Genomic DNA, 144,179 nt, shown 5'->3' with positions numbered 1-144,179 from the left:
TGTAAACTCTTTGGGGCAGGGATTGTCTCTTACTCTTTATTCTTGCAAAATGCCCCTGCTCTGGGATTTTGACAAATAATGACCTCAGCCTACAGCATTTATGAATTAATAATTATACAGGTTCAATAGCCTAAAAGCCCATAAACCCCTCCCAGTAAATGCCTTACATTTGGTTACTTGCCATTACCAAAAATAGAATATTCACTGGTAAATATCTGATCATCAATACTTCCACTGTCAATCCCATCCCTCTCCACTATTACTGTGGACCACTTTTTCTTCTATAAAAACACTAGCCAGCTAGTGGGAGGTGGTTAAGAGCAGTGTGCTTAGCGCATTGCCCAGCAGTGCTTGAATAAGTCATTTCCACCATAGCAGGAGAGGTCTTTGTATATGTTCCCGAACCTGGGCTTCTCACTGCAACACAATCCACAGCCATTGCACTCGTACCAAGATGTGTTTGAAATGTAACAAAAGAAAGGAGTATCCAGGTGATTGTCTCTATTGTGACTTTAAACTTTCAGTTGATTATAGTTATTATTTAAAACAAACCCAACCTAAAGGATCTTCTTATCTGCCTCTCTTTACCAGTCCACGTCTTCCAGGACTTGTCCTCAATTCTCACACACTTTAAACCTACTCAGCTTGCAAATATCTGGTAGGTTCCCCCCCCAGCAGACTCAATATGTCAAGGAGGAATTTGAAAATGTCTTGCTCATGAATGAAAACATTTTGATAACTCACTCATGGATTCACTATTCATCACCCATCAAGTTCTTTACTCATCACTGGTAGATAAAATTTCCCATAGGAGCTCATTATGTATCTTCCTGATTTTACACCATGAAACATTTTGGAGCTGCTCTTTAATCCCAGCTGGTAAAATACAGATTCCCCCCCACCACCCCCGCCTTACTTCCCCCTCCTCTGCATTAATTTTGAAACAGCATAATTAGAAAGAGCTTTTATGGACACAAAACCCAACGTCTGTGACCTTGGAGATAACTTTAAAGATTATTATATGAGCTGAATGTGCACCAACGGGACATTGAAGGATGCACTTACTTGAGTGAAAGGTTAAAACCAGGAGCTCTTCTTTCATTACCTGTCAGATCAAACAAAGAATCATTACTATTTCTGTGTCATAGTCACACTTCACATTTTACAGGTCAAATGTATAAAACTAGAGGACAGGGAATCTTATTCCCCCCCCCCCTTCTTTAAACACTGCACATTTCCAACACATTGATATGTTTCCTTAATTGTTTCTTTCAATCTGGGTTTCTCTTGGCTAATGCACAGTCAATGAAAAACAAATCACTACAACAGGATGTTTCCAAAGATTTTATATGATGCATGGCAAGCCAGCACAGCTTGCTGCATGCTATACAGAAAACAATAAATATTGTTTAAAAAAATCAATGCAAGTGATTTAATTTGATGACATTTTGCACGTGCTTGCTGTATTGCCACACACAGAGTTCACTTTAATCAGAAACTGCCATTAAATAATGTGCTTTAATGTGAACTTTGTATAATAGTTAAACAAGCACCTCTCATCTTTTGGGAAGAGGAAAAAGGTTAAATATATTTATCATTGGGTTGAGCAAGCAAAGCTGCTACAGTATCTCACGATCTAATATAATTCTAGAATTCATGATTCACTGGTGACTTCTACCCACAAATTATTAAACCTCTTGCTGCCATTGTAACATCTCACTCAGCATCAGCAATTCTTAAATCCCACTGTCAGTGTTCACACTTGTGGACTTGAGGAAGCTGTAGCATGGTCAAGACAGGCTATTTGATACCTCCATTCTTGACACAATCTTTAAGCATCTGGAGGTAGAGCACAAAACAGCTCATTGAGGGACCAAACCTTATCTACAAGCTGAGTCAATGTAAAAAAGAAATCTGTGATTACAGTATCTTCATCACTATGCTTTTCCACATTTGTCCTAGTAATAATCCATGATTGCTTTCCAGAGCTTGCTTTGTCTCAGGATGTGCTACTATGAATGGGAGGCATTAAAGGTTCTAAGCTCCAAACTATTCTAGAGTTTAAAACCAGCAGAGCTCTAGAATGGTGTTATGTATATAACTGATTATTTGATTCGCTGGCTGAACCAAAAAATTGAAAATAAAATTTAGTTTTGGGTTGAACAAAACATTTTGTTTGAGTTTTTTTAAAACCTTTTATTAGAAAGTACAACTGAGGTAAAATGTGAAACAAAAAGTCATTTCAAACTGATTTTTTCAGAATTTTGTCAGGTGTTTTTGGGGCAGTTTTTTTTTGGTCAGCAAATTCAACACACATTCGTGAATCTGTATTTTTTTGTCTGAAAAAAGTGTCTGCTGAAAATTTTTGCCCACACAGCAACAACTGGTCTTGTCTCTTGTCGTTTATTTCTGATGAAATGTGCCAGAGTGGAGACTCAAGAAATTGATGCCACTTTCAGAGTTATATGGGACAGATTTCAATTAGAAACATCTTTCCACACATATCATGGGCCAAAATTTGCGCAACTAGGAATCTAACGTTAGTGTCTTCAATTCACATTGAGATGCCTGCCCGATTTTCAAAAGTGCTGAGCACCCAACAGTCACCGCAGGGTAAACAGCACTTTTGAAAACTAGGCAGGTGTCTTACCAGAGATTAGGAGCTTAACTTTAGACTCCTAGTTTTGCAAATCTTGGCACATTGTAAGTCTATACAGCTAAATGTATACTGGCCGCTTGTTTACTCTCTCAGCTTTCTAATACCGAACGTAGTACGGGTAAGTTTCTAGTGGGACATATATATTAATCTATTTACTTATTCCATTACCCCAAACATATTTATTTATAACTAGTAGTGGGTTAAATACAGTTTCTGCAGAGCATGTTCTGTGGAACAGTGCAATTATGATCAATACATCTAGTGGCACAGAATGTTTTTAGTTCACCTTAGCTGTGGCTTGTGGTGCTGCATGAAGAGAGTAGGTGACAGAAGAGATGCAAAGCTGAGAACAGCAAGAATACTAGCTACACTGAATCGCACCAGCAACTCTGTTACATTGAAAGTACATATTTACCTCAGCAGTGTGATAAAGCACTGAGGGTGGTCCAGCAGAATAGAAAAATTACCTTGGAAAAGCTCCTTACCAAATATTTAATTCTTGCCCGGATCCTATTTATTTTCCTCCTGTTTTGTAATTATTTTTCAATAAAAAAGCAAAACCAGGTGGTGGTGGTAACAGGGAACTCTTCTTGCAAGCGTAACGCAACTAGTAGTTTAACAGGACTTGGGGACCATATATTTGGCAAGACAAATATTTGCCTCTCATCAGGGCTGTCTTCATTACTGTAACCATTGTGTGACGTTATCAAATCATATCCATTTAGCAGTAGTTGCACAATAAATTATGGTTGTGCAAGAGTGGTGTCTACCCTGCAGACCTCTGTCGGTATAACTACATCACTCAGGGGTGTGAAAAATCCATATATCGACCTAATCCCCTGTGTAGACAGCACCACGTCAGCGGGAGAAGCTCTCCCATCAACTTAGCTGCCCCAGAGGTAGCGACTAAGTGCTAGCAGATGACACAAAGACAGGCCCTATGTTCTGGAGATATAAGTCTAGAAAGAAAGAGTCATTTAAAACAAAAGTTGCTAGATAGGTTCCTCCCCCACCACCCCGGCCAAGAGATCAAACTGTTGAACTATGGATCAACATGGTGTCAAGCTGTTGAGTGTTGCCTTGCGTTATCTTGGGTACTTGCCAAATCTGTGGATGTCCCAAATTGGGAAGGGTATTTTCGAAAATGTACATTTTACATTGCACATGTGCTAAGGGAGGACCATGGCTAGAATTTCCATTCCCACCATTTTATATGCTTTAAAGCTCAACTCTCGTAAGCGCTCTAAGATCCAAATGGTTAATTGGATGGCTTTGAAATGTGGTGTGCCTCATGGCCATGCGGGGTAGCTTTAGTGATCCAAATTTGGGGTGCAAGGGGTACTTAAATAACAGCCCCCCTGTCCTGGGGTCCCTCTGCTGCCTTGTACAGTTAAATGGAGAGGTATTTACCAATGACTGGACGAATCACAGATCTTGATTGCTATGAACTCACTCTGCCTTTAATATATTTAAAGATAAACTAATTACAAGCCCTCACCTAAGAAAGACAAGAGGAGTTTTGAACTGAGTTGCTGGAGTTTGTTACAACTTGTGAGTCAAGGGTAGCAATTTTAGTTTGGGGGAATGTAATCAAAGTATTTAGGTTAAAAATTAGACCTGTGAATGCTTTCTGGAACAGAAGAGACATTGAGGGTGGAGGAGTGGGGGGCTGGGAGGAGAGAGGACTGCAAAACGATGAAGCGTATGAGTAGAGGATAAATGGGGGTAGGTGGGTGGTAGGAGGGGGACAAGAAGCTGGGGCTTCAGGTTAGAGAGGCAAGGAACTCCCCAGGTGTCAGTGCACCCCAATGCCCTTGCACCCTCAGCTCTGCCAGGGCACCCCAAGCCTGCCTGCACCCCAAAGCTCTGCCAGTGCACCTCAACTCTGCATCCACAGCTCTACCAGGAGTGAATACCCCACCATGGCTGTTTCTAATCTGAATCTTCATACACCTGTGCAATAGAGATTTAGTAACTCATATTCCTTGCTCCAACACGGTCAAAATGGTCATTTTTTAGTCAGTCTAGTCCATGGCACCCACTAAGTTTTTGGAGGAGCCAAATTCTGAGCAGTATTTACCACCACATTCACTTCTTCACCTGCATATATGTGCAGTTTGGAAGGATTACAGAACGCGTGCAACCATTAAGAAAAATATCAAGATGGTTACTTTATGGCTTCCTGGGTAGTTCAAATCTTTGTATACCTGCGAAATAAAGATTTAAACAAACTCAAGTTGATTGCTACACATTGCCTATGTTATAATATAACCTATTTTTATTTTTACTGTGAGCATAACAGAATAGTCAGCAGCCAATCTAACCAAAACTGTTGTATTGCGTGGAGCAGAAGCCGGGGACAAAGGACTGTGCACCTGCATGTGTACATTTCAGCCACTGTAGGGTTGATAAAGGGGTGTTCGTGTGTTAAACAGGGCATAGCAGAAGGAGGGCAGAGTTAAGAGGGCAACTCTACCTCTATATTTTCTGTTTTCTGGAAATTTGTATTTTGCTCAACCCAGTATTCTGTCAGGGAACAATATACGACCGAGTACTCTCAACTCTGCATTAGTAATTATTGTGCCATTGAATTAGGAATCTATTTGGTGAAGACATTGCCATGGTAACATTCCAGGTAAAAAGAGTTCCTTTGACATGTTATAAGCCAAGTAATGGTAAGATGACAGACAGCAATAAAATGGATTTAAAAACAACTAAACAACATCCTGGCTGGGATGATTTAACTGGGAATTGGTCCTGCTCCGAGCAGGGGGTTGGACTAGACGACCTCCTGGGGTCCCTTCCCACCCTGATAGTCTGGGATTCTACGTGGCAAACAGTAATTCAAACATCAGCTCTTCAACCTTCTAATTCGTCGCACAAAATGCATGTACTAAAACATCAAGGTCTGCTTCAGGAGGTCGAACACACTCACATCAGGTATTTGCATCTGGAGGAAGAGTAGGAAAAATGAAAGGGTGAACGAGAAGGAGATAGAAGAGGAGGTGGCGCCCTTTTGCACGTACCTAGGACCTCCCTGAGTGTCCCAAAAGAGGTTAGTAGAGGCTCACTAGGATTATCCACATTTAAAATGTAAGATAAGTGGCTTAAATCACACAGCAACCCCATTAGGAATAGAACCCATCCACTTAACTCCCAGACCCCTTTTCTAATCTCTAGTCCACACCAGGAATTAAAAACACCAAAGTCAAAACTCATGGGAGGGGACGCAATGGTAATATTTTCAGTTTTTGTAATTAATTTTTCCAGTAGGAGAACTTTGAAGGGGGGAAGGAGGTGAAGTCAATGAGATACCCAAATATAAGCAGGAAAAATCAAATTCAGAGGGAGGTGCCAAGAAATATAAACTGTGGAATCTCATGAAATAGACGGCAGCCACAGCATGGTTCAATGGCTAGGACAGAAAAATGGTGTTCTACCCCTGCCTCTGTCCTGGCTGAGTCACCAGCTTGGTTAAGTCACTTCACTTCTCTGTGCTTCATTTTCCCCATCTATAAAAGGCAGCAACACTTAACCTTTGTAATAAAATCTATTCGTGAGAAGTGCTATGCAAGAGCTAAGAATTATCATGAAGGACAATAATATGTCAAGAGGCAAGTTTATGTACTATCACCGTATCAAGCTCCATAGAACAATTAGCTTTGGAACAGGTGAGCTGCGTCTCCATTACTTGAGCGCGGCCCTGGAGCTGAATTCTGATTAACAGCAGTATTTCTTTAAAAATTGCACATATCTTTCAGCTAAATAAACTGCATAGAGTTTGCAACTGCAGATATTCTTGCAAGACAGAGGTTTCCCAAGCTTAACAGATTACACAACACACAGACCACCAGCTCAGCCAGGAGAACAGTTGTGAGAGTTAAGAGGGACTGTTTTGTCTTCTATTTTCTTGCTTTACTTTCATATTTATTTCATGTTAAATAAAATCCCATCCCATTTTGTACCATTGCTTATAGATATGCCTGCACAAGAAGCAAACAGCACAACTGCTGTACAGCAGGGTTTGCTTTTTTGGGTGTGTGTGTCAGTTTTGGGGGGTTTTTTGGTAGCACAAGAAAGGCTGACTCTTCCTTGCCATTTCATATAGTGACTCAGAGAGCTAAAATTGTTCTAGTGGTTGGAGTAGCTGACAATCTTTTCCCCCTGCATAAGCTTACGCTGGAAAGTAATCCCTACACATTATTAGATTGGAAAAGAAGATACATGTTGCTTCATGTAAGTTATCACCTCCCTAGTGTGTTGCCATCAGTTTAATACCAAGAAACGTACACTGTTCCTTTTAGCTTAAATCCTGTAGCACATCTATGAGTAAATCTATGGCTAGTGCGTAGGAAGTCAAGAGACAGGAAAGAAGTGCCAGGTAGAATTAAATTCAATAATAAATCTACCTTAAAAATGCTTTAGATAAAAGTTTGTTGGGTTTGCTGTAAAACTACAATTGCAAGCTTTGAAAATCAGGAGACTAGTGGGGTGTGAGGAGAAAGAAAAAAACTTGGGACGTGCACTTCACACCCATGTACCCCTTCCCTAAAACCTCACCGGTTTAAAAAAAAAAAAACACACCCCAAACACACACACCATATTTTACAAACACACTAAGTTAAGGTCACAGTGACAGCTTTTATCCTCAATTTCCCTACTTTTGTCAGCTTGTTTCAATCTTAGTGTAACATCAGTTAGTTTTGTTTGTTCCTTGTCATTTCTCATCCAAATCCAAGTTGTATTAAGCTCTCATTAATCAGTAGCAAGTGTAACCACCATGAAAGTTAAACACCTGAAAGGCTGGTAATGTTACCTTCTGATACAGTTGTACTTGCAGTTATGAATCATTTTTTGAGAACGCCGTGATGTCTATAATTATAACCACAGCTTTAGGACATGCAAGATGTACTGCTCTGGTTGCCTGTTGCATTAGAGAAATACAAGTAAACAAAACTCTCTCATTCTTTGAGCAAAAATACTTTCAAGCATTACTAAAATATCAGACCAAGTAGATGCACAGCAAGTGATTCAACTTTAACATCACACATTCTACAGGACAGGAGAAATATTGCTGCATATTTATTCTACAACACCAACTTACAGATTTATTCTATCCGATTTTTAGAATGTATTGCTAATTTACTGCTGGTCATGGCAAAGGTGAAACAGCAATGATTTCTGTCAGACGTTATTCAAGCTTCCTCTCTGAGCCAGCTACTCCTGGGACTGCACAGTACAACACTTATAACTGCACCCTATTATAGCAGCTTAGGTGGTATTTCTGTGATACCCACAAAAGGGACAGTAGGCTGAGACACACAGACTAGCTCAGAGATAGGGATAGCTCAGTGCTTTGAGCATTAGCCTGCTAAATCCAGGGTTGTGAGTTCAATCCTTGAGGGGTCCATTTTGGAATCTGGGGCAAGAATTGGGGATTGGTCCTGCTTTGCACAGGGGGTTGGACTAGATGACCTCCTGAGGTCCCTTCCAACCCTGATATTCTAGGATTCTATTCCTAGAGACTAAACCTTTTCTAGGTTAGCAGCAGCAGCACCAAAGAAGGGATACCTACATATTTTTGGTGGGAAACTAAGAATGCGTGCTGCCAGTGTCAGCCTGCTCTGCGGGGACTAAAGAGAACTGCATTTCTTTTGGCTGTGGAATTCTTGGCTGCATGAGCCCAACTGATGGAAAAGAGAGAGCCAGACTTGTGCTGTATCAGGATGTCAACAGGGCTTGAGGAACGGACTTTGAAGAAAAAGGCAGCTTTTTAAAATTCACCAGGTTAAATCCTAGAACATAGGGAGCAATGCAACACTGCCAAAAGCCATAAGGTTACATAAAAGAGTTTTACTTGGTTTATTCCTAATTTTGAAAGTTCTTTCCTCAGCACACTGATCCAGATTTGTAATATCCTTGTATGGATGGTGAATCCTGAAGATCAGCTTTCAATTCCTTATTAAGCTTCTCGGCCATACAAGCAGAATAGAAAGTATAACAGTTGGCAGTTATAAATGCACAAGAACCCCACCGAGGAAACAATACTGCAAGTAGCTTAGACATATTCTTAAGACGATTTCCAAGAAAGATCCCTGCCAGAGAGAATGTGTGTTGACCAACGCAGATGTTTGCAATTTTATCAGCGTACTAACTACACTAATTGGTCTTGTGCCTCATGAGTTTGTGTTACATGGCTACAATACATGCAGGTCTTTGAGTGTAGGGAAAAAAATGAAAATGACATCATACTTGCTAAATATGTATTGTTTATTAAGGCTTGTATTCTCCTAGAGGAAAAAAGTTAATCTGATGCTGTCCATGAGTCCTTACAGGCAGTGACAGTCCAGAGACAAAGTTATACGTTCTAAATACAAGTCTAAATGATACAGCTTAAACTTTATTTAAATCAGAGGTCCTTTTGGAGTAAATAGTTTTCAGAAGACGATATTTGCTTTCTAATATAGTAAAAGATCCTCTACAATAAACACGTGCAGATTCAGTGTGCTAGAGCAACAGGCATGAGCACAATTTTCATGCTTAATTGAAACTCCAGTTGGTGACGAGTTCTTCAACGGTTCCCTTATTCCACAAAAACATGACAGCAAATTCAGTTTCTTAAAACATTTTTTTTACTCATCCAACAGAAAAAAAATTAGACATACACAGTCAATTTTAAACATCTGAGGCATAATCCATCATATTGTCCATACTATTAGTTTCTACATTAAAGCTCAGCATTATTGGTATAAAAACTTTAAATGGCATTGGGATCTGGGGGGGAAAAGAAAGGGAAAGATTAAAAATGATCTGCAATTAACTAATAACACCTGAAAGCTGAAACAGGTTTCAACACATTGTCCAAAAACCCTGCAATGTTGATAGCATTTACATTATTATTTATTAAGCTACAAAAACAATAAAGCAGAATTATGGCTGAGAGAAAGCATCTCACTAACTCTCTGCAGGATATGGGTATAACAAATACACACTGAAGCACTGGTTAACAGAATGTGAAAGGGAAATATTTTCAGAGTGAAAATTTCACTGACAGAATTTGTTTTTCTTTGAGATAGAAAAAATCAAAGTGGCATGTTAGCATTTTTAAAAGTATAATTTTACAATTAAAAAGTGATCTTAACTTGAATTTTTTACTTCAATATTCTGAATGCAGTATTTCTCTTAAACAACATTCTTAAAGTGACAAAACTCAATGGTTTCTTATGATTGCCATGAACAAACAGGGTTTGGGGTGAAGAGGAGAGAAATTCTGCCATATACAAAATTATGATGAATATCAATCAGAACAGGAACATAATTTGTGCCAAAATAGAGTCTTTGGGAAACACTGACATTTTTAGAATGCTCATTTATAGTTCCATATTAGGTCAGTATAATTGTTTACTACCTTAAAAAATAAAAACAGATACACCTTTATTAATGGATTCTATAGCATTTTACATAGAAAAGATACAAATTAATGCAGATCCACCTGGGCAAAAAACAAACTACAATGTACTTAAAGAGGCAACAACTTAATTCCCCCTGCACAAGAAGATATATTGGAGCTGAAAGCTTTAGTTTGTCCTGATGCCAGGATATAGCACCAGAATACATTTTAAGATTTGTTTTTCATAGTCGAATTTAATATCAGTTCTATTATATATAGCAAATTGTGTACATTTATTCTTATTGTTTGTTTCGATTCTGCCGTTCCTGTAAAAAGAAAAAACAAAGTTTTAAAAGAGTCAGGAAAAAAACCCAGATATTTAACAACATGAACAAACTTTTAGTGACAACAGCTAAGAAAGGTGGGAGGTTTTTTGATAAATGCAATTACTCGTGCAGCCCACAATTATGTCTTACATGTAATTTTAAAATTACAACAGCAATTATTTATCATATATAGTATATATTTGACACATACAAGAATACAGGAATCAAATGAACACATGAAATTTTAAATGGAGTTGCTGAATGAGTGCAGAGCAAGTGTACATGCAGCTAGACCAGTCACTCAGGCCCCAAAATGGTAACAGGTGAGGGCTACAGCAGAGAATGTAAGTTTGGAAAACTAAAATTAATAACTGAAGACAGATCTTGAATATTTTGATCTCTAGCAACAGCAGCTGGATTGGTACAAAGGTAGGAACAGACTGAAGGGATCCACAGAACAAGTGAAAAATTTTCAGAAGTGCCCTTCTGTTAGGACCTTAGGTCTCACTGAAAGGTGACAGAACTTCCGCTCTTAAGTGCATGTCACTTTTGAAACTTGCCCCAAACCTTTTCTTCCTCTGCTACCTTATTACTCTTCTTGGAAGACATTCTGGGAGACTTCAAGAGTCTGATAGAGAAAGTGTTGCTGAATGAAGCAAGCAAGACTTGTAAGACGCTATGATGCTGAATGAAGTAGAAGCCAGGGACTCACTGAAGTCTCACTGAGCTTCAGATAACCTCCACCAATGGGAAAGAGCAAGGGATGTTAAAGGAAAACCCCAGACAGGGCTCAACTTTGGAAAGGGCAGTCTACTTAATTTGTGCCCCAAATGCAGTAAGTGTGGAGAGAAAGAGTCTCAACAAGTCTGCAAGAATGTCTCCCAGTGAGCAAGAGAAGCAGCTGTGCTCTCCACTCTTCAGTCGAGGTAGTGAACAAGGGATCATGCAGGGCAGTTCAGGCAAAAACAGGGGAAATTGGTAAGCAAGAAAAAGAGAGGGACTGTTCAGTAACTGCCTCTGGAACAGAGAAATTGACAAGAATATCCCAGCAAAAGCTTATGGGGGTGCAAATACAGAGCTCCAGAGAGCAGAGCAGTGGATACCTACTATGGGAAGCCAAAAATACCATTTTACCTTCCCAAGAAGCTAGGAGTCTTAACGGCTAAACATTGCTAGTTTATGACTTTTTCCTTTAGTTTCCGAGTTAGTTGGGATTGTTATATTTTCCCTGTTTTTAAAAACTCAGAAAAATTGTAGTGACATATTTTAACCTTTTTTTCGTGGACTGGTGTCATTTTCTACTTTGTTTTCATCTAAGATACAAGGCAGGTTTAAAATGTTAAGAGCTATTAATATTAGGAGCACATCTTCATAACTTTCCCCCCCGAACCCATTAATATTCCTTAAAGCAAATAATTTGCATAATGTAAAATACAAGGCATTAAGAACCATAGTTTAATAAGACTTTACATTTTATTTGAGTGACTATTGATATGGCACTGTTTCAGTAGCCCAACCACCATGTCCAACCAGTGGCCTAGAAGTTAAAAAGTCCTATTGGATACACTAATTGAGTTTAGCAGCATCTATGATCAGCATTTATGTTAGCTACAAACAGACATGAAAGATGGAGTTCCCAAGCAGGGTGCAGAGACTGTTTTTTTTTATTTTTACTTTTTAAAAATTAGATCCTTCCATTTCAAAATAAGCTTAAAATGAATGCAAGTAACCTTAGCATAAATTACTCAGACTAATTACCTCAAATCACACTTTTCAATTTAAAGCCTTTTCACATAGATCCCATCCACATCTTCTCCAAACAGGGTGGTAAAGGGCTATCTACACAGAGCTTCCTACCATTTTGAACTATTCTAATTTTAAACTTGTGACAACTAGAGAGAAAGAAACCAAACTGCATTTGTAACTGGGTTAACACATGTTTTAGTTTTCAGGCTACAACGTGCTTCTGAACAAGATCTGAACATTTATGATGATTATTTTTTGCGGAAAATACAAATACAACAAACTGATCAGGACTAAATTAAATGAAAATTCAAGTAGTCTGCAGGATTTGTAAAGTGTGTGTAATTTTTTTTTTTTTTTTTTTTAAGACTAGAACAGTGTAGAGGGAAGGTTCTCATTGGTTGGCTGAATTATCAATTGCCAATGAAGTGATGTTTGTTTCTTAATTATAAGAGTAGTAACCAAAGTGATATGTTCTTAATCAAGGGGCTCAGACCTGGGGCTAGCATTATTGGCATAACTATATATTGTTATTAAGTTTTCCAACCTATATTTGAACTGCTTAAGTCAAGAGAGTGGTTTTAAGTTCCAATCTTTTGATGGCAGATGCCCTTCTCCACTCCACTGTTCTGATATTTACTACCATGTCTCCAATCTAAGAAAAGGGAACAAAATAAATTAGGTTTCTTGTTTTGGTCACCTGCTGGCTTCCCATACAAGGTGAATAAAAATAAAACTGGATAGTTAAAGTATTCTTTTTTTAAATAAACGTATTTAAAGTTTAAATTACGAGACCCTATATTAAAGGCCTACATTTACTGTAGTTTATTAAAATAATTTCAATTACAAAAAACATTCAAGTAGTACGTGTTTACTAATGCCAAAGTTTTTAAATAAAGTCAAACCATTGAACTGGAAGCCACAAGCTGAGCACCTGGAACCAGAGTTTCTTGAAGTGCTAAACCAGCTTTTGACAATGGCAGTCTCATCTGGAGGTGCAGAGAAAGTATTTTCTTCATTTGTTTTTAAACTAGATCAATTCAATGACTAGCTCATTCAAAGTTGAGAAACTGACTGGGAGCTGAAAAAGCAGAGATGCAAGAGGATGAGATCTATTAGTTCTAAAATCTTGACTGACATGGTGACCAGAAACTGCAGATATTCCTTCCTTTGTGTACTACATTTGTTTTAAATGCAAAACACGCTGATAAACTTTTTTCTTAGATTTCCATCACATTTAAGGTAGTTTAATAAAAACAATTTGGAATTAAAAATGCACAAATACATTTCCCACCCAAATGTATCTTGACATAAATAATGAGTAAAATACTAATTATCTATTAAATAAGAAATGGTGTCATTCACCATTTTCTAACAAATGTAAAAGTTAGGAATCTGAACAAACATATGCTAAACTACATAACTGTTTACATAAATGTATAGAAGTGTATTCTCCTCCTTAACAGAAAGTAGTACCAAATATAGTGTAAAGGACATATTTAATTGCAAATCTACATGTTTTAATGATTACCAACTAATGAGAATAACTTAAAGAGTACAAATGCACAACAGAATTAAAACATCAGGGGGTAGTCTATTTAAATCAAAGCTTTCTGTTTGTTGATTTGAATAACTAAAATTGGTTATTTTAAAATCAGTGCATCCCACTCCCACATCCCTGTTTCCTTCAAAAAGCTACAAGCTCCTTAAGGCATCCATTGGTGGTTTAGCAGGATGAGGCTGCCTACGTTCTTGATGTCAAGTACCACAGGAGCAGACAATGGGCTACTCCTTGAGCTTCCAGCCCTATACTTCAAAGCAGAGAAGGATGACAGATGGTTTTCAAAGAGCCATTTTAGGTTTTGCCAGTAGTCAAAAGGTGATGTGAAACAGGGCCAATCTGTTGTGTATATTTCCCTGCCCCCACTGCTCCTTTCCTGTCCCCTGAACTAATCCGGAGCCTTCTTTTAGGAAGCGGGACTGTAGGCCAGGTTGAGGCACACTGATGTGTCACATCTTATGCAACACATCTCTCAGTGAACCATGCTGCTAGTTACAAGTTCTCACAAGTCTATTGTTCTTTTGCCTGACTGAAAATGTGAAAAATGTGAAGGTGACTTATTAATGAAAGCAGAGAAGCTGAGAGAGAGAAAAGTTCCTCAGCTGCATAATTTGGGGGTAAAAGGACAACTATCTTCCCAGCTAGACACAGTGAAAATTGCAGAAAGGGATGAAGAAAAGGCCTCCAATTCCATACAAGAACTAGATATAGTTTTGCACTTATTTTTCCCAGGCAGAACTGTCAACCCTTCTACCAAGCCAGGATCAGTGGGATTATTAATCATTATTAATAATCAGGACCAACCAAGAATAGGCCCCATTGTGCTCAGGACTGGCCAAATAGAGCAGCAGACACTTTCTGCACTGAAGACTTTATAATCTAAATCAGTGGTTCTCAACCAGGGGTCCTGGGCCTGCTGGGGGGCTGCAAACAGATTTCAGGGGGTCAGCCAAGCACAGCTGGCATTAGACTCACTAGGGCCCAGGGCAGAAAGCTGAAGCCCTGCCACATTGGACTGCAGCCAGGCCCTTGAGTCTACCATGAGGGGCTGAAGCCAAAGCCTGAGCAACTTAGCTTCACGGTGTCTCCTCTGTGGCATGGAGCCCCAGGCAATTGCTCTCCTTGCTCCCCGCAACACCAGCCCTGGAGTTTTTATAGCATGCTGGCGGGCCCCAGAAAGAAAAAGGTTGAGAACCTTGTCTAAATAGACAATGCAGACACAAGGTGGGGGAAGGGGTATAACTCACAAGCAGAGTGAAGAAATAAGATGGCAGCAAACAGCATGTTAGTTTCACTATTTTTTGTTTTTGGGATAAGCTTAGTTAGGTGGGGACAGGCTGAATGAAAACACAAGTGAAGGGAGTGGGGGCAGGAGTGGAATGAAGTTGAGATGAAAGGACAGAAAAAGGACAGAGTTGGAACCAACAGACAATAAAAGAGAGCCCATTAAATCTTAATTGGCATTCCTCCTCCTTACCACTAAAAACAAAACAAAAAGCCTCTACAACAGCATAATTAAAATCAAGAAATGTAATGTTATAAACACTGGTCTTAAGAATGCAACTGTAATGATCTGCATTTGGGGATGGGGGAGAGCAGGATGCACTCCAAGGCTATGCACCCTCCATCCTGAAAATCTCCATACCAGTGAGCCTTCCAACAAGAAATGGGACATGCAGCTCCCCCAGAGCCTGTCATTGTTGCTCCTTCAGTAAATCCAACAAGTCCAGACCAGGATTTGGAAGACGTTAACTGGCACATGTTAACACCCTATTGTAGACAACTCAGTGTGCCTTTCACTTGTTACCAGTTAAACATATGTTAAAGTCACACTAACCGGTCTACACTAGGCTGTTATCACATGCCAGGTAACATCTACTAAATCCTAGCCTAGATAAGGCCAAAGTGGGCACCTGGGAAACTAAGACACACAATAACCGTGCCTTCTTGGGAGTGTAATGCACATCCTCTGCTGCACACTTCAGACCTTCTCCTTCTGAAGTATGAGAGCCCCTGAACTCAGATCCACAAGATACTGGCATACTATATAGTTACTAGACTGCCAAGCCAGCTAGGATCATCAATGTAAGATGATATCTGTAAAGGGAGATCAAAATTTTGACCTCCTAGAACATAAATGCCCCTCCAACCTCTGCCCCAAATTTGTTCCAAACAAAATACATCCAAAAAAAACCCATAATACACAACAAGTTTGTTTTGTTTGCTAATGTCACATCAAGCTTTTTTATTTCAAAGGAAGATTTTGTAGTTTAAAGTAATCTTATTTACTGGGGATGATTCATGAACTATTAATGCCTCCTGGTAAGTTTACCAAATCTTCTATTTAGAGAAATTTGCCCACATGTTATGAAGTTTTAATCTTTTTAATTTTTAAGTGCACAATCTTGCATCATATGGGGTGAAATTAGCACCCTCTCTTGGCACAAAAAACAGAGTAAACTAGCTTTCAACAGAAAATGCAGAGGTGGCAAGCAGGAGAGAATCCATGTCCAACCTTCCCTGGCTATTCTGTTATACAGGGTGGAATAGCAGCCAACACCCCTCTACTGTATGGAGTGTTTTAGGCTACTGGAGCTGCACTAGTACAATTCTATTATTCCCTCTCATCTTGCCTTAGCAGCATACAGGGCTATAAGTGTGATTACATCTTTCCTTCATCCACAGAGGGCAATGCAGATCTTAAGTGATGCAGAGGACCCTGGATGAATCTTCTGCACTTCGATAAATGTTACCCAACTAGATTATGCTACGGAGCTACACAGTCCTCATCTGAGGTCATAATCCTCATCTGACATGTTATAGTTTCCACAAAAGTAAGATATAGTATGACAACATTCGATTGACTTTAGTTGGAGAATAAGTGGCAAGGGAGTGATTAACTCCTAAGGAACATGTTCTGCACATGCCCTCTGTGATTAAACTCTTAAAAGCAGCACTGCTCATATTCGTAGGCAAAACTGTCTAAAAGGGATTCTTAATATTTCTTAAGGTATCAGTGTCTTTATTACATAAAATTGATTTTCTCAACAAAATGGGAAAAATACATCTTTGAATAGTATAAGATTTTAAAAAGCCATCTTTATGTAATTATAACACATTTCTAAACAAATTATTTGACCGCTAAACCAAATAAGATGAATAGAAGGATACAGCAATCTGAAAACTCTTTACAGTTAAGTCTTACATACACATATGTATTAACTTTAACTGGCAAAAGATTCCTGTATATAATATTTACTTTTTAATGGAAGATCTGTTTAAGACAGAGTTATCAAGTATGTTAAATTTCAATAACAGGTGCTTTTCAACTATAAGAAAAAAATTTGACTCTTCATATGCCTTAGAAGGAAACTCTTACAGCAAGCTACTGCACTGCCAAAATTTGTTTACACCTAAGTTAAAAATAGATGCTTTCCTCTCAGAATATAATTTACATTGACTGCCAGTCTGAATATTATTTATTTTCATTCTATTATCCATCATCTTTCTCAGCCTATTCCTATTGTTTATACACAGCTCAGTTTTGAAAACTATTCAGATATACGAAATGATACCTTCAGAAAATATAATCATAATTAAACTGAATCCCAATGTTCCCTCAATATTAAGTGAAGCAGAAAACATGCATTAATTGTTGAGAAATTGATCCTGTTAGAAAGTAGTACCCCGGACAGGCACATTTTATTTATGTATTTAATTTTAAATAGAAGCAGAAAATGAAAGTCCACACTAAAGTAATACAGAGGTGGGGTCAGCCCAATGGTCTGGTGCCAGTATACTGAGCTACTATAAAAGAGAGCTAAATTCAGGTGATAGCATATGATCCCATTCATAAAGCTAGCAAGGATCAACACAGGATTAAATGTTTTCTCTTGAACTGAGAAGAAGAGGCCTGAAATCACTTTCAGTGATTGACACAACAGGCACTCCAGGTAGAGGTGGTCAGTTTTTGTTGTTGTTAAATCTTAGCATTATCATGGAGAGGCTAAGTGATTTGCCTTAGCCATCTCACATCTCATCTGTGGTAAAGGAACACAATGCAGACCTCCCAACTCCTAGCCCAGTGTTCTGTCCCACTGTTTCAAACTGCTCCTTTGCAAGGCTGTGGTTGGGGAAAAGTGAGAAGAAACAATTCTCAGCAGGCAGAAAGTTTGCAGGGATGTGGATAAAACTTTTGCTCTAAAAATCCCACAGAGGACATAAAAAGCAAATTCAGAGAACTGAAGGTCTTCTCCATCAAGCCTAATTACTATTGGCATGAAATTTGCACGTGTATATATTGTAAGATGGCTAGACTGAAAAAAGGGTACTAAAAATTGAATGAAAGCCTTAAATCTGAATTTCCCTGAATTTGTAAGGGGAGGTCCTAACCAAACAGTATAAAGCATGGTGCTTCCTGCAGCTCCCATTGTCCAGGAATGGCGAACCGTGGCCACTGGGAGCTGCGGGCAGCAGTGCCTGAGGACAGGCAACGTAAACAAACTGTTTTGCGGTCCGGCAGCACATTACCCTGATGGGACGCAGGATGCCCACCACTGGTTTAGAGCAATTTGAAGGGTGATAAAGGGAAAGCCCCATATAACTGCAACTTCCATTTTACTTCAGGACACCGCATCTAAGTCTGTGCTTAAAAAATGTTTTGAAGCGCATGTAAATGCACTAAGCTGAATTGGCAGACTTCCGAGGAACTGTAGAAAAAACTATACACTGAAACACTAACATCAGTATCAAACCATTGTAAGTGTCAGCTAGCCACTACATTCTAACAGCTCCTATTTAGTCAGCACACAGTGTATACAGAGAGTCACTGATGTTAGATATTTGGGTCCCATTCTTGGCCTGGGTGAGCTGCCTCAAGTCCTATGCCAAGTGCAAGGGTAGCTTTTCATAATCACGCTTTCATATAAAAATAGACTAGTTTCTGTGGAACTCTTTGTCTGGAGGTTCCCCATCTCCCACACCCTACTCTAAAAATTCCAGTGATTTTTAGTGTTAGAAGGTGTTAAGACAGTCCTGAGGACTCAAAATCCTTCATTTATCCACAGAATAGATGTAACAAACAGCGGCAGCAATACAAGCCTCCTCACACTGTAATTTTCCTCAACTCTTGTTCTGGAGAAGCCAGCTAATTGGATGAGAATAGTTCAGTGACTATTCAAACCTTGGCCTCACTGCTAAAGATACAACCAAAGGTGCCAGTTTTGACAGAATATTTGACTAGAACTGGATTGATACTTACTGATTCACAGAAGCCAATGACCTATTACATGGCATCCCCTGACCTGGGCCAACTTTTTCATAGGCTCTGTAGCCCATTAACAATCCCAAAATAAAATTTCAACCTCTAGTAGAATTGGGCATAACATACTTCACTTGTATATTTAACTTTTGGCTTAAAAACAAACCAACTTTACCTCAGACTATGAAAACCACAAAGAAAACTGAAGCACAGGGTTTTGTTTTAGTATTAAAACACACTTAGGACAACCATGTTTGAACACATTACAAATATTTTATAATCTCTACTTAGCCTCCCCCCGCCACACTCCCCCACGGCAGCATTCACATTTTTCCAAGTATGTCTTTTTAATTTTTTTTTTCTAAAAAAGCAAGTTTACCTTCCGCACCACCTCCTCCTCTTCTTGGCGCTTTTCATAATGGGAAAAGTCATCAAAGATGGAGGTTGTGTGCTTGTAAGTAGCAATAATTTTAAGCACTTGTTTTGCTTTTTCTAAGGGCACCTCCTGTGTGTCACGGGAGTTTGTAACTGGTTTGTTGTCATTGTTCTCCAGCCTGATGTGTCGGAGCTGGTTGTTGGGCACATCCTTCACAAAGATCCATTTGACATCAAATTTCCCCTTCCATTTGTCCTGAGACCAGACGCCAGCACTAGTGCCATAGTCCACAGGTGATTTCATTTCTGCTACTCCACAGAAATGTCCACTACCATTAACACTGAATAGTAAGTAGACTGGGCCCTTACTATTCATGGATCGGAAAGCGCTGTCCAAGCGTTTGTTGCCATGTTCTGTGCTACACCAAATAGAATATTTAATGGAACGATGAATATCATCCTCAGAATAGCTCTTTATTATGAACACACGTCCATTTTTAAGATTCCATTCAAAATCTTTCGGGTTATAGCTATGAGCAGCTTTCAGTTTTTCAAGAACGGGATGGGATTCACCACTTGGGACAGAGTTAGGCTGGGTACTGCCAGTTGAGTTGCTATCATTACCAGTTCCTCCACTTTGGCCAAAAGCTGCATTTCTGTTGCGGGGAGCCACCCAGCGGTTTTGGGGTGGCTGCTGAGGACTTTGATACTGCGGCTGGGTCAATGGAGGAGGTTGAGCTGGAATAGGCTGAACCATTTGTTGCTGTGGCTGTGGGACAGACTGAGGAGATGGGATTTGCTGGGGAGCAGGAACTTTTGCCACAGGACCCTTATTATCCCAAGTACCTATGTCCATATTATGTTTTATAGGTGGTGGAGGCAAAGCTCCTCCAATTACAGGCCCACTTTTTGTTTTCATTTTCGGCTGTGGTTTTGCAGGCTTGCTGGCAATAGCAGCCCAAGAGGTTGGTTTAGATACTGGCAAGTTTACACTGGATCCACCATTACCAGAGAGAGCACCCGTCATTCCGGCGCTGTTAACAACAGAACCTACTGTTTTCACAGCAGAAGTTGTTACATCTCCACCAATCTTAAGTCCAACCATTCCTTGTTCAATACTATTCATTCCAGGTGCTTTATTCAAAGTATCATTATGAAATCCTGTTTGTCCATCCACAATAGTACCACCCAGTGAGCTAGGTGGGTAGCTGTAACTGCTCCCATAAGCTGAACTTTGAGTCTGCTGTCCTTGGGACCCACTTGTTCCCCAAGCTGAGAAAGCAGGATTTTCAGGGAAAAAATTAAATCTGTGTTGGTAGATGTTGTTTCCCAGACCCCCAGGCTGTCCAAAAACAGCATCATGCATAAAATGATGGTCTCCATTACTGAGCTGTCCATAGGTGGTGAGGTATGGGATAGGAGGATCTCCTCCAGTAGACCACGGTGCTTCACTGAGAGAATAGGGAAACCCAATAGATGGTGGATAATAACTGGACAAATAGGGATCAGTCATTGATGGATAGCTATTATTCTGTTAAAGAAAAGAAAAAGTAATTTCAGAGGTATGCACTTTTTCCATAAATGACAACATTTGCATACTACTAAATAGAAAAGATGATAAGTAGTAACTATTGTTTCAAACTCCAAGTTACACAACTTATTATTCCATGGACTGTTTAGTCTAAATTAATGTCATTGCATCTTGTATATTCCTATACCAGAGATACATTCTCCTCCACTTCCTGTAGAGTTTTAAACAGTGACCACCACTCTCAGATGAATGCTAGTTGACCCCATTACCTCAAACTCACTTTTACTACACTGCAGATAATTCATTTTAGTCATGAAAATTCGTGACTTGTAATTGAGAAATATATTTGTTCTGAGTATACTACCAAATACTTTCATATTGTACTAAATGTTTAACATAGTGTTTAATCAACAGTATGCAACGATCATAGAAAAATAATTTAAAAAATGCAGCAAGGCCAAGTCTCAGAAATTAATAGGATCTAGAAATTGTACAAGATTGAAGATAATTCTATTTCAATATTAAGATTTACACAATAGTTTGTACTAACATAACATTCTGAAAAATACAGTCAGTGATTTTAACTCCAAAATCAAAAGAAAGATGAACAGATGAGCAGGTTTTGCTGCATAACACATCCAAGAAATAATGTATGTGATTTGTTTTATATAGTTCTTACATTACATAGCCTTTAAGTCTATGAAGTTACACAAAAATGTATTACATACTACCAAATGAAAACAGCATAAAATATTTTATAGAATGTGAAAAATTGCTCTGCATATGTTGCATGATGTGCAGCCTTCATTCTTTTCAGAATATTTTTTTAATGTACAACTTAAGAAATATTAAGTTTATGGAGGGAAGTGCTAGAAAATAGAACACTGTCCTTATACTGTGCACTATATGCATGATGTAGATTCATTACTATGTTAGTGACAAATTAAAAACGTATTTCACCTTTTGCAATTATGTGCAGTATCTAAAGCTCCAAATTTGTTTTGGAAAAAGGAAGATGTGACTAGCATTTGTGACTGCATTGGAGTCACAACGGCAGTGTTACTGGCTGAATGCCAGACCCACAGAGGGGGAGAATAAATTGTTTGGCTTGACACAATTTGACTGTGGTTTGTATTATAATTTTAAATAGTGAGTGATGAGTATTTGGGGCTGTATGTAGAGGATATTAAAGTAACTGAAATTTGGAGTGTAAAGACAAATGCTTGACTTCAAAATATGACAATATTCAAGCTTGACTGTAAATGACACTGAATATATTGGCATGAGCATTTAAAAAATGCATAGGATATATGTAACTCCTGAGGAAGTTACAAAATGAGAGTAGATTTAAAAAAATAGGTGTGTACTGGGGAAAAAAATAGTTCTGGAAAATCCCTTCTTGACCCCTATATGGGAACTGGAAAGAGAAAGTCCTGAGTCAGAGTGGTTATTTATAATATTGAAAATCAACTATTTATATCTGTAAAAGCATCAAGTAATAAGATTTTTCCATCCACCCTTGTTGTGCTGCACAACTAACTACAGAGACTAGAGCCAATGAGGCTCCACGGGGGCATAGGTGTCTGCTCCAAGCACAGCTGCAGAACGTTTAGTTAGAATACAATTTAAGTGACAACTCAGCATATAGTTTCCACAATCCTCACAGCAGGCTGATTAGTTAACATGGAGATTGTAGACCAAGCAGGTATAGAGAACATTAGAGATGTTAGGAAACTGGTACAGTAGATTAATACCTCCGATTTTTCAGAGTCACCTCACTAATTCCTTTTCCTGATTGCCAAATATTATAGAAAGATCTTCTGGCAGAAGTCTATACAGAAGAAATTTTAAGTACAGTGATTTTATTTTGTTAAGGTGAAGAATATAATAAAAAGCTGGTTACAATCTTTACCATGGAGTTGCTACCATGGCTTCCTAATTCCTAACAGACAAGAAGTTTGGGAGTGTAATTTTTCTGTATTTGTAAACAAGAAGTAAAACATAAGTGAAGTGTTAACAGATGTAATGATTAGTCCACTGGACTTCTACCTCTGAAAACTTAGGTCAGAGAGCACATGGAGGTCATAAGCAACACTGAGTCGGATAAGATTGGGGGTTTGCTTAAATAAGTTCTGGTGTTGAGGCATTTCAGTTTACAGAGTTTATTGGTGTGCCAGGGATATAAACATACAGACACAAATTCTACATCTGACATATGCGTGTAAATCACTCAGGTTTTGTTCAAGACAGCCGCTGGTTACTCTTTTCCACCAAGGTCTCATTGCCCCATGCAGCAGTCCAGTTACAGAAGCTTGGAGCTCTTCCCGCCAGCTTTTCCCAAATCTGTATGACCATCTTTTAGAACCCTACGAAAAAAAAATCAACTGGCTTGTAGCAGCATGGAGATTTTGCCTTAAAGCTGCTCCAGGGACAAGCTCATCATGTGTGTCCCCTTCCCCCCACCTCTTAGCTGCTTTTTAGAATCAGGCATTCTAGTTTTCCCCTCTATTCTCTTACCAAGTGTTCAATTGACTCTTGGTTTCTTCCACTCCCTTCACTTCTCATCACATAATAATGCAGAAGTACAAATAAAGATTAAAAATTAAGATTAAGTCACTAGTAAAAATTACATAGAAACAAAGCTTAAAATTAACACTATTCAATATGATGAAAGTCTTATCTTGGCTCTTGTCCAAAAGTTGCCTGCCGTGGACCTACCTCTCCTGCAAATAAGTCTAGGCATGGTAACAGGCTATAGCATGTCCTAGCCACTTGGGTCTGAAAGTCAGTGATGGGGCTTCAACTGCAGCAAATTAAAAGTTAAGAAACAAAAGTAGAAGCAGCACTTAATAGAAACAATGTTTTTAAGGTCAGGCTTGACAAAGCCCTGGCTGGGATGATTTAATTGGGGATCGGTCCTGCTTTGAGCAGGGGGTTGGACTAGATGACCTCCTGAGGTCCCTTCCAACCCTGATATTCTATGATTCTATGAATGGGCAATGGAGGCCACACATCTTATTTAACAATATGCCAAGCAAAAAACTGCCAATGCAAAATGATGGCAAGAAAGAAGGCAGATCAGAGAAAGGTGAAGAGACAGTATGAGAAGGTAAGGTATTGGTTAAAACTCAAAGAAGAGAATCTTCTCCCTCCTTTCTCCTCCCCCTAGACAATGCATACAAAAACGTAAGGTCTCCAAATCAGGTACATTTTTCTGTACCTGATGCTTTACATACTGGAGACAAGAGAAACATTAGACTGTAAAATACTGTATTAGCATTTCTAGCCAAGGGGCTCAGCCAAGTTGTGCAGCAATTAGCATTCCCAGATGCCAAACAGAGCCATAGTTTATGAAGGTTAAGAACACTAATTTTTTTTTTAAACTTTTAGCAAAAAAATTATTTCCTTGAACCTTTAACCCTTAGCAAGTTGAGACAAACATCTGTTTAAAAAAAAAAAATGAAAGAACATCACCCCGCAAAAAGGAAACCAAATCCAAGTTTGTTTCTGCAACCATACAAATACGTTAAGAAACTGATATTTCAGGAATTTCACAACATGCATTTTTTGGGGGTAGGGATGGGGGTGGGGAGGGGGGTTTGGATGAGCTTGGCTGATTTCATAAGGAAGCAGATTGCATATGCTACAGAGCAAAGGGCATGATTACTTGTTAAAATTGGCTTTCACAAGTAACCTAGTGTATTTGCTTCTGTTAATTCAATGTATGCCTTGAAAACACTAAGAAAATTACTTAGTGCCACAAAAGTAAGGACTGAGATTGATTCCTCTCCCCAAAAAGAATGAAGACACTCTTACGATAGGTATTTCTATGGCCTTTCACATTCACTACAAATTACCCTGAGCACAATATTATATGCTAGTAAATGGAAAGTAAAAAAAATTATTACACAAGATCAGAGAAGAAAGGATTGCTTCTCATTTGTCAATTCTATTTTGATAGACTGAGATTTTACAAGTATGTGTATTTTACATTTACACTAAAATTTAAGGTTAACATAAAAAAAATTAACCCCCCCACATAGTTGAAGTTGAACAGTTTTAAGTACTACACCTTCCTCTGAGTTCCCTTGTCAGTTTTTACAGTTTTATAACCAAAAAAGGCAAAATTTTCTTTTTCTTTTTTGAATTGCTCCAAAAACCAAATAAAAAGGGGAAACTGAGTATGCATTGGAAAGAGTAATGTCCACACATGGAGTGACATCAGATGCACAAAGCACAACTGAAAAGAAATGTCCTTCCTTCTGGTCTACTTCAGTTATAGCAAGCTTAGATGTTACAAGTAAACTGTCAAAAGTAAGCATCTGATGAAGTGGATTTTAGCCCACAAAAGTTTATGCCCAAATAAATTTGTTAGTCTCTAAGGTGCCACAAGTACACCTCATTTTTTTTGCTGATACAGACTAACACGGCTACCGCTCTGAAACCTGAAGTAAAAAGGAGTGGATAAATGTGACTTAAGATGACATTACCCCTTTAAAATGGCTCGAAGTCATTAAAACAGAGAGGTATGAAGAAAAGGAGGTATTTCTTAGGTGGACAAAAATGTCAATCTTAATGGCAGATGCTCCTATGCATTCAGTTTTTGAAATCTGATGGCTTTAGTTACTATAAGACACTAAGAATGGTTCAGTGCAAGACAAGTATAATGGTTAACATTTTTTCTAATTTATTCTAAGGAAAATCATGAGAATTAAAAAAAATGTGATGCACACAGAGTGAACTGTCACAAATAAGCAAGAAACAAATAGCAGCTACACCTTTCTTACTCATGATCAGACCATCGTAAGATTCTTGAAAGGAGACTGACAGATTCCAAGTTTGGAATCCTAACTATGGCTTGACAGAATAACGTAGTTGTCTTTACTAAGATTCCATTAGAAGCTTATTTTCTAGTTCTTCACCCATAACACCACTCTTTCTACACTCATTCTGAAACCTATGCAAAAATTTCTTACTAAAAAGACTAGTGCTGAATACCAAATCTGATTCAGTGAACGGAGTGATCTGTACAACTCATCCTTCCAGAGACTCCCTCCCACAACATCCCTAAGTATGGTGAAATCAACATCCTGAATCACCATGTAAAGAATTAATCCATAGAGTTCTAACACTAAGAGATACACTAAGCCTTTTTACTATTGAGAACATTCACTAAAAGACATAAAAACATTCAATTCTGGTTTTGTGTTTTCTGCAGTAGTGTTTCTTGTGCCTGGATTTGCAAAACCTCTTGGACAAAAGGAATAATACTCAGCATATGAAGACATTTTCTGAGACCCATTATTTTGTCTGACACTGACATCAATGTCTTATTTTACGCCACAATATCCTTGCTGTCTTCAAAAATGTAAGCACCAATAATACAAAAATGGAAGTGGTTTTTTTACCACCAACACTTCAAACTCTGTAGACTTAACTCTCATTCTTAGCTAATCTGCACCATCTCCACACACTCCGTGACAGCTTAGATCTTTTATAGCTCTAGCTAGAAGGGTCCTTGACCATAAGTGACTGAAATCAACAGGTGTTTTGTTCCAGAAATATGTATGTTCTCTGAGCCATCCTAACCAAATTCCTTGGACTGTCACCATCTAAGCACCCAGCGTGGAAAGTTTCCACATGAATCCAAGCAGAATAAAGAATTTCACCGGATATCTTAACAAAGCATTCAGTCTATTTTGTTTGGCTTTATGCCACAGAGTGTAAGAGAAACCCTGAAGGCAGTCTTTTAGTGAAGTAGTGATACATATATTTCAACATACTTATCCTTGACCTTTTTGAGTCCCTCCTTCAGTTCTCTTTGCTAACCCTTTGTGTTAATTGGAAACAGATTACATATCTGCAGATATTTTTCTTGGTTTATCACTTATGCCAGATCTTCTGGTTCCGGCTGGCTGTATATTTGGACTGGTTTCTTCATTTTTGTCTTAGAGTGCAATACAACAGCAATACCTACCAATAAAGGCCTAGTATATTTTAGCTAGCGTTCCCAGGCACTTGAAATTACAAGTACTACAATCTGATATTGTAGCTCAATTTTCACATGGAAGAACCACTACTATTCCAAATCTGACCCCCTATTTTACAAAGAAAAGTGTGCATAATTGCGTGGAGTCCTGTGACACAGAAGTGAAGATAGGAGAAAGCTAGTTTATTACATTTGTGGGCATTTAAATTTTTAAGCACCATTTTTTGGAGCTTGATTTACATTTCTTAAAATAAGCTTGTACATTAAATTATTGATGTGAGTAAAAAGTTAGTCTTTATTTACACTGGAAAAAAGTTGGGAATTTAAAAACACACTAAATTTTAGTTATTCAGGATTTTTAACAAAATTTAATTTATACTCTTGGCTTGAGTCACATATGAATGTATAATCTACACTATTTTTACGATGCCCTCAAGCAGCTCATCTTTTGTTAATCATCTCTAGATAATATGCCTCTGCAAAGAGGTAAGATTTGAGAACTTCAGTAACTCAGCCAGAGATTATGGACCTACTGCAAGAATGGGTGGGTGAGGATCTGTGGCCTGTGATGTGCAGGAAGTCAGGTTAGATGATCATGATGGTGCCTTCTGGCCTGCAAGTCTATCAGTCCTCATCATAGCATCTTTAAGAGTTTCAAATTATGCTGTGGTCACTTATCACTTATTTCCACTTAGAGCACAAGGATTCAATCCACCAGTCCTACAGAAGCAGAACCCCAATGACACAGTAATGGGAGATTTGTCTATTAAAGAACTGAAAGTCGAGGGCCCTTGGTAGGCTGCCAGCTATGCCAGATTTTACAGGAATTGTGTCATTTGGTAAATGCCCAGCAGAAACTAGGATTTCTAACTAACTTAATTTCCACGTGACCAAACTAGATATAAATAATACCACCAGTATTCTGAGCTAAAATGATAATTTCATTACTCAGTAACACTTCAGGCACTATAGCTTTCTCTGATCCCCAAAGCATAAACAAGTCATATTGGTGTTTACTGTACAACCAACACTACCCCCAACATCCCTAAAAAAAAGCCACCAAAATTAACAGATGCACCAACCTGATTTGACTGTCCAGAAAGGTAAGGTTCAAAATCGTTGTCATGAACTGTGTCCTTCTGATGCAATGAACCATTTTGTACTAAAACAAAAAGTTGCAACATATTATAACATTGCCTGACAATGTTACAGTAAAGAAACTCACTCTAGAGTAACTTCACAAAAATAAGTTAACTCCCTTCCTTCTTGTGGCATTGATAACCACCCAAGCAAAGCAAAGGAGTCAGATTTCACCAGAATGAGAACCTCCACATGCACTCTAAATGTCACTATTGCTTACAAAACTGATTTGAATGACAGTTAGAGAGTCAGAGGAACCTGCAATTTTCGTAAAGGTATGTTTTTATACTTTCCCCATAAAATATCTTAAAACCAAATAGACATCTCTTGACATGAACTTGCGAGAAGAACTGGAAGTCATAGCAATATCTTTTGTAAAAGCTGAGCAGCCTCTTTAAAAAGTAATGTTAAATCATATCAGAGGTGGAACAGTAAAATACTGGCTGTTGAGTGTTTGACATCCTAATAATAATATTTATAAGCTTTAAATTCAAGCCTTGGTTTTCTTGTCTGTAAAAGGGAGATAAAACTTCACTAAATTGGAGATATTTGAGACTCAATTATTAATAATATTTGTAAATCACACTGAAATCCACAGCTGGAAGATGCTACATAAATTATTAAAGTCACTTCACTCTTAATTTCCATCATTTGTTTTGAAGCATAAGTCACATCGTATGCATTAAGCCTTTGGAAAGTAGTTCAAGAGGTTCACAGGAAGGCTAAACTAAAAATTTTGCTACAGGAAAAGAAATACGATGCTAAAAAATAAAACTAAAGTGGGGATTTCAAAGAGGTCTGCAAGTGTAAAATAATGTTAGGAAGAATTTTTAGAGAAAATGGATGCATAATAAGAAGGGTATATTTATAAACTGGGGGGAAAATATGAGCTTGTTGGGACTATAGCTATTTGAAACACACTGATAAAGTGAAATTCAAAGAACCTTAACACCGAAAAGATGTGCTTACGTAAATTGACGGGAGTATCCATTTCCTTTCTATTCTTAAACAGTTATGTATTTCGTAGCAGTCATAGTAACATACATAATATAGTTTATAAAGCAGGCCATTTACTTGAAAGACAACTTGCTTCTGAAGTTTCATTTGTGACAATGTGCTAGAGGCCACACAAAAGCATATCACATTATCAGAGAGAACTTTTTTTGCTTAAGACTGAAATTATTTAATGAAAAAACTTGTACCGATGTACCACTTGTCATAATCTATAAACTCTTATTTGCCAATACCAGTCCAGTAACAGAACAATAATTATATAGCAGAAAAACAAAGTAAGTTTGGGTACTTTTCAATCTGTCACTTAAATAAATGAATCTCCTAAACTGTATTTGTATCTCTATTTGTAACTGTAACAATTTCATTTTCTTAAAATGTTTTTATAATTAAACACTGAAAGCATGCTTAGTACTGTCCAACCTTACAAACACTGGCATCAGTGGCATGCAAAAAACCCCTTAGGAACCAGGTTCCTTTTAAAAAACCCCACTTTGCTCTGTATTTCACCATAGAGTTTAGATTAATACCTATTGGCTCACCCATCACTGCCTGACTGCTTCATCTACCTTCAGCAGTAACAACTTAAGTGGAAAAATCCCAGCATTCGCCTTACCTTTATTATCTTGTCCTTTCGGTCGCTGCGATGCCATGCACATGATTGCGAAGAGGAAAATAAAGACAGAGGAGAAAGTTAGTTTTGGAAAACGCTCTTGGCTCCCTGCAGACAGGGTTGTGGGGGAGAAATAACAAGGCCGGGGGGGGGGGGAGTGTGGGAAGAGAAGGAGGGCTGACAGCTGTATTTATTATTAACGGCTGGATCACTGGAAATGGCCCCTGATCGGGCGAGGGAAGAGTTAAAGGGAGTGCCTAGGGCCCAAGGAAGGCGAGAGGGACCTCTCGGGGCAGGCACGCGCGGGGAGGGGGGGGGGGGGCGGGGGCGGAAGGGAAGGAGAAGCGCTCGGCCCCGGGCCCAGCTGGGCTTCCACACTTACCTGGGGGTCAACGCTGGTGGCCGACATCCTTCATGTACGGGGCCGCCGCGGTCAGCAGGGAGCTGGGGGAGGGGCAGGGCCCGGGCCCCTCCGCGCAGCGGGGAGGCGCACGGCGAGAACGCGGGGCCCCTCCTGGGCGCGGGGGAGGGGGAGGGGAGCGCCTGTCCGCTGGGCCTGCGAGGGGCGCTCCGGACGGGGCCCCGGGGGAGGGGCCGGGTCGGCCTGTGTATGTGGGGGGGGTCCCTCCTCAGGCTAGGCCCCCCCGGGGAAGAGGGAGGGACGGGGGGGGGGGTCGGTCCGGTCGCTGCTCGCCCTGCCGGCCCTTCTCCTCACATCCCCGCCCGCCCTCGCTCCGCGCCCCGCGGCCTGTCCCCCCGCGCTGGCCCCGAGCCGGGATGGAGCGAGAGACCCTCCAACTCCAATGGCGGCGGGGACCGGGCGGCGGTGACGTCAACGCCACAGCGCGCGCGGGGCACGCCGGGAAGACACGACGAGGCGGCCGGGGTGAGGGTGGGGGCAGGGAGGAGCCGAAGGGAAAGGCAAGCACCTGCCGCGCATGCGCGGTGCGGCTCTGCTGCCGGGTTGCTTCGCGCCCCGCCCCCCCGGCTTGGGCTGCTCTGAGTGGGGAGCAGCAGGGCCTGTCCCCCCCCCTCCGGCTTTGCGGGAGCTTTACATGGGCTCTCCCCACCCCAGGGCATGGCCAGGGAGCAGGGCTCCTGGCTCTGCACTGCGGCCCCCCCCCCCCCCGGCTGGGTCAGACAGTGCCCCCAGACCCTGGGCTGGGGCCCCCACGCGGGAGATCAGCTGAAGCCCATGTTCTGGGCCGTGGCCTTTCGGTGCAGCTCGCAGGGGCCTACCCGGGGCGCCTGGGGACATGCCCTTCCGTGGAGCCTAGGTAGGGTGACCAGATGTCTCGATTTTATAGGGGCAGTCCTGATTTGGGGGACTTTTTCTCATACAGGCACCTATGACTCCCCACCCCCCCCCCCCACCCCATCCCGATTTTTCACACTTGCTGTCTGGCCACTCTAAGCCTCGGTGGCTGTCGGGTGCAGCCTGTGCGCCTGGGGACGCGTCTAGCCCAGCTTGTCCTCCCTCGCAGTCCCTGTGCTGAGGCTTAAAGGCAGCCTGCATCATTCTACGCGGCGGACCTAGGGTCTGGGTTCAAATGCAGCCTGCATGGTTCTGTGCCATGGCTGTCACGTGGGGTACCACTTAGGGTTGCCAACCTCTCCAGGAATTAAAGATTAATCTTTAATTAAAGATTATGTCATGTGATGAAACTCCAGGAATAAGTCCAACCAAAACTGGCAACCCAAGGTACAACCCGCAGTGTTCTGCTTGGGGGCAAATGGGCAGTTTTAAACTGTTTCCCCCCCACACACACTCACACCCACACACACCTCTGCAGTCCATGGGATTCTACTCTGCAGCACCCATGCTTGGAGTCAAATGCAGCCAGCACAGTCTGTACCTCTGGCTCTGAGCTTGGGATCAGATCAGCTGGCTTGCTGTGTTCGTGTCTGTTTCTTGCAGTGGTGTAGCCTTTTTGCTTGCGGGAGGTGAGAGACAACACAGGTGAGTGAGATAATATCCTTTATTGGACCAACTTCTATTGGTGGAAGTTACAAAGCTCAAAAGCTTTTACCTTTCACCAGCAGAAATTGGTCCAACATATAATCTCACCTACCTTGTCTCTCTTACGTCTTTTTTTGTCATACATTTTACCTACCACAGCCAAGCCTCAAATTGGGACCTTTTAATCCATAAGCAGCAGCTTCCTTTCTCTTCTTTTCTCTGTCCCCCTTTTGTCTTTTTTTCTTGTGTTTTCTTTTGAGGTTATTGTTGCTTTGGGAAGGCTTTATTAACAGTGAAGTTTACAATTTTCTCTGAAGGACATGAGGTCTGTGTCAGTCTTGCCTCCATCCTCTGCCAAAAAGATGTTCTGTAGTCCTAGCAAACAGCTGAGAGAGCTCTGTCCCCACTTGTATGAGTTTAACATTTTCGTAGTTCCTATGGAATATGGTTATCAAGAGAGATCGTGGGCTAGAACAGTGGTTCTCAACCAGGAGTCTGGGGACCCCTGGGGGGCCACGAGGAGGTTTCAGGGGGGCTGCCAAGCATGGCTGTCATTAGACTTGGTAGGGCCCAGAGCAGAAAGCCGAAGGTCTGCCATGTGGGACTGTATCCCGGGGCCCTGAGACCCACCATTTCGGTGTGGCTGATGCTGAAGCCTGAGGAACTTAGCTTCATGATGCCCCTTGTGGTGTGGAGCCCTGGGCTCTTTGGTGTAGCCTCTTTGCTACCCCCAATGCAGGCCCTGGCTTTTATATGCGGAAACACAGTTGTGGCACAGGTGGGCCGTGGAGTTTGTATATCATGTTGGGAGAGGCCTCAGAAAGAAAACGGCTGAGAACCCCTGAGCTAAAAGATCCGGTCCTTACCACTGCTTTACAGAAATGTTTGTATTAGCAGTCATCAGCACTGTGATCCTGTTTTTAGATCTGATTAATTAATTTTATTTTCCTGTACAATAATATTTAAGTTGCTAGTTTGGAAAAAACTATGGGTGACATCCTAACCACATTGAAATCAATAGGAAAACTCCTTTTGGTTTCCGTGGGGCCAGTATTTCACCCTATAGCTTCTCAGGGATTCTTATCTAATAATTTATCTTTGTGCTGATTAAAGGTAAGGAAATGAACTAATATAGTAGAAGCATGTGCTAGGATTTATGTGCAAAGTTGGAATGATGTCAGAGTTGAATCCCTGCAGTTCTAGAGAGAGGCCTGGCATTTCTTTAATGAGAGGTCCAAATTAATGAAAACAGTTGCCTGTTTAGTTCTGGCAGCTGAATTCCAGAATTCATCTGAATTCATTAGCAGTTGTATCTGGCTGCTTCTCTTCATAGATAATGATATAGTATTTCAGAGATGGGCGGGACGTTTAATAGCTAGAATTGCTATTTATTATTATTATTTCTTCTTTGAATTGTGATAGTGCTTAGGAATGCTAGTCATGGACCACAAACCCATTGTGCTAGAACAGAAAAATAATCCCTGCCTCAGAGGGCTTACAATCTTTTAAACGGCTGTGTTTCTATAATGTGAAAGATCTAAGGTAATGTATTTGATACCATAATAGCAAGGATTTATATTTGCTTTTATCTTAATCCTGAGGGCCAAATCATGCTCTTTGCTGGCAACACAAGTGTGATGGGGAAAAGGACACTGAAAAATCTGCCTGTGTCATCATTATGGTGTTATTTGTATTGCAGTAGTGCTCAGAGGACTCAGCTGAGTTGGGGCCCCCTTGTGCTAACCACTGAACAATGACGGTCCTTCCCCTGAAGAGCTATGATCTAAAATCATGTGGAGCTTCAAACAGAGGCATTATACCTATAGGTCACACAATCCACCTAATGCCCAAATATAGGATTCCTCCTCTAATTGGTGGAGAATCTTGTAAAACTGTATCAAAAACTGGCATCCTCCATGCACCCAACTAACAGTGATGTTGAGAGATAACCACAAAGGGCTTGCAAATTATTAGTTCACCATTCTCACCTTGTATGAGGCACATGTAGCTGCAGGATAGGCAGCATGAATGACCCAGTAGCTAACATCGTGCCATGTAGCATATCACCTAATATTTTATACATGTACTTGTCATCTGGCTGGAGAATGGGAATAGATGAGGTTGACAGGACAAGCTTTAAGATGCACTGCTGTTTATGCCCAGAAATCTGGCTTCTCATTAAGGTATCATACAACATGCAGGGATTTGCTTTAATCATAGCCTCTTTTCAGCGTGAAGATACCTTCTTTTGGTAGATTCCCCAACATACACATGCAGGATCTGGACCTAGTGTAGAGTGAGAAGGGGGCATTCTGGGGCAGGGCAAGGAGGATGTATGACCAAGGAAGATTCCACGACACACTTGCACCAGGGAATACAGCTCAGAGTTAGGGAGTCGCCACCAGCCCCCAGCTGGCCCTCTATCTCGCTGCCTGCAAGCAGAACTTAAACACAGCTGAGACTCTGGCTTTTAATATTTTGCAATAATGTAGCACCTTCCATCAAAGGATGTCAAAGCATTGTATAATCATTAATTAATTCAGCCTCATAGCATCTATGTGAGGTAGTGGATTATTATATCCAATGTATAGTAGGGAAAACTGAGACTCAGAGATGTGAAGTGACTTATCCAAGTTCACACAGGAAGTCTGTGGCACAAAGTGCAAAGGACCTTAAAAGAGTTCTCATGGATTCCCAAGGGTATAAAGCCCAGAGGACTGTTCTAGCCAGCAGAAGTTATAGAAGTCCTGTTGCTACTCCAGCTGGCCCTGTGGGCTGGTTTTGACCCCCAGCTGCTGCAAGTTTAGAGGAGGTGTAAAGGTGGCTTGGAGTCATGAGGTTGGTGTAGAGGATTGTGCCCTACTATTTCAGACTCAAAGATGGAGCATCTACAAGATACAGTATATGTCTAGTTCTAGTTTTGTGAGGATATTGCTTCATGAGCTATACTTCTTCCACACAACTTTCAAAAACAGTTTTGCACTGTCTTTAGGACAGAAGTTTAACGTAATCTGGAAATAAAACCATTTACAAAAATCAGCTTCAAACCCACAGCCAAGAAAAACCACCCACCGCTAAGGTAAGCAGCAACAAGATTCAGAATGAAACTGATTTGAAAGAGAGTTGCATAATGTCTTCACGTAGGCTGCCCCACACAATGGGAAGTAACACAATTTCTTTGAGAAAACAGAGAAACAAAGGACTTCCCTCTCTTCCATTAAAATCGTCTCAAATCTCACAAGAGTTTTGTGTGAAAATTGCCAAAAACAAGACAGGTTTTTTTCCTTAGACGTTACAGGGATTTGCTGCAGATTATTCTGCATTGAAATCAGGAGGGTGATATTAAACAATACTGCATAGAAAGCCATATTCTAAAATTTTTGATGGGATATGACAAAGAAATGGGCGAAACGAGGATTTTCATAATTTGATGCCAAAAATAAAGGCAGACACCAACAAATGCTAGATGTCGTTTTTCCTTTTTTCCTCCTGTTTTCGTGTCATTGCCATGCTGTTCTGTGAATGCAGGGGAGGGACTCAGTCTCATACAAAGAGCATGGCCTGTTGACATTATCATGTAATCATTATCAAGCCTACTTGCTGTTCATTGCAAGGCAGCGAGACCCTCATCATGGTGCTGCAGCAAAAGATGCGTAGCTGGATAGTGTATGACCACTATGGTTTTCCAAAGATACCCACTCCATCTCTCCAGCTTTATCACTGATAACTCAATTGTTCTTATCATCTGCTAGTTTCCATTACATTATAAGGATAGTCCATCTTTGTCATGCTTTTTAGGACAGTATCACCCATGTTCCAGTTCAGCTTCTTCACATTCTGCCGGATGGCTTTCACATTGGTCTTCTGTCTTACCTTCTCTATCATGCCCACTGTCAGATATCTCTTGAGTCAGAGGGGTCTTATTCTCAATTTATTTGCATGGGGAGAAATTAGTTGCTAACCTAAGTAACACAAGAATGCCCCTCATTGCCAGTCACCCAAATGCCATTCAGGCAACTGGGCATGTCTCCATAAAAAATAAACAAGTTCCAGGCTATATCATGGTTTAATTGGAAAACTGGCAGTTCTGTGTTCCTCGCTGGCTGATACTCTACCAATTAGAAAGCAGGATGTGCTCCATTAGATTGATAATAATGCCTGACAAATCCTTCTTTAACAGAAATTAATGGCTGAATGGTAGCACTCACATTAGTCACCAGCTGATGGCAGCTGTCAGGGTTCCTTCCCCACTCTGAACTCTAGGGTACAGATGTGGGGACCCACAGGAAAGACCCCGTAAGCTTATTTCTATCAGCTTAGGTTAAAAACTTTCCCAAGGCACAAATTCTTCCTTGTCCTTGGACGGGATTGCTGCCATCAAGTGAGTTAGACAAAGATTCAGGAAAAGGACCACTTGGAGTTCGTGTTTCCCCAAAATATCCCCCAAACCCCTTCACCCCTTTCCTGGGGAGGCTTGAGAATAATATACCAACCAAATAGGTAAACAAGGTGAGCACAGACCAGACCCTTGGGTTTTTAGGTCACTAAAAACCAATCAGGTTTTTAAAAACAGAACTTTATTATAAAGAAAAAGTAAAAGAAGCACCTCTGTAAAATCAGGATGGAAGATAATTTTACAGGGTAATAAGATTTAAAACACAGAGGATTCCCCTCTAGGCAAAACTTTAAAGTTACAAAAAACAGCAATAAACCTCCCTCTAAGCATAGGGAAAATTCACAAGCTAAAACAAAAGATAATATTTCACATTTCCTTGCTTTACTTACAATTTTTGTAATCTAGATGCTTATTTGAGGTCGGGTTTTAGGAGAGGATTTTTTTTTTTCTGTCCCGGTCTCTCTCTGTCCCAGAGAGAACAACAAAAGACCCCACTGACAAAACCTCCCCCCACAGATTTGAAAGGATCTTCTTCCCTTATTGGTCCTTTTGGTCAGGTGCCAACCAGGTTATTTGAGCTTCTTAACCCCTTACAGGTAAAGGAGGGATTTTATGCTGCCCTTCGCTGTATGTTAATGACAGCAGCTTTTTTTTAAGGAGTTATCAGAAACTTTTGTTTAAACAAATGTTGTTTGGAGTAGCTGTGCCCTGTTTTAGGTGAAAACAGAAGAGAGCAAAATAGAAAACAAGAATGGATTTCATTTAACTATTTTAGTTAAACAATTTTAACAAAAACAAACCTGATTTTAGAAAACTTGGCTGGCTATCTTTTACAACAATCGCTTTAAAGAGCCACTGATTTAACTATGGATGGATGGCATAGAGTGCCCTCTTCTACTAACAAGTCACAGCTGCCACTCAAAATCTGCACATCGCAGTACAGAATTGCTTCATTGTGGCACAATTGTCCCAACTCTAGATCCATTTAAACTGTACCATAGGACCCAAAAGCAGCGCAGCTCCATGGATTGTAAGGGGCAGGGAAAGGGAGCCAGCCAAGCAACCTCAGATTCTTCCACTGCCCCGAATCTACAGGCTAATACATAGTAAGTTACCGCATCCCCTTCTGCAGTTTGGAACCTCCATCCTCTTGAGGGAGGATCCATGTAAGGGATTACTGATGGCACAGTTCTTGAAGAAGCTATGCTGTCCAGGGGCCAAAGGGAGCGATTGAGCCAGGTGCACTTTACTTCTGGAAGGATTGTTTCTGGGTAGGGAAGAATGGAGCCCATAGTTTTACAGTCCGTTTGTGGCATCAAGCCAGTGTATCCCAACCTCACTCTTCTCACTCTCTTTGGGGAGGCCAGAGCTGCAGTTAGCAATAGCCTAGAGCAGTTCCTGTGCTCAGGGAACACAAAGACTGTGATTGTGATCAGCCCCTCAGCATGGGAGTGGGGAAGATTTGGTGGGTGAACTCCTGGCCCTGTTGGCGTCAATTTCTAACATCAATTTGGCCAGGATTTCATCTTTGGTGTCGTCTTCTTTGTTCAGCCAGCCCTGTGCAGATGCAATCCAGCCCTTTATCCTTATATTGAAAGAAAAGACATGTCCTCATGTTCCCTCCACTTTAAGTGATGAGAGATAGCCAGGAACTCTTTCATCCATTTTGGTAGATTTCTTAGTCTGTAATTTTCTTTCTGTGCGCTCACTTGCTCCCTGCTGCAGTTGGTTTCTCCTTTGGCTTTAGTTTTTTGTTCAGGTTCCCCCCACCGACCCTGCACTTCCTCTCTCATTTGCTTCCCCAAGATAGTTTTTTCTCACACACAAAACATTTTTCTCCCACAGTCTACATGCTGACAGGTTTCAGAGTAACAGCCGTGTTAGTCTGTATTCGCAAAAAGAAAAGGAGTACTTGTGGCACCTTAGAGACTAACCAATTTATTTGAGCATAAGCTTTCGTGAGCTACAGCTCACTTCATCGGATGCATACTGTGGAAAGTATAGAAGATCTTTTTATACACACAAAGCATGAAAAAATGGGTGTTTACCACTACAGAAGGTTTTCTCTCCCCCCACCCCACTCTCCTGCTGGTAATAGCTTATCTAAAGTGATCACTCTCCTTACAATGTGTATGATAATCAAGTTGGGCCATTTCCAGCACAAATCAAGGTTTTCTTCCGCCCCCCCCCCCCCCACTCTTCTGTTGGTAATAGCTTATCTAAAGTGATCACTCTCCTTACAATGTGTATGATAATCAAGGTGGGCCATTTCCAGCACAAATCCAGGGTTTAACAAGAATGTCGGGGGGGGGGGTAGGAAAAAACAAGGGGAAATAGGTTACCTTGCATAATGACTTAGCCACTCCCAGTCTCTATTCAAGCCTAAGTTAATTGTATCCAATTTGCAAATGAATTCCAATTCAACAGTCTCTCGCTGGAGTCTGGTTTTGAAGTTTTTTTGTTGTAATATCACAACTTTCATGCCTGTAATCGCGTGACCAGAGAGATTGAAGTGTTCTCCGACTGGTTTATGAATGTTATAATTCTTGACATCTGATTTGTGTCCATTTATTCTTTTATGTAGAGACTGTCCAGTTTGACCAATGTACATGGCAGAGGGGCATTGCTGGCACATGATGGCATATATCACATTGGTGGATGTGCAGGTGAACGAGCCTCTGATAGTGTGGCTGATGTTATTAGGCCCTGTGATGGTGTCCCCTGAATAGATATGTGGGCACAGTTGGCAACGGGCTTTGTTGCAAGGATAGGTTCCTGGGTTAGTGGTTCTGTTGTGTGGTATGTGGTTGCTGGTGAGTATTCGCTTCAGGTTGGGGGGCTGTCTGTAGGCAAGGACTGGCCTGTCTCCCAAGATTTGTGAGAGTGTTGGGTCATCCTTCAGGATAGGTTGTAGATCCTTAATAATGCGTTGGAGGGGTTTTAGTTGGGGGCTGAAAGTGATGGCTAGTGGCGTTCTGTTATTTTCTTTGTTAGGCCTGTCCTGTAGTAGGTGACTTCTGGGAACTCTTCTGGCTCTATCAATCTGTTTCTTCACTTCCACAGGTGGGTATTGTAGTTGTAAGAATGCTTGATAGAGATCTTGTAGGTGTTTGTCTCTGTTTGAGGGGTTGGAGCAAATGCGGTTGTATCGCAGAGCTTGGCTGTAGACGATGGATCGTGTGGTGTGGTCAGGGTGAAAGCTGGAGGCATGTAGGTAGGAATAGCGGTCAGTAGGTTTCCGGTATAGGGTGGTGTTTATGTGACCATCGTTTATTAGCACTGTAGTGTCCAGGAAGTGGATCTCTTGTGTGGACTGTACCAGGCTGAGGTTGATGGTGGGATGGAAATTGTTGAAATCATGGTGGAATTCCTCAAGGGCTTCTTTTCCATGGGTCAGTCTACATGCTGTCTCTGTTAACTTCTCAGCCCTGACTCTTCCCTATCTCCAGCTCCATAGGGAGTTCTGCTGCTTTCACTACACTCTCTGCAGTTTTCTTCTTTTCCTCACCAACTGCCCAGTTTTAACTGACACCCCAGTTCCAGAGTTCTCCTTTTCAAAAATGCCCAATTCTACAACTATGATTAAATAGTCCCAGACAAAAAGTGCATCAAGATGGAGTGAAGGTTGTGAGGACTGCCAGCTGCTTCAGGATGCGAAATATTTCAGGGATGTTGTAATTATTCAAAAGTGGTGATACCATATGATAACTATACATTTATGATTAAGACACTAATATTTGTGGATCCGTATTAGATTAAATTATTTTTAAAGGCACAAGTTCCACTCCTATTCCTCCAATCCCTCTACCAGCCCAAGGGACTGATGGGGGAGAAACACAACAGGTGAGAAACCCCAATGTCAAAGGCAGAGAGAAGTAAGCAATTGTTAGGAGGGGGAAAGACAACTAGGAGGAAATAAGGGGGAAGGAGGGAGATCACAAGGGGTCTTGTTAATTTTCTCCTTGCAGAAGTCAGCATGATCCAGGTCAAAGGGGGCAGTGAGGGAGAGGGTCATTCCCAGCTGCCCAATTCCCAACTTCCCTGTCCAACTGTCCTTCCTAAATGCCAATCCCAATTGCTATTCCTAGCTACCATTTCCAGTTACCCAAGTCTCAACTGCCATGAAACCTTCTGGAACTAAATGAGTCCAATGTTCTATTACTGCTTATCCCCTAAAGGCTTTTTGGTGTTTGAATAGTACCTGTCACCTAGTGGAATTTTTTTGATAACTTTCAGTATTTCTTCTATAACACATCTTTTCAGTGTGTTGTTTCTCTCATTATTTTAGAGCTGGTTGTAAAGTGGTAAGTATGTTTTATGGAAAAAAATCCTGAATGTTGGGGGGAGAGAGGGTTGAAATTTTTCATGAAAAATTTCTAAATGTTCAGATTTTGGTGGCGAAACTCCCAAATAATGGTCAATGTTTGACTTTTTCCCGCTTTTTCTTCTCCCCATTTTCAGTGACAAAATGGAGGCGGGGGGGGGGGGGGGGAGGTTGGGTAGGGAAGAAAAAAGGGAGGAAGGGCAAGAAAGAAAAACCACTTTTTCCCTTTTTGAAAACCAAATAATTTTTGCTTTTCGTGGAAAAAAAATCAGAAAATAAAACCAATTTTTTCAATAAAATTTTTCATTTTTTATAAAAGGACCATTCATTACAATTTCATATGAAAATAATTGAGCTTCTCTGCTACATATTGAAAAGCTATTCTTTACAGCTCACTGGTTCCTGTAGTCATTGCTGCTTGTGAAGTTCTGAACCTTAGGATGAAACCTCACATTTGGGTGCAGTGTAACATTTCGGATGTCACAAATTGACCTTAATAAACTCAAGTGGGGAATATACTACAGGAACACGAGCAACTACCACTCCAGAAAGAGATCTTGGAGTCATTGTGGATAGTTTTCTGAAAATATCCACTCAATGTGCAGCGGCCGTCAAAAAAGCGAACAGAATGTTGGGAATCATTAAGAAAGGGAAAGAAAATGTGACAGAAAATATCATATTGCCTCTATATAAATCCATGGTACGCCCACGTCTTGAATACTGCATGCAGATGTGGTCGCCCCATCTCAAAAAAGATATATTGGAATTGGAAAAGGTTCAGAAAAGGGCAACAAAAATTATTAGGGGAACGGAACAGCTTCCATATGAGGAGACATTAATAAGACTGTGACTTTTCAGCTTGGAAAAGATACGACTAAGGGGGAGATATAATAGAAGTCTGTAAAATCATGACTGATGTGGAGAAAGTAAATAAGGAAGTGTTATTTATTCCTTCTCATAACACAAGAACTAGAGGTCACCAAATGAAATTAATAGGCAGCAGGTATAAAACAAACAAAAGGAAGTATTTTTTCACACAACGCACAGTCAACCTATGGAACTCCTTGCCAGAGGATGTTGTGAAGGCCAAGATTATCACAGGGTTCAAAAAAGAACTAGATAAGTTCATGGAGGATAGGTCCATCAATGGCTATTAGCCAGGATGGTCAGGGATGGGGTCCCTGTCCTCTGTTTGCCAGAAGCTGGGAATGGGCAACAGGGGGTGGATCACTTGATGATTACCTGTTCCGTTCGTTCCCTCTGGGGCACCTGGCATCGGCCACTGTAGGAAGACAGAATACTGGGCTAGATGGACTTTTGGTCTGACCCAGTATGGATGTTTTTATGTTCTTATGAAAAGGTTTTTTTAACAAATTAGGACCTGACCTGCAAACACTTACGTACGTAATTAACTTTACTATCATGAGTAGTTTTCTCACTGTAGAAAAATTAAACAAGTATAGAAATTTCCAGAGTTCCTTCATGCCCCAAATTTCTCTCCTCTCCTTGTGAGGGATTTGACCAGCTTTCTTCCCATAAAAAGAAATAGAAGGCCAGGACTCATACTATAATTCTTTACAGTTCAACAAGATGCTGTCTGCAATTGCAATCTGATAGGTATCCGGTCACACTTCCTCTTCTATTTGAATTCTAAGCATGTTTGGTGATTGCAAGTATTTGAATATTATTATTATTATTGGGTCTACACTATTCATCGGGACTAAGCATGTTAGTTTCCTGTTCTTCAAAATCACAACAGGATTCTGAAGGCATTTCCTGTATCAGGATTTCGGGTATCTACTGTGCTTTTCAAACTTCTCCTTTAATAGAGACTCTGTTCCCCAGGTGTGGCCTAACAGCTAATCATATTGGAGTCTGAGTAACTCCCTTTGCTAACACTGCTTGCTGCATCAATGCTATTGTAAATATTACAATAGATAAAATACTTTAAAGATTGTGAGGTGTTCAGTTAGTACTATAATGATTAGGTTATAGAACTATCTAAGTTTGATAGAATATTCAGGAGGCAGTCTTATGGTCAGGACTCTTTGGTAAATCACATAACCACCTCTCTGTACTTTAGCTTACCCATCTATACAATGGTTATAATAATATATACCCACCTCACAGTGGTGTTTGGCAGGCTTAATTAATGTTTGTAAAGTTCTTTGAGCTCTTTGGATGGGCAGTGATTTATTATTAATTGTTGTGTATGTGTTGGCTTTGCTTATTTTTTATTATTGAAAAATCCAGTGATGAATTAAAAATAATGATTAATGATCAGACTGTGGGAAGACCTTAAGCAGGTGGAAAGCCCTGACTGGTAAGCACTGATGGGGAAAGAGAAGTGCTCTGCACATGTATTAACATGCATTGTGATGGGACGGGGAAAAAAAAAGATTCTTGGGCAGGGTGAATAGAAATCAAAGCTAGGCATTTTTTGCCCCCAGCCTGAAGAAGTGATTCTGTGGCCACTGTCTGTACATACAGTCACTTCTCAACACACCTTGTTACTATTCACTGGGTTGGAAAGCACTGTCTTTTCACAGTGGACTCTTGCATGAACGCCTTGGAATTTCCTATCAGACAGCTATACTCTTCGGTCCATCAGCGCTGGCTGGCAGGCTCCCATGGGAGCTGCAACAGACAGGCACCATCAAAGATTTTACTGATGAGGGAGAGCTGGTGTCATCAGCTCCCAAGTGCACAAGGAGCCTGGGTGTTGTTCTGCTCCAGGATGACAACCAGCTGGTCATTCAGAACTGAAGGGAGCTCAAGGACATTAATGTGGATGAGGCCAATGGGCAGGAAAGTGACAGTCATAAATTGTTGGGGGGGGGGGGGGGAAGAAAAAGCCTTCATAAAGCAGATATAACTAGCGCTCCTGCTTCTAAGACCCCAGATTTCATGACCCTAACACATTGTCCCAGCCTACTTGGGAGTTGTACTACAGGGTCTCCCCATATCTCCTTCCATCATGTCCCATCCCCAGCCACAGATCCTTACCCTTATGAGTAGAGCTGGTCAGGCCTTTTTCAGTGAGATGCTTGTCCACTGGAAAATTCTATTTGTCAAAATCAAAACTTTGTTTTGCAAAAATGTCTCAGTTTCAACAAAAATCTCATCAGGATGATTTCTCAGGAGCAGGACAGAATTTTCTGGTCAAAATGAGACAGAGACAGAATTGCCGCTAGCCCAGTGATTAGAGTGTTCGTTTGAGGTTTCAGCATTGGTTTTCATTCCACATAGGAACAAAAATGAAACCTTTTGATTCTTTTGGGTGGGGGAGAGGAAGTGGTGAGTGAGAGACCCCAGAATATCCCAGTAGTTGGGGCATTCATCTGGCATGTGAGAGACCCACCTTCAAGCCCCTGCTCTGCCTGATTCAAAGTAGGGACTCAAAGCTGTATCTCTTAGGTGCCCTACTTATTCAGCTACAGCGTCAGGGTATGTCTACACTACAATAAAACACCTGCGGCTGGCCCGGCTAAGCTGACTCAGGCTGGGGCTGTAGAGCAATCAAATTACAGTGCAGACATTTGCGCCCAGGCTTTGAGACCCCACAAAGAGGGAGGATCCCAGAGCAATTGTATAGCTCCGTGAGCCCAAATCAGCTGACCCAGATCAGTCCCAGGTGTTTTATTGCAGTGTAGACATACCCACAGTCTCTCTCTCCCTGGCACAGTGATTATTTAATTATTTTCACAACATGGAACAGCGCCAACAGGAGAGGTTGACTCTATGGCCTGATGAGAGAGAGCCTTCCCGAATCATGACTGAATCATCAAGTGAACATGCACAAAAGTTTTAAAAAAAAAAGGAGGAAATTGCATGCCTTTTCCTCCATATTAGGGCAATTGTGGTTTAGTTTTAATTATTACTATTAATACTTTTTAGACTACTGATAAATGCACTGCAACTTACTTTGTAAAAGTAGCGACTAAATCTTGATTGAAATGTGGGATGCGACTGTCATGTTTGGGATAAGGAAATCATTGGGTGTTTACATTACTAAGACAAAATTAAGGAGGTTCTATTATAGCAAGCATTTGCATTAAAAGCTGCCTCATCTTATGGCCCTTACATTCCCACTCTCTGTTCCTTTGAAGCCTTCTACAGCTTCCTCCTTTTTAACAGGCCTGATCATTAAAGCAGAGGCCTAAAAATCAGGAGACCTGGGCCTATGCTTGACTCCATCCAAACTGCGGCATGAGTTTGGGTTAAGTTACTTAACTTTACTATGGTGCCACTTCCGCATCTGAAAAACAGAGATAATAATACTTACCAACTCTCCCCCGGCACTTTAAGATCCTTGACTGAAAGATGCTTCATAAAAGCAAACCATTATTAATCATTATTATTATTTATTAACAGGCAGCTTGCTATAACTCACCAACAGCTCCCCAAAATATCTCTTGTAACTGGGAATTTGTGCGAGTGGCTTTTTCAGGTGTCTTAGGTTTTTAATGTATGTTCTGCAAAATCCATATATACTTGTAAGGGATTGGACCAGAGGAGCAGAAGCTAGTGGGTTGTGTGTGTACTCAGGAAGGATTTAAAAAAAAACAACCACATCCATCCACAACAGGATTCTCAGAACAGTACTGTAAATAAGCACTGCCCTCTACTGTTTGTAGCATGTCTTAGGTTTCACCTTCAAGATTTTAATTAGAGCACATTTTAAAAAATGAAGACAAAGTTCCCACCTCAGATGGTTATGCTGACATTTTAATTTTAAAAACATACAATTGTTTTATAGTCTTGTTTGGAGAGGGGGATTTTGGTTAATTAGGGGCAGTGCATGATCCAACAGGTTTCTTCTTTAAAATGAGTGGTAGCACATTCTGTTTTCTCAAATGGAAAATGTGGCAGGGGAGATACAAGTTTTCAAGCCCCTGTGCTGTTCAAGACCCACCTTAAAATCATTCCCTGACCACAGGACAAAGAAAGATAGAGCAAGTGTTCAAACTTCAGGGATGCTGTGGAAGCTAAAGATCATTCTCTTCTGCAACAACATAGCTGAAGTAAACAATTCAAACCTCTTTGAGCAAGTCCTCCTCCCTTTATGGCTCCCATCATGTGTTTATATTCCAATACATTTTGTTGAAAATGAGAAGGCGGCACAAAACAGATGAGGATGCTTCAGAAAAGTGAAAAATATGTGACGATACCAACAGATATTAAAAGAAAGAGAAACTATTAGTTTCAAAATCGTGGCAATCCAAAGAAGGAGTAGCAGCATTACAAAGTGAACTGCCTGTGTATGAAGCTACACAATTACACGGCCGCCAAGGTTTAACGTTCCAAAATCTCTCATGCTGACCCAGTAGGTAGCAGTCCAGAATCTCCAGACAAAACAGTTTTGAAATATAAGTTCTACCCCAATCACTGAAGTATGCGAGCCACTCACAGATATTAATGGGCCTGTCTCTTAGTTACATTACAACTTTTGCACCACTCTGGCAGTGTCAACTGCCCCTAAAATGAATGTAAATGTAATTTCCATCCACTTTAGGGCCCCAGAGCAGTCCACAGGGGGCTTAGCGTAAACTATAATTATGTCCCAATGAATTTATCCTCACAACACCCCCTATGATGCAGGAAAATGTTATTATTCCCATTTTACAGATGGAGGCACAGAGTGGTTATGGCCTGGATCTTGCAAATCCTTACCTAACTTTACACACATAAGTAGTCTCATCGAAGCAGGTGCTTTAGTGTTTGCAGGATCAGGGCCATAATCAAGGTGTAGGTACAGCTTCCAGCACAATGTGGCCCAAATCAGGATGGGGACCCTGGGGTGCTACCACAATATAAATATTCAGCGCTGCTAATCAATTTGTATCATTATTTGGGTAATTTGTGCTTCTCTAAATTTTTCAATAGCTTTTTGAATTTTTATACAGAAATATACGGTACTGGGATCTAGAGCTGCAGCAGGTCTGCTAGCTCCTAATTGGTCTCCAGGGTGCTGCAGGGGCTAAGAGTGAATCTCCAAGAAATCCTCCAGCACACAACGTTAAGCATCCCTCACTACATCCCTCTCTGCAGAGAAACTCCAAGCCTTCTGTTCAGCCACCACTTTGAGTGGGGGATTTCAGAGAGGGGCGGGGAAGAGGGGAGAAAGGAGGGATTATTCCACTGGATGTAAATAGGGAGTCTCCCAAAGAGCAACACAGGGGATGAGGTCTGCTCTGGCTACCTGAACAGTTACTTACTGAAAGACTAGTAGGAAACATAGCTGAACGTTCACATGGGCCCTTTACCTCACAGGGAAAGTGAAGGGAGATGAAAGGTAGACCAGCCAATCAGGGGAAAGCAGCAATAGGCGCTTTCCCAGCAGGTGAAATCACTCAAGTCTTGCAAGGTGTACCACACCCTCCAGATGGGCAGCTGCAATGATCTAGAAAAAAGAGAAACAGAGCTGACCTGTCTCAGTCACAGCACAAGGCAATGGTCCCTGGAAGCTATAAATAGGGTTGGGGAGACAAACTAGCTTCTCTAGGAAGGTCTTGGATGTTAGAAGTGCTCCATAGGATGCGGATTAGGGCCTGGTCAGTTATGCTCTTGTTTGGTCAATATTCTGCTGAGTAGAATTGGAGGGAGGCATTTGGATTCTGGCTAGATTACCCCCTTTGAAATGGGACTGTTAATGAATGGGTGTCTAGCCTTAGCTTTTAATGGTCTAGTGTTGAGTAAGTACTTGAGGAAGATGATGTAGGGGGCTTAGTCTATGTTTCTGATGCCCCAGGAAGGTGTGTATGGGGTGGTAGAAACATTGGTTTTCACTTCTGTGACTTCTTGCAATCTCAGTCTGGTCTTGGGGAATTCAGCTGCTATGAAGGCTCCTGTCTAAAGGGTCCCTGGCAGGACCAATACATTATTTCAACATAGGCAAAAAAATGGGGGCTCCTTTGGGGGAGGGATGGAGGAAGGCAAGGGGTGGGTGGCTATGATTTATGACCAGGTAGGCATGAACTGGATGTTATCTCTTACTCGTCCTAGTTTAAAACCAACTCAACCCCACCTTCCCCCAAGAAAACCACTCCAGCATACTAACTGCCTGCTACTTCCCCAGAAGTCTAGCTCTACTATTGAGTCTTGGATGAGGTAACCCACCTCTTTTTTCCCCTGCCCCAACTGGGTAAACTTGTTCCAGTGTATGGTTAGGTAAGTGACAATCACTGGTGATGGCTCCCTGCAGAGAATAATGCCTGCTACAGTTTGACATTAACTATGACTTTTGCTTTGACAGAGCCCAGGACTGAAATAGTGCTGGAGTTGTAGAGCTGCCCCACACAAGAAAGAAGCTCTGCAGCTCTTCTGAGAGTGAAATCTGGTATGTAGGTTAAAGCTGCCTCCAGGTACCTTTAACTTTGCTGCTCTGCAAATCCCCTAAGTCTCACTGACTCTAGCAGTTTTATATGGATTTCTTTTACACCAGTGACCCTGTTCTCAAGCAATTGCTTCAGTGTGTTAAGCACAAACACACTTTGTTTTTAGCATGGGCATTCAGGGCCTTCTTCTCCACCACTTTGGTTTGTCCAGCGATGGCTATGGAAGGAAATTCTAGCCGTCCTGCTAATAATGTTTTGGGTTTTTTTTCTGCCTCTGTGGGAGAGAGGTGCAGGTGAGCAGGCTCCATTGAGCAGCTGGGGCTGTCTGTCAGTGAGTGCCCATGAAATACTGGTCTCAGTAATGGTGATTTCAGTCTGTCACTCATGGGACATGTATCTCACAGGCAATGCCAGAGCAAGCTTCTCCACACAAACCCACCAATGTACTGCAACTCTCTTCTGGAGGGATTTTTACTAGGTAGCTAGGACTCCATGTCACCTCTGTCACTGACCTCTCTGTGAACAAGGTACTAATAGTAAAGAATGGGCCTACAATGTGCTAGGCTCTGTACAGTTTCCCTCAGGCTTCCAAAAGCACCCAAAGGCTAAGGGAAAGGGGTATACCATGCAGTAAAGTGGGCAAGGTAACGATTGGCCGCATCTTGATAGTAAATGTCTTTAGAATGCTATGACTCTCTTGTTAAATAATATCTCTCTTTATTTTAGCTTGTTAAGATATGGGTGCCTGTGCACTGTATTGAGAACAGTCCGCTTATACCATAAAAGTCCATTAATCGCCAACAGATGGTCAATACTGACTTGACCCGAACTGAGCTAGTGACCTAGACTTGGCCTGGGTTTTCTTAGGTGCATTTATATTAAAAGAGGCTCTATCAATGACTGCTGTTTGCCAAGTATATGGAGTCTCCTACTCCTGAGTAATTCATTTTCCTTTAGTGGAATCACTCCTGATTCTCACCTGTGTGAGTGAGAGAAGATTGAGGCCCAGAGCCTCTTTGCATCTACTTTTGCTGGCAACACAGAAGTGGTGGTAGCCTTGCAGAATGGCTCACAGATGTCAGGGGAGGAGGGGGGAGTTTGAGTTTGAGTTTCAGTTTGAGGAGCGGGGAGGCTTGGATAATCAAGTAATATTTTCTTTAATTTCAGCCGTCCTTTTGATATAGGACTAGTGAAGGCAGCAAACCACTACCACCATTAACTGTGACTTAAGGAAACCAATAGGAACATGGGCCTCAATGTTTTTGGGCTCCTTCTGTAGTGATTCTGCTGCAGTGGTGAGGTGTACTGTGAAATAGGATGGGTAGGAGTGATCAGTCACAAGCTGCTGATTCCGCTCCAGGCCACAGGCTGCTATGCTAAATGTATACACAGCATGCAAAAAGAAGCCCGCTAATTGAATATGCGACCTGTGTAACTGGAGGCTGGTTTGGTTATAAAAGGGATAACATGAGGAAACGTTTGCTTGGGTCTTGGCTACTCTGTGTAGGCTTCTGGCTTGTTGAAGATTGTGTCTCTAGAAAAGCACACCAAGGAATTACATCCTTTTTATACTTTTGTTAAAGGCTAGAGAGGTGACTGAGTGTTCGCTGTTCAGGTCAGAGACTGAAAGCTGGGGTGACTTTATCCAAGTGCATTGAATAGGCCTGGCCTTGTTTTTGCTTTTCCTGCAAACTACTTCAGCTTCCCTGTGACTTGAGAGACTGGAAGGGGGAAACTGCTGGTCTCTTCCCTCCAGACATTAGTGGGGATCGAGGGAAAGGGGCCAGGAAAAAGCAGCATCAGGGCATAGACCATCTGGAGCTCTGGTTTGGCTGCAATTCAGGAACATGCTTGGCTTTGTTGAGACCACGAGCTTTCTAGAACATGTAGCAGGATGAACTGTGGGGATTGTGAATGCAGACCAGCAGTCTGAGTGTTGCCTGACATCAGGAATACAGCTGGTCACTGAGGAATTGTCTTATATATATATATATAAATTTTTTTTTTCCCCCTCTTAGTGCTGGGACATGGAGGACAGCTTTCCCCCAGAGGAGATCAGGTCTGGGCCAAGGCACTTTCAGCTGTCTAAGACCAGCATGCGGAGCGAGGAGAAGAGACTGAGGACTTTCCGGCAGTGGCCAGAGAGCTCACCTGTCTCTGCCACAGACCTGGCTAAGGCTGGCTTTTTCTTCCTGGGTCCTGGTGACCGAGTGCAGTGCTTCTGCTGTGGTGGTATCTTGAGGAGCTGGGAGGCTGAGGATCAACCCATGCGAGAGCACCAAAAATTTTTTCCTACCTGTAAATTCATCTGTGGTGAAGATGTTGGCAACCAGCGGATGCTCCCCTTTCTGGAGATCTTAGACTATGTGGATGGGCAGATCCTCAGCCTCCTACAGAGGATGGATGTGGAAGAGACGGCCTTACCCAGTCAACCAGAATACCCGGAGATGGAAACCGAGGCGATGCGACTAGCCACTTTCCAGAGCTGGCCACCATACACAGAGCTGTATCCTGAGCAATTGGCCAGAGCAGGGTTCTTCTATACAGGTAGGCTTGGCAGGATGAGAGCTTTATCGGTAAATGTCGATACACGTAAATTCCACTGCACATGCAGAAATTGATAAATATTTCCATTGATGATAATTTACCAAGAGGCAAATAGTTGCTTGAGACTTATTAGTGTGATTTTTAAGGCTGTTTTACTCTGTATTTTGACCTGTGAAGTTGACAACTTGCATTTTAACAGTTATGAAGCTTTAACGGTTTTGAATCTCAACATCTATTGTATTTAAATAATTCTGACCCTGACACGCGCCACATGATATCCCTCTCGGTGAAAAATTAAATCAGCAGTTTTCAACTTTCTGAGCTGAGCCCCTCATTTGAGTTAAAATGTTTGGTTGGGCCCCCCTGAACCCAGGCAAAAATAGCACAATACCTGCCTTCCCCCCACTCTGGTTTACCGGGTGGGGGAAGGTGTGTGTAATGGTGTCTGGGGGTGGAGCCAGTGCTGGGTATGGAGGCTGCTGGGAGCAGAAATTGGCACGGCTGCTCTGCATGTTGACACTGATCCACAGGCTAGGTGGCCCGCTGAGGTGAGTCAGGGGCTGGAAGTGGTGCACCCTCCCTGAGCCCTGCCATGCAGGGCTGGCGTCACTGCTAGTCTTCCCCCCCCCTTGTGCCCTCCTAGGAGGGCACACCCCACAGTTTGAAAACCTCTGATTTAAATTAACAACAATTAAAGCTTATAAATAAGCATATTAGCCATCAAAATTATTTAATTCTGCCAAGGCTATATACAGGTACATACAGTAGGGAAAGCCTCCCTCTGTGTGCAACTGTAGAGCTGTATGGTGTTTCCTGTTAGACAAGCTCTATTTAGGGCAGTTTTTTTATACTGCACCCATATACTGTGGCTGGCACCAACCCCCGCTGCTTACATACCACACCATGAAGCCCTCTCCAGTAGAGCCTCAACTTGACTCTCCTCTTCTAGGTGTGAGGGGCCACAGAGTTCTCCTTAACTGGACCATCCTGAACAGCAGAGAGATGGGATTCAAACACAGCTTAGCCCCTGCACAACATTCTCACAGTACTGGGACAGAGTTAAGGTCTATACTGCAAATGCAGCCACCGTGGGGAACCGAGTTAGAGCACACCCCTTTCTTACTAGACCTGTAAGGTTCAAACTCCATCGTTAGGTAATTTGGCTTTGGGGCTTTCCAGTTGCATTTACACTTTATTTTTATTGTAGCAGCCTCAGTTGGGATTAGGAGTCTCCTTCTTCTTCATAATGTGGTTCTGTGTAGGAGCCCTGGGTGTATTGTATTGTAGGAGCCCTGGGTGTACTTGTATTGCATGGACCCAGGACCCATTGTGCTGGGTGCAGTGTAAACATAGATCAAAAAGACTTTCTTCTCCACTGTTGGGTCAGATTTGGGACAAACCTGTGATGGGAAGTCTCTGCTCTGAGGAGCTTATTTTAAGTTTTAAGAGCAGGAGCAACAAGGGATGTGACAGACAAATGAGGATAATGGCAACAGTCGGCAAGTCTGCAGTCATGTAATGTGCCCCATTTGTACCACACTCCTTAGTATAGCACTTGGCTAAATGTAAAGTCTAACATGAGTTATGACATTCAAACAGTTCAAGTGGAAGCGGAGTAGAATGTTATATGGAGGGGACAGCGTGGAGTTATTTTATATTTATTCCTTAAAAAGAGAGACCGTCACCTGTCTGTAGATGTCCCCTTTTCAGAAGCTGTTTTGGGCTCTGTGGATCCCAGCTAATTTCAAAGTCTCTCTTAGGCTCTGTCTAGCTTGCTAACTGCCTGTAATTCTGGGACATGAACAGAAATTTAATGAGTTTGGGGCTGTTCATCTGAAGAATCACTTTGAAAACGTCTAAATTTTTAACTCTAGGTAATGCTAAAATTTTAAATCTTTATTGTCTTTGAATGCTATTCCTGTCTTGGTCTGAAAACTCCCATGCACAGGGCATCACCAATGTAAGGACTCGGACTTTTCTGGCAGAAGTGTTTGTGCGGCGGGAGCTCAATCTGTTCATAACATTCACAAACTGTAGCCGCGCATGCCTACGGAGACAGTGTCAAACTGTCACAGAACAAACCAAGGAATTTTAATCTAATCTCGCTACACATGCAAGCACTGCATTTTCACCTCTGTGCTTCCCACAACCTGTATTTAACCTATAGTTCTGTCAGGGTTGATCCAGTGAGCTGCTGTTCTGATTTATAGCACTGATAAAATCCCTCTGTAGAACTAAAATTCTTAATGTAGCACTAGACACGTTCTTCCCTTCTCTAGTCTAACTACATGTGCAAAATTTCTGGCTTGCTATATATTAATTACACATGAATACTAACATAGCCTAAATGACTCTCCTTGAATTCCTTGAAGGCTTTGCAGTGTACTTCACAATAAATGGTGTGAGGAGGTACCTCTTGTTACTAGTCCTGAACTGAGCAACCAGATGTGAAATCTCCACTGTGTACTAGCTCATAGCTTTTTCTGGAATTATAGTTATGTAGGCTTTAGAGCCAAACACTACTGACAAAAGAACAACCAGCTCAGGAAAACAGAATACACCAGAAGGCAGAGGTTGTAGTTGGAACCCTTTGTCAGATTTGTTTTGAAATTTATTTTCTACCTGCAGACCAGCTGTTTGAAAACATAATACTGAGACTTACTGATAATGGGGATCCATTGGGAAACAATCCAACAACATGGCAAACCCAGAGGTCACTTGACTGGCAGTGCTCTGGAATAGCCCAGTCTGTCTGATCCACATAGTTCCCTTGTTTTAGAGCATTCAAGGATGTCTGAATGCCCAGTGATTTGGAACAGCTGTACTGAAACTCTTTAAAGAGTCCAGCTTATGACTGGAAGGCCTATCCACTCCCAGAAATTCTCTTTAGTGGGACCCAGGTATAACTTGCTGAGTGGGAAGGTGTAACTTTATATATAGCTTTATTCAAAATCCTGCCCTGTAGCGGGCATGCTGATATTGTTAAACCCAATGAATCTCTTGCCCAGTTTCCTCCCTGGGCTGGATGGCTTGGGATCTTTATAATGAGGACCCCTATTACTAGGGGGAGTGGTGTAAACCAATTTCATGGACCCCCCTAGTTGGCGATCTTCATGGGGGGAGCAGTTTGCTGGCTGAAGAAACAGGAGGGGGCGGCTGTGTGCAGTGGGAGTGGACATATAAAATACACTTGGGATACATGAGTCCACAAAGGGGAAGTACAGAGAATCCATGAAGCTTCCATCCAAAATGTTCATTGACCCAACACTGGAATCCTAATAATTGATTGGTGCAACTTAGGCAAGCCAGCTAGAACTCAAATTTTGAACCAGTGCTCTAACTTGACTCTGTCTCTGAACAGGGGCAAGCTGCAGAAGTAGTGAGCCAGAGTCATGGGACAGTTGTGATGTGTGGTCTGAGCCTGTTATGGTAACAATTAAACATATTGTAACTCTTCCAGCTCTCCTGGTAGCAACATCAAATTGCCCGTGGGTTAGTGTAACTATCTGCTCATGTACCTGACATCAGCTCTTCTCTTAATACTGCTTTCAGGTCAAGGTGACACTGTGAGGTGTTTTTACTGTGATGGCAGCTTGAGGAACTGGGAGCTTGGAGATGACCCCTGGAGGGAACATGCCAAATGGTTTCCAAGGTAATTCATGGTATACTAATGCTTGTTGGGGTTTGAACTACAAATCATTAGTCAGTTTTATACTGAATGGACCTTGCTCCACAGTCAAACCTCATGCCCCAGGTGAGATTTAACTAGATCATTAGTATATAGAGCTGTCAATCTCTGTTATCCATTCAAATCCAGCCAGGTCAATTATGAACAAATAGTGCTACCAGCTAATAAGCCGACATGAAATGAAGCCGGTGGCTTTTGTCCTATTTGCACTATTAAAAACGTATCCTGGAACAGCTTGTGGTCAAAGCAGGAACTTAACTGAGTGTCAGTCTCTTGGTAGTTCCTGAGAACTACCCTGGAAGCTCCCATCCTAACTGGCTGTATTGTTTCTGTTGCAGTCTTTTCTGTCCCTCATTCAGGGGTCATGATGATCGCTGTACACTTCTATCATTGTAGCTCCTAAAGGCCACGACGAAGTGGAGAGCCATTGGGTTAGGCATTGTACAAATCTACACTACATGAGTCTGCAAATCTAACGCTTTTTCAATCAAAACCACACACTGGAACTTAGCCTGAGCTGCAGAGTTCAGACCTCTACTTCTATAGAGTTTATGGACTGTGATCTGTGGGTCAATCTCTATTATCACTGCTTCATGGTAACTTTAATACTGCCTTTGTCTCTTCCTGGCATCAGAGCAGCCCTTGTATTGGCCTTTACGTGTAAATGGCAGGATGACGTACACCTAGTCCTGGTGTGGTGGCTCTTACAGGTGAGGCCACAGAGCCATTTTCCCCATGATCCAGTCTGGCTGAAAGGCTCCATTGCAAAAGCCAATCACACAGGCCTGAAAATGAAGTCTGACCTATTCTGGGGAGATCAGGAGCCTTAAACCACCATTCTTCCTGCTTGAACAGGAAGATATTTTTACAGCAGGGAGGGCCTGTCCACTGTGGCAAGGATGACATTTGTGCTTTGTACGTTGAGATATTGCTATATACTCCCTGTTTCATTAAGAAGCTTAGTACCACCCTCATGATGAATTTCAGACAAGGTCTGCTGTCCTTCACTGGGTATTTGCCTTTTTCTCCACAGGTGTGAGTTTTTGCTGCAGTCAAGGGGCAGAGACTTTGTTAGCAGCGTTCAGGACTCTGACTTCAACACTCCGGTAGCTCCAGTGAGTTTTAAATGGGGTTGTAGGGGGTTTTTTGTGCCGTGGAGGGGAAAACGTTTGAGGAGACACTTCCCTTCTGTGACTGTTTTGTCTTGTGGTGTTTTCAGGGAGGCTTCTGGCAACAGGCTGAACAAGATCCCCCTGCACCCCAAGGTTTGTGTGGAAAAGCATATTGTCTTCTCTTTTTGATGAAAGAGCTGCAGATCTATTACTCTGGCTTCTGCATATTCTAGAGTTTGCAGGCGGAATCTCTTTCTGAGAGGCTTGCATTTTTGTGTGAAATGGCTTCCAGAATTATTACTAAGAAACTTCCTCTGGGATCTGAAACCAAGGTGACCTCTGCTGTTGAAAGTGCCTGCCCAAAGCTTGCTTCCCCCCCCAACAATGTAGATTCAGGTTGGTGAAAACATGTAGCAAACTTGTGTTGAAATTACCAGATGAAACTTTTCATTTAATAGTGTCAAAAAGACCTTTTTTTTTATTCAAATGGCTTTCCAATTATTTAAACTGATTACCTTTCATTTCCTACAAAATGTTTCCTCTCACCCCAAATTATTTTTATTTAAACTTTTTCAGAATGTCCAGTGAACTAAAATCAGTTAAGTCTAGTTTCTTGAGCGACTGATTCGTGCGGACCAAAGACTTGTGGTTAGCATTCAGACTCTTGGGTACTCACTGCAATTCCTGTAGGCTCCTCCATGGCTAGTGATGATATTGCCTGTGTCCTCAGAACCCACAATCAAGGGAGGGGGAGGAACCACTTTTTGTTCCTTACCACTACCAGTTGGTATATGTTGTGAAGCATGCAGGTTAATATCCCTTCTATGCTTTGCTTTAAATTCTGTTTAATGGAACTTTGCGTGAAAGTTCTGCCTCTGAGCACCTCAGATGCTTAGGGTAAAATCCTCACTTCACTGAAGTTAATTGCAGTTCTCCCATTGACTTCAGCAGGGCCAGGATTTCACCCTTTATTCCAGGGCCATTTGAGTCCCTGCAGTACTAGATGGGAAAAGGAGTGAGGTACTAGATTGTAGCATTCTAATGGCCATAGACCAATATTTGTTTTAAATCTATTACTATGATGGAATATGGCATGACCTACGGTATTCATTTAAATTTCATAAATGGCCTCGTGAAATGTGGAACTACATCTTGCCTATCTAACTCTCTAATACACAATTGGCTGTTGGATAGTTAGAATATTCTACACCAAGAAAGAGAACTCAGTTAGAGTCCCTAGCCATATCCTGCGACATATGGAGTTGGCTACTTTGTAGCCTGTTAAGCTCCCCCTCTTTTGTAAAGTGTCTCCTCCCTGTGCTTTACAGATTCTGAGGGGAATCGGGAATTGTCATCTCCTCCTGTGGATCAGTCTTCCATAGTGCAGGATGTCCTGCAGATGGGCTTTGACCACAGCTTGGTGATGAGCTTGGTGCAGAGTAGACACCTGCTGACTGGCACCTGCTACTTATCTGTGTCCGAACTGGTCTTGGATCTGCTTCAGGTAGATGGGGAAGAAAGCAGCAGTGCAGAAGAAAGAGGTATGACAGTTCAGCCTCTTAAACCTCACTGATCAATCTAATCGCATCCCACCACCTCCTCTGACGGTCACTGAAGTTTTTGCATTTCAGTGAAGCTATCTCTTGGGTCTACACTGTTTCTTCCTAGACTAGAATGAAATGTAATCATGCTTCCCTTAGCTTCATAGCCCTGTGGTACTGAGAAAAACGGTTCAGTTGTAGAGGGGCCTGCAGAGTCTACAGTTGTCGGAACATCTGTTACATTAGCGGTCTCCCAGCAACCTGGCGTATAGCTGCTTTTCAATAATTCTCTCGTACCAGAGCTTTTAAAGCAAGATGTAATACATCATGACTTAGGTGTACACCCAGTGCTGACATTGCAGCAAGTCCAGAAATGGATTCCCTTTGGGCCTGCTATTTAAACTGGATGATTCAAGAGGACCATTCCATCTCTGTCTGATTCGAGGAGCAGTTGACTGTAAAGGGTTGGGAGGGGGGCGAAATAATGTGCTAATAACGTGACTTTTTTATGGCTTAAACTATGAGGACACAGGCAATTGTTAAAGGAAGACTTCTAGGGTTAGTACCCCCACCCTATAACTGCAGTCCTACATAGAAAAGGACAAATGCTGCTCTACATCCCTCCTTTCTGTCTCTAATATGCTACAACGCTGGCTGCAATCTTTCTGACCAAAAATAGCCCTTTTTTATAAAATGGAAATTTTTCTGTTTAGAAAAAGCCCAAAATCAGAATTTTGTGTGCACTTGTTTTGGGGGATGGGACTCATGTGAGTTGGATTATCTAATTTATGGTTCATCAACAAGTCTTGGTGTTGCTATGAGAATCCGAGAACCCAGCTTTGCTGTCCGATTCCAGGCTGAGCATGCAGGGTTAGCAGCCTCCTAAAGAGAACCATTTTCATTTAGCAACACTGCACACTTGAACTGAAATTCCAGCAAGGACCCTACTTTGTTTTTTTTAAAGTCCTTTTTAGCATGGGAGGATTAATGCCATCTTCCTTCATTCCTTCGGATTTCTACAGAGCATGCGGAGAGGGAGACTGGTGTGCCAGGACAAAGACGAGACACACAGGCCGAGTGCTCAAAAGAATCAGGTGAGGTAACAAAATCTGCCTGGGCTGGACCACAACAGTCTCTACAGCAGGAAATACTAAGGCTCGTTACCTCCCATGTAAGAGTTAAACTGCAAAACAGTTTCCTCTTATTATTCAGAATGTGGTAGCACCTCCAGACCCCATTCAGGGAATAGGGCCTATTGTGTTAGGCAAGATTAAAACACCCAAAAGAGTGCTTACCGTGGATTACCCATACATCACCGTTCACTAATTTTATCCTCTCTTGCCCACTGTTCAAATCTCAAACCCACCATGTGGCCAGACCTCTGAGGGGCCCAGGACTGGAATAGCAGGGGTTTGTCCTGCCATTGTCATGGATCTTAAACAAAACGAGGAGGGAAAACTAAGGTTCTTGAACTATGGAATGGAAAGATCCTTTCAAAAAAATTCAGATAACACTGCTCTGTGTCTCTCTCTCTTCAGCAGAACTTCCACTGAGTACAGAGGAGCAGTTGCGACGGTTGCAGGAGGAGAGGATGTGCAAAGTGTGCATGGACAAAGATGTGTCCGTTGTCTTTGTTCCTTGTGGCCACTTGGTGGTGTGTGTGGAGTGTGCCCCCAGCCTGAGACGGTGCCCCATCTGCAGAGCGGTCATCCGGGGAAGTGTGAGGACTTTCATGTCCTGAACCATGAGGTGAGTAAGTGGGAACATGGGGGAGGACGGGCACTGGGTGGGTTTTATAGATGCATTTTGTTCAAATGCCTTGTGTATAGTTCAGCTGGATTGCAAAGGTCTTGCTTGTGCTTTGTAAAAGCAATGTAGTTGGTCTGAATTTAGACATCTACTTTGTGCCCCAGCTAACAACCACACTTCCTTCAAGACTTGCCACTGAGCTGTAGCCCTCTGATCTTGCAGGAGAACCTGAGCTTCAAAAGGGGATGGAGGAGAGTGTCTGTCTGTCTCTTCTGTCTCCTCTAAACTTGGAAGGCTTTTATTTTTTGGAAAGGGGAAATTCTCCTGCTTCATCGCTGTTAACAAGGATGGGAATCCCTGCTTTGTGAAAAGAGTACTGGATTCCCTCAACAATCTGAGGCCTTGCATTTTTTCCACTGAGTAGCTGTGTTTGGGGATTGGAAAGCTGGCTATAAACACTATTCTGGCATAAATCCTACAAAGCTACAAAGAATCTAATCTTTGTTCAGAACTTGATTTGTCATATAACTTGTCTCAGATGTATCTAGTAGCAGTGATGCTATAAATAAGCTCAGGGCTCCACTGAAGAAGCACCGTTCTATTCAGAACATGTCTTCATCAACTGCACAGAGAAAGGGGAAGGATTAGAGAAGTTAAATTGTGTAAATGAGGAGTTCCTCACAGAACTTGAATTCTGTGGAAAAACTCCTTCTGTCTTTGCAGAATCTCCAGTCTCTGACCTCCACTGAGGGCAGCCCCTTTTCCAACGCAGAAGGTGCTGCACGAGGATATCTCACTAGAAATGATGTCACTAGCAGTCTGGGTTACTGAACAACCTCCGAGAAGTGTCATGCAGAGCTTCTTCCATGCCTGTCAGGAAACATCCTTTTGCTGGAAGATGACCATGGAAAAGTTCATTCCTAAATTTTTCCATTTACAGGATGAGTGGTAACTTCTTTTAGTTTAAAATCTGATGATTCTTGTCTGGAATTGTGATTTTATTTTTTAAGATATTGTTAGATCTTGGAGCAGATAAAGGAAAGTTTGCCTGCAGAGTAATTTATTCATGGGTTTGAAAAAATGATTTGCTAAGTCTGTAGATTTATACTTCACATTTTGGAATAAAAGCATCTTCTGTTACCTTTTTTGATCTCTCATGTAGTCTGGCCTATAAAATGCTTTAGTACAACATTCCATCAAGGCTGGGATCTGAGGGCTTGCCTGCTGCATCAGATTGTAGGGTTACTTAGTCTGCTAGACCATATCCTCCAATACCAGATTGTTGTGGGGGAATGGAGTGGTGTCCCTAGCTACCTTTCAGAGTAGCTCCCAAAACAGAGCTCTTCCCCTGTCTGGGGCATTAACCAGCCTCCAGCAAAACATCCTGTCTCTTCTAAGGTGTAAGCAGGACCACACTACTTTGTATCACTGAAGTCAAGCCTTTCTCTTCCTTTTATGTATATCGGCTGAGACTGAGGATCAACTGCATCTTCTCCCCAGTCACTGAAAGCCTGTCTGGTTCCATGCTCCTACACACCTAACAGGACTAGGTGACCCCAGTTAAGCTGTCTGGAGCCTTCCCAGAGCCCAGATGGAGGACATGCTCCATCACGCTCCTCCTGCAGAGGAAGGGGATATTATTCCACATAGTGCTATGTAGAGGCAAGAGGAATTGATATTTGAATAGCTAAAACCTTTCCCTGGAAGCTAATCAGTGGAGATGGGTGGAGTGTTTATAGATTTCTGCACTACCATAGAACAGAAGTGAACTTTTTGTACTTACAAGGTTGTTTGCATCCATTACAAACCCATAATGGCTCTAATACTCATTCATAATTAATCTGGGGGTTGTTCCTAGTTTTAATAGTTGTATTAATCTGAAAAGGAATATTTAAACCTCAAAACAGACTTAAAAGGCTGTTCAAGAGTAAGAACCAGCTTCAATTCAGAACTTGGCTCACTTTATTGTATTAGCAGGAGGATCACAGTGGTTTTAATGATGGGTATAATCAGGATACAAACTGAGATCCTGAAAGAAATCTTACTTGTAAAGTTAATCCAGTGTGGGCCATTTCTTTCAGCTGTGAAAAGCTACTACCTGGATTCATGCATTGTTCACACTGGTGTATGTCCCTTTACAACACCATGCAAGACATGTAATTTTAGTCTGTTAAATTATGCTTTTAGCCAGCAGAGGGCACCATTAACCTGACTATAACAGGGACCATAGGCTTGAAACCTTCAACTGCTCTTCATTCCTATAACACACCAGACATCAATGAAATATAGTTTCTTGGGTTAGCAAGACAGAGTATTGCATGGGCATACAATGATTCGAATTAGTGCACCCGAAACTGGAAGTGATTTTCTGCTAATGATAGAAATCGATGGAAGAAAAAGGAGGTTATAAGGTGTAAAATTAAGTCCCTAGTAGCTTGTCCTGACCTATCTCCGGAGCATCTGCCCCATTTCAGCTCCCTTTGTTCATGGAACCTGATCTTGCACTGAGTGGGATGAGGAAGGTCCTCCAGGCCATCCTTAATTCCAGGGCCACTATTGCCATGGATTTAAAAGGTGGCACCTACTCAGTCTAGTATTTAGCTATCCAGTGGAATTTAAAGTTAGGTCTATACTGCAGCTGGGAGGGAGCAGCCCAGCCCAGGTAGAGGGACTCGCCCTAGTAGGGCTCAAGCTCTATTGCAAAACGTAGCAGTGTGGGCATTCCAGCTCCATCAGATAGGCAGCCTAGCCCCTCAAGGTCAGATGTAGGGGGGCGGGCGGGCTGAAGAGCCTGAGCTGCCACCTGAGCCACAACATCCACACTGCTACTTTTAGGGTTGCAACGCAAGTCTGTCTTCCTGGCATGGGACATTGCCTGCCAGCTGCAGTGTAGAGACACCCTAGGTGGGGGTTAGCAGAGACTCACTGTACTCTGTTAGCACTCATCCTCCTATCCACACCACACCTGCAGCATGCTTGCTTTGCAGGTCCACCCTAACTCTACCTATCTTCTTTCATGGACATTAACAGGGAACACTCTAATTCAATGAAATAGAAACAAGGAACTCTCCCTTGTGCCAAATGTGGCTTCACTTGTTTAACGGCTCTTAACACTCATTTTTCCCCTTTGTACAAAAAAGCAGATTGTCTTGCTGAACTGATCTAAAATAATGAACAATATAATTGCACTTGGGTCTATACTAGTGAGACAAGCTGATGGCTCAGGTTGTGACCGCGGTAGTAGAGGACTACTTTGCTCCACAGTAGGGTTCCTTCTCAGGCCTTGATCCTTACACAGTTAGGAGAGGCAACTGCTTTAAAAAACAAACAAAAAACCTGTTCCAGTAGATGGTTATTGTATTTATTTTTAATTACTGTGGCCAATGATGCAATTTAATTACAGTGATGTGTATCCCCTCTATCTTTCTCCCACCCCCTTAAAATAAAATTCTTCTCCACAAATTCCCACATGGACCTCTTGGCTCAGACCGCTCCTGGAGTAAATCTGACTGCCTTGTGGGTCTGTACGAGAGGTCTCTAATGCATGAAGAATTTGGCCTTCGCCTCTGCCTACAGCAGGAGCAGCAGTGTAAGTTGAGTGTACACAGACACAGTTGCTGTAAACTACAGTGTGCACTGGTGTGGCTCACCTAGCCTTGAAATTGGGCTAAGATGTACCAGGAGCAAAGCATGGCTTTGTTCGTCTACAATTAGGACTTTTTCACCAACATAGCTGCCCTGGTGGCTGAAATTGGGCCACCCACACTTCCCATGTGGACAAATCCTTCGGTTACAAAGAGTGGTGAATTCTCAGTAAATGCAAATAGCCTCCTCCCTGTCCCCCAGAGGTAGGGAGGGATGAGATTGTGTTGGGGGCTTTGTCCATTTTAAAAAAAAAAAAAAAGTAAACTACAAAACTGTTGAAGCCTGAACCACCGGGATTGGCAGGACTTTATTCTTTATAGATCCATGGTGGAAGGAAGAAGTTCCCAGCTGTTCAACTCTGATGCTCAAGAGATAGTGAAGGGTTCCCCTTGGATGTGTTCATCTCAGCCAAGCCTGTCCTATCCATGGACTAACAGTTCATCAGGACACTCACAAACTGAAAACAAACCTAGAGGTCATTCATCAATGTACATTCATTGTGTAAAAAAACTGACATGGAATGGATTTCATTATCCTAGCTTTTCTTCTGCCACAGATCCAGACCAAGGATGGCTTCATTTCTTGCAGCGCCTTTGTTTGCTGGGTGTAAGAGGTTTATCAAGCTTGTGGATCTTCCTCACTTATGCAGGCCTGTGGGGGAGGGGGAAATCTATCAACTCAGAAGGCAAAGGTGAAATTTTCTGCATACGACAGTTTAAACAGTATTGAATCAGTAAGCACAAAAGAACTTTTGTTCTCCAGTAGTGCACCCCATATACATATGCGTTCTGCAGGACAGTTGAATGTACACTGGATGGTCTATCTATGGAACTTGCAAGCTTTGAAAATCAACTATCTCTACCACTAGGGCCAGATTTTAAGAAATACTTAGACACGTAGAGAGGCACCTAACTCCTATTGTGGGGCATTAGGCTCCTAGGCACTTTTAAAAATCCCACTCCATGCCTCTGTGCATCTTTAGGTGCCTAAATACCTTGGAAAATCTGGCCCTAGGACTTTGCATGCTCTGCTGGCAAAGCTGGAGGAATGTGAAACTTGTATTATTGCTTCTGGAGCTAGGCTCTTACAAGCTCACCTGACTATTTAATGTCATGAAATGCCCCACAATTGTGAAATGTTAAGGCTACACTGAAACAGCAAGGAAAAAAATGTGTGTGTGTGTATATATATGAGGTAGAAAATGCAATAATTAAGCCAGATGAAACCTCTGCAATTAAACTCACTGCAGAGGCAACAACCAGCAGGTGTGGTACAATGATTTAAAAAAAACAACAATTCAACAATTCCTAACTTGATTTTTTTGAATGCTTCAAACCAGAGCTGAATATGATTGCACTCTCCCTAGATCCCAGTATGGGAAAGGGAGCTAGTCCTCTAAGAGCTGCTCACCTGATATATCCAAACCTTATATGCACTTAAACTAAAGATAGGCCTGAACCAAAGTGGTGGATCCAAATACTCCTGGCAGCACTTGTATATTTTGGGTTTTTTTTAGAAACTGGAGCTGAGTTTGCACCTTGGGCCTATCTCTAATATACAATGGCCTCTGAGGTTGTGAGGACTGCCTTTTTTGTGTAGCTGTGATAAGGCAGAACTGCTCGTGTGTCTATCAGGTAGCAGGTGACCTAGTACAGTGCTGCTTTAACCCAGGGAGTACACCTGCATGTTATGGGTTCTATTCCCATTAGCCATTCCTCAAATGCTACATATGGGCAGCTGCCTGTGGGGTCAGTGTTGGTGTTGCCGTGCTCAATATTAGAGAACTGTCTGAAGCACAGTGGGATTGGTCAGTGGTTACCCAGTGGGACCCAGAGATGGGTGGAGTACTCCTGTTCCTCCAGCTGTTAAAGGACAGGCTTGCCTCGCTCTCAGGCAACCAGCTGCTGCCTAACAGCCACACTTACACAGCAGGGACTGCTCCACTGTGTTAGATATGAAGACGGTAACTTTTAGCAACAAAACAGGTGACACATATAGAAAAATAATGTATTTAGTTTTTTTTATGCTTCAGTAACTGTCAGTAAAACTGGGCTAGATACTCACAACTGAAACCCAAAAGCTGGTGGAAATGTGCAGTTGTAATAGAACCAGACCAAGTTTGTAGATAGGTTCTCCAGCACTTGTGAACCTCTTGTGGAAACCCAGGCCCAGTTCCAGGCCCCTGTGGGAGCAGTTTCCAATGTGAAATAAATTTGAGACAGTTTTGATCTAAAATGAGGTGCTCAATGGCAGTTCCACTTTGAGATCTTTTCACAAACTCAAAGGATAAGGATGGTCTCTCTTGAACAAACAAAAATGGACTGGCTCTGACACAACAGGGTTGAAGTGATGGCAATGGGTCATGATGGGTCTAACATCATCACAAGAGCACTCCACGTGCTCCACCTGGCAAGAACTGTTTCAGGTTAAAGACCTTGTTGACGAGTAGTTTTAAGTACTGTAAAATGGCCCTGAGCCGGCACTCAGCATGGAGCAGCCTCTCCACATGAGCCCCAAAGAAGACAGTGTTGCAAAGAGACATGGCCTGAATTTCAGCCTTAGCTAATGAAGGATAAAACTGTTGAGCCTCCTATCCCTCATTCATGAAAGCTTATTAGGCTGGGAATGCTCTCTGACTCTGCCTGGGGAGAGGGTTGCTTTGAGTTTTCAATAACTCCTTTGTTATCCTACTCTTTAATATTTTGACCCAGATGCTCATGCACTGAAAACCCTCCAGTCCTAACAAGCCTTGTATCCACATTCCTTAAAATATTAGTATTAAAGTTAACAATTAGTGCAACCCCTTGATGGGCAAGCAGCAATTAGATTGATTAAGGGCAACTGACTTTCACAGTAAACCTTTACAATATTTTTTCCACGCTCTGTTGACTCTGTTTGTATTCAAAAGCAGTTTAATAAAAAAACACCCCCCAAAATAATCCTTACGGCCAGTGCAGATTGAAATAGAAATAATTGTAACATGCATGTATTTATAACGACTTGTTGCTGTGTATGTGTGGCAAAGTTTTTAGTTTAAAAACTAAACATATTTAAATATTGCAATTGTAAGCAACGATGCAGCATGCCAGTGGGGTTTTTAAACAGAGAACTAACAAACAGCTAGTGGTTGTAAGAGTATTCTCGGCTAATTGGAAGCCCACAATCACAATTAAAAGCAGCTCAATCTATTTATTTTATCCAAGAGAAGGTTAAGAGGTGACTTGATCAAGGTACCTACGCGGGGAAGAGATTTTATAGTTGGTGGCTCTTTAATGTAGCAAAGACATAATGAAATCCAAAGATTGGAAGTTGAAGCTAGACCAATTCAGACTAGAAGTGAGGTACAAATTTTTAATAGTGAGGGCAATTAATCATTGGAGCAAGTTACCTAGGGTCATGATGGATTCTCCATCATTTGAAGTTTTTAAATCAAGGCTTGGTGTCCTTTTTTAAAAGATACGCTATAGCTTAAAAAGACATTACGGGCTTGATGCAGAATTCAGTGGGTGAGGTTCTCTGGCCTGTGTTATGTAAGATGATCTAATGGTGCCTTCTGGCCTTAAGGTGCTGTGAGAATTCAGAAGCATATTCAGTGAGGCGGGGAAGAGAGAGAAGGAGACAATAGAAAACAGGTTCAGAGAAAGAGAGCATTGGGAGGATAGGATGGTAAGTGATCCCATCAGGAAAAGGGCAGGTAAAACTGGGGTGAAGGGGGTAATCCCATTACAGTGAGAGGTTGAGATTGGGGTGATTCCATTACAGAGAGGGCTGGGGTGAGCCCATTATAGAAAGAATGGCTGACTGTGGTGAGGGTAGAGTGATTCCATCCAAAAAAGCAAACACCAGTCCAGCATGGGGCTTTGTTTCGACTGACTAGCATTGAAAAGGAATTTGGATTCTCCCAGGTAGCAATCACCAAAACATAAATAAGCTAAAAAGCATGTGCCCCTGTTGCTCAGCTGCCACTAAATGTTAATTCTGGAGGAAGGCAGAAGCATTTACTGATGTGCACCCTCCAAAGCAGGTTATGAGATACCTGAACAGTGGATAAGAAACCATTCAATTATTACAGAACTATGATAAAGATATGGCTCTCCCAGGAAAAGAACCCAATAATGAGGCCTGGGCTCCCGTTACTCCCAGATTACACGATGCTCTAGCATCAGTATATAGAAATTGTTCCTTCTTTGTGTCCAGCTCCTTCTCCTCCCCCTCCTGCAAGGTGTGCATGGACGAGGGGTAAGAGCCCAGACTGGTAGTAAGCAGAAGTCATTACAAGCTGCTGCCTATTGTGAAATATATGGGTGCTGTCTATCCAGTGCTTGGTAGCTAACCGCACACCCCAAAGTAAACAGCACAGTAGCCCTGTGTACAGTCTCGGAGGATCATGGATTGGAAATGGAATGAAGACTGTATTACTCTTGAAGCCAAATAGGGGCTTTCTACACTAGTGGGGTTTTGTAAGGAAACTTACATTGACACTCTCCAGGCTGCTCCAGCTTGTGAAAGAAGCCAACACTGGTAAGTGAAGTCTTCCATCCACATAACTATATAACTATTTTTAAGAAAAAAGCAACCTCATCTCTTTTTGTGTGTGCAAAAGTGCAGTTTTTCTCCACTGCACCAGGTCAGTAAATCAAGGAGCTGCCCAGGAACCCTGCAGCTTCCAAAGATGCAGGAAAATCCCATCCCACAATGACAAAGTGAGAGGGAAAAAAATCGATATTTCATCTCCAGCACCATCCCTCCTCAGAAGGCCACGGAGCCCCTTAGCTATGAGAAACTGAACTTCTCTTCAAAGCTCACCTGTTCTTCTGGGCTTGTGCAGCGGTGACACAGGGAGTCGGAGTGCGCCTGCACATATGCATTTTAGGAGCATCTGCCCAGACCTGTTTTAAGATCAATTTCCTCCTTCCAGCCCCACGTCTCCCTCGCCTTTTGTTTTTTGGGAGAACTCTGCTATAGCATTAGATTTAAAATCATCCTCCCTTAAGGGTTTCCGCACACTGCGGTGCTCTCCTGAAGAGTCCATGCAGAGAGTAAGGGACATTCAATGTCTGTAGCTGTAACCACAGATGATACTAGCCTTTCAATGTAAGTATCTAATTAAGAAGCAGCTCTCAAGTGGACCGCACAATAGTGGACCGCAAGCTCTCAAGTGGACCGCACATTGCTCTTGTGCAATGAAAAACAAAATGGGGATTATCAGAGGACAGGAGTTAGAATTCAGTGATGGATCTAGGGTAGGAGTGTGAGGGGGATGGTTGTGAAGTGACTTGTCTTTTGCCCGAGCTCTACTACAAGGACTGTATGTATAAGCCACTCTTTCTATGGGAAACAGAATTCCAGCAAAATGAGCTCACAAGGCCAAATCTGTATCATCCTGCATGTAAACCAGAAAACACCCAGACATGGGGGAAATGCCCACTTTCCACTGCACAGGGTGGCTGAGAAGTGGAGAATCTACACAGGGAGACCATGCCAGCCTCTGCATGTCATGGAGCCAAGTCTTTAGGGGGTCACTCCATAGCAGAGGGCTTGTAGGAGGGGGACTGGCAAAGGCCTCGAGTGGAACTGCACAGATGTAATGAACTAAAACTCTGTGTTATGACTGGCTGGGCACAGAGCTGAGATGTAATTTTAATAGCTAGGCAAGTGCTCCCTACTTTGCCTCTATGTGTGGGGAGGGGCGGATTCTCTGCCACCCTCTCCATAACATGCACACAGTTACCTTGCACAGAGCTCTCTTACCGAAACTTAGCACGGGGGATTAGAATTTACTCCATCATAAGAGGCCGTATTGATGCCATATTAGAAACCAAGGATGGCACACTAGCATTCACAGCTTGAGCCCAGCCACACCCTAAGGTTGAAAGAAATCGACTTCACTCCTCCCAGGGGTCTGCCCCTGCTAAGTGTCAAACCCTGACAAGGGAACACCTGCTAGAGAAATCCACCTATTAGAGAGTAAATGGAGCAACCCTGAGCCACCAAGCTGAGAGGCACCACATGCCAATACTTACAGGTACGTCTGCTTGCACAAAAGGTTGGTAGGCTTTTCATTGACATGGTAGAGAGGAAATGGATCAAATCCACCAATGAAATCAACTGAAAGAAATCAAAACCCAAATAATAATAAATAAATAAAAAACATATGGCAGGGATGGTGACAGGAAAGCTGGTGCATGGCATGACGTAACATAAAATGGTGCAAAGAACAGAAAGATGATTACCAACAGCCTTTGTTTGGCACTTATTTATATACTTGGGACCTAATACAGACTGGAAAATTCTGCTTATAAAGACCACTCGACCTAGACCTCTTGGGAAAGGAAACCGTTCAGTGTGTGAACTCCAGCTACTGCAGAATTTTCAAACATGGGGGTAGGGAACCCCTGAGGTACCCCTCCCCACTTCAAATCATCATCACGTTGTGTCACAGCGTATCAGCCATGAGAGGAAAAGCAGACCGTGGCCATTCAGAAATGTGCTAACAGAAAGACTCTGAGTGATGGTAAGGGAGTGGATGTCTGCATGAAAGCAGGGAGCAAGCAATACTTCTGAAGGTTGTCTCCCCAAGGGCGATTTGCTTGCTTTTAGGAAAACAAGAAAGCGATAGCAGCAACCGGTTTATTGTAAACCATCCCAGTGCCCCTGAACTTGGTGGTTTTCAGTTTTCTTCAATCTGATTTTTTTTAAATCCATAAAAATATCTAAAATGCTTCCTTTCCCCAATGCTCAAATAATGACAATGGAACTAGTCAAGGGACTTTTTACGAAATAATTTCCCCACAGCCCACTATCAGAGTTTTCCAGATGATCTGATTAGGAGAATCTCTCAGGGTTCTTCTAAAATTAATCATATTTTTAGACTATGTGGCTCCAACAATATATTTAAAGATTAAGGTTAGGATTTTCAAAGGAACCTATGGGAGTTAAATTTCAGTGGGGCTTGGGTGTCTAACTCTCTTGGGCTTCTTTGACAAGTCTACCTATGACATTTTGTAGATGTTCAACTTAAGAAAGATTCTCATAGAGAATGCCGGACTGGATCAGACATGCTCCATGCAGGCCAAGTATCTGATCTCCTACAGTGACTATAATATCAAGTAGCGTAGGAAGTTACAGAATATTCTCTCCATAGGGAAAGTTTCTTCTTAAACCCCATCAGTTAGAATGTGGTTTACGCCTTGAAGTAAGAAAGTTGATGTCCCTTCCAAACATATTTTTTAAAAATATAACTCTGGATATTCTCATTAACCATATAACCATTCAATTTTTCTTTCCCGAAGGTGGCACTTTTAAGCTTCAGTTACATATTTTTAAAGGTTGTTAGTAATTTTATTAAATATTTTGTACACACACAACCTAAAATAGAAAGAGAAGCATGAAAAACATTACAAATATGTTTAAAAATATTTAGAAATTGAACTTCCCAGCAACTATCAAAATCTTTGTTCTGACAGACAGCAGGACACTGCTGTTGTGACATTGGAATGACTAGAATATAGGTAAAATTTTCAAAAGCACATAGACGACATAGGACCCTAATCCCAATGACTTTCAATGATACTTAGGCTCTTAGGGCCAGATTTTAAAGGAATTCAGATGCCTAACTCTCAAGGATTTCAAAATACCTTTAAAAATCTGGCATCTACCTGCCTAAGTCACTTTTGAAAAATAAGATTTAGGCACTCAAATCAGTTAGGTGCTTTTCAAAATGTTTCCTGATAACTTCAAAAATAATAATTGGCCAAGATTTTTGAAAGTGACTAGCGGTTTTGGTTGCCTCTGTTTTTGGGTGTCCAACACCAGAGATATTAAAGAGACCTGTTTTTCTGCAAATGCCTATCGCCCGCTCCCTGAAGATAAGTTTTCTCAAGTTTGGCATCTAGCAACTGAGGCACCCAAAATCCTAATCACTTTATAAAATCCTGATCATAATTCACTGGTGCTACCATCCATAGATTATGGTGCATTAGCACATCTAAAACACTCTTGCCCACAATCCAGTGTTAGTGGATCCCATTGCTGTGTTTTCTCATGAAAATCACGTTAGCCCTGGCCTCCTGATTAAAGTTTCTCAGCACTCATAATTACTTCATGCTGCACATCAAAGGAACATTTAAAAGAAACCACAAATGGAAGAGAAAATTAAAACGCAACTCAAATTTGTTCAGGTCACTGAAAGGATCTAATGCTGTGACTGCAAAATATTGATGGTGTGTCATTGTTAATTATTCAAGCTGGCATTTCAGCTCTGAGCCTGAGAAACTGGGATAGAGCGGAATTTTAAAAATTCTGAAATTAGCAGCAATACGTTTCTAAATCATTCATTCTACTTGTAATGGCTTCTGGTGATGAAACCATTGTATTTAAACAATGTTTTAAAAAATAATATTAAAAGTAACATTGACTTTAAAGCCCCTTGGGCAATACATACAGATGACATTCTTGGTGAGAGAGGGGAAAAGATGATGGAGCAAACCTTGTTTTTTCATTACTTATAATACAGGCCGTTGTTAAACAGCTAGCCTAGCTCTAAGCAAGTAATCAGTAAAGGCACTATGGTCGAGACAGCCAAGCAGGAAGCAAGAGATAAATAGAGAGGGCAAGCCAGACTAGTAGTATATTTCATTAAACCCATTTGAAATAAACTTTCTCACTTACCTTCTAACATCTAATTCAAACCCATTATTTTTCAGCAAACACCCTTGGCAGCGAATCTTTATAGGATAAAGCTTCTCACATTAATGTAAAGGGCTAGAAGCCTCAAAGAAGTAACAGTGGTATATAAAGCCTTTGGGTCAGCTCTTCAGTTGAAGTAAATGGGTGTAGGTCCATTGACTTGAACAGAATTATGCTGACTCACACCAGCTGAGGATCTGTCCCTTAGATGCAACCCAAAGAAACACGCTTCTAAAGAGAACATCCCATACTGCTACTTAGAATCTATGGACCCAATCTTTGTGCACCTAAAATCATGGGGTTCAATGGGAGTTTTGGAAATGCAGGAAAAGGCTACATGTAGGTGGGTAAATCCAGCTGACCTTATAATCAAAGTGGCTTTCCTTTGGCTCTCTGCTTTCCTTTGGCACTGTAAAATTGAACCCTAAGTACCTAAGAGAATTGCAGATCAAGCAGAAGGAGAATTAGTTCATTCATCTTCTCTACAATCCAGGTACAGGACCACCTCTGTTTTGCAAGTTAAATGCTCAGTTCAGGTATTTGTAAATATTCTTGCCCTTTATTTTATCCTAAGCTTATATCATGAAGTGCACAGGGCATGGCCTTCTTGCTCAGTTGAACATATTGGACCTGATTCTCCATTCACTTACACCAAGTTTACACTGTTGATACTCCACAAATCTCAGTGGCATTATTCCTGATCAACACCAGTGTAAAAGGAGAATCGCTCCCTTGTTTCTGTCTCTAATACCCAAACATGATCAGTGGACAAAGCCAAACCTTTGTGCTAAAAGAATCAGAGAAGAGGACTATGGGAGTTCAAGACAGAGGAGAGGATCTCACGGTAAATTGTCCTTGTCAGGCAGATGTTGCAGTGATGCCATTTATGTGGTGAGATGGAAAGACTGATAAGAAAATGTCACCTCACTTCCCCTGACCTTCCTCTCCCTCATTCACTGGCTGATGGCCTAGAGCACTAGCTCACCGGACAACATCCTTGAGAGAGAGAGAGAGAGAGAGAGAGTTTTTTTACAAAAACGGTTGCCCAGGAATCTGTTGATGAATACTTACAGCTGTCCTCTTCTTCTGTAAAAACACTGACAACGTAACAGGCATAGACAAAGCCCACCAGCTGGAAAACAGAGAGAAGAAATCATTCAGCACTTTTACAGCCAGACTTCAGCAGTCACCACTGAAATGGTGAAACCAAGTAAAATTTGCTGTAAGGTATGCAATGCAGGAGTCAGACTATGGTGGCATATTTCTCCCTAAATTCTTGCCAAAAATCCCAGAGCAGCAGGATACTTCTGCTAACATAATCAGTACTGTAATAACATAGCAATGTTGCCATTTAAACTGTAATCACCAAGCTTCAGAGTTAACACCTGACTGAGATGAGTCATTCACACCTTATGTACACACCACTCCAAGAGCTATTGTTTCAGGTTGCCTGTTTGCAGACAGCACTGCTTGAGGTCACATTTAGAAGGCTTTATTCCCCATAAGGACTGGAAACATTTATTTTTGATGAGGATGCCTGAGAAGTACTGATACCATCTGCCAGACAGTATCCACTTCATACAATCCCTTCTACAGTAGCAGTCAAATAGACACACGGAAGAATACTGATTTCACTAGTGAACAGGATGCAAGGGGAGGAGAACTCATTAGCTAAATCATCCTGTAGACATGGTCAACCCTTTAGGGGGTAAGTTAAGAGATAACTACCTTGGTATTATCCATCAAGAGAATGGGACCAAGTTCTGTTTTGCTTTGTAGGTAGACGAGACGGACAATTAGTTTTGAAATTAACCATAAATGTGGGAATACTCTGGCTGTTTAATGTAGTGACACTGAACTTTCTTAGACTTGGAAATGGAGAAATGATTGGAAGTAACAGTGAGGACACTTCAGGCAAGATGCAGAGTCAGAATCCATGTCCATACAAGAGAGTAAGAAGAAACCCCACACCTCTTAAAGCCCTGCTGGGGCTCCCAGATCTTGGGTCCAGGTGCACAGCAGAATTTGGGGCTGTTTACTCCCTCCCAGAAACAGGTTGGGTGGGAAATAGGCAGGATCTTGACTCCACCTCCTTAACTCACCGGCCAGAGGAGCTGAACCAGTGGTGGTGTGTCATAATTCATGGGGTAGTGTAGGCCAGCTTTAAATTACTATCTCCTGTGAGGAAGTGGGGAAGGAAAAGTAATTCAGTGGGGTGTCTCTGGGGTCACAATGCCTCCTGGAGCTGCTCCTGTCTTGGTGCACTTTACACATTGCTCATTGCCCAGAGTCAGGCCTAAAGTAAGAAAACAGACTTGAAATTTCAAAACTAAAGTGGACCATCACCTCAGAACCTCAAAACAATTTTAAAAAAACCCCAAACAGAGGCTCACCACTTTGGGGACAGTTCCCAGAAGCTCTAAAATGTGCCAGACCCTGTTGTCCTCATGTTCAGTGGCAACAAAATACCCAGCTTGAGTAAGGAAGGAAGAATCTGGCCCTAACAGAATGATCCTGGTTCAGCAGATTTATATTTTGCTCTGCTTTCTGTTGATCAAATATCTCCTCCGTACCTAGCATGATGTCCTTACATAACACTCCAGTTAGCAAGATCTTGGTTGACACTAACCACATTATTAAAGTTATTGTGAGCCACAATTATTTGTTTTCCACCGTAAACTCAATGCTCTTTAACAAGAGTTAGAATGTGGCAAATGATGGCTCAGTCCAAGGGAAGACAGAATGATGCATGAGAGGACTCAGAAAGTGGAATTCATTCATTTTTAATATGACAGAAAAATACATCACACCAGAAAACAAAGGCAGAATAATGAGATTTCTATTGAGGGATTATAAGACTTGCTTGTGTGCTGCAGCTCTCTGAAGACAAGAAACACCTTAGCTGGAGGAAACTAAGTAATTTTTACAGCACCACCAAACCTTCTATTTCTTTTAAACTTCCTATTAAAAGTTAAATGCAACAACAGAATCATCAGTTTGCTCTCCTGAGCCGTGACTCATTCCATGGGGGGTACAGTCCAGCACTGCCGTGATGGAGAGACAGCTCTCATCACTCATTTTCCTGCTGCGTAGTTTCCAAGAGAGGGCTACTTTACCCCTTAGTCTCCATTAACTACAGTTGACTTTACTCAGAAAAGAAGCCAATCAGTTGCAATGGCAATCACAAAACCACACCACATACAAAACTAATTATGCATGGCGAGCTTTTAGAGAGTTACCTGTTTAAGTGGTGCCTCTGCTCTCTACAGGCATAGGAGAGAAGAAGAATGAATAAGTGTTTTCTTCCGATTGCTTTTCTTTGTTTGTATTGTGTTAACAGGGGAAAAAAGACACATATCTTTTTTCGTTTTGGGGGTGTTTGTTTTCTTTTACTTGTTTAAATTTGCGTTTGTTGAGGGAGAGAAATGTACCTGGAGCTGACCATGGTGCTGAATAAAGGCAGCAAGCCATAATCCTTTATTATATTAGGCAATATATATGGCTATTAGATAAGGGACAAATAAAAGCTATTTGTGGGACTACACTCCAAATCACTTATGAGCATTTCTCCATGCAAGATTCTCCCATTGGTCCCTCTAGTGTGTCACTGGTCCATGCTCTTCAAGTTTTGGGTGACTGAAGTCAGAGTGCTGGCACCATCCTATGGATAGGATCTCTTGGTCAATCCCTAGAACGGAGAACTCATGTGTGATTAAGGTGCAGATCCTCCTTTGTTACCTCTCCTCAAAGGTCCAAAGATCATTTACCTCTTCTCAGGCTGAACTTCAGTGAATTATCCAGGAGCTAAGATTCTAAAGTATCTAAGCAAAGCAAATATTTATAAGTAAATTAAGAGATCATCAGATTAAAGATAAATACTTTGAAGACACTTATTTAGATTCATTGAAATAGCTACTTTTACAAAAAAATATGATGCTCTTATCCTTAGCATGCTGTGTCTGTTAATTTCTCATGTCTTCCCTCTTTCATTCCAGCATCTCTGATCTCCAGTCCTAGGTATTAGTGACCTACAGTCTGTTGTCCACTGAGGATCTAAAGAGAACTGGAATGATAGGAAGTAGGGCCAGCTAATGTCAGGATGACAAAGTGTCCCACTGTTTTCTAGTTTGCACCAACATCCATTGTTCGCTTGATCCGTGAGCCTTAAAGCTGAACATCACAATACAATTGGGCAAGGACAGGTATTTAAAATTTAATCACTGTGACAGAGATAAGCATCTTTGATGCAAATTTTTATAACTTCCTGTGTCTTTGAAATGATGGTAAGAACCTGGAGACTTATTTATTAATTTCTTAGTATGTTAGAGGTGAGGTTGGACTCTTGGGCTCTTACAGCAGCGAGCTAGGATCCCTGGGTTCTATTTCTAGGTGTAACATTGACTCACTGTGTGGCTGTGGACAATCACAGTTGGTGTAAGTTTATCCGTCTCCAAAATGTACATAATAAATAAGTCACGTATGTCACATGATTACCTGGAGTCAAATGAAAATCATCGATTTCACATGAGTGATGTGAGACTTGACTAATAGATATATGATGCACTTTGAAATCCTATAATAAGAGGTACATATGGGGCATTATTATGTAGGACCTGATTTTTCAAAGCACAAAATGTCTAGGACTTCATGGAAAAGTGTGTGAGCATTTCTAATCTGCACATGCTATTACCATCTCTGTGGATATTTCTACACATGGAGCTAGGGGTACAATCCTAGCTCACACAGATATGTTCATGCTAGCTGTTATTGAGCTACTGTGCTAAAAATATGGTGTAGCCACAACTGCACGGCAGTGGCAAGCAGCAGCTTGGGCTAGCTATGCTGAGGACACACCCGGGGGTTCAGGCATGTTTGTACCCAGGGTCGCTAGTCCATATCATCACTTACTGTGTACCATGACCACACTACTATTTTTAGTGTGTTAGCTCAGTGAGAGCTAACACGAGTATATCTATGTGAACTGGGAATCACACCCCCACTTCATATTGTATGCATGTGTGTGAAAATTTTACCTTTGCTAGATGTCTGTCTGGCTGTTTGCATACACAGAACTCTGATGTGTGTGCATTCACGTAATTCCAGGTTCAGATTCAGAGTACAAATACATACCCACCCATACGGGGCCTGATCTCAGTGGGCTTTGAAAATCCTGTCTTTAATATTTTATAGGGATCAGTGTAAAATAATAATGATAAAGCCAACTCATTGGACATTCACTAAAACATCCAGGAATGGGTATTGCATAGCTAATGCTTATCCTGATTCACAGGAGATTCCAGGTAAGTCTTCTTGAATCCTCATACATTGCCATCATAGAATCATAGGACTGGAAGGGTCCTCGAGGGGTCATCTAGTCCAGTCCCCTGCACTCAAGGCTGGACTAAGTATTATCTAGATCATCCCTGACAGGTGTTTGTCTAACCTGCTCTTAAAAATTCCCAGTGCTGAAGATTCCACAACCTCCCTAGGCAATTTATTCCAGTGCTTAAATACTCTGACAGGAAGTTTTGCCCAATATCCAACCTAAACTTCTCTTGCTGCAATTTAAGCCCATTGCTTCTTGTCCTATCCTCAGAGGTTACGAAGAACAATTTTTCTCCCTCCTCCTTCTAACAACCTTTTATGTACTTGAAAACTGTTATGTCCCCCCTCAGTCTTCTCTTGTCATGGTCTTGTCCAACTGTGAATTTTGGATTAACAGTTATGCCAAACTTGATTCCTAATGGTCTGTATACTCCATATAATACACAGGTAAACCTGATCTAAACATCTGATGAAGTGAGCTGTAGCTCACGAAAGCTCATGCTCAAATAAATTGGTTAGTCTCTAAGGTGCCACAAGTCCTCCTTTTCTTTTTGATCTAAAGTTGTTACTTCTGTCATCTATGTCAGAGAGGTCCAAAACAGCATTAAGAATGAGGATGAATTATCTTGCACCATAAAGGCAGAATTCACATAAATGCTTAATATCAGTCATGCCACTAGGGCCAACCAGTTAAACCTCCTAAAAACTTGTTCCACAATTAAGAGGTATTGAGCTAGCAATAAGGGCTGCTAGGAAGTTTTCTTTGCAAAGAAATTTACCTCCCCCCTCCCACTAAAACACCCCTTCTCCATATAGAAGGCAAAAACAAATAAAACAGTGGACAAAGTGATCTCCTAATTCCAGATCTCCTAATTCCAAATCCTTGGAAGCGTGAGTTATCTTTCTATTTCTGGTTTCCACTCTACTTTGTTTCAACATAGCCTGCTTTGTGTTTCAAATTTACTCTGCTTTGACCTTATAATGCACGACTTTGTGGCATGGATTTCATCAATTATAAATTACTGTTTATTCAATTACTTGTTTCCGTTTTCTCTAAAAAGGTTATATTAGCCTCCCAGCTCAGCCGGAAGGGGGAAGTTTCTGGAGCGGGGGGAGGAGGGACATACAATATAAATGTGTATTGCATTTTTATGTTGCCTGAACTAAGCTATAATTAAACCTATCACTTTGGGGATAAACTGAACTCCTGGGATCTACACTCTGTCTTGCTTCATGCATGAATTATGAATGAAACAAAGCCAATAGAGTTGAAATAAAAATTGCCATCACCAAGTCTGCTTTCAGTGAGAGAGAGTCCGCTTCAGCGTGGGCTGAGTTAACTCCAAAAGGCTCAAAGCTTTTAAAGTGGATTTACTGCTAATTCGGCAAAGAGTCCTGTGGCACCTTTGCCGCTTTTACAGATCCAGACTAACACGGCTGCCCCTCCGATCATTGCTAATGGTTTCTTCCCTGAACTTGAGAATTAGGGGATGGGTTTATTCCATTTCACATGTAATGAATATAAATTCTTCGAAAGAATTAAAATCTTAGTGTGACATACAGCCCTGTTTTTAATAATGTGATGAACTGGACTGCCAGCGGTTCATATTCTTTTAAGATACCCAGGCTTTTGGCTGTTAGGAGGAACATCACTCTAATTCTGGGATTTCCAAATTAGTAGAAAGGCGTTTGTGTGGCACTCTGAACAAAGCCTAAAGACACCAGAGTTCACCTCATGGCTCTTTACAATGTTGGGTGAAATAATTAGGATGGGAGGGAATTAAGTGGGCAAGCCTCTGCATCAGGAGACCCACCATGGTTAGCAGTCATTCATTTACATCACACAAGCCTCAAGAGAGAGGTCAAAGATTATGGCTGTATTTCACTCCTGTGTAGGATGCTAACTGAAGGCTCACCTGCCACTTAGGTCTCACTTCAGCCCAGTCTATCGCAAGCCCTAGAATCACATTAGACTGTGACAGAGAAAGAGATGAAAGATTACACTCTCCCATTAGACATTGTTCCTTGCCCTTCAGGGTACATTCTTCAATCTGAAAACCAAGGAAAGCAGTGGATTAAACACCACTGAAGCCACCTCAAGACGAACAGGGGAGAAAGAAAGAAAGAAAGGCGGCCCGCTGGATGGTAACAATAATGGAAAGGGGCACTTCTGCGAGAACACATTCCGTGGAGCAGCTTTGCACACAAAGCCCCACCATGTACTTTTGATGCAAGAGAAATTCAAGGAGAGTGAGACCCCTCGGTGAATAGGCACCAGGACAAAAGGACAGAGGGAAGGGTTTGTATGTTTCTTTGGTGCAGAATAGAAAAATGGTTCAGTTGTTGTGAAACATGTAAAGGCTCTAACAAAAACATCCTCCAGCTACAACTGGAATAGATCTGATTGGCTGAAATTTAATTTTTGCCTCAGCAGGGAGGGGAGGGAGAGGCAAGAAGAGAATTTACACAGTTTTGATCTATTAGCTTCTTTTATAGCATCATCCATCAAGGTGTTTGCCTGCATGAGAAAATGTTTCAAGGTTGATGTATACAGGGAAATCTCAAGAGCAGACTCAGGACAGAGGGAGGAAGAAATATGAAAATAATCAAGAATCAATGGTGATTTTAGTGGCACATGAGAGACTGTGCCTTTAATGGGGTTAGGCTGAACTCCCCACCAGTTGTAACAGCTTTTGGGGTAAGCTAATTATTTATGCTAAAATTTAGTACCTCACTTGTTTCCATATAGATTAAGCAATTGAGTTCCAGGAGACCTTGGATTTATTATTATTAATTATCTGTATTTGCATAGCACCTACGTGTCCTAGTCATTGACCAGGACCCCATTGTGCTAGGCGTCATACACAAAGATGTCTAGAGAGGATGCAATCACAGAATCTTATTCTCCACTTGCACCAGTTTTACAATGGTGTAACTTAAACGGAGCACTCCTGATTTATACCAATGTAAGTGAGAAGAGCATCAGGCCCAAGGTCTCTGGGGGATGGTTCCTCTCACAATGCTTCCACTCAGCAAGCTCATTCAAAAGAAGCTGGGCTTTCATCCCCCCTCTCCCATCTGATTGGCAGCTGCAGAAGTGTGAGAGGAGTGAGGCAAGGATTCATTATGGCCTCAAGAATGACAGGGTGATAGAAAGCTTTCAGGCTCCACACTTCAAATTGGAACCAGGTGAGGCAGAAGAGCCCCATTCTCACCACCTATAAAACGTAAAGGAAGCAAACAGTAAAAAGCATCCCAGATGACCAAGTAGCAAAGGATTGAAAGTAGTTTAGTTCATAAAATTCATAGGGGTGATCTCCATTTAGTAACTTCTTCCCATCACATGCTGTGTCACAGCCCCATTTACCTTTATTAATACAACATCTGTTTGACTGATAAATAAAAGACAATGGGTCATATATTGCTCTTAATTTCTCTGGTATAATCTAGATTCACACTAGTGTAACCGAGAGCAGAACCTAGACCCGTGTTCCTTCCCCAAAATGGTTACAATTTGAACATGTTGGGAATTTTCCTTCTAAATTATTTTTGATGAAAAATGCAGTTTCTGCAAAATAACAAAAAAATTTTTTTGCAAAAATTAAGATTTTGCTAATTTTTTCAAATGTCCTCCAGGAAAATCAAAACAAAATATTTTGTTTCAGGTCAGTTCAAAATACTTGGGTTTGCTGACGCTGACACACAACATTTAGTTTTGAGTAGGTTCAACATTAAACTGCATTTTCCTATTGTAGTGCCTTGTCTCACAGGAGTTGTAATTTAGATGCCTGATGCCCCCATCCTCTTATGTGCCAGGCTCCATGGCCGGACTACATGTTCTATGATGCTACACAATTGCCCCTTTGACCAAGCAGCGTGGTGCATCACGGGAGTCACATGGCCCCAGTTGTATCATAAGAGATATAGTCCAGCCATGGTAAAATGGAATGACTTGAAATGAAACATTTTGAGTCAGTTCAGCAAAGCAAAACTAAATGGTTCAGTTTGGGAACATTGAAATTTTTAATTTTGACCAAAAAGGCACTAACAAAACATTCTGCCATTTACAAAACCGAAAATTTTCATTCTGTGAAAAATTTTAGTATTTCAACTTTGTGTCCTATTTTGGAATGAAAACAAATTTCCCATGGGACAGAAATTCTAATTTTCACTCAACTCTAAACACAGCCTACGGCAGACAAGATGTTAACATACCATAGATACAAACACAGTAAAAGGAGAGGCTACAATGAGATGACCTGGTTGCTTAGGCTGGTGATGCACACTTTCTTAAGAAATACAAAGTATTGTTTTGGTTTCAGATACTATTATTTTGAACTTTGTAAGCCTCACGGTTGATGTGTATTTATTGAGGAGAAACTTGGAGGAGGAGAAGGTGGAAGCATGACAGATGGGCTCAAACAGAAAGTGTTCCTATCCAGCTAAGCCTAGTCAGCTGGATAGGAGCTTTTTAGGGCTAGCTTCAGGGGAGAAAGAGAGAAGCTGCAATTCAGGCTAGGAAGCTCTGAGGACAGAAGTACTACTTCTGTTGCTTTGTGCTTTTAAACAATTCTGCTCTTTGGCATTTAATGCTTTAAGTTGCATGAAGGGAACATGCCCAGAGAGCAAGAGCGCTTTGGGGGTGCTTTTCGGTTGTACAAGAACCCTATACCAATAAAATCCAAGGGGTTGTTTTTGCTTAAGCTGGGCCTCTAGTTGGGGATTAGCCTAGATAACCCTTGTGTTCCTTTCTAACGCTATGTTTCTAATGCAATTCCTCTCCAGCTTCACAGTCCCCAGCCATGCTGCAGATGATTTGCAGCCCTAAATGGGTGGTTGATTTTGTGACTCTGCATGATACCCACTCTGCGACTGTCACCAAGCAGAGACTACAAAACTCAGTTCAACTATGACCCAAACTGAAATTCAAACCCAACGTCTGCAGCGGTATAAGGTTAATACAGTAACTCAATGTGATTCCCAGCCCTCAACATTTGCCAGTCTCAGAAAGGGTTTTGAATCCTCTTTGCCCCAGTGAGATACTGATCATCCTTAGGCCTTTGCAAGTTACCCCGAGGGGGGGGAGAGTTAGTGATGTAAAATGACACTAAGCTATTGCTCTAAGTCCACCAAGAATGCTCTTGTTCTTTAGCCTCTGCTGCTGTTTCCCCAGATAACCTCAGTACCAGCTTCCTCCAAGGCATGCAAGTATCCAATTAAGCCTTTTATTAGGAACACATGTCATAGCCAGGTGGGTTCAATCAGCCAGTCAAACGGCCTGGGAAACAACAGGCTGCAGAGCAGAAGGAATGATGCACCTCGGTTGTCCCACGCATCTGCTTCTTTCTTTGTGAAAGTCTGTTACCAAAGACAAATGGATGGAGCAGGGACGCCCCAACCTAATCCTGTAGAGGTTATAAGACAAGCTTATTTTATACACAGTGTGCAATTTGCTTTGAGTGATGCCAGGATTGCCGAAACACAAGTAGGAGATCATTAAGGTAGGCTTGGCACTAGACTAAGGCCTAAGCAAGGCTGGCACCAGTCCTGGGCTGCTGATGGGTGCCTTCTGCAGTTCAAGCACTGAAAAATCCACAGGCCATCCCCATCTTCCTAAGTATAGGTCTTTGTGGTACCAATTGAGTTAAATATCCCACCTGTGTTTGAAGGGGATGGGGCTCTTGGTTCCCACTCTCCTAGTCCCTTTTTTATATGCTCAGATTCTGTAATCCCCTAAGGGGTAGAGGGTAGTGGCACCAACTGCCTGATGGCTCTCTTTGGGGCTTGCCCATCCTATCCGACCTGGCCAGTGTTTGAGATTTATTGTCTCCTGATAGGCATGGGGAGGAGAGGAGAGGGGGATGGTAAATGACCCTCCTGAGAGTGACTCCCTTGAAGGCTTCCCAGAGTCTCCCTTGGGAGCAAGACAGATGCCATCTGCTCTCTCCCAAAGCTGCCCAGCAACTGCTAGGAACTTCCTGCTTCCTAGCCCTTATTCCACCCTGATATGATTGACAGGGCCAGCGTTGCCAACAGATGCTCCTCCTCCTTCGTGGGTGCGGGGTTGATACACCCCATCACAGAGGCCTAGCAGTTAAGAGTTTGTTAGCATAAGACTTAGCATAAGTAAGTGACCTCGGGTTATAATCTTTAGCAATAAGAGCATTTTCATAAACAACTGAAAGGAACAAAATAATACAGGCTTAATGGAATTTTAGGGTTTTTTTTTTTTGAGTAACATGTACCCTTGCAGCTATCTACCTTGACACACTGGAAATACTGATCAAAATACTGATGCAAATAGCAATGTCAACATTCAGAATCCTAGTTAAGGTTACCTGGATAGCCACATTTGGAGAGAGGACTGAGATCAAATTAAATATGGTCATGCATATGCTGATGTGTAAAAAAAAGGGTATAAAAACCAATGCATGGATGCTGACCAGTTGTTCATCAGAATGAAGTAGTAAGCAACAGCCACCACTGTCATTACCACTTAGGGTGACGCGCTTACTGATCAATTCTGTCTTTGTTTTCATCAGTCTATGATGTTCTGAATACATCCGCTTTGTGGATTGCTCTATTCTTTATACCCATTTATTTGCTCAGTATTTTTCACTTGTGGATGAGCATGGTTCTTGATTAAAATGTTTGGTTGGATACACAGGGAGACCTAATCTCAAATTCAACCCGAATAAAATTTTCTTAAGTAGCCATTTGAGTAATGAACCTGTTATTTGTAAAAGTAGTAACTCAAATTTATCATAGACTACAAGGAGCAGGAGGAAAGACAAGGGAGGGTAGAATGCCCAATGAAGCTGGAAAACTAGAGCAAGCCTCACCCCACCCCCTTTTGCAAAGTTCTGCCCTAGGGGCATGAACTATTCAAAGCTACATTCAAACCCTCCCTTTCATCCTTGCTTGTGACAAGAGCAGCAGAGCACAGAGTCTCTGCTAAGTCCCCATCACTTTTCTCCATGAGACAGAAGTACTGTAGGTTTCATTTCTAGCTTGAGAGTGAGTTGAGCATGTTTGCCCTCTCACAAATATGGGCTGGGGGAGGTAGGAGGGAAGAGGGAAGACATTAATTTCTCGATCCTTCTTGAGTTTCCGGAAAGCTCTTGCTGGCTGGAGAAAAAAGGATTGTGATCAGATATCCAAAGCAACAACCAACAGAGTTTGATTTTCTGACCTTTTTTGCTCTCAGGATGCAATTATTATCAGCAAAAATGTAACACATGCCAACAGCAAAACATGTCTTGACTTGCTTTTCACTGTAACATCTGCTGTCAACCTTTGCTTTGCCATTTTCTTGGGAACCTTCCAAGCTGTCATTTTGAATGAAAGCAGCGGACAGGCAGGCTGAAAATTCTCTCTGTTAGGAGACATTTCCAGCCTCCATCCCATGCCATGGACCTTTGGAAAAAGCCCATCCCTCCCCGCTGCCATATGGACAGATCAAAATTAGGCCAGGTATTTAAAACAGAAAATGAACCTCCAACTGCTGCCTGGCAAGTTGGGGAGTTGTACTGTGGACATTTGCTAAATTGGAAAACAAAGCAAATTTTCTTTTGCAGATAAGTAGGATAAAAATTATTTCTGCTGCATTTTTTGTTGGGGTTGGTATAGGCAGGCAGCACACTGACGGTAAATTAACTAACCTGCCTATGTCAGTATACAGTCACTGCTTAAGATGTATGCTTCCATTAAGCATCTCTCTCCACTATGTCCCTTCACAATGTCCTTTGTTCTGGTGTATTTCAGTGGGTTGGTTGGGATTAAAGGTATAGCCCCACTTTTCTGTCATATAATCCAGTATTGGTTCTGTCATGATAGTATCTACGCCCTTTTCACTTTCAAGAGACATGGCTTCAAATCCTGACTGAATGACATTTGAAAAGGAGTCTGATGGATTCTTAAATTAGGCCCTAACAGATATTTGTGTAGATGAAGAAACAATCACAACTGACAGTCTTTGGTGTGGATGCTGACCTCATTCACTCCGGATAAAGTTAGAAGCAACTCTATTAACATCATGGAGTTCGCCCAGCAGAATTTGCCACAAATGAGATCAGAATCAGGTCTTTGATGGTTCCCCCCCCAACAGAGGCCCGGGATTGGAAGAGCTGGGCGACACAGTCAGGAGTCAGGGACATAGTACATTAGCAGAGCCATTCAGGAACGCTTCTATGGCATTCACTCAGCCGGAGTGAAATTCATCCCGAGTAAAGATGGCGTTTATGAAGAGCAGCTACACAGGGGATTTGACCTTTTTATCCTGTGAGCAGGGCTCAGGGCAGCTCCACAGCTGCTATTACAGCCCACTGGTTTGCACGGAACATTTTTTTTTTTCATAATAAGGTCAAATTTAATGAGGGAGGGATGTTTTCTGGGATGAATCAACCTTCCCTCCGGGGGAGCACACAGCAATGTTACTGTGCCTCAGTGCTCCTGAGGAATAATTATCTCTGGAGGATTGGACACGTGGTCACGTCTTATTTGTTAACAAGATATCAATTTCATAACACTGAAGCTGAAACAGATAATTTTAAAGCTGCTGAACAAAACCCACAAACACAGGAGAGGAGGCTTTGCATTCCTCACCCCACTGCTTTGAGGTACTGAGCATTCAATTTCTCATAGATGCCTGACAGACAAGGAAGGAACGAGGTCAGAGCCTTTGCTGCATCTCCCTGTTCTTCGGGAGACATGATCAATAATACAAAAAAAAATATATTTACTGTCTGTCTGCAGCACTGAGGCCTGCAAAGCATTCTGGGAGGGACAGCAGCTTATAATAAAATCTGCCTGAAAATGAGATAAAGAGAATAGCAAAACTATTGGCAAGGATCAAAGAGTTTGGTCCTCAGAGACTAAACAGGGAAAGGACTAGCAGTAGTTGGCTATTTTCAGGCAGGACCTGATTGAAATAATGAAAAGCCCTTTAAGGTTTCCTTTCTGCTCTGTCTGCAAGGGAAATCTGTCTAATGTCCAGTAAGATTATATGAGCACTTAAGGGAGATATAGGCCTGGCGCTTTAACATTCCACCTTTACTACAGGAAAGGTATGTCCCTTTTACAGAAACTCACCATATACATCAGGAAATCCCGAGCAGGAACTGTAGGGACTTCTGTACACACGCGTGCTTGAGCTTATATCCCAGTGTCAGGGCCCAGGATGCACAAAAGTAGGATAGGAATCTTCTATGGTTTACATCCCGAGGAGGGAATGGGGGAAACAACTTATAAATATTTGCCCCAAACCCATTAATTTCTTGCCCAGCCTCAATCAATTTCCTCTCTCCATCTCGCAAGCTGAGAACACTCACTCTGAACCCATGCTGCCTTACACATTTACAAATCACTACATGAACTTGCAGTGCCTGTAAAAAAAAGTTAAAAAGTATCAGTATACCCAGCCCAGAGGCAGGGGTTGTAACCCTGCCTGCTGTGTTTTGTTGCAGCAATCTATCTTGGGGCCTCATGCCTAAGTTATCAGGATTCTATAAAACCAGAGCCAATCCTAAGCATAACATAGGTCCAGGTCCTGCCATTTGTTGACTGAGCCCTTCCCCTTAAGTCTGCCCACTGGGAGGACTTTGATGTTTCTTTAGTCAGCCAGAGGGAATGCTATTAAGTGAGGTATGACACTTCTACTCTCTCAAGGGTTCAACATTCAGCCTCCAGAGCACACCTATCATTGGTTAGCTTGGAAAACAATAAACTAAGAAACAAAGCTTTGGTTTTCTTTATGGCAGTGCTGGGAACTACCATGAGAACACTGGGCAGTAAAACATCCACGAGTAACATTCAGACTAACAGTCCTTCATAAAAGGGCCATATTCTCTTGAAGTATGCACTGTGTTCCAGCACGAATGCAGTAACATTTCTCACATCCTCCTTTCTCATGCATACAAGCCAATGTCAGGTGCAGTCAAACCTGTCATTTGAAGCCCCCCCAATGGGTTAAAGCACAGTTCCCAGCTGGAGTAGAACCCGTATGTATTTAAAGCCACTAAACTAAAAAAGCAAAGCAGATTAAAAAGATGTGATGCAACTACAAAATGCGTGAGCACCAGTGGAAATAAAGATGATAATGGACCTTTTGTTTCAATTAATTTCACATGCAAATGAGAAACAATTAATTAATAGGGAATATTAAGGACAACACATTCCTGCAGTATATTTTAAAAATGCCTGTGAAAGACTCCAATGAGGCAATGTTTGATGGAAACTTAATACAAATCATTGGTGTCAGCAGGAAAAAAACGTGCCGCTTTCTGGATCTATCAAAAGTTGTTTTGTTTTCTGAAGGAGGATATGATCTTCAAAGGGAAACACAGATCTCCCCTCCCCAAATCCTTTCTGTCAGCTCACACACGCACACACACACATACCCCTCAAATATCACAAGCGACTATTGGAAATACAAAAAGCTAGGTCTCTTTCCTTACCAAAATGTGTTTCCCTTCCCCAGTCATTGATTTGTTATTGTAGAGGTACGTGGCTTGTTATGGTAAGTGCTAGGCTGCTGGTGTTGATTTCTATTTTTAAAAAAATGTCTTGTAGATATTTAGGAGAGAACACAGAGTTAAAAAACAACCATTCCCTTTGTGCTACCTACTAACATTCTACTTGGATGGTTTTACTCTTTGTTGGAGACCAGAAGTACTCACCGCTACCAGAATTTGGACCGAGCTGTGCATGACCTCAATGTACTGATACTCTAGAGCACAACCAATCACAGAGATGTAAGAATGGCTGTCCAATCCCTTTATGCCAGCCATGGACGCCTCCTTCCTTATGCAGCCAGGGCCATTTTCACTCCACCATGACTGATGCTGGGAGATATTAAAGGTCAAAAGTTCGCTGTCCTGGGGAGAAAAAAAAGATGCAAAAAAATCTTCATTTACAGAGGAATTAACTCATTAGTCCCATTTAGGGGGGGGAGACTTGCAAAAATGCTTAGTGTTGCCTTAAAAATTGGCCATTAAAAAAAACCTGACCATTAAAGTCAATGGGAGCCTTCCGAGGCGAGTGCTGACAGCTTCTGAAAAAACTCACCTTCAGTGAGCACTAAGAGGATCAAAAGGTGTTTAGAAGCATTTTTCAAACAAGCTGATAAATCAGTAAGAACTGGACTAAGGCCTGCCAATGGGACACAATGCTGCAACAATGTGCCAATCAGTCCCACCTTAACATGGTGATGTCTAGATGCAGTCATGAGCGTGAGGTAGCTTCAACACACCATATTGCAAGGCCACAACAGAAAGACACTTTATAGGCACCTAGACTAGTTTGGGGACTCAAGACCATGTGGCTAGTGGTGCCTGGAGGAGAAAAGAGCTGTCAAGAAATTTGGAATATCTGCAAATATCAGGATAGAGGGAACACACTAAATTTGCAAGTTATCTTAGATTCATATAAATATAATATGTCAAAACATGATGGGTTCTTGGAGTAGGTTATAAACTTTTAGAGCAAGGCATCCTGGAGATTTTTTTCATACTTAATATACCACTGTACAGTTTATTCTAATCTCTCTAATTATACTTCATTATTGACTATTACAGATGTGGTTGCATTAGGAACAAGAACATTCTCAACACATTTTCTCAACACAGAGCTGGTGCACCTTCATTGCACCTGGACCAGAATGAGCTCTCTTAAAAGTTCCATCCACATTAGGAAATTGATCCATTGTTAAATATTATTGTCAACAACAAGTCCCAAGAACACTTTCTGGAATGGCGCTGGAAGTGGTTCATCTTGTCTGCAGTGGTTTACACGAATACCAAATTATGGTGACTTTGTCTACTGCATACAACATCTTTACTTTGCTAAGAACTCTGACAGTAGTCAGAGACAGCAGCCATTTTGTTCCCAGAGTTGCTGCAGCTTGTCATGGACACACAAGGACACACTCCTCTATTATGGAGACAGACTCCACGTTTGTTCTTTCTTGCTGCTTTCCTTTAAACTACGATATGTTGCTGATATGGAGGTAAATGGTTGCGCAGGGAGATTAGGGAGGCTATAAAATTTTTAAAAACTCAATAATAATGGGGGATTTCAACTGCCCCCATATTGATTGGGTACATGTCACCTCAGGACGGGATGCAGAGATAAAGTTTCCTGACACCTTAAATGCCGGCTTCTTGGAGCAGCTAGTCCTGGAACCCACAAGAGGAGAGGCAATTCTTGATTTAGTCCTAAGTGGAGCACAGGATCTGGTCCAAGAGGTGAATATAGTTGGACCACTTGGTAATAGTGACCATAATAAAATTAAATTTAACATCCCTGTTGTAAGGAAAACATGATAGAGGCTCAACACTATAGCACTTAATTTCAAAAACGGGGACTACACAAAAATGACGAAGTTAGTTAAACAGAAATTAAAAGGTACAGCGCCAAAAGTGAAATCCCTTCAAGATGCATGGAAACTTTTTAAAGACACCATAATAGAGGCTCAACTTAAATGTATACCACAAATTAAAACAACATAGTAAGAGAACTAAAAAAGTGCCACCATGCCTAAACAACAAAGTAAAAGAAGCAGTGAGAGACAAAAAGGTATCCTTTAAAACATGGAAGTTAAATCCTAGTGAGGAAAATAGAAAGGCGAATAAACTCTGTAAAATGAAGTATAAAAATATAATTAGGAAGGCCAAAAAAGAATTTGAAGAACAGCTAGCAAAAGACTGAAAAAGTAATAGCAAAAACTTTCTTAAAGTACATCAGAAGCAGGAAGCCTGTGAAACAATCAATGAGGCCACTGGACAATTGAGATGCAAAAGGAGCACTCAAGGATGATAAGGCCATTGTGGAGAAACAAAATAAATTCTTTGCATCGGTCTTCACAGCTGAGGATGTGAGGGAGATTCTCAAACCTGAGCCATTGAAACTATAGTAAAGAACAAAATTGTCAGACACATAGGATGAACAGAATTTGTTGGGGAAGAGTCCACATGGTTTTTGTAAAGGGAAATGCCTCACCAATCTACTAGAATTCTTTGCAGGGGTCAACAAGCATATGGACAAGGGGGATCCAGTGGATATAGTGTACTTAGATTTTCAGAAAGCCTTTGACAAGGTCCCTCACCAAAGGCTCTTAAGAAAGTAAGCTGTCATGAGATAAGAGGGAAGGTCCACCTGTGGATTGGTACCTGGTTAAAAGATAGGAAACAAAAGGATAGGAATAAATGGTCAGTTTTCAGAATGGAGAAGGGTAAATATGGTGTCCCCCAGGGGTCTGTACTGGGGCCAGTCCTATTCAACATATTCATAAATGATCTGGAAAAAGGGGTAAACAGTGAGGTGGCAAAATTTACAAGTGAGACAAAACTACTCAAGATAGTTAAGTCCCAAGCAGACTGCGAGGAGCTACAAAAGGATCCCTTAAAACTGTGTGAGTGGGCAACAAACTGGCTGATGAAATTCTACGTTGATAAATGCAAAGTAATGCACATTGGAATACATAATCCCAGTTATACATATAAATGATGGGGTCTAAATTAGCAGTTACCACTCAAGAAAGAGATCTTGGAGTCATTGTGGATAGTTCTCTGAAAACATCCACTCAATGTGCAGCGGCCATCAAAAAAGCAAATAGAATGTTATGAATCATTAAGAAGGGGATAGATAATAAGACAGAAAATATCATATTGTCTCAATAAATCCATGGTACGCCCACATCTTGAATACTGCGTGCAGATATGCTTGCCCCATCTCAAAAAAGATATATGGGAACTGGAAAAGGTTCAGAAAAGGGCAACAAAAATTATTAGGGGTATGGAACGGCTTCCATATGAGGAGAGATTAATAAGATTGGGACTTTTCTGCTTGGAAAAAGAGACGACTAAGGGGGGATTTGATAGAGGTCTATAAAATCATGACTGGTGTGGAGAAAGTAAATAAGGAAGTGTTATTTACTCCTTATATAACACAAGAACTAGGGATCACCAAATGAAATTAATAAGCAACAGGTTTAAAACAGACAAAAGGAAGTATTTTTTCACACAACACCCAGTCCACCTGTGGAACTCCTTGCCAGAGGATTTTGTGAAGATCAAGACTATAACAGGGTTCAAAAAAGAACTAGATAAGCTCATGGAGGATAGGTCCATCAATGGCTATGAGCCAGGTTGGTGTTCCTAGCCTCTATTTGCCAGAAGCTGGGAATGGGCAACAGAGCATTGGTCACTTGATGATTACCTGTTCTGTTAATTCCCTCTGGGGCACCTGGCATTGGCCGCTGTCGAAAGACAGGATACTGGGCTAGATCGATCTTTGGTCTGACCCAGTATAGCCATTCTTTTGTTCTTTGTGTGTGAAAAAAATAGATCATCCACACTAGCAATTAAACTATTTCCAACGTTGGTTCAAGGGAAAAGTTCCTGACAATGGTTTACACCAAGAGGTCAATTTCATAGCATGGCATGGGATTTAGATTTGTAAACTGGGTAAATTTGCCATAGAAGCCACAGAAGGGGAATAAATATGGAGCACTGAGTCTACTCACAGAATCACGTCAGAACATATCCACCTGGCAAGAGTAGAATTAGGATCTACAGCTGAAGTAATAATGAAAAACATTTTTGAACACACACATTTACAGTTGACGGCAAAGAGGAAATTAAAGTATCTAATAAATTCCCCTCCCAGCTCCATCTGTCAATTTCCACCTCAGTATTCAGATTTATTGCACTTCTGGGTCTTCTATTGACCTCAGTCACTATCAACCTCTTGGGTCAAATTACTCTGACAAACTGACCTCCACTGTGATCAATAGCTTAGTAATTAACACTCGCCCAAGAACTCCACATCATCTCTGCCTCCCAAGCTACCTTTTACTTTGCTTCCCGCAGCTTCGCTGGTTCAGTGCACTAAAACATGCAGTTCTGAGTGTCACGCGGTGAAACGCAGCATGGGTAGTTCAAGGGTTCGACAGGCAATGAGGAGGTGGCACTTCCAACAATAACAAATCCCCCTTCCTTTGGGAAAAAGGATACCTGAGTAACCTGGAATCACAGCTGCAACCCCTGGGGTATTGTTTTGGGGCTTCTAGCTTAAATTTCCCTGCAATTGATGAAAGACAAACTTAGCATTGTTGGGAGAGCAGGGGATGAAAAGATAATGGTAGCAATACTTTGTGGGGAAGTGCTAAGTGCCCAGTGCCACTGGGACCCCAACAGACCTTCCATGTCACTTTGATGTAGACTCAACAATACCTTTTGGTTCTAGCAGCCGATAGGAGAGGGGTGGAAGGATTTATATGTGCCTGTCCTAGAATCTAAAGACCTCTTCACTATAGGAATAAACACAGAATTTACAGTGTAAGTCCAACAATAAATACAGGGCTTCTTGTACTTTCCTCTAAAGCATTTGGGACTGGCTGCTGGGCCATTGGTCCTAGACTGAGACAGACGATGGGGTAGGGGGAAATAGCAAAAATCAGAGTCTGGATCCAGGCGCATCCCAAGTAGCAAAGTGGGCTTGCAAGTGGAGCTGATCTGAATTCTGCTAATGTTTGAACAAGGACAGATTTTGTTAGGCTACCTGACATAGACTTTAATTTTCCTAAGCCGAAGCTCATGTATAGCATTAATTCCTAGTTCCCAAGTCCTGAGAAGCCAACCACCCCATTAGGAATCCTATGTAGACTAGCCTGCAAGCCCCCAACAAGCTCGCACCCAATAACAGCTCCAAAACTTTTTACTAAGTGTTCTGGGAAGCACATCTTGGGAGACATGAACAATGAAGTCAGAAAAAGACAGCTGCCAAGTTCCTGACATGAGCACTGCAAAAGACGGGATGTGCTTTGCAGGGGACGGAGGAAGGTGCGAAGCTGTGGTGTGCTACCCACACTGAAGCAGCCCCAATATTAAAAGAAAGAAAACAGAGAAAACTCCATTAACAGTAGAGCTTACACAGGATCCTCTGCATTTTGGAAGGGGTGGGGGGTGGGGAAATAATCAGATTGGCAGCTATGGGGTAACAAAGCTAACGTAAGGTGCTGGGTGTCACAGGTTCTGTGCTGAGGGACATCTGCGGAGAAGCGTCTAGTAACCAATTTCCCTCCCCTGCAGCCTCTGGAAGCTGCTGGATTTTGGTGGGAGAGTCGCTGGTCTGCTCTCTCCAACGGGAGTGTTGTTCCCCCACAGACTGCATGCATATGTTCTCCCCCTCCTTAGAGTTATGCAGTTTTCCTCAAGCTTGCTGCTCCCCGACACTCACCTCCTATCTTATACAGTCCCCGGGACACATGATTATGTCCTGTAAAAAGTTCCCCCTTCAGAGAGAGCCAGCCAGCCTGCCCAAGCCGCTGCTGGACTTCCCCTCAACCCTCTTCTTCCCCGACCCCAAGCTAGTGGGCAGATCCGCCAGCTGGAAAAAAAGCAAAACCATACTCCAGACAAGGACTCAGCTCCAGCTCCTTTGCTCAGGGCTTGCCTTTATTGCCACAGATACAAAGTGATTCAAACAGCCTCACTGCCCCACAGGGCCTTGTCTCCAGGGCGTCACTCTCTCCCCATTCCCCAGCTGAGTCTGCCCCCAGGGGTCTCTGTCAGCCTTTTGCCTGACTAATGTGAAGAGCCCCCTCCAGCTGCGTCCCTGTGCTCGGATTCCACAGAGGGTAGACTGCCTCGAGAGAGCTGGCAAGAGAAAAAACAATGGGACAGCTTTCCTCCCCTTTGGAAATCCTCACAGAGTCGGCTCTTGCTTCCCTCTGCTGCAGGAGATGGACTTTTAGTCACCAGACATCAGCAAGCCTCATTTTGAACTGAGCCTAGATAAGCGGCAGAACAGATGTCAGATATGGCAAGGAATTAGGCAGGTAGAAGAATGCTAAATACAAAGTCAAAGTGCTCGGTGCTATGGCACACAAATAGCCTCCGCTGCAAGCACAAGCAGAGTTTATGCTACCAGAAAGCAGAAACGACAGTGACGAAGTTGAGTGGTTCCTAGAGAGACAACTCCTCCCCCCATCCCCCCCCGTTTTTAAAGAGTTTCTTGGGAAAACATGGGCACACTTGCACATTCGAGTGAAGCAGGCAGTCACTCGCACGCACAAATGATCAGCCTAATGACCATTATGCTTACACATACTGTGATTGAGAGTGGCCTTGTGTAAGCAGATGCGAGTGACGTTTTGCACACATCATTCTGAAAAGGTGATGAGACATTTTGCCACCAGTGTTTTGGGGTAAGGGACAGGAATGGAGGTGTTGTTTTCTCAGCACACTGAGATCAATGCCATTTTTTACTGGTGCCCCTGGTACCTGCGGTGACCAAGCATTGTAAAAAGGCATTTAAGGCTAACATTTTATTGACCTCTGTTTGCTAAGAAGAATCCCTGGACTCCTACTGCAGTCTGCTAACATTTTGTTTTCCTTATTGCAACACTAAAAAACCAAAGGGGCATTTAATTAGCATTATATGAAAATGACAGAAGCAGCTCATTAAAAACAGGGCAAAAGAACAGGAATCAGGAAATAACTTCAGAAACAGAGACAGAAGTATTCCAGAAAGCAGGTGCATTTCAAGAAAAATTGCAAAAGTAAAGGTAACTAGAAGTGGGAGATGTGTTGGGAAATACTTCTCAGTTCCCAGTTATTTCAGTGAGGAACAGAGATCGGTGTATCTCTACACTCTCTCCATTTCTTGACAGGTGGCTATTTAAAGGGTTACTGCTACCTCCTTAGCCTTCAATCTGAAAAGAAATATGAGAGAAGTGGTGATACGAGCACCCTCTCGAGAGCCCGCTGAAGGCCAGCCAGGCTCACATTTCAATTTAAACTGTCACTGGACCTTGTTGCTGTCTATTTGCAATTCTCCAGCACTATGGTGGTGCTGTGGGGAGAGAAAAAACCCTAAAAATCTAATACAGTATGAGTTTTTCCTGTTACATCTCCTATGCCTTTATATTAGAGGCAATCCCCCACACCTAGCACCCACAGAATCAGCTTTGGAAAAGTAAAGATCATCAGAGACCACTATGTTTCTTTGTTCACCAGCTGCCTTCTGAACCCCGCTCCCCCTTTCATTAAAAAGCAGCAGTAATGGCTCTCAAAGCAAGTTCAGCCCAGCCACACAAGCCCTCAGAGTTTGATGGCTGAATAATTTTGCCTCTTTTAAGTTGGAAAGATGTATCATCAAAAAGGGGAACAATAATTCTTATCTCCTAGCAGTGCCTGCTAAGTGCCTGCATCTCACTGAGGCAGCAAGGGAATTACTTTTATCATTGCTTAGACTCATGTTGTCTGTTCACAATGCTGTAGTAATTAAAGGCCAAGTAATGGATTTCTATTCTCTGAATTGAGGAGGAGGAGTGGGGGAGTAATTATTATCAACAGTGCGTTTCCTCTCACCTCCAGCTGATAACATTTGCTCAGTACCAGAGCTATCCCAGAGCAGCTCTACCTATTCTCTTCTTGAATGCAAATAACTTCCATGATGTCTAACCCAAATTATGCCCCTATAAATCAGGTGATCAGAACAGTGTTGGTAGAGAGTTAAGGCCGAAGGTCAGGCCTGGGTGGGAAAATTTAAAAATCACCGTACCACGACGAACAGTTTCCAGATGAAAAGAATGAACAGAGGCAGGTTTAAAGGTAAAGCCCAGACACTAACTGCCTCTCAAACATGTTTCAGTGTCCTGAGCATATGATGAATAATCAATGTGGCAGCTGAATAGACAGAGACATGTACATTTTAGCAGCCGGATTGTAATTATTAATTTAGATTCGCATTTCCCACCAACCTAAACAGTGTGCTTGTGTAAATGAGCTGTGTCTTCATGCCCAGCAAGTGGATCTAGAAGTTTATTGTGATATTTGGATCTGTAGCCAAGATACCATGGTGATGCAAGTATTATAACTCGCGAGCTAGATTGATGCCTAGGCAGAAAGAAGAGGGAGAATGTGGAAAGTCAGGAGGAAGAGAAGCAGCAGTCTGGAAGTGGAATCTCAGGAGTTCCACCAATTGCAGTGATATAGAGCAGCTGTACAAAGCACTCAGAGAAACAGTATGTCACCATGATACTGCAAGCATGCTCTGAACAGCGAGCAGAGACAGCCAGGAGCCTGCACCAAACCTGCAAGGAAGCACATCAACGTCACATTGCTGAAGATGAAAAGCAACATTTCAGTTCCAGGTCTTCCATGTTTCTTGTCTGACCAAAGCATGGTCATAAAAAAAACTGGCACAGCTGGACCTGCTTTACAAAGACCTTTCAAAAGATCATTGCAAGGTAGCAGGAAATGCTTTATTAGACCTTTGTCTGCCAATCCATTTGTCTGCTGTCCACCTAATGAAGTTCTGGCGGACAATATTTCATTCCTTTTATTCTACGAAGAAAAGATATCAAAATATGAAAAATGACAAGGAGTAAAAAAGAATAATCACAATTGTCAAACTGATTTTCTGGTTCAAAGAATAAGGAACAAATGTAAAATACTCAGGAGAGAATTTTCCTTTTGGACAAAAATAACTCATCTTGATTTGGTGTCAGATGAGTGTAGGAAAAAAGGAAATGAAGAGGGTTCAGTTTAACTCCAGATGCAACATCTGGGTCTAGATATTTGGAACTGCCTGTATGCTTTTGCACACACAGTTACTGCAATCATGCACCCATTCACTAATCACATGCCCAAATGACTTGTTAAATGCGTGTTTATTGCAACTGCACATGCAAAATGGGTAAAAAATATGCATGGATTTTTGCATGTGCAATTATGCCTATGGTTTTGGAAATCTGGGCTTAAATGGCTCAGGGATATTAGCAGCACTTTTGCTACAATTTATAGCCACCGATCTTTTCTCTAATGTTTTGAACCTTCGTAGATAAAGTATCAAAAAGAGAACCTCAGAAGGTTTGGAGGTTGCATGTGGGCTAACATTAGACATTTCCGATGCTTCTCATCTTTTCAGGTGGCTTGCAGAATTTAACTGGAGACATTGCGAGACTGGCTGTTCTGATGATATTTTAGCATTTTCTTGGTCAACACTAGGATGTAAGGGCTACTCTAGAAATATGCTCCGTGAAAGGAGACTAAAAGACAAAGGGGAAGGAAGGAAGGAAAGAGACAGGGTCTTGTTTTGAGCTGAGGAGACACGGGTGTCAAAACACTTACCAGAGAGTGTGGTTTCGTCTACTCTGTGAGCTAGACATGTGGTTCTTGGCTCCCACAGACACACTCACTAGCATGCATTTGAGCTAGCATGCTAAAAATACTAGCATGGGCTGGCTGCACCGAGAACAAACATGGCCTAAGCCCATGGGTACACACTCAGGGTGGCTCGCCGGTGCCATCACTTCTGCTGCTTGAGCCAGTGCAAGTACGTCTGTGCAAGAGAATCACGCTCATAGTGTAGATGCAGCCCCAGAGGAAGACGACCTTCCCCCATAATTCACAGAAACAAACAGGCGCCTACAAACTTGCTGGTGTTCTACAAATAATGTTCAACGGTGGGGACTGCAGAACATTTAACGGTACAAATATACTGTTCTATAAACAATGCACAACAGCTGGGTACTTTCTCTTCTCTGTTTCTCTGCCCCTCTCAACCACCCTCCGCTCTCGCCGCACCTTCCCAAAATCAAATCTATTCACCAGACCACATAAAGAATATACAACAATGACTTTCTCTGCCACAAAGACATGTAGCAGTTTCCTTGTTGCTCATATTTTCACCTCTCCAGGCATATATTAAACTTGCTAAAGCAGAACCAATCAAGGTTCTTTTCCTCCTTGTCTCCCCACTGGAGTCATCACCTGTCTGAACTGTAGAGGGCTGTCATTACCAGCTGCCATTTTAACAAACTCCACTCTTTCTAGCTCGCTGCCCTTGCTGCATTTTGTCATTATAAATTAACCAGCTGCTGACACAGCTATATCAGCCAGGCATCTGACAATACATCATTGCCAGAAATGAAAAGGAGAAGCACTGGGGTGGTCAGAAATGCTACATGGCTTCCACACCCTGCCCCATATATCTTATAGGGGCTCACCTTGAAAGACAGCCGTAGGGACAGGAATCCCCCCTCAGGTACACGCATGCAGGGATACCTGCCCTACTGTGGTATCACCATACAGTGTTCCTCAGCAAATGGCTGATACTGCAATGCTCTTGCCATCTTCCAGAGGTGGTTCATCCAATGACCTCACAGCGCTGGGCGCTCTCCTGAATACAGACAGTTCTTATGGGGACTGAGCTGAAGCCCATTCAAGTCAATAGGAGCCTTTCCACAGACTTCAGTGAGCTTTGGGTCAGGCCTGTGGAGGTGCAGGAGGATGTGGTGTTTCCCATATAGGCCAGGATAGAAGCCTGTCCACATGCAGAGTTGCATCAGTTTAGATGTGACTTTGAACCGACTTAGTCAAACTGCTGCAAAAAGGCGTTGTGGACACTTTGATTTCAGTTTAAACTAAGTTTATTTCAGTTAAACTTAGGTCGATTAACCTTGCCTACATACAAACCTATATCAATTTAGTTAGATCAGTGTAAAGTCCTGCATGGACACACTGATTTCAGTTTTAGAGTGGTTTATTTGAGTTTAACTTAAACCTGTTCACAATCAATTAACAATAAGCTTAAAAGCAAAACAAAACAAAGCCACCCTAACAACTCAAAGGGATAGAATAGCATCCTCACAGGGATTTGTACTCGTTCAACTAAATAGTTTCATAGTCACATACCGTTAAAGTTTATCTGTGTAGTTAAGCCCTTCGGAACAGGTTTCAGCTATACTGAAATAAGGGAGTCCATCCAGGGGTTTGCACCAGTTTAAACTTCGGGTTTGTCTACAATGGAGCTGCAAGATGTAATTTCCAGCTTGAGTAGACATATGTGTACCAGCTCTGATCAAACTAGACGGCTAAAAGTGGAAGCGTAGCTATGGCAGCACAAGCTGCGGGCGGGGCTAGCCACCCCAACTATAATCCCATTTGAGACCCAAGGTACATGGGTGGCTAGACCCTTGTACTGCTGCAGCTACATGCCTATTTTTAGTGTGCTAGGCCAATCAGAGCTAGTGTGGGTCTGTCTCTTGAGCTGGAAACTACACCTCCAGCTCCAGCGTAGACATACCCTAAACTAGTGCAAAATGTGTGCGTAGACAACTGCTAGGTGCACTTATCCATCTTGTTCACACAGGATAGTAGAGTCCCCATTTAGCGAGGTCTCTGGAGAGAAAGAGATTCTGGGACAATGCATCTTTAAAGTCTCCTCCTTTAAACCACGAAGCACACCCAAAATTCTACTGAAATCCCAGAATTCATTTCCACAAGCATCCCGTCGACAAGATCTCTCATTTGTTTGTTTATAGACACAGTTTGCCATTCCTGGGATGCAAGCAGTTTCTCAAAATTAAAAAAAAAAAAAAAAAAGAGCAAAATGGCATTTTTTCAAACAAAAACAATTTATGAAAAAAATCAGAGCTCAGCTGTAAATTATTGTGCTCTTTGGTGAAACCATCAACATTTTTTATTTTTGCCAGTTGCCACCCACTCCACGGTGGCAACTCTGTTACAGCTCCAAGGGAGAATCCACCAGGAGACAATAGGTGTTATGCAGTGCAGCCCAAATCTATAAACTCTTATTCACACAAACAGTCCCCCACTTATCTGAGTAGTCCCATTGGCTAAATAAAGATTGGTAGCAGTAGAAACAGAATCAGATAAAGTTGCAAGCTTTGCTAAAGTGTCCTGTGAGACAAAGATAGTGGGTTAAAGCTCATTGACAGGTGGCAGAATGGCGTTCGTATTATCCTGTTTGTATTGCAGAATATTTTTCCCAAAACAGTAAAACTCAGATAACGTAAAACAGGTCAAGGATAGCAAAAGTACATCTGAGACAGGCTACTAGAAAACACGAGAGTCAGTCAGTGAACCAACAAAGGGACAGTTTGATCTGAGTTTTACTGTTTCCAGAAAGGTGCTTTTAGACTGTTACTAACCAAAACTAGATCCTTTTATCTAACTGATTGCAGCCAGTGTTGAAGTTATACTTTGGACCAATGGTAATCACTGGTCCAGGCGAGAGCTCCCTCTCAATGAGTTTCTATGGCTACTTCAGAAAATAGAGATTAGTTGGGGAATTAGGAAATGAAGGTTTCTCCTATCTGCAACGGGCTTTTTGTGTCCACTCACTACGTTAACATAAACCCGATGAAACGTAGAGCAGTTCCAGTTAATGTCTGTAATTTAGACACATGACCTGAGAATTCAGGTCAAATGTAAAGTGTTGTAAAGTGAACCAAGCTCCTCTAACCACTTTGAACTAATTAAGCTACAGCAATATTCATTAGAAATTCACTGCTTACAGCCCAGGCTCGGGTTAGGAGCTGGCTCCAATTGCCAGTATTTCTGACTCTGTCCTTATGCAGCAGACAATAATATTTAGCATCTTTCATCTTCAAAGAACTTTGCAAATATTCACTAATTTAATCCCCACAACATCCCTGCAGTGGGCACCTATTATTATTTCTATTTTTAGATGGAGAACCTGAGGCAGGGAAGTGCCTAGCTTTTGATAAGCAGTCACCTAGGTTACCACATGTATGGAGGTACCACAATGGATCTACCTGGCTTCCTTCAGCTTTACTCTTCATATAGGACACAGAAGGGGTTTTACTGAACTCTCCAGAGAGATGTAATTGGGAACATGGTGTCCCTGTTCCTAAACTGTCTGAAGGCCATTAGCAGGGCTAAGGGTAGAAAGAAAAGAGAGAAACCCCACTGAGCGAGTTATTGCAAGGAGTTTGCTTTAACCCAGCTCAACACCAACTGGGCTAGAGTCCCTAAATGTATTCCTTCCCTAGAGCAAACTCAGAAATGCAAACAGTACAGGGCAGTGCTAATGATTCCCCAGAACTCCCTGCTTTGGAGTCTGATCAGAATAAACCCCTATTTCTCTCCCCTCAGAGCAATGTGCCCTTCTTCTAAAAAGTGTTATGAACCCTCAACAAGCTCAGCTGCAACCTAATTAGCTCACAGCCTCCCAGAGTTGCCTCTGAACTCAGGCTAGGAATTAACCCCCTCTCATGCAATGGTCCCCCCTGCACCTTTCCCCAAGGTCTCTTTCCCACCTTCAGTTTGAAATATTATTTGATCCATTATGTGCAGGGACTGCTGATGGCGGCGGGGGGGAATCAAACCACCATTGACACTTCTGCTAGGGGACTCCAAGAAATTGGACCTTGTTTTTATTATTTATTATGTACTTTTTACAAAATAGTAACAATGCTTGCAACATGTGTCTCTCCCCCAGAGAGCCCCTAAGCATCAGGCTGCATTAGTCTATGCAAGAAGACAGCACACTTCCCCTTTTTCCTCTTCAATTTTAATCATCAAGAGAGCAGACAGCATTTTCTTGTGGGAAGTCCCCTGTCCCACACTGTGTTCCCCAGCAGGTTCCCTTCCATGTCCTTTGATGCACAGGCTGTTCTCCAACCAGCCAGGCTCACATTCCTACTCACCTTTGAGAGTCCTCCCACCTCCAAGTAAAAGCAGATGATGAAGATGTTCCAGGTGACCCAAATTGCAGTCCAGATGGCATACTAGAAAGGAAAGGGCAGGGGGGAAGAGAATTAATGAACATGGGAGTGCTCTGGGAAGCTAGCATGCTTTGCATGTGATACGGCTGGAGACAGTCAAATGCCCCAAATCGCTTTCTGCTCTTCGGGGCATTTGACTAGATTTCAATGAAGCTATAGGTCTCTGGTGGTTATGGATGTTCTTATCTGGTTCCCAAAAGCAGGGTTCATAGGCAGCAGGCTGCATCTGTCCTGCTCTGCAGCATGGCATGTTAATGCAACACCGCCCCCCTATTCCCAGTGAAGGCTCCCTCAGCTGGGATCAATCTATGCATCTCATTGGTGGCAGTGGGGCTGTGCTGATAAACACCAGCTGAGGATCTGGCCCTGAGTTTTCAGCTGGCTAAGCTAGGTTTGTCAGACCCAATAACATTTTAACATCAGGCCCCTGCTGGCTCCGGCTCCCCTTGTAGGGCAGGGGTGTTCAGTTCTCACATAGCAAGTGGTAGGATGGGTTAAGGCGCCTCAGGGTTCTCTTACAGCAGCCTACTAAGGAGAAATTACAGACTTTGGAGCAAGTCAGATTCATCTCTCCTCAGCTTGAAGATAGCGGCTGCTATTCAGGGGCTTGCAGCGTGAGGCCTTTGAGGGCAGAATAAGGCAAAAAGTTGGGAGGAATGGATGGCTCCTCAGGGCTCCAGCTGAGATCCAGATGACGTCTCAATTTCAAAACACCACCAGACAAATAACCTGGGCACTTTTTTAGACCAAAGAGCAAGTGCCATGGGCCTCCTTTCTAATTCCCGTGACCTGCTCCTCTGAAGGGTATAGTTGTTATGGAGATGAGTGACACAAACACGCTTAGAAATACATAAATGAAAGAAACAAACTCTGCCAGCCAGCCAGCAGCCTGTGGGTCCCTTCCCTTGGGCACCAGATCAGCAATTAGAGCAGTGGTTCTCAGACTTTTGTACTGATGACCTCTTTCACACAGCAAGCCTGAGTGCGACCCCCCCCCCGCCTCCTTATACATGAAAAACACTTTTTCATATATTTAACACCATTATAAATGCTGGAGGCAAAGCGGGGTTTGAGGTGGAGGCTGACAGCTTGTGACCCCCCATGTAATAACCTCATGACCCCCAGTTTGAGAATCCCTGAATTAGAGGCATGGGAGCAGAGGCTTGGAGGAAATGGTGCAGCAAAACCTAGCATCCTAAGGGAAGAGGAACAGCTGGTCTCAGGTGTGTGAAGTAGAAAGTGAGGCAAACTCAGTGAACCCACTGTATCTGTCTTACTGACCTGTGGCTGGAAAGCCCTGCTCTGCTGGACTCCTACTTATCCTGACTCAAGAAATGTCCTCAGCTAAGCTTTCTATGCAGCTGGTAACTCTACATATCAAGTGTGACCAGAATGCATTTTTGTGTGTTCCGGGAAGTTTGTTAGTTGATTGGGTTGACTTTGAATGAAGTCTGAAAGCCGTCAACACGTCGGGAAACTGAATAAGGACAATGTCTGTAGAAAAATCCCAAATTCCTCAGAAAAATACTATTCAGACCCTTTTAAATGAACTTCTCCTGACATTTTCTGTTCCAGTGCTTAATGGTCTTTCACCCACGTCAACAGGTACACTTGTGCTAGAGGGCCCCAGTATGAGGCTAGGAGGTTGTCAGACAGCCCGAGAGTCACAACCTGATCTCCATCTTGTCAGCTTCCACAGAGAGAGGTGACTGCAAACTGTCTCCTGCCAAAAAACCTGCCAGCTGGCAGAAGTTTATTATTAAAGGCATAGTCCCTGTCATTGAGGCTTTTATCTGTCCAATAACTGACAGTGATAAAGCAGAGCTGAAGGGGAACATGAATCATAGAGCATTTAGGTCAATTATAAGGCAGTAGATCCTGTAAAGAGAGGTGCTTGCTGGCATCAGAATGTGATTCTAAGTATCTAAAAATATTTCTGAATGTTGGTTTTCAAAAAACATGTTCCAGTCAAACATGGTTTCTCACCAACAATGAGCAGAGCCAGAAAATGAACATTCCATTCCAGGAGGCTTCTGAAAAGATCCAGTGGTCACTGACCATGAAAACTGACCGGCTAGTATAACCAAGGCAGCATTGCAGATCCTCATGAGTCTCAAACTTGAGCATCTACTTATCAAAAAGAGATGATCTCACAGACTTTTAAGGTCAGAAGGGAGCACTGTGATCATCTAGTAAGACCTGCACATTGCAGGCCACACAGCCTCGCCCATCCACTTCTGTAATAGATCCATTACCTCTGGCTCAGTTACTGAAGTCCTCAATGATCTTGTGATTAAGACACAAGATTGGGACTCAGGAGACCTGGGATCATGTCCAGTTATAGACAGTCAGTACCCAGCTCTGTATCTGGGTCAGCACCCAGTTCTGCTGCAGACTCCCTGTGTGACCTTGGACAAGTCACTTTTAAACTCTCTGTGCCTCAGCTTTCCCATCTGTAAAATGGAGAAAATAATGCTTCCTTTCTCCAGCCCTTTGTCTGCCCTGTCTTTTTAGAATGATGGTTAAGTCTCAGTGGAAGAGATGCTCTCTTACTATGTGTCTGTATACCACTCAACACTATGGGACTCCAGTCTCAGTTGGGGCCTGTAGCTGCTACTGTCATACAAATAATACATATGATTTAATCTCTTCCAAAAGTGCTGAGTAAATATAGTAAAGAGTAGAATAAATAGTGTGCTCTTTAAAGCAGCACAGACAGGTACAGGTTAAACAAACACCTGCCCGGGATGTTCTAGATAATACTTAGTCCTGCCATGAGTGCAGGAGACTGGACTAGATGACCTCTCGAGGTTCCTTCAAGTCGTACAATTCTATGGTTCTGTGTGGATAAAAATCCCTGATGGTTGAATATCTGTGCATGAGTGGATTGGTTCCAGCCTTAACCCAGTGCCCACAAGACCCGATCATGGACTTGGCTGGGTAACTGTAGCATGGAAGAAAACAAACGTTACTTACCACCACTATGTAGCGTGGCCTATACTGAATAGTCCCGAAGAGGCCAAGGATAACGATGATGATGTGGAGGAAATTGGCTAGAATAGGAGCCCATTGATATCCCAGGAAATCGAACACTTGTCTCTCTAATGCAGCGAGCTGGAAGAGAGGAGCAAACGATGAATTACAAATTCACAGCCTGTTGCAAGGCTTTTAATGTTCAATCTCAGAGTCACTTCATCACCCCAGCTGCCTCTGGTGTTTTCCATGTATTTGTTCACCTGGGTACATCCACTGGGATAGCACGGGGAAGGAAGGTAGTCCCCTCCCCATCAGAAGCACTGCCCTCCCCCCACATATTTAGCTCTTTTCAATGCTAATATATTAGTTTAAGGTAAAATCCATAAATGGTTAGTGCTTTACGTCTAGATTTTCAGAACAGTCAGTGCAAAACTATGTGCATTTTGGGCATGTTTTTACCAGCACTGTGCACATAACCGCAGTCAGTGTATCCAGCTAGTCTTATAGCTGGCCATCATAGCCTCCTCCCATCCCTTTACTCCACGCCCCTGGCGCATACACTCTCCTACGTACAAAGTATTGCTCCATCCCAAACACGCTATGTCCAAAACTGTGGCTGGTACCAAATCCTTAGGAAGTGGGATCAGCTACAGCAAGAGAAAGGTGCCTAACGGCATAGGAGCTCAGAGTACAATTGGTATTTATTTTTTACCCACAAACCAGTTGCCAAAATGTACCAGCAATGCCCAAGATTAAATGTAGCATAATAGCCATTATTTTCTCCCTCACTTGCAGGGGGTAGCCTTGAGCGTCCAAAGGCCTTTTGCCATCTCCAGCTATTAGGATATATTATACTAGCTTTGTACACAGAACTCGTCTAATGGATGCATCTAGTCTACTCCTCGTAGTCACATCTGAAGTAGAGCCTCTTTTCCCGGGTGCACGCTGCACGCAGCTGGGCACCCAGCAATGGAACTTTGGCAACGGCTTAAAATATTGGGGGATGGTCGTTGTGTCCGCGTGAGCTAGCTGCAGGCCCCAGTGAAGCAGCATGATGAGAGGTGCCACCGTTCTCAAATGGCCACTGTTCCTCCTCCTCCCTGGGTGACAAGGTGGGGAAATCATTCATATGCCTCACTTACACCCAAAGGAATGGCAGGCAGAAACACTGCACACGAACACAGTTCTCTTTCCTGAAACCACAAGCTCGGAAGACAGCAGGGAAAGTTCAGAAGAATCTGTGTTTCAAAGGGGTAAATAAACAGCGTTGCTGCTTACAGGAGGAGATCAAAAAGCATGGCTGCTAAGCAGTTTTTTCTCCATGACAGCCCTCTGGATTGGAGAAGGGGTGCATGAGAAGCAGGGGGTTGGGAGAGCTGGCTCAAAGTCAATTTGTATTCTACAAAACAAATTAATCTCCCCTTTGAAGTAATGCACGCTGTCATATTTTGATCAATTTTAACTAACTGGAAGGAGCTGTGAAACGCGGCAATGCTGCCATTGTGCTATCAGGCTGTGCCTTTGAAATGGAAACTGGAGAATACTCCTCATTTCACAGTAGTTCAATTTGGTATCCTCCCATGAGTGCAAAAGATTTTCTATATCTCATCAGAACCAGCAGTCATAGGTTAAATGCTTAATCTTTTTAGTAGGGAATTAATGTACATACTATAATGACATTTAGAATTCCTGAACCCTGATTGGCTAGTAACAGGTCACTTGACTGTGACTACTTCATCCAATCAGGCATTTAATTGGCTTTGTGTGTGACATTAACCCTGGAATATGTACCATATAGAGCCAGCACCACGGTATATCAATTAGCTGATTAGACAAGGGGACACAATGGGGGGTGTGTTGTAAAGAGATAACACCCTGCCTTAGGTGCATTAGGATGAAATATTCAGCTTTGCCTCTTGCCTTCAGCCACTGTAAGAAATGGACAGACATAGATTCTACCCAACAGTGCATTATTGCCACTAAGAATTGTTCTTATTCGTTAAAAAAAATCATAATTTGCCTGTTCAAAAAAGTGTTCCTTTTTTTACACATTTCCCAGTGTTGTCGTTGCAGGGGGTAGTTAGCAACAGCCATAGATCACCATCTTCTTCCAGCAGTGACTTCTGTTGGGTAGTTTAATTCACAGGAATCTGGCAAAATGGGTCTCATGCCATCTCTGTCAGATGGAAGGATCCCAATAGTCTTGGGGACTGATTCATGATTGCTCTGTAGCTGCAAAGCTGCCACCCAGGCCTGCAGGGACTGTCCCTGGTGTAAAATGCAGAGCCAGAATGGCCTCCTACAAAAAAGACTGGCACAGAGGGTTGGTAATATAGGAAGGTAGGGGTGGGTGGGTGTCTAATGCATTGGCAATTGTGAGCTGTTGTAATGCCCCATATGGGCTGAACTAGCCCCCACCGGCCCCTAAATAGCAGAGGTTCCTCTTCTCGGTTCCTCTGCTGGCTCTAGTGCTGTGGCAGGTGTGAATTCCCCATTTGTCTCTAAGGGTCAATTCATGCAGTCTGTACTCCAGACAAAATTCCCAGATGGTTCTGTAGTCCTTATCCAGGCAGGATTTTGCCCTGCTATTTTAGGAGTTATGTTCATTTTCATACTTCCCTTTCTTCTACCTGCTACCTCCTTTGTACCCCTAGCTGCTTCAGTCCCTGCTTCTTCCACTGTGATCGGCATTTCTCTGAAGATCGTTGGGAATTTTCAGTTCATTTCACCCCATTTCTTTTTTTTTTAAACTTCTCCTCTCTTTTTCCCATCCCCATCCTGGACCATTAGGTGCCTTTCCCATTTTCTTTAGGCCCTGTATTTTTAAACAATGTTTTGTGACCTTATAAATGGGCGTAGCAGACTGCTACAGCATGCCAGCAGCATGACTGGTTAGAGCAGGAGAAAGGGAGCCAGGAGACTTGGGTTCTGTTCCAAACTGCTGCTAATGCAATGGGTGAGCTCAGCAAGTCATTCATCGTCATGGTTTTGTTTCCCCACCTGTAAAATAAAGACACTACAGGGCACTTTAAGATCCTCAGATGAAAGGGCTTATGTGCAGTAAATGCAAAGATTTACTGTGGTTGTTAATGTTGTCCAAACAACGAGTGGAAATGCCACAATCCAGGTTTCAGAAGTGAATCCCCAAGCAGCATCAAGGCTCTCTCTTAGTTATCACTGGTCCTTGGGTGGAATTAACAGAACATTTGCTAAAACAGAATAGATAAACAACCATGTAATTCATGAGGCTACAGTTTCGTGTGAAGGACATAACTGTTAAACTCTGCCAAGGCTAGGAGGTAAACTGGGTAACTCTTGTGCAAATCCAGCCTGAATTTCAGGTTGGCAACAAAGCATGAAACCAGGAGAATGGAATGACAAGTCATTAGAATCCCAAGACTGGATTCCTTGATTTGGCCAGAATGATGAGAAAGTGATGGCAGAGGGGAAGGGACAAGGAGCTTTGGACATAACCAGATGTTCATGCGTGTGCACATGCCCACACCTCTCTACCTCTGGACAAGAGCCATCCATCCTATGTGCCTCTGGGTATTAGCTCTTATGGAAAACTGCTGTGGAATGAGAGAGAAATGCAATCTTTCCATACAACTTTGAACCATCCTATTTGAGCTATAGAAAATTATACCTCTGCAGTAGAATTCTATAGGATGGTTCAAAATGTCTATAAAGAGGAACTTGTATTACATTCTAGGTATAGATTTTAAAGGTTGATCCCTATCAGTTTCATCCCAGTCAAATTATATAACACTTTTCCATTAGGAGGGGCAGAATCTTGTCCTTTATGACTATTTTCATTATAAGAAGGTCTCTTTTTTTCTCTTCTTGCTGCTCCAGATCATACAACATCTTCCCTTTTGAAATTAAATGAAGGAAAAAGCTGTTTTCTTCAACCAGTTTGTAACAGAACAAAAATCTAAATGGTTGTGATTGACCTTTCTCTTCTGAAATCAGCTGCGTTTGTGGTGATCTGAAGGGAGCTGGAATAGCAATAATCATACGAAGTATTTGTTAGACTGATGAACAAAACCTATAAAACTGTCTTTAGGGCTCTACTGCATTTATAGAACAGGTAGTGAAAGAAAGGCAGTACAAGATGCCTCTGTAGAATACACGAATTAAAGTCAATCACACAACTCATGGGTAGTTAATTTCCTCCTCACAAGTTGGAACAAAGCATTCCACAGACAATAATATAGTGAGTGCCTGACACCCTGACAGTACTGAAGTCTTAACAGAAAAGGGTGCGGTAGCTACGATGGATGAGCCTTACTGAGAGAACTAGTTGAAAAATGATTTTGCAAAACATTTTGAATGTCTTTTCATTGTGCAGGGTTCAAATGGAACAATTTTCCATTTGTTGGACATTTTCAGTGTAATATTTTTGGGGGCAAGAAAACATACCCAGTGCAATAAAATGACTGAAGTCCAAAGTTTGGGGATTTTTTCATCCCCCCTCACACACACACACCATCACCATCCATCATTTTTTCTTGTTGCTATTCTGTAACTGTTCTAAAGTTGAGGAAGTTTAGAAAAGTTACAAAGTGAAAAAATGGATTTCTTCCCCAACCCCTCCAAAAAACTCACACTCTCTGGACATCATTCACTCTGCTGCATTCAGGGGGAAAAGGGAAAAGAAGAGGAAAGGGGGAGGAAGAGGAGAAAATTAAAAAACTCCAAGATTTCAATATTTGTGGTTTGCACGGTGGGTAGGGGACATAGAACATTTTTTTTAAAAAAAAAGCTTTTCATGAAAGTTTTCAATGTAGAAAATGGACCATTTTTTGTTTGTTAAAGAAGTTTTGAACAAGAAATGCTGACAAACTCTACTTACTAACCTTTGCTGGTATATAACCCAAGAGGCCTGTCTACTTGCCATAGTACCTGGTGCCACAACTGAATCCATATGAAAGAGCCACCTCCGCTTCCATCCTCCATCTCCCACTGTTCCTTCTTGTCCCTTGAGGGACACTTAACCTCCTCTGCCACCCCACTAAGAGTAATTTCCTATTACATTTAATATCTAGGGTTAAGTGGGATTGCAGATTGGGGTGGGGGTGAGAAGACAAGGCAGCCATATTTGTGATGGGCATTTTCAGGGTAGTAACCATAGAGCAGAGATTTCCATAAATGCTTGTTCAGACATGACTGTCCCATGTTTGTGTACCTGTGCTTTGATTGGCTGAGAGGTATTTGCATAATGGAGAAACCAAAGGTACGGTCATGGCACCATCTGACCCAGATAGTAGAACGAAGTGGGGGAGGAATATCAAAAGTGGGCTCTGCTCCCATGCTTCTAGGGGTTGGTTGCTTACATTTGGAGGCTTTCCCTCCTCTATTTTCCTCTTCCTACTTTTCTTCTTTCTATGATTTTCCCTTCCTCTGGGGTCTGCCTGGCTTCTGCAATTGCAGGGAGGCTCCTGTGAAAAGGTGGGTTTTGTACTTGGCTCAAGGCCAAGGCCACCAGACTGGAGAACACTGATCTGCTTCAGCAGGGGGTTCTCTAACATCCCATATGCTCCTGCCTCCTGCCAGCCTCCCCTTTGGCGTGTATGGATTTGGTCACCCTGATGAGCTCAGAAGTCTTACTCATTCCCCAGGTGCACTGGTGTGGATAAGGAGGGAGTAGGGGGAGCCAATGAATGAGTCAGAGGTCACCTGTAATCCTTTTATGCCACATAATTTTTATCACACTATCCAGGCCACATTATCAACTAGATTTGTTCTTGCTAATGTATTAAGATTTTAAGCCCCCTAATCTTATTTGCTTCAGATCTGTGTTTTTTATTGCTTTTCTGGAATCACTTGGAAAAAAAAAACAATTACCATTTGGATGATGCTGAACTGACTGGGTGAGAGAAATAGACCTGTGACTTGGCTATGCATACACCATATATCACATACATCCACACCTCTGTGTTCTAATAGCAGTAAAGCTTCTTTCACACTTTCCAAGTTCAGCTTTAATAATTAAAGATACATTTTTGTTTAAATTTTAATAGCAAAATAAAGAGTGCAAGCATGAAACAGAGGAGCAGCTGGGAGGAAGTAACCCTGTATTGCAGCCTACAAGGAACTGACTCCTTGGCATGAATATTTGAAGGTTGTAGGGTTGAATCCCACCAGAGCCAGTTAGAGATGGAGTCAAAGGTACACTTTTTTATGAATCACTGTGGAGGTGGAAAGATTTCTCCAACAAGCCAAGCAAATTGATCTTTAGCTACAGTTTCCCAATGTGTTAATGGATCCAGGCTTTACAGCAGGCTGATGAATTTTAAAGAGGCAAGAAATATGAAAACGGTGTGTCTGGTTCTTATTTAAACTAAGTCCTCTTTAAGCCACTCTACCAGTGATTGCTCTAGTTTAAAAACATCGAGATCCAAACCTTCCCAAAGTTCAGGGCTGTTTGGCTCTGGGAGTTTTGTTCAGTCTCTATACAGACCCTTAAGCATAGTAACTAGAGCTGCCCAGAAAATGGTTTGTTTTTCCATGGAAACTTTAAACTTTTCATTGAGTTTAAACCCAAAACAAAAACAGAACATTTTCATCCGAAAAATGAAAGTTTTTGAGGGGTTGGGGTTGGGACAAAAAGTCAACATTTTCCATAGAAAGCAGACACTTTTTGAAAACAAACAAACAAACAAACAAACAAACAAACCCACTCTTCTTTCTGTCCAAAATCCCAATTTGCTGTTGAAAAAGAGTTTTGAATAGAAATTTTCTACTAGCCCTAACAGTGACACAGCTTTAAAATCTTTTCTCTCCTACTCCTCCATGCTTCCATCTCCTTGGACACCCAAAGCACTGATGGCCACAAGGCACTGCTGAGAGCTCTGCAATGCCTCTTTAGATGGATATACGTGGAGCCCTTGGATCCTGAGGACACGTGTGTCTACAGTTTAGAAACAGTCCAATTTTGTGACTTAATTTTATTTACTCTCCCTTTGACCTAACTCAGGACAGAGATCCAGCCAAACCCCAGAGTTTTTAAGATGTGTCTTTGTTTGATAAACTCCATCATGCAAGTTATTAAAAGTCTCAGCCAACTTTTAAGTGGCAAGAACTTCCATAGTTATACATTTTCAGCAAGAGTTTGAAATTGTAGTTCTTACGTAGGCAAGATTCCCATTGACCTCAGTGGGTGTTTTTGGCATACAAGGCCTGCAGGGTCAAGCTTGGTGCACATTCACAATGTTGACAACTCTTACAATATTTTGTATTTTTCTTAAAGCACCAGCTCCTGGAGTCATGGGATTATAAGAGACTCTCAGCTTTCCTTAAAAAATAAAAAGTTCTTAACCCTCATGGTTGCAGAAACAAGCTTGAAAATTTGAGTCCTAAAGGCTCATACATTAGAAGGAAATTAGAGAACCTCTAATTTATTTTAAAAATCTCCTGATTTTTAAGCCAGTCTCATGGTTTTTTGGAGCCTGCCTCATGCTTGGGTTTGATGATACTGACTATCCATTGCCCAGCCAGCATGATGCCTATCCACCTTGCAATTTTGCCTTCTCATCTTTGAAAATGGTGAAAATATCTAGGTCTCAATAACTCATGCTAAGCCTGGGTAGAGAGAAAATACCCTTATGGCTGAGCAGAAAATTACCTTCTATTTGTCTCAGGGTGAGCTGCAGTGTGAACAAGGTGGATTCTGTGGGTCCTGAGGTTATTAATTTAAACAACAAACCTCTTCTCTACCACAGTGAATTTGTCTCCAAGCAGCAAAAAAGGAAATTCTTTAATAAAGTTTATTAGGAAAAAAGAAATGGTCCCACCCACCACTTCAGACTGTCAGGGCCCGATCCTGCTGGGTGCTGAGTGCTGAGTGCTCTCAGCTCCTCCTGAAGTCAGCGTCTCGTGACCTAATATGCAATTGTGTTCATGAAATCTCATTTTTCTTCCGTAAGTGTTGTCAAGGAAACCCTCCTTAGGGCCTTGTGAGCCACAGCTCCCTTCCTAGCATCCCGTGCTGAGCCACAGAGGTCAAGAGACTAATTGAACAGGAGGGTTCTGTTTGTTGCCTTGCTTTGAGATATGTTTGGTCAGCACTGCCATTTAATAAAATAAACACCATTCTCTATTAAGTTTGGTCTGTTTGCTCCCAAGAAGCTGCTTGTATACCCCAGGTTCATTACATCCAGAAGCACACAGGCATTAAAGTGGCTGGAAGGGTGTTCAAATCAAATGCCATCTTTTGAGTCTTCTAATTATTAATGCTGTAGAAATAAACCTGGGTCATTTTGGGGGCTTGTAAGGACAACTAGCTCCAACTAAGCAATCATCCATTAAACAACTCTGTGTATATTTTTGACACCTTCATTCCCTCTAGTGTGGTATATGTGTGCTAAGGATCTGCCACCCATAGGATCATTCTTTCAGTTGACAGCAATGCTGTCACTAGTCCTTTGGCCTCATTTTGCATGTGCTGTGTCACTGGGCCCTTTCAGAAAAATCCTGGCTGTAAGGCTATGTTTACTTGCACTATATTATTCAGTTATCAGCTGTCTGTGTCCTTCATTGACTTCCTGGCAGGGTGTGTTCCTTGGTAAACACAGGAGACAAAACTGGGACTCAAGCTGTGTGGAAGTCTAAACATTCCTTAATAAATTTCTCCTGCTTGAGAGGGGCTGTGATTCTGTGTGTCATGATACTGAATTTATTATTGCAGATAGCTACCAAACCCCTCCCACTTTAGCTGTACGATTACAAATTTTAGGATGAATTTAGTCTTCAGGAAAGTATGGGTCTAACAGAATTAGCTAGAGGTTGGCAGGTACTGAATAAACTTCTCCCATACAGATCTATTAATGTACCTCAGCCATGGATTGCAACACCCCCTGCTATACCAGTGCTTAATCTCTATGAAACAGAGACGAACATTAATAAACAGATGGTTTTGTCATGCAGACAAAAACCCACTATGATCTTCTAATCGGATGCAGAGCTTGCAAAGCCAATTTGCGGCAGCCTCCTCAGTGAAGCACAGAGCCCTCAGACCACCAGCAAATCTGGCCAGAGGCAGTCATCAGTGATGTGGGATAGTGTCTGCCTTTGGCCACAGATGCACGTGGGATCCTCTTGTTGGCCTCAGGCTGGCTGCACGTTGATCCTGGCCCATTTGAAATCAGGTCAGAAGGGCCTACGAGTGGCGTGGCAAATCAAAGCCAGGTACATACATAGTCGCGTCAGTTATGAGAGACTGGTTTCTGATGTCAACTGCAGATGATTCTTCATACCACGTTGATGTTTCGAGTGTGTTCCATCTTTACAATGCCAGAGAAGACCAGGAATTCAACATCTTTCTCAATGGATATCTCTTGAAACACAAAGCCCACCCAGTCTACCACAGAGTAACCCTAGATAGATCTTTCACATATCTGAACCACCTCAGGACAACTGCGGCTAAGGTGAGGATGCACAACAACGTTCAGAGCAAATTGGTGGGCCCTTCATGGGGAGCAAATGCTCAAACTCTCCAATCATCTGGTTCAGCCCTCTGTGACTCTGCAGCAGAATGCTCTGGTCTGGCTCTCTTCATCTCTCATCAGGTTGGTTGCCACAGAACTACACTTACCCATGTGCATCATAACTGGGACAATTCAACACATACCAGTACTGTGGCTCCAGGTGTTAAGCATCATTCCTCCTCCACCCACTATGATACGGTGGCCAAACTCATTTTATTTGTGACCTAAGCCAACATCTATACCTAGGCCTCCAGAACTTAAAGGCCAATTAATTTAATGTATTGTACCAGCTTCAGTCATCCTAGAAAAACCTTGTGACAGACAGAATGGCCATTGAAACAAAGGGGATGTAATTGGATTTGTACCTGGCAGAAAAATAAGAGTTTTCTTATTCAGAAAGTGCCTGACATTTACGTCCTGCAGGCACATGGCGAGATTTGCGATGCATGGCCTTCTTGGATAGCTGTGTACATCCGGGGCACATTCTCTAACACAGGGGACCAGCAGTAGTACAAGTTTATTGCGGGTTAAGTTAAGGACATTTGCACAGACATTTGCGCAGGGCAATTTGCTACTGTTTATGAGGCCATCTAAACATTATAAAGACCAGGAGGCAGAGCAGTGCTACAATATCAGCAGGAATTACACGTTCTAATTGAAAGATTTATTCCCACTAAACATGGTATTGCATCCCTGCACTAGCTCTCCCCCTGCTAGTCCAGAAAGGCTAGCCAATGTTATTTGTTTGCAAGAGAAGGGATGAAAGAATATGAAAAAAAAGAATCCAACCTCAGTCCTGATAACTAGCTAGGCAGCAGTACTGCAAAAAAAGGATCAGCAAATTGTAATGACTCACAAAACAAATAGGAGCCAGCAATGTGATGCAGATGCAAAAAAGGCTAATATCACAAGGGTGTAATAACAGGAGTGCTGTCTGTAAGATATGGGTGGTAATTGTTCCACTCGAATCGGCAGTGGTGAGGCCTCTGTTGGAGTACTGCATCCAGTTCGGGGCACCACACTTTAGGAAAGATGTGGACAAACTGGAGAGAGTCCCGAGGAGAGCAACTAAAATGATAGACGGTTGAGAAAACCTGACCTACGAGGAAAGGTTAAAAAAGTGGGCGTGTTTAGTCTTGAGAAAAGAAGACTGATAGGGGGCCTTACAACAGTCTTCAAATATATGAAGGACTAATTTAAAGAGGATGGTGATCAATTGTTTCCCATGTCCATTGAAGATAGGACAGGAAGTAATGGGCTTAATCTGCATCAGGGAAGATTTAGGTTAGATGTTAAGAAAAGCTGTCTAACTACAGTAACAGCTGTTTTATCCGGCACTTCACAAACCAGAAAGCTCTAGAAACCGGCATTTCTGATCTTCTTTGAAATTCTGGGTTATGGTCAAGTCGGCGCGGGGCTGGCAGGGGGTTGGGATACGGGAGAGGGTGTGGAGTGCGGGCTCTGGGAGGGAATTGGGGTGAGGGAGAGGGCTCAGGGCAGCGGGTAAGCGGGAGGGAGAGGGTGTGGGGTGCCAGACCTGGGTGGCGCTTACCTCGGGCGGCTCCCCGCAAGCGGTGACCTGTCCCGGCTGCTCCTAGGAGGAGGTGTGGCAGGCAACTCTGCACGCTGCCTCTGCCTGCAGGCACCGCCCTCCACAGCTCCCACTGGCTGCAGTTCCCAGCCAATGGGAGCTGCGAAGCTAACACTCATGGCGGGGGCAGCATGCAGCGCCGCCTGCTGCGCCTCCGCTTAGGAGTGGCCAGGACAGGTCACCGCTTGAGGGGAGCCACCCGAGGGGAGCGCCCCCTGGATCCAGCACCCCACACCCCCTCCCGTGCCCCAATTTTTCACTTACTGGCACCCCCTTTCCCCCCAACATGCCGGATATAACAGCTTTTACTGTATAAGGATTGATAAATACTGAAATAGGTTACCAAGCGAGGTTGTAGAATTTCCATCACTGGAGGTTCTTAAGAACAGGTTAGACAAACACCTGTCAGGTAAGGTCTAGGTATACTTGGTTCCGCATCAGAACATGGGGAAGGATTAGATGACCTCTTGGGATCCCTTCCAGCTGTACGTTTCTATGATTTTCATTATTATTAACAGAACAAAATCAAACCCTAATAAAGAAATATTTCTATAACTAACAACAATTTAACTAATATCTCCTACCAAAGAGAAGACCTCATTCCTTGCACCTTTGGCTGGGTCAAGTCTTTGTCATGCCCTATTCAGTTGAAAGGTTTTTCAACAATGAAGAATTTGGGAGAGAAAGAAAATATTAATATTCAGGTGGGAAAGGAGCACTACTTATATACTGTATTCATCACAGGATTTCCCCATATCATATAGAATAGAGTGAGATCCCATCATCCAATGAGAAACTCACGCTGCACATTGGACCCCAAGGACTAGATCCACAAAAGGACCAAAATGCCTAACTGGCCTTTGCAATGCTTAAGTCCCTTTGTGGATCTAGCCCCGGAAGTCTCTCCTTGGATTGGTTTCACAAATTGTATACAGATAACGTGTATCTCCTTTGGGAACTGGAACAGTTTGGGGCTAACTGTAATTCTTGGTAGGTTTGAAAATGATTGTGATAAGATTCTGATAACATTGAAGTAAGTGGATATTTTGCCACAGACTTCACTAAAAGCAGGACTGGGCCACAGTGGTAGCAGCATGATACATGTTAACTGAGTGGAGTTTTCACTTGCACTATTTATTGGTGGATATGCGTCATGTGCACAAAGTCTTGCCCTCATGTTCTTAGCTGAAAGCAAATGCAATAAAACAAAAGCTAATCTACATTGTGTGGGCTTCCCCAGCTACTACTCTCATGAAACAAGAAACAGTTTCATTACAGTTCTTGAAAAATTCACAAACTAAAAAAGAACAGAGTCAGGAAATTCAACTAACTGCCATTAAAGTCCACTCTGCTGATGGCTTGGCAACCTTTATGGCAAAAAGTTTTTGAAAAGTTCCACTTTGTCAGCATAGAGGCTGTGTATTAAACAGCAGAGCAGTTTAATACACTACACCAGCAGCATGGCGCGCTGAGGCTGCGGGGAAGGGGGAACAGTGGGGGAGGGGCCAGGGGCGAGCCTCCCGGGCCAGGAGCTCAGGGGCCAGGCAGGAGGGTCCCACGGGCCAGATGTGGCCCGTGGGCTGTTGTTTGCCCACCTCTGCCTTACAGGCTACACAGGTTAGTTTGCTTGGCTAGCAGTTTCACGTTGCTTGCATATTCTTTATAACCAAGAGAAGACAGAGGTGATAATCCCCTTATCACACTCAATCGTGCATTCCATTGGGAGATGGACACTCAGACTAATGCAGTCCTCTGTGCATGTCACAGGCTTCTGGATAAACGTCAGGCCAAGGACACTGTGCACATCTATAAAACTAACCTTATTCCAAACTAATTTAACACACCCAAGTTCTAAATCCTCAGAAACCAGAAGTTATGTGTTCAGTCTCTGGGCCTAATACAGTGATGAGCCACAAGCATTTTTCTCTAAACACTTATTACAAAATAAACGAGCAGAACAACATGTTGATCTTGCTAACTCCTAAAATCTCTCCTTCTACAGGCCCCATCTGCCCTCCTTCTCCCCCACGCAACGGCCACTAACAAGTCTCTGAGCTCCTATTAGCATCCTCCATCCAAGAACCTCAAAGCACTTTCCGATGGATCAGATTCACTCACCGTAATGCAGGAAGGGGCAGTTTGCCAGCGTGGGTGGGATGGGACTGGCTCTCCGGGGAAAGTGTCGCCAATGCTGGCCTCCACCAGGAGTTCTATCAGGGTGAGTGCAGCATCTTCAAGTGATGCCCAAGTCCTACCTAGGAGACCTGCCGGGAAAGCCTGCAGTAAGCGTGAGGTGGATCAGTGCAGATCTGGCCACCCCAGCCATAGCTGGCTCCCAGCTCCGGGCGACGGTATTCACTTTTAGGGCTGTGCTGTGTGACTGTGAATCTGCTAGCAGAGAGCCAACCCCACAGGTGGCTTTGCTTTCCTGTCCTCGGAATTGCGCTGCAGTGAACCTGGCCCAACAATTTCATTATTGGGCTACCAATTATTGGAGCAGGGACCATGTATTCCTCTATATTTTGCATGGTGCTGAGCACAAGGCAGGGCTCAATAGATAATTAATAACAGGTCATTAATGCTTGCAATGAGCTTTGGGATCCTTAGATAAAAGGACTGAGTCTTCGACTTGAAACCCCCAGGGTGGTAGTTGCCCTGTATCCCCTCCCCTCTCTTTTTCCAACCCCCACCAGGGAATTTTCAAAGCTTAGGGCCCAATCCTGCCCCCAGTGAAGTCGATGACAATCCCCACTACTGACTCCATGGGACCAGGATCATTCCCCTAAGTTTTAAGCAGAGCTCTAGCAGCTGATCTCTCTAATTAGGTCACAGATGGATCACTTGTAAAACACTTACATAGGCCAGTTCCTCCTCCTGCCAAGCTAGCGTGAAATGTTGTGGGGGGAAGGGAGAATTAGACCCTGTGTGGACCTGTTGTTACAGACAAAACAAAGCTTCTAAACTTTGCCCATAAGGAAAGGGAAGAGCCCTGTTTTAGTTTCTCTTAAACAGCTGGGAGGGTTACCCTCACACTGACATTGCAGCTAAGTGGTAATATCTCTTTAATTTCCTTTTGCTCCTGCAGCAGCTCCAGATTGCTCAGATATTCGTCAACAGAAGGAGTTTAATGAAAATTATAATTAGAGCCCTGCGGTGCTCTAGCAGGTCGTCTTTACACTGGGGTGCCAATTTACATTACAAATCATCCCGGTGTCATTGCAGAGTCCACGGTAACAGAAGGGAATTCATTAAGAAAAAGCGCAGAGTGGGAGAGAAATGGTGCATAAGGAAAATGATATTAGGACAATTATTAACAATAATCATAAAGGAAATTGGGATCTGCCACTGTCTCCATGCAGCTTTGCTCAGAGCATAAAAGCCCTTTTGTAATCATCCTGAGGTGGGGGGGAGACAGAGCAGCAATTTGGAATTTTCCGTGGGCAATTGCTGTACAAATGAACCCTTTTTCATCCAGCATCTGCTTCCCCAGGAAAACAAAAGGGCAAAGAAAAATTTATCTCCCCCACTGGGATATGGAAAGTGCACTCCGCACTTCTGCTTTCCCGCATTTAGTGTTGCACAGCTGGATGGTGATTGGGGTGGGGAAGACTCTCTGCAAAATAAAACGCAAGTCAAAGAAACTAATTTACCAGGGTTTTACTGATTTCACCCTCTTTTTCTTACCCCCAGGCAGCAGCTAAGCATGGTGCTTCCACCCCATTGCGGTGTCATAATCAGCAGCATCTTAAAACTGACAGAGACCCGAATTCAGCAGAGCACTTCACTTTAAGCACGTGCGCAAGTCCCATTGAAGCCAAAGCTTAAGCACGTTGCTGAGTCAGGGCCTAAGGGAGCAGCGGTGATCAGAACCTGTAAGAACGGTGTGGTGTGAAGGCTGTCTTCTCAGGGTACCTCTTCACTGCAGAGAGAGCCCAGGTGATCAATACCCAGGTCTGAACACCCAAGTTGGCCTAGCCCAGGTGGGAGCAGCCACAATGCAAAGCCTGGCTCGAGTTACTGTGTCCTCACTGGTATGGCGCTCACCGGTGTGTGTCACTAACACTCCCTGGTTCTTTGTGCTGCAGTAAGATGAGTCGCTCAATGGTCTGTCCCTAGTGAATTGTGAGAGAACTTGTTTGTCCTTCTGGACACATGGTGGAAAGGCAGTGGAGGACTATCAGCACTCAAGCGGTTTAACCTGTGTCCTCACTGAAAAGCGGGCAGGTTACCAACCTGAGTGAAAGTGGAGCCCATGCTCCACCCCACTGCCCCAGCTAGGCCAAGTTGGGTGCAGGGATTTTGGACAGGAGCTGGGTTAGGTGCAACACCAGAGGAAGAGGATAACTGCAGTGAAGACAGACTCACAGTTTGAGCATGTCAAGTTGCTTCTTCTTTATAGCTCCTGAACACACACACACACACACACACACATATCACATCAACTCTTGCAATTTTATCAAGAGTCTTGTGATATTTGTTGTTTTATTCAATCCGCAGACTCTGGGATGAAACCCTCTCATCTTTCATTTTAAAAATTAAAAAGTAAATTTCTAGCCTTCCCAGTTGCTGAGAAAAAGCTTGAAAACATGAACTGAGTGCATGCACTACAAAAGCTCACACACCAGAAGGCAAACAAAAAGAAACCCAACATATATTTTTAAGACAATCTCATTATTTAGGGGGGCCTGATTCCTCATTTTGGAACACTTGGGATTGGCCATACTGCATACATTTTACCGCGAACCAAAAGTGGAAGTGCTACGTGTAACACGAACCAAAGCTACAAAAAGAAAAGGAGGACTTGTGGCACCTTAGAGACTAACCAATTTATTTGAGCATAAGCTTTCATAAGCTACAGCTCACTTCATCGGATGCAGCTCACGAAAGCTTATGCTCAAATAAATTGGTTAGTCTCTAAGGTGCCACAAGTCCTCCTTTTCTTTTTGCGAATACAGACTAACACGGCTGTTACTCTGAAACCTGTCAAAGCTACAAAGGGTCTATTGCCTTCTTAATCTCTTGACAATCCAATCTTTTTTATCTCACACCTTAGAACTTGATAATTGAGCTCAATGTACAATTTCAAGTTAAGACACCAAGGAGGATTGATTCTCTTTTATACCACAGCCCTATCATCATTTGCGGGGAGTAGCAGTAGCTTGTACCAGGGCATCCGCTACAAGCAGTGCCAGCCTTTGAGTGTGCCATGCTGCTGGGTTGGGAGATCTGTCTGCCTGTTTTGAGATTTTCTATAATACCCATCACCTTAGTATCTTGGCTCAGCTCCCAGGAATAGCATCAAGGTCCCAGGCAGCAGCAAGCTTAGTGCTGGCATGTCACTTCTGGCAAAAGGGCCTTACCTGCACTTTGTCATGGCTAGTAAAACAGTTAAACAGCTCCCGCGGCCCGGAAGCATCTAAGGGTATGTCTACACTGGAATTAAAAACCCACAGCTGGCCTGTGCCAGCTGACTTGTGCTCACAGGATTTGGGCTGTTTAATTGCATTGTAGATGTTCAGGCTTGGTCTGGAACCCGGACTCTAGGACTCTGCAAGGTGGGAGTTTCCCAGAACTCGGGCTGCAGCCATAGCTGAATGTCTACATGGCAATTAAACAGACCCCTTTGACTGAGCCCCTTAGCCTGAGTCACCTGGCACGGGCCAGCCGCGGGTGCCTAATGGCAGTGTAGACAATTTGAAAATAGAGACCTTCTCCAATCAAGGGAAGAGTGGCCTCAGTCTATATGAAAGGCAATGCGGGGATTAGTGTGGCCTAAAGACAGCTGGGGAAATGAGATGTGGGGAAACAAAATATGGAATAAACCACTCCTATTGGCTTCACCAATGTTTAGTGTTCTAGGACAGTTACTGCAGCTATCTGTGTTTATTCTATTTATTCTTTCAGACTCCTTTCTACCCTAATATTTTGCTGTTCTGTTATAAAAAAATTGGACAAAAAACCTTAATTTCCCCTTGAAAACAATTTAACTTGCACTTCCCTGGCTGGGAATGAAGAATGTGACTATATAGGCAGAGAAGAAAAGAAAAAGCAAGATGAAAACTGATTGGACGGTCACTTGGTCGATGGTCCTGACCTCCAGTGCATCTCAGCAAATCTTTTCTTTTCTCCAACATCAGAACTCACTCTCCTAGCCAGTGTGCTGCCTCCTAGCTTCAGAAGTAGCTGCTGGAGAGGAGACATGGGTTTGCTGTTAAGGCAGAGAGAAGATGTGGTCTCGGTTCCCGGTTCTGCCATATGCGTCCTGTCTTACCTAGGGCAAGTCACCTGGGGTGTGTCTACACAGCAATCAGAGGTGTGACTGATGCATGTAGACATACCCGAGTTAGCCCATGTTGCCATGGCTTCACTGCTATTGGCACCTGCGCTAGCCTGATTAAAGCTAATTTGGATATGTCTACATGTGCTGCAATCACTCCCCTGACTGCAGAGCAGACGTGCTCTTAGAAGCAGATTTTCAAAAGTATTTACGTGCCTAAAGATGCAGATGGATGCCTAGTGGGATTTTCAAAAGTGCCCGGGCCCTAACTCCCATTGAAATCAATGGGATTAGGGGCCTAACCTGCTTAGGCACTCTGGAAAAGCCCATCTGCATCTTTAGGCTGCCTAAATACCTTTGAAAATCTGCCCCCCTTGATCATTCATTACCTGTTAGGTTCACTCCCTCTGGGGCACCTGGCATTGGCCACTGTTGGTAGACAGGATACTGGGCTGGATGGACCTTTGGTTTGACCTAGTATGGCCATTCTTACATTCTTAAGTTCCCCATTGAGCACAATTTTCAAAAGTGGCTTCTGATTTGGGATGCCTCAGTTTTCTAGTGCCCAGCTGGGGACATTTTGTGCCCAGTGTTCAGAGATGCTAAGAAGTTCCCATTGATTTTATTCGGAGTTGCTGGTTCTCAACATTTCTGAAAATCAGATATGTCTAGTTGGGCAAGCACCTCAAAATTGAGGCCACTTCTGAAAATTTTACATTTTCCCCTTTCTACCTCCGATTCCCCACATGTAAAAAGGGGATAATGAACACCCAAGTGACTTAGGAGCACAAGACCCACTAGGAGTTGTACTCCTAAATCACTTAGGTGGGATTTTGTAAGGCACTTTATATTTATAAGATACTTTGTGATTCTGAATTGAAGGATATAAGTGCAAAGTATTATTATAACAGCGGGACAGAAAATGGGGGTCAGTGTGAATTTCTCAAAATTTTATTTTTGCCCAAAATTTCTGACTAGTATTAGTTATTAGGGCTATGGATAGAAAAAGTTCTATTTCAAGCAAGAAGCTTCCATTTAAAGCAGATTGTCTACACTGTATGTTCCAGGATGTGAATGTTTACACGCTATTTCAAGTCAATTCCATCTCCACCTGGAGATACGGGTCTAAAAATTCAAGCCTCAGACATTTTGGCATCAGCTCCAATGAGAAGTATACTCACATATCATGAATGCAGAATATAGACAGTGGACTAGCTATTCAGTGGGGGTCACTAGGTACTAATGTAGTATAATGCTAAATATATATAGCACCTTGGGATGTGGTGTTTGCCATGGCTAACGTAACATCCTATTTAGTAATTAACAGTGAGAAATTTACCTTTCCAAGTTTACTTACAAAAAAATACAAACAAATTAATGCAAGATGCATATGAATCATTTTTAAAAGGTCTGACTTTTTCTCCTGTAAAATGTGAGTGTGCACCTCTTTACCGATACAAAACATGTATTTGCATATGCAGATCAGGTAACTGTGTTTCTATCTCACTGGCTTATGTAATTGCCCTTTCTGTGCCTGTGAATAAGTACACATTATGATTTTGTGTGCACAAATTTCAAAGTCCTGCTGAAAACTTGACCTTCAATGTAGAGCCTACAGTTAATATTGAGCAGTCAGAATTTCACATTTTACATTGACAGCATCCCTTATGAGTGCAAAGAATTCAGGTGGCCAATTTGTATCTGAACTGTTAGAAAATCTCAGGCTCCTAAGTGAGCTGAAAACATTCAGTATAACACTAAGGTATGTGGAAGAGTCGATCCCCTGGGTAAGGTCTGATGTATAAACCCGAACACTCCTGCTCTGGTACCTCATCTATTCTGTACTGAGTTTTCAGTTGTTTATTAAGCTTCCAGTTGTAGTCCTTTCATGTGAATGGAAATATAAGATTAAGAACTGGAGAATGCAGCAGTGAGGTGGCAGACAGGTGAATCAAATCTTCATTCCTTACCAGGTGTTCCTGGAATTTGGGTGAAATAATTTCTCCTGGACAGCCAAACATCAAACCCCAAAAGTAGAGATGAAGTTCCAGGAGATGCGGGAGCACAGATCTTGACTGAATTTACATCAAGAAATAACAACATTACTGGTCACCTGTTTTTGACAAGGTCCCACACCAAAGGCTCCTAAACAAAGTAAGCTGTCACTTGCTGGAGGATTCTCTGCACCTTGAAGTCTTTAAACCATGATTTGAGGACTTCAATAGCTCAGACATAGGTTAGGGATTTGTTACAGGAGTGGGTGGGTGAGATTCTGTGGCCTGCGTTGTGCAGGAGGTCAGACTAGACGATCATAATGGTCCATTCTGACCTTAAAGTCTATGATTCTATGATGAGAGGGAATGTCCTCTCATGGATCAGTAACTGGTTAAAAGATAGGAAACAAAGGGTAGGAATAAGCTATCAATTTTCACAGTGGAGCGAGATAAATAATGAGGTCCCCCAAGGACCTGTACTGGGACCAGTTCTGTTCCATATATTCATAAATGATCTGGAAAAGAAGGTAAACAGAGAGGAGGCAAAGTTTGCAGATGATACAAAATTACTCAAGATAGTTAAGTCCAAAGATGACTGTGAAGAGTTATACAGGGATCTCACAAAACTGGGTGACTGGGCAACAAAATGACAGATGAAATTCAATGTTGATAATTTCAAAGTAATGAACATTGGAAAACATAATCCCAAATATGCATACAAAATGATGGGGTCTAAATTAGCTGTTACCACTCAAGAAAGAGAACTTGGAGTAATCATGGATAGTTTTCTGAAAAACTCTGTACAACGTCCAGCAGCAGTCAAAAAAACTAACAGAACATCAAGAACCATTAGGAAAAGGGTAGATAGTAAGATAGAATATATCATAACGCCACTATATAAATCCATGATACAACCAAACCTTAAATACTGCATGCAGTTCTGGTTGCCCCATCACAAAAAAATTGGAAAAAGAATTAAAATATTAGAATTGGAAAAAGTACAAAGAAGGGCAACAAAAATGATTTAGGGATATGGAACAGCTTCCATATGAGGAGAGATTTAAAAGACTGGGATCGTTCATCTAAGCAAAGGGACAACTAAGGAAGGATATGATAAATGTCTATATAATCATTAATGGTCTGGAGAAAGTGAATTAAAAATTGCTATTTACCCATTCACATAACACAAGAACCGGGGACACCCAATAAAATTAAGAGACAGCATGCTTAAAACAAACATAAGGAATTACTTCTTCACACAACGCATGGTCAAAACTGTGGAACTCATTGCCAGTGGATGTTGTGAAGGCCAAAAGTATATCTGGGTTCAAAAAAGAATTAGATAAGTTCATGGCAGATAGGTCCATTAGTGGCTATTAGCAAAGGTGGTCAGGGATGCAACCCTGTGTTCTGGGTGTCCCAAAACCTCCAACTGCCAGAAGCTGGATGACAGGGGATGGATCACTCAATAACTGACTTGTTGTGTTCATTCTCTCTGAAGCATCTGACACTGGCCACTGATGGAGACAGGATACTAAGCTAGATGGACCATTTGTCTAACCCAGTACAGCCATTTTTATGTTCTGAAGTTACTAATCACCCTCTTGAGGTCTAAATCATATGATGTATTTGACCATGAATACTTAACAGAAATCCCAACATTCTAGGAACTCAGGGAAATGCTTTATCCCTATCTATCAACATTTAAAATCGATGGGGTAAAATCCTGGCCCCACTCAAGTCAATGGTAAAACTCCCATTGACTTTAATAGGGTAGGATTTCACTACAAAAAGGAGATATTTGGGGAGAAAACAGAAGATCCAATGTTTAGACGCAAGAAAGTGCATTCAACAAGTTTTAGAGGAGGTCAAGAAGACAAACAAATATTTTGTTAAAAATGGAAACTGTCAGCATGTTCAGAGAGAGAGAGCATTCCCAGGGTTTTCCAATAACCACAATCCAGTCCCAGTATGCCCACAAACAACTTCCCTTCTATAGAGTGGCTGCAAAATTAATCAATCGCTATTGATTTTCATCGCCTGATTGCACTGAGGGAAGAAAATCCAACATAGTTGAATGATTGATTAATTACTTCAGTAATTACAGGTATCAAATCTAACTCTCCTTCCATTCCCTCTGCACCTCTATATTTTGAATCAATATTTATAAAACTCAGGATTTTTAGGTTTTCAGATCAATTTGGGGCACAAAGCCAGTTTTGTATCTATAAGGAGCTGGAAAGAGAACAAAGCTGTACAACTGATTCTGAATTACTATCTCTGAGTTCTCACCAGCAATTCACTGTTCAGGATTCCTAAATGTTTTGAAACCCTCTTATAAGAGTGCTGTTCCAGGAAGCTTTCTGTAAGTTTTGAGGTCCTGACTGTTTCATTGGTTTTCCTCCTGATGAAGCATTCCAGTAGAACACGGGGTGTTCTGTCTAGTGTTTGTTTTGTTTTAAATAAGGTAATACAAACAAAAAATACAGATACTATTAACTGCAGAAATAAATTAAATATATAAATGTACCATAATAAGTTTAGACATACAACTAGGGTTGAAATTCAGCCTCTATATTTTTTACAGGATTTTACGTCATGTTTGTAAAGTATAACAGGCTATGGCTAGTCCACAGAGGATAACAGCCTACTAACTGATGTGAGCTACTAGAGCTGTTACTGCATCTTCAAGTAGTAAAGCCCGTGCTTTGGGGCTGAAAGTCCCATGCTCAAAACCTGCATATGAGCTTTAGAACATAAGCATGGGCATACTGGGTCAAACCAATGGTCCATCCAGCCCAGTATCCTCTCTTCCAACAATGGCCAATGCCAGGGGCTTCAGAGGGAATGAACAGAACAAGTAATCAAGTGATCCATCCCCTTTCAACCATTCCCAGCTTCTGGCAAACAGAGGCTAGGGACTTTTCAGAGCATGCTTTTGTATCCCTGCCCATCTTGGCTAATAGCCATTGATGAATCTATCATCCATGAACATATCTAGTTCTATTTTGAACCCAGTTATAGACCTGACCTTTACAACATCCTCTGGCAAGGAGTTCTATAGATTGTGCATTGTGTGAAGAAATACTTCCTTTTGTTTGTTTTAAATCTGCTGCATATTAATTTCATTTAGTGACCCCTAGTTCTTGGGTTATGAGAAGGAGTAAATAGCACTTCATATTACTCCATTATTTACTTTTGTCCCCCCTTAGTCATCTCTTTTCCAAGCTGAAAAGTCCCAGTTTTATTAATCTCATATGGAAGCCGTTCTATACCCCTAATCATTTTTGTTGCCCTTTTCTGTACCTTTTCCAATTCCAATATATCTTTTTTGTGATGGGGTGACCACATCTGCACACAGTATTCAAGATGTGGGCGAACCATGGATTTACATAGAGGCAATATGGTATTTTCTGTCTTATTATCTATCCCTTTCCTAATGAATCCCAATATACTGTTATCATTTTTGACAGCCTTGGGGAGGTTATATTACATATATGCGCTTTGCATTTGGTAACATTACTAGGTCTGATCAATTCTGTTAGCCAGACCAGTCCTAAGATACTACTGTTACTAACCAAGAGAGCCTCATGTGGAATTTATTAAAGGCAATGATCAAGCTAAAAAAGTACTTTGTTTTTTTAAATTGTTTCATTTTTCTTAATCACAATTAATTTACTTTTCACTACGAATGCTGTTCATTTCCCCTTTGCATTATATTCAAATTAGATAACAAAATGAGAACTTTCACTTTCTGTTCTTCACATGTTAGTCCAATGCTGCTGGGTTTCCAAGATAAGGATGCAATTTTTTAAAAATCATTATTTAAACAAACCAAAACACATTTCTAAGCCAGATTTTTAAAGATGCAATTTTGCATCCTTTGACAGGTGTCAATGGAGATGCATCATTCCAGCTTTAACACAAACCAAAAAATGCATGGATGCAAAACTACACATTTTAAAATATAGTCTTCATTTCCCAGATTAAATACTGCAGCCATTATTGAGGTAAAACTATCATTGACTTCAGACCTTGATAATGTTGGTTCAACATAAAATAAGAGCAAGCGGCAAGTTCTTCATTCATTTTGGCTACTCATTCTTCTTATGATGCAGTTCCTGCCGTGATGTGTTTGCAATAAGAAAAATCCATTCTGCTCTAATCCCTACAACTCAATTAAATAGGGTAGAGGGGGATTTGTTTTTTACTCCGTGGTAAATGGGGTGATGGGAGCGGGAGAATAAAAAGGAAAAAAATCTTACTTATTATAGGTGAAAAATTTGCAACTCAGAGTTTCCATCAGATATTGTCCAGCCTTCCAATTAGACATGCTGAGACACACAGTAGTGCCATTATATGCAACTATTTATACAGTGTCGCTCAAGCATTGTTTATCTTATGAGCATAATTTCTCTCTTCTGCAGTGCTACCCAATTTGTTTTTATTTCCAGTGGCCCCTCTACAGTCTAGTCTAGTGTTTTATTGTATATATATTTTTTGGCCTCCAACCAACTTACTTTCCAGTTATGTTTCCGTGTGTGTCCCACAATAATCAGGCCCCTCCTGCGCTACAATTTTCACATCATGTTTATATTCACTTTATGGGTGAGATGGTGTCCCCTCTATTTCTCCTCCTCCCGCACCAACTGGCAGTTCCTCTATGGCTCATGTTTTATTCAAGAGCAGAACTGAATTTCTCTCTTTTTTTAAAACGTAGTGGTTTGTGAAAAGGTGCCACCACATCAGCTCTGGAGACTTAAATTCTCTGTCCACAGAACAAGCACAACACAGGCCAACAGCCAGAGGTGAAAGTAAGCCAGTACGGGCTGCCACACAGCCGACCGTACCGGCAGGGGGCAGCTTCCCCAGGCCAGCGATTTAAAGGGCCCGGGGTGCCCTGCAGTGGCTGGAGCCCCCGTCCCTTTAAATCACCACCAGAGACCCGCTGCCGGAGCCCTGGGGTAGTGGCGGCAGCTGGGAGCCCCAGGGCTCCGGCGGTGATTTAAAGGGCCCGGGGCTCCCGGCCACCGCTACCACAGTGGAGCCCCGGGCCCTTTGAATCGCCCTCAGAGCCCCATTGCTGGAAGCCCCAGGCCCTTTAAATCGCTGCCTGAGCCCCAGGGTTCCCGGCCGCCGCTGCAGCTACTGCTACCATAGGGCTCTGACGGTGATTTAAAGGGCCCAGGGCTCCCAGTCACTGCAACTGCACCGGAGCCCAGGCCCCTTTAAATCTTGATTTAAAGGGCCCGGGCATTTTAAGGGCCTGGGGATTTAAAGCCCCGCCTCACTGCTCAGGACTCCGGCGTACCAGTAAGTCCTTTAAGTTACTTTCACCCCTGGCAAGAGCAGAGCAAACCTAATGGTGAGCTGGATTAGGTCATCTGCAGGGATTGAACCCAGGACTTCTGGAGCTAAACCCAGGAGCCAGCAAAAGCAGGAGATCTATTAGTTCAAAGGACTTAGCAAACTCATAAACCCTTTACAACTGGCCTAGCCATGAAAGGGGGACAAAAAGCCACACTTTGCATGAGTTACAATAACTTCCTCCACAGAGCGCTGCCAACATAACTCCTCGCTAGCCCGCAAAGCTCACTTCTAGGGGTGAGACAATCACGCCGTTTCCATAGCTATTCCAGCCTTTGCCTCCCTCTGTTCCAAACAAGCTTGCCACAGTGGAGGTGGGTTTCTGATGTGCAGATGTCTGTCTGCTCGGAACTAGACGGAGGCCAACTACATCAACTTCTTAGTCCAGAGCAGTTTAATCCAGTAACACTCTGAAGGGAGCTCCCACTTTGAGCTGGTGCATGCATGTTGCTCAGCTGCTTGTATTAGTGTGAAATTCCTGAAGGACAACCGGGCCTAACACACCACCTTTTCTCATCTACCCCACCTAAGTCCAATCAGGTGGTAATTTTTGGTTAGTGTTAATCTGGGTTACAGTTTAAGTGATGACCTGCTGTAGAATGGAAAGAATCCTTATCCCTTTGCCAACCACATGAGCTATCAAATCCCCCAGAACAGGACTTTCTCTCTTTTTATATAGGAAAATAGAGTTAGCATTTGACCATCAAAAATGAATTCCATCTGGATTGGCTTATACTTGCAGGGCATTGCCCTGACACGTAGGTTGGGAGGCACAGTTTACATGGCTGTGGTCACCCCTCATGAGAGAATCTAGCACAAATGAAACTGGGGGTTACCTCTTATGCCAGGAAAGCATTCTTTGGCTAAGCAATCTGCAGACAAATTCCCTCACCCTCTCACCTGCTGCCACCATAAGCCTCTTCAGAAATTCGTTGTTTATTAAATGATTCACACAAGTATCCATTCGATCCCAGTGCATAGGACTGCAGATATTTATAACACAACTGTATATTTAGCAACAGAATAGTTCACAGCAGTTGTAACAGGCTTGGTCATCGAAGAAATAAAACAAAGCACCATTAGTCAGCTGGCGGGAGATGCAGTCTTTATAGTTTGAAGCAGTGCAGAGGGCTTTATACCACCCTATCTATTCTTTGGCTGCCACACATCTCAGTTTTAAGCTATTTCGTTGGCAGCTCTGAAAGTCTGAGGGCTCATGTAACGTCCCACATCTAATTTCCCAGTTTGTGCTGTTTTAAACTGAGCCCACAGACTCTTGCTTTTGATCTGAGGCCCACCGGCTCATGCATTGCCCTGTGTTGCGGGCAATTAGCTGCCATGCATATTTGCAAGTCACATACAGGCCCACTCCTGAGTATCTTAAAAGGCAAGAGGCTTTGGTCTGTTTGGCTCACAGTAAGTTTAAAAGAAAAAAACTGTCACCTTTCCTCAGACTCTGAGTGTGTGAGAAACCCACAACAGCAGGATAAACAGTCTGAGAAAAAATATCTGCTAACAGAGCAGCAGCAATTACTGACCAAACTGTAGACTGGTGAGTTACTGCAGAAAATGGACACAGAGATCTACAGGGCTCAATGCGCAGCTGCAGGGAGGATCGGATAGTGATTGCCAGGGTAATAGTGCTAAAGCATCCAACCCACTGAGTGCTAAGAAGACTGTGACCTCAGCACAGGGAGCACTGATTAGACTTTTATGCAGCAGAGCACCTGCTCCGTCCAACAAACAGAATTTCTCTTGAAGGAGAGAAGCCTGGTAAGAGTACACAGGGAAACAGGGTCATCATGACACCCAATCCATTCGCTCTGGTGAAGGGAAGCAGCATGAAAACCCATTCTAGGTGAAAAGGGCTAGTTACTCAAGCCTGCTTCAGTGACACAGGGGAAAAGACCTCGTTTTCTCTTATCATTCAATTGGAATCATTTGTTGGCTGATTCTCTGTGGCACTCGCTAGTGACTGACTGGGTTTGTGCCTCAGCCATCCCCTCCAAACACGGAAGCAATACACACACATAGCAGCCAGGGGTCCTAGTCCGGCCAGGAAAGTCCCACGTTTCGACACAAGGGCCTTGTGAACTGCTGTCCCTGCCACTGTAGTGGGACATAAGAAAGTGAGTGAGTGTTGTGAGCCTCTGCAGTCATTAGTGGTGAGCTAGCAGTGGGAGGGCAGTGGTGGAGAACTGTACCTTTAAGGCTCTGGCATTATACCTTGAAGGGTATGTCTACACAGCAAAGAAAAAACCCCGGCTGATCCATGCCAACCAACTCGGGTTCGTGGGGCTCCGGCTGTGGGGCTGTTTCATTGCTGTATAGACTTCTGGACTTGGGCTGGACCCCAAGCTCTGGGACCCTCCCACTTTGCAGGGTCCTAGAGCTTGGATTCCACTCCAAGCCTGGAAGTCTGTACAGCAGAGGTGGGCAAACTATGGCCCAAGGGCCACATCCGGCCCGCGGGACCATCCTGCCCAGCCCCTGAGCTCCCAGCTGGGGAGGCTAGCTCCTGGCTTCTCCCCTGCTATTCCCTCTCCCCCGCAGCCTCAGTGCGCCGCGACACCCGCACTCTGGCCCGCCGCTCCTGCCAGGCAGCATGGCGGCATGGCTGGGCTCTGGCATGGTAAGGGGGTGGGGAGCAGGCGGTCCTGGGGGGCAGTCAGGGGACAGGAAGCAGGGGGCGGTTGGGTGGGGCGGAGGTTCGGGGGGGTGGTCAGGGAACGGGGAACAGTGGGGGCTGGATAGGCATGGGAGTCCCAGGGGGCCTGTTAGGGGGCAGGGGTGTGTATAGGGGTCGGGACTGTCAGAGGACAGGGAACGGGGCGCTTGGATAGGCTTGGGAGTCCCAGGGGGCCTGTCAGGGGGCGGGGGTGTGGATAGGGGTTGGGGTAGTCAGGGGACAGGGAGAAGGGGTGGTTGGATAGGGGGTGGGGTCTCAGGGGGCAGTTAGGGGCGGGGGTCCTGGGAGGAGGCGGTCAGAGGACAAGGAGCAGGCGGTGTTGGATGGGCCAAAGGTTCTGAGGGGGGCAGTCAGGCAGCGGGAAGTGGGAAGGGGCGGATAGGGGGCGGGGGCCAGGCTGTTTGGGGAGGCACAGCCTTCCCTACCCAGCCCTCCATATAGTTTTGCAACCCCGATGTGGCCCTCAGGCCAAACAGTTTGCCCACCCTGCTGAACAGCAGTGAAACAGCCCAAGGCCCATGAGCCCAAGTTGGCTGGCACGGGCCAGCCACGGTTGTTTAGTTGCTGTGTAGCCATCCTAGAAGAGGTTCTGCTCTCCACAGCAACTATTGTGGGATCCTGGGAGACCAGCCGGAGATCTAGTCGCATCTAGTTTCCCACTGGAGATGCAGCATTATCACCCAAGCAGGGGTCATATGAAACATCTGATAAGAGGAAATCTCCCTTGCTGTGTGTGCTTACTGTACATTCACTAATATTCATTTAAGTACCAAGATCCCTTTTTACTGAGTATGTTTTGCTCCTGATGGGAAGTTTAACCAAACTCTCCTCAGTAACGCTGAATCCTTACAACATATATCTGTGTGGCCGGGGCCTGGTTGGCACATGGGATTGTCAACGGAGTACAAAGCCTCTCACCGCAAGGGCACCAGCTCTGATCTGGCCTTCTACATGTGGGCGACATCCCAAAGTCATTACTATCTGACAGAGGACAGGTAAAAGCCAAAGCAAAATGACTTGTCTCGGGAACTGGGGTGAGAGAGGTTTTCATGTCACAGAGAAACAGGTAAACTGACAGCACTGTTGGCGATCTTGGCTTATGTCAGCTGGAATTGGACCCTTTCAGTGGTCCAGAAGTATCAAATCACAGCCCTTCCTGGACCCCTATGCCCCAGAACACTCTATATGGAGTTTCTGGGAGAACCGGCAGTGTAAAGCGAGCCATTGGGGAATCCCCAGCAGCCTTTGGGAAATCTCCAGATCTCCTTTGTTCTATTGGAACAGCACAAAGGGGAGTAGACCAGGGCTGAGGATCTGTCCCAGGTGCACGATCATACATGCAAGTCAGGTGTCTGTATGCACAAGTCCTGTTGCATGTCTCAGTGGATCACTCCCTGCAGAAATTAGCCACGGAACTGTGCTCCCAATTTTTCAGAAAATCGGGGCCTGGGTGGAGCATGTATCCTCTCCCCACCAGCACAGAAAGAATGACGACTGTTCACGTTTCAAGGAGTTTCAAGTATTTGGAGACAGAATGTATTCCTAGAGGGGGAAAAAATGAGGGAGAAAGCAAAAACCTTTATTAGTCAAGCTCCTGCTCTGAGAAGCATCTGAGAACAGCTGGTGCATTTTCCTGCTGAGTCGGCCAGTCACTGAGAGGTGGCAAAGGAAGCTGGCACAACAGTGCAAATTGTTTGCCTTCTGTAAGCAGGTGACAGAGGCAAGCTGGTGCATTGATTCCCACATTATATTTTCATTAAGCCATGGCAGATGGCATTTGAGACCACAGTTTACATATCATAATTTCAGAGGAAAGGTGGCAGTGAAATTGATGCATAAATTACTCAACTGGGATTCACCCAAACAACATGTGGGAGAAGGGGAGGTGATAGACAAGAGGGATCATAAAAAGCTGCTGTCTTTATTTCTGCATTGAGTCCTCACCACATAATGAAAATCAGGGGCATCAGTTTCTCTGCTAACCAACATACTTATGTCTAGCATCCTGACACCGAAGCAGCTGTACTGACAGCAAGCCACAGACGCCAGGGAAATGGCAATTATGCCCTTTCATAAATGAGGCCAAAAGTACTGCTTGGAAAAAGCAGTTTGGGCCAGATCCTGAGCTGGTATAAATCAGCATAACTGAAGTCAGTGGGGTTATGCTGATTTACACCAGGTGAGGACACAGTCCTCTGTTATTAGATTTCCCCCTTAAAGAGACAAATTAAAATATGTAAAACTCAGAGTGCAATTGACATAAAATTTCTGTTCTCTATTGGTTTATATAGACATTTAGGGTCACATTCTGATCGCAGGTGTCCCAGTGAAAATCCAGAGAAACAGTCTACCTACTCTTATGGATTTATCATGGGTTTCACAATATCTGCTGTTTTGCAGAAAGCCCCAGTTCTGGGAGATATGTTATCTACAGAGAATCTCAGCTTTTTTTGTTTCTGTTTTTTGTTTTAGAATAAGATTCTTGGTTGCAAAGAAAAGCTTGAAAATGTGAACACTAAATGCTCAAGAACCAGAAGGCCAAAAAAATCCCGACCCCGAATTCATTATTTTTAAAATCTCATGATTTTTAAGCCAATTCCATGATTTTGGGGGGCCTGATTCATTACCTGTGAATGCTTCAGACTAGAGATACTGTATGAATTGGTTTTGATTTCATTTATTTATTTCTTTAGATTTAAATAATTAAAAAATGTCCAAAAAGCATTCAGTACTCCTGTACAGATAACTGATTAACCAAAGCAATGAAACAGCTCATTTCTCCCTTCTTTTCTCCACCACAGGAAAATATCCTCAATCTTCTTGCAGAACCCTGTCAGATTAATGGTTTGCAGAGTGCACAAACGGTTAGCAACAGAGCTGTGTGGAAGAGCGGGGGGGATGTTTCTTGTGGAAAATTTTGACAAACACCAAAACATTTTTCATTTTTGTCAAAAATTTTAGTGAAATTTTTAAACTTTTCATTAAAAAAAGAAAATGGAAAATATTGCAGGTTTTGACAACCACTTTTGGACAAGCGCTGCTGAATACTGACAAACCTTTGGTTTTTTTTACCAGAAATGTTGTTTGGGTTTCAGACAGAAAAAATCCAAAATTTTTGAGGAAAGCAGGCACTTTCTGTGTAATAAAAACAGGACGTTCGGGGCTCGCCCAAGCCACCCCTCACCACCACTCCTCACAGGGCTCACCAGAGCCACCCCCCCAACCACGACTTGGGCTGAATCCCTGAGCCCTGTGCCACCTGCGGCTGGGGCTCGGCTGAGCACCCGAGCCCCTGCTGGAGCTGAGAGACCCTCCCTGAGCCCCATGCCACTCACGGCTGGGGCTGAACCCTGTGCCACCTGGGATTGAGGCTGACCCCTGAGCCCTGCGGCCTGGCACCTTGCATCGCCACCCCGCTCCAACATTCCTCTGCATCCCACTCGGGGGATGCACCCAACTGGTTTTATAAACAGGGCATTTGTTCATTTGCTCTTGCCAACTCATCCGTTGGCAAGAGCAAACGGGACAAATGCCAGTTTTTGTCAAAAAGTTGGGATGTTCGGGTCAGGGCTTAAAAAAGGGACTGTCCCAGCCAAAACAGGACATATGGTCACTCTATTTCTGTGGAAATGTTCATTTTGTCAATAACCCAGTGTTCTATCAAAAAACATTTAGACACAAAATTTTCAACCAGCACTAGTAGTCCTGTTCGGACTATTTTGGACCATGTGGTGAGCGGGACAAGTTCCAGAGTCTGAGGCAGGTAATGCCCTGTCCCCACCTTCTCTTTTATAAGAAGGCAGAACAAATTTCATTGATCACAACTGCGGTGGTACATCTGTGGGGAATAGGCATGTCCCATGTCATTTAGGATTTGACAGGTCATGAACAACACCTTAAACTATCCCTACTGCAGTGGAGTTACTCTAGATTTACCCTGATGTAGCAGAAATGAGAATCAGGCCTTTTGCTCTCTAGTTTTATCCTTCCAAGATCTCCTGTTTGACAGTCCCCTGCAGCAGGTTCTTGGAAATGCTGCCTTTTACACCCCAGTAAAAAAGTACTTAGTCTCCTTATGTAACACAGACTGGAACAACCTCAGCTCTGCTTGTGGGATGTCACTGGGCTACACTGGATGTTCTCTTGAGCTGAACGCCCCATTTCCAGGGGAATTCCATCTGAGCCAGCGCCCAGACACAGCACAGAGGAAAGGGGTTCAACCCTGGGATAGCAACAGACCCTTGTCCGTTCTTATGGAAAATAAAAGGAAGTAAACCACAAAGCAGAGAACAGATCTGTAGAGATGAACTACACCTCAAGGTTGGTATGATACATTTCAGGGATGGAGAGGTGGGAAAGAGAATGAACAATATCGGAGTTGCTCCACTCCTCACAGACATATTTCACCATTCCGGACCTACATAATAATGCTCTCTCCAATGCAGCTAGAGAGGCCCCTCGTCTTTGTTATTTGGATTCATCTTTTCCTTATGCTGTCAGCAGAAATGGAAGCGTGGTAATCTGCTGCCACTGGGACCCGCTCTTTTCCCCTCCAGGATCACCTTGTGCTGTTGTATTCACGGGCCACCTGCCCATGTAGCAGTTAATCAAGATCAAGAGTTATGAAGAACACTGCATAGCATATGGGGTAACTGGACAGAGCATGGGAAAGAGGTCAAATGAGAAAATGGAGAGGTGCAAGGCGCAGCCTGTTTGCATCTAACACACCACTGAGAGGGCATTGCCTTTTTATTTCTCTCTCTCTCTCTCTCTCTCTCTCTTTTGGGGGGCGGGGGCAGGGCAGTTTATAAATAAAATCCATCAGTAAGGCTGGATTAAGAGGCAAAATCTATAAAATCTGTGCCCTGGAGGCATAGGGGCCCATTGGAAGAAACAAGTGAGAAGCAGAGCAGCAGGCTGTGGCCAGGCAAGGCTGTGACTATTGCCAGCCAGACACCCCTGAGGTGGGATGGATTTTATCAGCAGGGCCTCAGAGGTGGGAGGAAAAATGAGAGCCACTGGGGGAAAGTCAGCCGGGGAGCCGGGGGGGGGGAGTTTTGGGTGGATCCAGGTCCCAAATAACCTCAATGGATTTATAGGCCAAACCTGAGGTGAGGTTCTCTTTATCTGTTACTTATAACTGACCCAGTTTTGCAGCCCTTTATGCTGAGTATCACACTACTCATGGGGGTAACCCTGTTGAGGTCAATGAGATTATTTGTTTAAGTAATTACTTCTCAATGTGAGTAAGGGTGGCAGAAACAAGCCCAGTGCAAAGAAAGGCCAAGTCCCGGTCCGTTGGCAGAGCTGTGCCATAAAAGCTCAAATGTATGGAGAGAAGGGAGAGATGAAAGGTAGAGCACAGGGGTGATATGAACAGGAAAATCTAAACAAGGGGCAGCTAAAAAGTGCAGGAAATATGGTGATATAGGAAAATACCCATGAAGTTGCATCTCCAGTGATCTCATCCCAGTGGCAAAGTAAAATTTAAAGAAATCAGATAAGGCACCTAGAGTGAAAACAACAGGAGAGAGAAGTTGTTTGAGTCTGAAGAGGATATTCTTGTGTTTGGCCAGCTCTGGCTTTTTTTCCCACTCAGTGCAGCAAGGCGAACCGTCCTATATACCACCAGTGGATTTAATCACATGATAGATGTAGTCCCAAATGAAAGTTCTTGATTTAGTTATAAATCTGTCACGACTGGTTGGATTATGTGATGTAGGGACCTACCAAATTCATGGTCCATTTTGGTCAATTTCATGGTCGTAGGTTTTTAAAAATCGTAAATTTCATGATTTCAGCTATTTAAATCTGAAATTTAACAGTGTTGTAATTGTAGGGGTCCTGACCCAAAAAAGGAGCTTTTGGGGGGTTGCAAAGTTATTGTGTGTGTGTTGGGGGGGGGGGTTTGCGGTACTGCTACCCTTACTTCTGCGCTGCTGCTGCTGGCGACGGCTCTGCCTTCAGAGCTGGGCAGCTGGAGAGCGACGGCTGCTGGCCGGGAGCCCAGCTCTGGAAGCAGAGCCACCGCCAGCAGCAGGGCAGAAGTAAGGGTGGCCTGGTCTGGTCTTGCCATCCTTACTTTTGCGCTGCTGCTGGCGGGGCACTGCCTTCAGAACTGGGCGCCCGGCCAACTGCTGCCGCTCTCCGGCCGCCCAGCTCTAAAGGCAGCACAGAAGTAAGGGTCGCAATACCGTGACCCCCTTAAAATCACCTTGTGACCCCCCCCTGAAACTCCCTTTTGGGTCAGGACCCCCAATTTGAGAAACACTGGTCTCCCCCATGAAATCTCTATAGTATAGAGTAAGAGCACACAAAAGACCAGACTTCACGGGGGGAGACCAGGTTTCACAGTCCGTGATGCGTTTTTCACAGCCGTGAATTTGGCTGGGCCCTAATTATGTGGGAGGAAATTCAGTTAGCAAAATAACAGTACAATCCAATTACACACATCCCCAGAATATAGTAGAAACCACATCACAACATCACATCCATCAGCCACAGCAGCAGAAGTCAAAGAAGAATTTCTGATGTGCATTATTTGTGTTTCCAATCCATTTAAAATGTACAAGAAGATCACCAGACCAAGCTTGTGCAAAAACACTTTAAGAAAAAGAGGTTGAAGGGCGGAGAGAATTGTTTTTATTTTGGACCTTCCCAGATTTCATTCATGGTCTGAAACCTCGGAATGGGTTGGTTTAGAGAACACAAAAGCACAGGATTCCTGCGAGTCGCTGTCAATCTACTGCCACAATGGAAAGTATGAATCTGGATTGTCTGAGCAGTGTGAACGCTGGATGCAAGCATCTTTGAAATACCAAATCTTGTACAAGAAATGCTGCCCTTGTGCTGCTCTCCCGCTTTGCAGTGGAACGCCCTGTCTGAATCATTACTGACGAGAACTGCTTGGAGAACTGTGCTTTTCTCCACAGAAAATTTTGACCTTTTTGTCAAAAAGCAAACCAACCAAAACTGGACACATTTTCAGCCAAAACGTTTTTGGGATTTTGATGAAAACTCAGAATTGTCCATGGAAAGCAGACACTTTCCATGGTGACATTCATTTAGTCAAAACATCAGTTTTCCACCAAAGACCAGTTTCAGTGAAAATTTTTACACCAAGCCCGTTATTGCAACAGCCTTAACTTTACTTTGTCCGGCACTCACACTCAGGAAACACCTTCTGTTTAATAGGGATGTTATACTTATTGTATAATTTGTGGCAGTGCTTCAGGACCACAGATGGGGACCAGGGCCCCATTGTGCTAGGAGCTGTACAAACATAACAAGAAGAGAGCCCCTGCTTTGAAGCATTTACAATCTAAGTATAAGATGAGAGACAACAGATGAAGGTGATCAAAAGATGGGGGAGCACAAGGTAACAGTGGGATGATTCTGATCAGTATGATGAGAAGTGGGCGCTCTGCTCATTTGGGCACCTGCTTTTGTTTTAACTACTCTGAGTTCAAATCTGCCAGTTAGGCACAGCACAGCATTAGCAACTGTGTGAAATCATCCCTTCTAATCCTCCACGTCTATGATTCTACGATACCACCCTGGCGGAGCCTCAGGCAGCATACAGTACCTCTTCAGGGGATGTATCTAACTCTCCCAGCAGTGCCGTCTCTGCTCCATGGGCTGGTCTGGGAGCGCAAAGGTGAGAATGTCCCTGCCGCCTCCTCCCACACAACTTTGGCATGCTGGGCACTCCCAGAGAATAGCGAGGGAGCAATCCCTGCATTTCCAAAAGTTCAGGGAATGTACTTCCGCTTGGCTCTTAACCAGGCTATGCAAAGTGCAGGTGAAGGCTCCTTATACCCTCTCCCTCTCCCAACCCCCAATCATGCAGAGGCCAGGCAGAGTCTAATATTTGATTGCTTTTCAGTGCAGTCAGTGTGCTTGGGACTGTAGGACATCAGAGAGATAGTTCCTGCCCCAAGAAGCATATGGATTACAGCTGACAGCCTGGTATGAACTTCCCCAAAGTTTTGGGGTGCTTGGTTCAGTTCAATATATAAAGAGGGGCCAAGAACCAGCTGCAAAGTTGGGACCCGTATGTGAAACCAAATTTTGCCCCTGTTGGAGATTGAGAGTGGGTGGATCTAAAATCAGTATCCAGGTCTGTTGCTACCTTTAATGTAGGAAATGGAGTGGGAAGTGTATACATTTTATAAACTTTACATATTTTATATGTTCATTCATTTTTGGCCATATTCTGTTCTGATTTACACCCTGTACAATCCCAAAGGCCTATGTACCTTTTAAAAATTGTCCAGTGTTTTAGTTTATCAACTTTCTGCTAGATCAAGATGACACGGCCATGTTAGTCATTAGAGAAGGTAGCTAGAGAAGGATCTATACTAATTTCAGATAGTTTCCAGAATTGATCACCCACTTCTGTAAGACATTTAAAAAGACATTGTCAGAAAAGGGGATGGGAGGGGGAGAGAGAGACAGAGAGAAGAAATAAATACATGGATATAGTTACTTTTGGTTTGTTTCTGTGAGTAGAAATTCTGAGTGGGCTCCTCTCTCACTGTTAATATGAAATGTTTGTCATTTTTTCCATATAGAGCCTCTGAGAAGAAGGGGTTCTAAATGTATCTGTAAAATTGCCTCCAGGTTTATGCTTGGTACCCATACTCCCAACCCATGGACTGAATTTAAACAACAATTATTTAATTTATTGGGATGGATTATGGGGAGGGAGGGAATTTTTCCATGCCTGGTCTAGTTGAACTAAATTCAGATGGCACCTTCAGCACACACAATCACTCATTACTCTAAGAAATATACGATTGTGAACAATCTGCTTACTGGCAGGAAGGAAGGACTGGATCACCAGTTATTAAAATGTTTCCTGTCTGGAACCTAGCAACTGTCCACGGTTTCTTGCTGGGACCCACCAATCCCACAATATTTTGGGGGTCCAGAGTGATGCACTCTGCAGTATTCCACATAGATTGTGAAATCCTGCACTAGAAATCTTTTCTATCATTAATTTCTATACTGCACATTTCTCTAACACACTTAACAGGGATGGAGACCAGGTACCACTCCCTCACTGAGAAAACATACAACCTGTTTAGGTTTTGCTTAAGCTTTCCCTAATATTCTTATTTCCACAAAGATTCATGGCGGGGGGGAGGAGGGGGAGTCCATTCAGGTAACATCAGTTTCTGAGTTAAAGTGATATAAAGACAATAAAACCAGTTGTGTCCATCCATCCTTAATTCACACTACTGGGCCCTTACAGTGTGAATTAAAAGGACAGATTGCCAGTCCTAGAACCAACTCCTCCCTTGACAGGCACGGTGATGGAGACCAAAGATACTGCCTTGTGGTTTTCTGCTGGCAGGTCTGGGGCACTATGCTGTGGGAGTAACTATGCTCTGTGTCCAGGGCACAAATGTATTACAGGGTAGGTGTATTAATAGCTAGCCGTCAGCCTACTGAATATGGGTTCCCCCTTAGGAATGGGGGGGGCAGGCTGCATGTTAGCTGAGCCCACTTCATACAATTCTCTTCTATGCATTATGGTCCTGATTTAGCAACACACATGTGCTTACTGTTAAGCTTGTGCTCAGGTTCCACTGAAGGCCACGCTGGATCATGACCAGTGGTGCTACCTTGCTCTGCTGCTTGCATAGGGGTGGCAGGGAAGACGAGCACCAGAAGAGCTCTTTCTTTCACTATGCTCACCAGCACAGAGCCATGAAGGAGCAAAACCTTAATTTGGAACCTTCAGGTGGACGACAGTTTAAGGTTAGAGTTAGTCAAATTATTCATTACAAACGTAGCTTCTTTCTGATCAGCGAATCAGCTGAGACTCAATCCTGATTCTCTTCAAACATATTCATTAGCTTGCTCTATATAGTTTAAACAAAGAGTTTGCAGCCTGTGCATTGCTGGTGATCTATTTGGTATTCATGTGGTGTAGCTGATCACCTAATTCACATGTTGTTGCTTCTGCTATCCAGTTGGCTGACAAACATTTTTAATCAGGAGAACAACAAAGAACAATGATTAATATACTAAGATATTTTATTTTTTCAGGCATACATTTGTGCTATAATCTGTGAACATTTCAGGATCTGTGAACACTTCCATCCACAACTGGCAGTTATCCAACTACTTGCACATAAGCAGTAATAGGACTTCCACAAGCCATTGCAAATTGAACTCTTGCTTTTCTTGTATTTATTATTTATAAAAACTCCCAATAAAGTCAGTTATTGCACTAGAGAAATATATAGTAGAATATGCAGTTTCCAAACAAAGTAGTATAAAAGCATTCAATTAAGGTTTGAAGTACCAGGGGTGAAATTCTTACCCCACTGATGTCAATGGCAAAACTCTCATTGACTTCAGTAGAGCCAGGATTTCACCCCAGGACTTTTGTTGTGGGAAGCACAGTGTCTGGAAGCACTAAAGGAAGAATAAAGAGAGATCAAAATAGCAAGTGAAATAGAACAGGGACATGCAACGATCAAAGAAAGTTCACATCTTTATAATTTATTAATGATGATGGTCTGATCGCTTCTGGTTTTTGTATTAATTGATTCCATTACGTACAGTATCTCATTCTATTGCAGCTCACTTAGCTATATTGCTGTATAAATGAGGTGACAATTTACACACAAGGAGAGCTGGAAATGTAGCAGGAAAAGGTCTCACAGCTTCCCCCAGTAACTTACTGGGAGTTTAGCCAACAACTCATGACCACACGCTCATCCTGCTTTGAGCAGGGGGTTGGAGTAGATGACCTCGTGAGGTCCCTTCCAACCCTGATATTCTATGATTCTATGATCAGGACAGAGCTTCAGGAATTTCCTCCCCATACTTCACATTTTTCATCTCTACCAATTTACCAAGGCAAGTACCATGGGCAATCACCAAGACAGAGGCATCGAAACCTGCTTAAGAATGGGCAAAGAAGCTGCTTCTTTTTTGCAAGGAGGAGGGTCCTAAGGAAAAAAAATGCTCAGGGTTCTTTGTTCCAGTATCCTGGATACCAGAAAACTCCCACGCTTGTCAAAAATAAGAGCAGCACCAGCCGTTGTTTTTTTTAAAGCAGGCCGATACACTGCTGGATTTAAGAGACAATTAGGTGTTCAAACACTAATTTATTCAAATGTTAACATGGTTACAGTCTCTTTCTTCTGTACAGAATGGGTGAAAAATTACAGGGAAGAACACACACCCCAAAAGACTAAATACTCATTGCTGTCATTATCATCATAAAACGTGTCTAGTAATATGCTTCATTCAAACAACAGAACCTCATTCCTTGTTTTATTTATCCACAAGTCAAATCTTATATCTCTTGGTTAGGCTAGTCACAATGAATAGCCCAAACTTCACTCTCCGCACACAAATTTTAGACCAATGGTTTAGGTTTTAAAAACTAGCAACTTCCAGTTTCTGCTAAATGAGAGATTCTTTCCTCCACAGAACTGTCCCTTCAGGGAAAATAAATTACGGTTACGGTAAACAATTCCAAAACACAGGTTTAGCTAGAGTACTCAGTGGCACTAATTTACTACGGAGTTTAAAATCAACTGGCTCCTTTCCTCAACAAGGTCTAGAGATTATGCTCCAAAATAAAACAAATTTCGAAAAAACGCACTTCCCAATGTAATAAAGGAATGGCATTTCCTTTTTAAGGCAAGAGAAACCCTGGAGCCTATTAGCAATTGACATGGGGAACCTCCAGATACAAGCTAGATGCACAGACAATCATAAAACAACCAGACCTTTGTTTATCACAGTTCAGCATTGACATATATGCAGATGTGACAGAAAGCCATGATGTATGAAAACCAGTATTTCAGACGTTAAGGGAGTTTGCTTCTGATTATATATATTTGTACAATTAATGAGGAGAATGTTTTAAATAAGTAGTTTCAAATATGCAAGAACACATACAATCAGTGAAGAAGTGCATATTAAATTAATCTTTCATTGCAACCTTATATATTAGTACCTTTGGCCTCTTTGATATCTTGATTATTTCAGCACTTTTCAACTTTTTGCTGTTGCTGCTGATCATTATGAGAATTCTCGACTTTTAACATCAGGTTTAATTTTTTTTTTTTTAAAGAAGGGTGACCTTACAAGTTAAAGACTTTTTTTAAAGGTGCCCCCCCATTTTAAATAAACAAATAAAATAATGAAGTCACCCCAGAAAAGAAGAGTCACTGGCAATTCCGGATTACATCCGGACTCCCCCACCCCTTTCAAAATATAAATCGAAAGGCTGAAAGTTAAACGGGACCCAATTCTGTAATAAAATGAATCATTGTAATAAACAATTATTAGGAAAGCAGCTGCGTGGGACTTCAATTTTCAATATACCTACCAAAATTCGGGGAATCCCTAATTTTCTTAGCAATGCAGTTTGAGAGTGGAGTTAGATCCCGGGAATCTTTTGTTCTGAGCCTGATGCCCCCCCGCCTCCTTTCCCCCTCCTAGGTTTGTGCCTCGTCGCTCAATCAAAATGAGTTGCTTGCTCCCCTTCTGTTTGAGAAGCAGGGTTGATCCGGGCGCAGACAGACACAACAATCCCCCCCCACACACACACACACACACTTGTGGGTGTAGAGAATCGGTGCCAACTCGTGTCGATTCGGCTCCCGGATCAAGCCGGGCAGGAGCGGTCTGTAAAAGTTTCCCTGGATCTGCACCCTCCCGGTGGATAAGGGGTGTGTGGGGGTGTGTGGCTGCGAAGGGGCTTCCCCACTGGGGTGGCTAGGAGCCCGGCTGATTGTCCCGGCGTGAGGAAGAGACACGAGGAAAGAACCGGCTACTCACCAGCTGTAAAGTGCAGAGGAAAATCAAGGTACAGCGCCCGGTGCAGCATCCCATCCTCCCCAAGCCCAGCGGGTCCCTCCAGCCGCTGGAAGCCGAAAGCACCAGACCAAGAAGAGGGGCTGATTCACTGGGATCTATCTGCCCGCTACCATCTCCGGGTCCAACTGCCTTCAGCCTCATCCAGGGGCTGGGCAGCCCCCTCCGCCGTCTCTGCCAGCAGCCGGGCTGAGAGAGCAGCTGCCTCTCCCAGGCGTGAGGTCGTGGAGCAAGTGAAAGAGCCCCCTCCAGGGAACCGCTTGCTGGGGAGGAGGGGGAGGAGGGCGGGAGTGTGGGGCCACACCTTAAAAAGGCAATGCCCGATAGAGGCTCTGATCCCGAATCTTTGCAGGCAGTGGGAGCCTTGCCATTGACGTCAATGGGTTTGGGATCCGGCCTTTGCAGCCAACTTGGGCAGCTGCAAAAACCCACCCTGCACTTCAAGTTGCAGTGGGGGAGGTTTAGACTGGATATTAGGA

The 144,179-nt window shown here is 42.7% G+C and overlaps 3 protein-coding genes across 10 annotated transcripts; 1 reads left to right on the top strand and 2 right to left on the bottom strand.

The window, feature by feature from the left end:
• Nucleotides 1-8,908: 8,908 nt before the first annotated feature.
• YTHDF1 (YTH N6-methyladenosine RNA binding protein F1) lies at nucleotides 8,909-30,444 on the bottom strand. Of its 3 annotated transcripts, XM_073309095.1 has the most exons (6): nucleotides 29,981-30,444; nucleotides 29,602-29,626; nucleotides 27,917-27,996; nucleotides 19,319-20,845; nucleotides 12,666-12,773; nucleotides 8,909-10,375 (listed from the first exon to the last, which is right to left on the bottom strand). In XM_073309095.1, exons 1-5 carry the CDS (start codon nucleotides 30,005-30,007, stop codon nucleotides 12,681-12,683), a joined length of 1,752 nt encoding a protein of 583 aa, XP_073165196.1. In that variant the 5' UTR covers nucleotides 30,008-30,444; the 3' UTR covers nucleotides 8,909-10,375; nucleotides 12,666-12,680. The 3 variants fall into 3 exon arrangements, with proteins under 3 accessions (XP_073165196.1, XP_073165197.1, XP_073165198.1); XM_073309096.1 differs by lacking the exon at nucleotides 12,666-12,773; XM_073309097.1 differs by lacking the exons at nucleotides 27,917-27,996; nucleotides 29,981-30,444 and having other exon boundaries at nucleotides 29,602-29,624.
• Nucleotides 30,445-30,604: 160 nt separating this feature from the next.
• BIRC7 (baculoviral IAP repeat containing 7) lies at nucleotides 30,605-59,379 on the top strand. Of its 5 annotated transcripts, none has more exons than XM_073309153.1 (10): nucleotides 30,605-30,875; nucleotides 47,534-47,617; nucleotides 49,634-50,162; nucleotides 53,715-53,814; nucleotides 54,884-54,965; nucleotides 55,070-55,115; nucleotides 56,291-56,503; nucleotides 57,526-57,597; nucleotides 58,042-58,252; nucleotides 58,976-59,379. In XM_073309153.1, exons 3-9 carry the CDS (start codon nucleotides 49,643-49,645, stop codon nucleotides 58,242-58,244), a joined length of 1,236 nt encoding a protein of 411 aa, XP_073165254.1. In that variant the 5' UTR covers nucleotides 30,605-30,875; nucleotides 47,534-47,617; nucleotides 49,634-49,642; the 3' UTR covers nucleotides 58,245-58,252; nucleotides 58,976-59,379. The 5 variants fall into 5 exon arrangements, with proteins under 5 accessions (XP_073165254.1, XP_073165257.1, XP_073165258.1 ...); XM_073309156.1 differs by having other exon boundaries at nucleotides 30,606-30,875; nucleotides 58,045-58,252; XM_073309154.1 differs by lacking the exon at nucleotides 30,605-30,875 and adding an exon at nucleotides 47,235-47,448.
• A 2,220-nt stretch (nucleotides 59,380-61,599) lies between these two features.
• On the bottom strand, nucleotides 61,600-143,919 carry NKAIN4 (sodium/potassium transporting ATPase interacting 4). 2 transcript variants are annotated; one of them, XM_073308701.1, is made up of 7 exons: nucleotides 143,665-143,919; nucleotides 103,446-103,583; nucleotides 100,392-100,472; nucleotides 86,587-86,784; nucleotides 71,657-71,717; nucleotides 67,921-68,005; nucleotides 61,600-62,548 (listed from the first exon to the last, which is right to left on the bottom strand). In XM_073308701.1, the coding sequence occupies exons 1-7, from the start codon at nucleotides 143,842-143,844 to the stop codon at nucleotides 62,539-62,541; spliced, it is 753 nt and encodes a 250-aa protein (XP_073164802.1). In that variant the 5' UTR covers nucleotides 143,845-143,919; the 3' UTR covers nucleotides 61,600-62,538. The 2 variants fall into 2 exon arrangements, with proteins under 2 accessions (XP_073164802.1, XP_073164803.1); XM_073308702.1 differs by lacking the exon at nucleotides 67,921-68,005.
• Between the last annotated feature and the right edge of the window lie 260 nt (nucleotides 143,920-144,179).

The sequence above is a fragment of the Lepidochelys kempii genome, chromosome 13 (genome assembly GCF_965140265.1).
Source record: "Lepidochelys kempii isolate rLepKem1 chromosome 13, rLepKem1.hap2, whole genome shotgun sequence".
Lineage (NCBI taxonomy): Eukaryota > Metazoa > Chordata > Testudines > Cheloniidae > Lepidochelys > Lepidochelys kempii.
This window is presented reverse-complemented; position numbering and strand designations above follow the sequence as displayed.

Bases quoted from the DNA above. Each gene is read 5' to 3' on its own strand.
- YTHDF1 (XM_073309095.1), bottom strand. From the start codon at position 30,007: ATGTCGGCCACCAGCGTTGACCCCCAG. The intron at 29,627-29,980 runs GTAAGTGTGGAA...ATGGCATCGCAG, and splicing joins CCACCAGCGTTGACCCCCAG to CGACCGAAAGGACAAGATAA. The intron at 20,846-27,916 runs GTTGGTGCATCT...TTTCTTTAACAG, and splicing joins TTTCTGGACAGTCAAATCAG to AATAATAGCTATCCATCAAT.
- BIRC7 (XM_073309153.1), top strand. From the start codon at position 49,643: ATGGAGGACAGCTTTCCCCCAGAGGAGATCAGGTCTGGGCCAAGGCAC. The intron at 50,163-53,714 runs GTAGGCTTGGCA...TACTGCTTTCAG, and splicing joins AGCAGGGTTCTTCTATACAG to GTCAAGGTGACACTGTGAGG. The intron at 54,966-55,069 runs GTGAGTTTTAAA...TGGTGTTTTCAG, and splicing joins TCAACACTCCGGTAGCTCCA to GGAGGCTTCTGGCAACAGGC.
- NKAIN4 (XM_073308701.1), bottom strand. From the start codon at position 143,844: ATGAGGCTGAAGGCAGTTGGACCCGGAGATGGTAGCGGGCAGATAGAT. The intron at 86,785-100,391 runs GTGAGTAGGAAT...TTTTCTCCCCAG, and splicing joins AGGTGGGAGGACTCTCAAAG to GACAGCGAACTTTTGACCTT. The intron at 71,718-86,586 runs GTGAGTACTTCT...TCTGTTTTCCAG, and splicing joins CGGTCCAAATTCTGGTAGCG to CTGGTGGGCTTTGTCTATGC.